Raw genomic sequence first — 142,642 nt, 5'->3', positions numbered from 1 at the left:
CAATTTACATTCGCACACTCCTTGACGCTGGGCGTCAGTGTACCACCGTTTACGCCGTCAGCTAGTCCGAAACGTGGGAGAGGAAAAGGATCTGTCAAAAAGGCCAATCTGGAACCGGAGAAGTCAAAGAAAACAGCCCAGGCTAATCCCCTCAAGGGTCCATATCAAAAAGTCGGTAAAAAGAGCCTGGTGAGGATGGTGAGTCACTTTTGGCAGCAGCAATGAAAGAAAACCATCTCCTCCGTTGAAAGACACTTTTGAATGAGTCTTTTGTTTTCTTTAGAAGTGATATTCAACATATACAAATCCAATGACTACTTTATATATATATATATAAGTCATTGATTAATCACAGAATGGGGCAACTTAACATCCTTTTTTTTCATAGGTGACAATTAGGCTGTAGAAGCACTAGAGGGCTTGGAAATACAGGCAGTGACTATCATGTGTTGACGTAGTGAGGAACGTGCATTTGCTGTCGAAAACAAATATTTCCATAAATACACACCGAAAATGCTTACAATTTACAACACAACAGAACAATCTAGGACTGTTTTGCTTCGAATCTCTGCATCAATAAGTCAGAAAAAAAATTGCTAAATAAAAGCTGGGAAGGATCTCATTTTGCAAACGTTATACTGCAAATTTTAAGAAGGGACTGAGTGCTTTAAGAACAAAAAATTTGTACAAAACAAGTTTTACAAAACTACCAAATTTGAATGGGAATCCATCGTACTTACGGATGTTCCAAAAACGTGCTAGTGTACTATGCCTATCTGCAGCACTAACTCCACATGCCTATAATTAACTTAATTCATTCGGCTGTTTTAGAGTAAGTGTCTACTCTAGAAGTGATATTGAACATAAATTTAAAAAATCCTAATTTATCCTTTTTAGTTCCGATATACATACAGTCCAATATTTCATAGACATCTCTAAGTTAAGATAGGCTTATTAATCAATTTTTTGGGATGAGTCAAGATATCTAAGAATTTTAGATATAGTTTAAAACCTTTATTGATTTATGATACTTATATTGGTCCAAATATGATCCTTTTCAAATAAAATGTATCCATATATCTTTTTTTTTTATCATAATGATCAATTTTGGGTACTTTAAGTGCAATTTTGCGATATATCCTGAAGACAAAAAGAATAATTTGTTGATAGAAATGATCACTAATTCATTGAAGAATCCAAATATAATCCAGTCTCAATTTTGTGATAAAGCCTTCCAGCTTGCTTTTGTCTTAGTGAGTCACATATAAGTAGATAAAAGGGAGATAGAAGTTGAAAAATATTTATAAGATGTACATCAGATTGACCATATGAAAATGGGTAAATACAAAACGCTAACGATCTGTAAGTTCCGTCGACACCGGTCTCGATCCCTCAAAGTTTCGTCTGGTTTACGACCTATCAATGTCTTGGTTCTGTTTTCTTGTCCGATCTTTGAACAAAGCAGCATAGATCTCGAAGAGGAGTACAAATTAGCTTACGGAGGGCTTAGAAAGCATTTTCATGTGTGGGGGAGTTAATTATTTAAATAAAACAGGCTTTGGGCTGAGCCTTCTCGACGACAGGTTTGCTCAAAAAGTAATCAATAGATGCAAAGCTTATAAAAATGCAAGATTAGACCATCATGTAGTCAGGCTTGCTGGAACTTTCAATTTGATGTACCCTCCCGGCTACTGGGAAAGACAACCACATTTTAACCAAACACGCAACCAATCATTTTCTATGACGTCACTATTAAAAAGCGTGGTGGAACTAAAACATCAGTCGTACACAGGCTATAGTATTGGCTTGTATTTTAATTAACCTTGCAATAGATGAAAAAGATTTGATAATGGCTTTTTGCTGTTGAAACCGGAAAAGGTGTTGCTTTATTTACCGTAGCTGCCATTATTAGTTTTGTTACAGCAACAAAAATTATTGGCAACAAATAGTTTTTGTATATTTTTTTATGTTCCTTTGATTGGTTAGATGGAGTTCCACACAAAAAGTATTTGTAAACATATTATATAGTATTATATTACTCCATCTGACATAGGAATCTTCTTTGAAGTCCGTATGTAAATGTCAAAATGTAAATTTCTTCCTTAGGAACGAACTACGCACATTCATTTTGAGATATATATATATATTTTTTTTTTTTTTTCGGTTTGGTCTTTGATTATTCTTCCTATACCAATTTGAACCAAAGTTTAATCGTTTTCGAATACTGGACCGATATCCTCAGTCTCAATAAATGGACCGGCTCTTTTCCACTTTTTCATGAATATTATACTCATGTAATACGAGGTTCTGTAGTCAGTTTCGAAGTTCCGATAAAATTAATTTAATAAATGTTATATTTGTTATTTTATATAATAGAAAAAAATATTGACCTTTATTATTCATTTATTTATTTTTATGTTTATTTTTTTTATTTTTTTTTATTTGGAGCCTGTTCAAAATAGGCTTCTTTTTGAAAAATAATAGAGATCCAATTGCCATATATTGACTTCCCTTCCATTTGTTAATTCATTTAATAATACATACAGCCAAATCCAATTAACTATACTTTGTTCGAAAAAAATACTTTAATGACTTGAATTAAATTTGCAGCATCATTTAAGGGACTAACAGGATGATTGTGCATAATGTGCATTATATGACCTCTTTGGATTATCATTGTAGTTCTCTCTTGAAAAATCAAAATGGTGAAATTATTATCAAGCCTTTTCTGCAAATGTATTACCAACATAAAGATAAAATTAGACATTTCCAAAAAAAAAAAAAAAAAAATCCCAATACCCATTTCGATGCAATTCTAGTAAAAGTTCCGGATGCAATTCTTTAATTTTTTAAATAATAGTTGAAAATATCATTACGCCATCAACAGCGTCCACAATTATTGATTTTTTTTTTTTTTTTTTTTTTTTTTTTTTTTTTGCGCTTGTTTTTGTGAATTTTTTTAAGAAAAAAATCAAAAAATTAAAATTTGCTTTGAAAAAAATTTAATTATTTGGAAAAATATTTCCAAATCCACAGCTATTCACAAAAAATCAATTTTTTTGAAGAAAAATTTCCAAATCAAAAGTTGTTTACAAAAAAGAAAATTTTTTGAAAAAATTTTCAAAAATTAAATTTCTAATATAAAAATTTTTTGCAAAAATTTTGTTTCAAATTTAAATTTTTTAGGAAAAAAAAGTATTAATTTAAAAATACAAAGTTATTCATAGAAAGTGAATTTCTTTTGGAAATTAAAGTTAAATTCAATGTTAAATATTTGTGCTTTTCTAGTAACAAGCAGAAATTCCTTAATTTTGAGGCCTATTTTATCCATAACTTAGAAAATAAGTAAATAGTTAAATACCAGTAATAAAGAATAATATTTATAAGAATCAAAAATTAAACATTATTCCAAGATGCCAATACCGATTCCATAAAAAAACACCCGATTCTCCGATTCTGATTGATCGTCCCATCACAAGATAAAATACATAGAGTGATGATGTGAAAAAATAGTTGAGGCTATCAGAAAAGAAGAAGTAGTTTACAAAAACATTCGAATTGTAATAGTTATGTTAAAAACATCACTTCAATGTTCCTAAATTTTTTTAAATGTTTATTGTAATAATAATTATCATTTAAGAAAATAAAGGTATTTGAAGTGACCTCTATTTTTTTAACATAACTAAAAATCCGAATGTTTTTCTAAATAGTCTATTACCATAGTTATATAAATTTAAATAATTCAATATTAGTTTGGGATTTCAGTAAGGAAATCCTAGGCCACTCTCATATAAAAATTCGATCTAGATTCGTCCCTAAAAAAATCGGTCTAGACCGATTTTATAGATAAATTGTTTATAACATGGCATCATATTTTTTTTAAAGTAGAATAACGTTATACAAAGTTTTAACAGAGATAGTTTGGATTAATTTTGATCCTCCCGTCTCTTATATGTGTACAGTATTTGTTCTAGAACTTACTTTTGAGATTTTTTGAAGAAAATGAATAACAGTTAATCTAGAAACAAAAAGTATCTCATAATATATGAGACCGACAAAAATCGCTCCATAAGTCGAGACCGGGGAAAAATCGCTCCATAAAGTGAAATCGAATCAAAATTGGTCCACGGTCTGAGACCGTGGTCTGGACCAAAACATCGGTCTAGAAAAAATCACTTAAAACCGAACCGAAAAAAAAAAAATTCGGTGCTGGATCGAGTCTCAAGACTGGTCAATATTTTTATAAAGTATTTTGGAAAAGATTATTTAATGAAGTATCCTAATAATTTATTTCTAAATTTAAATATATCATTTTGTTTATCCTTTCAAAATATTAATAATTGATTTGAGAGATTATTCTTACTCTAATTCGATTCAAGAATCAATTATTAATGTTTCTTAAATTGAATGAGATTCGTGAGACGTGCATGTCGACTATTTTTATAAGACGATATCTCAAATTAATTATCCTACATAAGGATAATTCAAAGAGGTATTAAAGATACAAATATTCATATAAGTGATAGACTTAAAAAATAAATTAGTCCTAATATTAAAATATTTATGTAAAAAACATATATTTTCCTTTATAGAACATTTTTTCTTCAGCTTCTTGAATTTTGTCTTGCTCGGAGTCACAATCTTTATGATTTATCACAGAATTGTTCCCATATTTTTGGAGGATTTTATTAAAGTTGCGGCTTTAGATGTACAATAATTATAGGCCTATAATTGTACAATCTGGGACTATATATATCTCTTATATAAATATCATACGCTTGTAGTAATGATGTGTTGATGAATGTGATGCAATCACTAATGGGATGGAAATATTGCCTTTACTTTGAAAAAAACAACAAAAAAAAACATGGATCTTATATACTATGTTTTCGAGTGTTTTGGTCAACCATCCATTTTCTCTTGTCTGTTGTCGTGACGTCAAAGAACATCATCCCTTCCTACTGCTCAGAATCTTCACTCTATGTATTTTATCTCTATGATTACCAATCATTCAAATTGAGAGAAACCATTGGAACATTCAAGTTGAGCCTTACAATAATATTAAATACAATCTTGTCCATTTTATTCGGGACAAGCTCATTTCTTGACTAATCTCTTAATCAATGCATTCTATAGTAAAGGTAACCTTCTTTTTTTTTGTATTAACGACTCTACAGTAAGGCAAAGGCTCTCCAAAGTTGTAAGAACGACCTGCAAACCTCTGCTTAAACTACTTTTGTCACACACAATAAAGATAAAAAGTCTGTGATGGGCAAAGGGCCGTAAGCAGAGGGCGTTGCTGGCTTTCAACATTTAGGAGGGGGGGATACACCCAATCAACACCGTAATAGAGTTTCTTATATAAATTGGTTTATGATATACTATGCATAAACATGTGGGTGGCTAGCATCACCAATGGTCGTAAGAATTGGAGTGTATATATGTGGAGAAAAGTAATATTCTTCAAATTTTGAAGTGGGTGGTCAGAGATCCATGTTTGTGAGAAGGTCTAAGAGGAACCTGTCCTAGCTGGACATATTGAACAAGCAACAAAACATCCCGTAAAATATGTCTTGGGGTATGTTTAGTGTTTCTGGTTCTCACACTTGTTACTGAAATATAACAAGAGTCTAACTTACTTCCTACTCTTCAAAGTCGTTGTCCACTTGATGACTGAATGTTTCAGCGGGATTCTAAACCGTTTTATAAATCAAAGAAAATGGAAAAATTCTTTGTAGTGTCAGCAATTAATGTTTTTGTGTGGTAAAGTAGTTTCCCTTACAGGGTATTAAACAACCAAAACGATTTCTTTTTAATATATTTTTAACGTAAACTAATATTGCAATTTGAATAAAAACCAATGTCAAATCAAAACTGAATACTTTAAAAAAATATTATTCAAAATAATTACCTTTGGCGTCAATAACGGCCTTGAATATACATCAGAACCCGGAGCATGTCTTGTTGCATCCTCCTTTTGCAGATTCCATAATTAATCCTGGATCCTGAACATCAGGACACATTTTGTACTGCGGAAGGATCTGTTGGCATGTCACCTAACTGCACCTTGCAAAAAAAGTCCTTGGGGTTGAGGTCCGGTGAATTTGGAGGCAATATGAATTTAATGTAATAGATGTTGTGTGAGGCTGTCAGTTCCAAGATTTTATCTAATATCTTATTCATGGTTAGTTGTTGTCTCCGGAATATAACCTACCGCGTGGGCCATTGAAATCGGAACTCTTACTAATTCAATAATACATGAAGGTTAAGTGATTGAAATTAATTCATACTTCTATATATTAAAACATAAACAATTAGTTACAAAATAAAACCTGAGCTCTATAACTTACGTGTAAGTCGAGAAAATGAAACTTGAACGAGATCCATGAATTTCCAATCGCGTAATCCTTGACGCTGGGCGTTGGTGTACCACTGTTTACGCTATCAGCAAGTCTGATGTACGTTGGGGAAGAAAAAGGGGTATGTCAAAAAGGTCAATCTGGACACGGATGAGTTAGACAAAACAGCCCAGGACAATGTCCTCAAGTCTATGAGGGCCCTTGCATATGATACTTTGGTTTTCTCAACAGAATATACAGAGAGCTATCAAAAAAGTGGGTGGAAAGAACCTTGCAAGGGGAGAGAGGCCACTCTTGACATCAGCTTTGAATGAAACCCATATTCATTCGTTACAATACTCTTTTGAATTAGAGTTTGAGATCTTTTGACACATGCAACATAAGGACCAGCAGTTTCTGTCATCCGATCACCGGGACCCTCAAAACCATTTTCAGGTAGCACTGTGGCGCTATGATAGAAGACTACATCCGCAGTGGATACCAGGCTTTCTGCCGCCTCCTGGAAATCATCATTACCACAAAGGGTGACTGCATTAATGATTGAGAGAACTTAGATACACATCTATTTATAGTATTTTTTTTATTTTTGAAATTCTATTGTTAATTAATAACTTATATCTTGTTTTAGTTAAAAATTCAAAGTGTTCAGATTTTGATGGACCAATCGGTATAATGGAGATTGTTTGTCTGGAAGTAAATTGTCCTTGGGGTTAGATGCCCTATACTCAGTATGTAATAATATAGTTTCAAATATAAAATGTACTTTTTTTGTAGGGTTCAAAAATAAAGGATTTCACAATCTATTTAATATTTGTACATGGTGTGATAATATTATTTAAATGTAATTCACTTTTTTATTTCACAATTTATTATTTAAGTTTTCTTGGATTGTATCAAGTATCAACGTACTTCCTCAAGGCTCCCTTCTCCTTCGATACCATAAGAGGTTTTTGTTTGGATAATATTCAAGTACATACTATATAACTAAAGGTCTTAAACCTTAATCAAACAACTATTTAGACATCACTTCATTGGTAATAATATATTACCTCTAATGACATATTATTGATTCAAATTGTTTTAATAATATATAGGTGATTCCCGCTAAATCGAGAGAAAGACACTTTAACGTGTTAACCAAATTTGCATTCCCGCACTCCAACCAGTTGGGTGTCTCTAGGACCACTGCCTATCCTGTCAGCAAATCCAAAATAAGAGAGAGGAAGGATGGTTTTGACAAAAGGGCTCCACTGGATACGGAGGATTTAAAGTAAATAGTCCAGGTCATTCACCTTAAGTTCATGAGAGCCCATGCGAGAAATATCGGAGTTTAACATCAGACTGTCCAGAGAAATATAAAAAAGTTGGTGGAAAGAGCCTTGTGAGGGTAGAGAGGCAACTTTTGACGCCCTCAAAGAAAGAAATCCATCTCTTGCATTCTAAGACTTTTTTATATGAGTTTTGAATGAGTTTTTTGAGATTTTTTTAAACACTTTATTCACAATTTTGATCCCCCCTCCCTACAACCTGATGCCAAATCTCTCGATTAAATCTTTTGAGTGCATTTCAAGGGAAAGGCCCTCAAGTCTACTGTCAACCAGAAATGGATGTCATGATAGAACATTACATCTCCAGCTAAAGGGATTTCTTCTAGACCGATTTGGTTCAATATTTCGATCCAGACACGATGTCGGACCAGAAATAATTGATTTAAAATCGTGGACCGATTTAACACCGTCAGATCAATCCCAAATACAAAATCCACCTGGATCGGTCTCATTTAAAATTAGGTTTAGAATATTGTTGGTTCACTTGTGTGAAATAGCAGGGTTGCCAAGTGGGGAATAACCGTCTGGGTAGAAGAATCACTGCTTCAAAATTTCCCCAATTTCAACCAATTTTTCATTCATATTTATAAATAACAACCACTAACAAACAGTTTTAATAAATTTAAAAAAAAACAATATATCAGGTATTGTAGGTCATGTTTAGGTCAAATTGACAACACCCTAGGTTTAGAAAAATGTTAACTGTGGCTCCCCATAAACTCACACCTGTTGTGTCTCTCTTTGGTGTAACAGTTGTGTAACAGAGGTCCCATGCATAAGTAATTACTTATGCATGTATATATTCATATAGTTATTTTATTTAGAGTGTGAGTATTGTAATGATATTGGACCTTAAGGCTTCAGATTTGTGAATATGCGGTAAAAAGCGTGAGCAAGTTCATGACTGGTCCCAGCGTAACGACTTTTCCAACGTTAACGCAAATCAGCGAGACTGCTGGTGGCGTCAGCGACGTTCTCAAGAATGAAGCCATCATCGTCCTCCACAGGCTGACTCACGCTTTTCCGACCTATTTTACAGACTTCAAAAGCGACAACCCAATTATGGAGTTCACGGGGAACTCTTCAGCTTTCGAGTTGATAACTTCTCAAAGGTAGCAAAAGACATCCAAGACGAGTTTTTCACCATGTGCATGACTCTGCAGTGAAAACTGTATGCGTAATGAAAAGCCTGATTGCATTTTGGTACAGGTTGTATGGTTCGTATCCTCACGTTGCTTTGGTGGCTCTCACAAAACTGGATTCCTTTCCTTCCAAATACATGTGCAAGTTGGCATTTTGGAGCATGGTTGAGATCAAAATCAAATCATGAAACCGTCTGATTGACCAACAATCGTATTTTCCCTGCCCCATTTCAAAAGTGGAACTGAATATTGAGGCACTCATGAACACAAAACAAATGAAAAAGTCTCATAAACATCTTTTATAGGCGAAATAAATTGAGAAAAAGGCATTACGAATCTTTTCCTATATATTTCATTTCCATTTGATAACTGATATTAATAAGTATAACATATACAAACAAAAATGAAGGGCCGTAAAATGGCACAAAAAGTAAAGTGTATATTGACGTACTAAACACTGCATGGGTTAAAATCGAATTTGTCAAAGACCGATGCTATTTTGGGAATAGAGAGTTGTCTCACTCAACAGTGGGGAATGGGAGAAAAAAGGTTAAGAACCCCTGGTCTAGACTGACCAATTGTTGATGACGTCATGTGTGTTGCAAAATGGTGAATAACATCATTAGAGAAATAAATATATAGAGGTGATAAGGATTTTTACTTGGCAGCTTGTCTTTGTTAGGTAGATAGTGGTTAAATATTCTGATCTTGAAAAGTTTATTACAGCTGTTGTTTTTGGTCTACAACTAGCAGAGGTTTTATTAAAATCAGGAGGGAAAGGCTTAGGCAATTAAACTTATGGATGTTTTAATTAACCAAATTCATTTTTCAGTTCAGTCCGAAATCATTTTTTCTAAAGCAACTTGCACCGATATTTCAGTAAAAACCCCGATCTTAGACCGTAGAAAGAAATTTAAACGTTTACAAATCGTTGACGGATTTTTTGGTCTTAATCTATGGGCCAATTTTCTCCCCTGTCTTTATACAAAAATGATTTATTCTGTGACCGGTAATTTTACCTTGAACATTTTCGTGGGTACTAATTTTGCCACTGGTAATTTTGCCTGGTAGAGATTTTGCCGCGACACATATTCGCGGCCTTTTTATGTTATGAATTGAAACAGAAAAAATGCCCGAAATCATCTGGTAGTTGCCAACTGCTATTTATCTCTTATATACTCTTATTTCTTCGTGATTTTTAAAATGACTCATATATTATTAAAATCTACAAAGTATGTATTCGATATTGGATTATAATATTGCTTAGTAATATTTAATTAATATAATGGGCAATATATTTTTTTTTGTACACACGTACGAATTTATTTACGATCTATTTTACCTGCAAGCAGGTCATCTTAAAAACAATACGGTATCAAACAACACAAAAATAAAGCCATTAATCAAAAAATCCAATATAAACATTAAATCATCCTTGAACTAATTCTCGCTTATGTTAGTCTTCGTTGGTGTAAAAATGGTTTCCATATGTTCAATAAAATTATATGCTATTGGAGTTTGAGTACTTCTAAGTTTGTATAAAATGATGAAAACTTTCCGAATAAAGATATTAATTTCATCTTCATGGATACCCATTTAAATAAAAGATAAGTATCTTTGATATGAAATATCTCTCTTTTTATAGAAAATCATGGGAGATATCTTGTTTCTTATATCTCATGTGCCTTCACATTCTGACAAACAATGAACTGTTGTCACTAAACAGGCTTTGCATTAAAAACAAAGACTTTCTTCTGGGCTCTTTCCATAAATACTTCCCGCCGTAAGCATATTATTGACAAATTTATACTAAAACCAATTCAACGAAATAATTAAAGGTTCCATTCCTCTTTCACCAAGTATTTTTTGCGTTTATTCTGTTGAATTTATTGCATTTTGATCAGTTCGTCAACTTGTAAGAAGCAAACTGTACGATTTTTAATCCCTTTTATATAGTTAAAAATATGTCTCTGGGACCTATTTCACACCTGTGAGACTCAATATTTTTATTTAGTTCCTCCTCTTTCCGTTTTTTGACATTCAGTTAGATTAATCTCACATTTGAAGATCTCACCAACGTGCTCTAGCTTCCCTGAGATGTACGTTCCAGCCAAGTAAATAAACCTTCGATTTTTCTGCACAGGTTCTTGACAATTCTTAAGTGGGTGGATTTTCAAAGATATGTTCTTGCTTATGGAACAACACAATCCTATTCCTGTTCTTTTGGAAATAGAGTATAACTATAGAATAACTTATTACTTTGTGTATTTATCAAAAAGATTTAACTATGAATAAGGGTGATAATTTTGGTAAGAATAGAAAAGCGTGCGAGGAGAAAAGAAGAAATACTTATGGCATCATTGATTAAATAATATACATCTTCTTCTATTAATCAAGAACGTTATCATTCCCGCCTTTATTATTCAATATTAATATAATATTAGATGGTGATATTCGATAAAAAACAGAATAAATTTCCTAAAATAACGTCGCCTTCTGTCTGGATTTCTGAAAATGGAGACCCAGAAATTTGGGAAATACTTACCGGATGAGAAACAGATGGTTTGTCGGATATGTCGATATAAATGTGCCTATAGTCCCCTGTTTAGAATTACACGCTACTCATTATCCTCATCTCATATCAAGAGCATGCATATTCATCTAAAAAAATCAAGTTAATGATGAATACATCAAGTCAGACTTTAACTCTGATCTCACAAAGATGCTTATTGCATGTACCTTATCTATTGCTAATCATCTACGTTCATAAAATTTGTGGAGAAATACATGGGTAAACCTATCCCTTCCCGAGGAACCATCATTAAATTAATGGAGGATGTTGGTACTGATGTCATTTATAGAAATACACATAAATTTTTTTGAGTCATCCACACCAAATGACGATCAAATTATCAGTAAAAAGTTACTATATTAGTTATATTTACTAATTTCGAAATAGAACTCTGAATTTTGTAATATCTAACAGTAAGTATTCAATTTTTTTTAAATCTAACCCTAAAATATGATTCTATTTTAGCCAAACTTATCAAGAATTATGATATACAACTCATTCAATGGCAAAAAAAGTGCTTAAATGGTCACAACAACGGGAGTAGTAGCTTTGAATGGTTCGCAACTAGTTTTTCTGAGACTAGTTTCTTCACTTAAAGACTTGGGTATGATAATTAGGTTTGCCAATATTACATAGCCAATAAATATTACTCTTTTTATCACTTAAGGCTTAGCTATGGTTGATAGGCTCCAAGAAATGGTGTTCAGAAAACTCATAAAAGCCAAAAACAACTGTTTAAATGGTCACAACAACGGGTGTAGTGATATTGGGTGTAGCATTATAATTAGCAATTGTGAGTATCCTTCATGATTTTAGTATGCTGTTATAGAAGCATAAATAACAGGGGGGGGGAATCTTTTTGATGCTCTTAATAAGGAGTAATATCGCCGGATATTACTACATAATTAGCTTTTGCTCTAAATCTTTAATCTTTAACATTTTTTTATTAGTATATTTATTGTCTAATTTTATGTTTTTGACATTTACTTTATTGTTAATAATTAGTTAGAACTCATCAGTAAAGATATATCTATCCTGTGCACAATTACAATTGTAGATAGCAACTTCCACATGAAGAAGAGGGGTGAATCTTTTTGATTAAACTCCACGTTTCGCTTGTGTTTTGCAACCTAAAGTTATGACATATTTAACTGAATTCCGATGTTAGAACAAGAAAAAATTATCTGGATCAATCTATTATTTCAATATTCTGTATTTATAATTTATTATTAATAATAGTTATATGATTTTAATTGTTTAATTTTGTATATTTAACATAAATGTATGATGGTATATTTTTTAATTTGTAGATTATATTTAATTAAAGCCTTCTTTTTTAAACCTGGAACTTCAAATATATTTCGAAATACTCTACTTTGTCGCTTCATTAGCTATTATTCTGAGAATAAGGTTCATAATTAATTACAATTTCATGGAGTGTGACGTTTTCAAATCGACTGTAACGGGGAAAAAAATGTCTAAGTCAATTATACGTAGTATATCTTCATTAAACATTTTGCTAATAAATAATTTCGTTATACCCTCAAAATTCATAATAAAGCAGGCAGATGATAATCACATCAGTATTTTAAACAATGATACCATATGTATTTTTTCCCCTTCTCCTTGCATGCGTTATTCTCTACAATATTATCAACTATAAATATGAAATAGCCATGACGTATCGAGTGGAGAAGAGGGTATCGACAGCTGACAACAAAATAGATAGGGTATTTTTAAAATTAAGAAATAGACAATGAGTTCTAATACTATTTGGAGGAGAACAAGGTCCAATCACCCAACCATTTTTGATTAGAAATTCCTTATGGTCAAGCCATATGAACATTGTACAATTTTAAAGCTACAATATTTTTGTAGTTGTAAGTTTATAATATCGCATCACGTATTATTTTAAGCAACTCTTCCATTTAGGATAAGATTTGAAATTCCAAGAATGATGGATTGACTCAATGTATGCCATTCAAAATTAAACAAGAACTATAGGCTGACTATAAAATACATTAATCAAAGGTTGATTAATGATCAATTATATTGCTATTTTTTCCACTTTATTGTTCTCTCTCTCTTATCCTAGCTATATGATTAATATGATTGAGATTAAAGTTCGAACCGATAATATACAAGCATAAAAAGTCGGTGAATTTGTCTTGCGGAAAATCTCCTAAGGGAAAAATTACCAGGGGCAAAACTGTAGCCGACAAAATAGCCAGTGGCAAAAATGTTCGAGGCAAAATTACCTATAACTGATCTATGCATCACATTTAACTTGATATGACGTTATTGTAGATCATAACTCAATATTTTGAATCTCATAAAACGTATATAAATTAGAGTTATCAAAAGATAGCCAGTTGGCAAAATTTTGAAGTGAAAATAATGAGCCTTATATGTTTGACAATTTAGATCAGAAATAATTTTTTGATCATTGTAATCATAACTCAATGATTTTGAATCTCATAAACTGTTCATCTGTAGAATCGGTCTATAGTCAATATTAAATGAGACCGATACGGATCGATTTTTTGTAATACTAATTCAGAGCAAATGTATCATAACTTTCTCAGAATGGTCCTGGATTTTTGGGCCGAAGCCCAACACTGATAGTTGGGTCAATCAAAGTATTTTGCACATCAATATAAAGTTTAAAAATGTATTTTAGACAAGATATACCTATGAAATCCTATAGATTAGAGTATGACCAATAATTTTGCCGAGAACATTATAGCTACCGGTAGTTTAGCCCTCTAAATTTTTAAGACTGGTAATTTTTCCTCGAGGAGATTTTGTCACATGGCATATTTACTGTTGTTTTGTAACTCCAAAATACCCTATGTATTTTATTGTCAGCTGTCGATTTCCTCTTCTCCCTTGAACCATCATGGCTATTTCATAATTTATTATTTTTAATAAATACACAAAAGGAAGTTATTCGATCCTGATGCTCCGTTTCCGAAAGAACAAGAATACAATTTCTTGTAGGTCCTTTGTCATTTATATAATACTTACTGGCCATTTTATTATTTATATGAATAAATTTTAGCTATCATACACAAACACAAATATATAACTATACTTTTAATAAAATATTAACTAAACAATATTATAATACAGTATCGAATAAAATACGATATAGATCTTAATAATATTTAATTCATAAAAAAGGTTAAGAAATAATATGACAGTAATACTCTCGGAGTATCTAGGATATAAATGGCAATTAGATTGACTTATTTGGCTAACTACCAGATGATTTCGGGCATTTTCCCCCTTTTTTTAAAAAAAAAGGAAAGGTTGCGGGATACAATAAATGTAAAGACGTTAGAAGAGAAGAAGGAAAAAGAAAAATTGTGATGAAATAATTAATAAAAAAGAAAAAGAGTGAAACCAATCAAAAAAGGGATATTTTTCACCAAAAAAAATCGATTTTTTTTTTTTTCAAATTTGGCACATATTTTAGTATAAGTTGAAAACTCAAAAATCCCAAATTTCAGCTTTTTTTTGTCCACAAACTTGGGATGAAGAGGCTTCTAAAGTTTTGCCCTTGATGCCACCTACTTTATTTTTAAATTGCTGTACTTTGAATGTGTGTTAAGATATTGATCTACTTTAAAAACCATTTAATAGATAATTGTTTTATTCTTTTGTTGTATTTTATAGTATAAGCAAGGGTGATAATTTTGGTAAGAATAGAAAAGCGTGCGAGGAGAAGAGAAGAAATACTTATGGCATCATTGATTAAATAATATACATAAGGGTGATAATTTTGGTAAGAATAGAAAAGCGTGAGAGGAGAAAAGAAGAAATACTTATGGCATCATTGATTAAATAATATACATCTTCTTCTATCAATCAAGAACGTTATCATTCCCGCCTTTATTATTCAATATTAATATAATATTAGATGCTGATAGTCGATAGAGAACTGAATAAAATGCCTAAAATAACGTCGCCTTCTGTCTGGATTTCTGAAAATGGAGGCCCAGGAATTTGGAACATACTTACCGGATGAGAAACAGATGGTTTGTCGGATTTGTCGATATAAATGTGCCTTTAGTCCCCTGTCTAGAATTACACGCCACTCATTATCCTCATATCATATCAAGAGCATGGACATTCATCTAAAAAAAATCAAGTTAATGATGAATATATCAAGTCAGACTTTAACTCTGATCTCACAAATATGCTTATTGCATGTAATATACCCTTATCCATTGCTAATTATCTACCTTCAAAAAATTTATGGAGAAATACACGGGTAAACATATCCCTTCACGAGGAACCATCATTAAATTAATGGAGGATTTTGGTACTGATGTCATTTATAGAAATACATTTAAAAATGTTTTGAGTCATCCACACCAAATGACGATCGAAATGGAACTCTTGAATGTTGTACTATCTCATAGTAAGTATTCTTTTTTTTTTAAATCTAACCATAAAATATGATTATATTTTAGCTAAACATATCAAAAATTATGATACACAACTCATTAAATGGCAAAAACAACTGCTTAAATGGTCACAACAACGGGGGTAGTAGCTTTGGATGGTTCGCAACAAGTTTGTCTGAGACTACTTACTTCGCTTTAAGACTTGGGTATGATAATTAGGTTTTCCAATATTACATAGTCAATAAATATTACTTTTTTATCACTTAAGGCTTAGCTATGGTTGATAGGCTCCAAGAAATGGTGTTCAGAAAACTCATAAAAGGCAAATATAACTGTTTAAATGGTCACAACAACGGGGGTAGTTACATTGGGTGTAGGATTATAATTAGCAATTGCGTATATCCTTCATCATAATAGTATGTTGTTATATAAGCATAAATAACGGGGAAAAATCTTTTTTTGATGCTCTTAATAAGGAGTAATATCGCCGAACATTACTACATAATTAGCTTTTGCTCTACATCTTTAAGATGGATTTATTTCTAACATTTTTTTTATTTGTATATTTATTGTCTAATTTTATGATTTTGACATTTACTTTATTATTAATAACTATTTGTTGTTACTTATACGATTCCAATTGTTTAATTTTGTATATTTAACATAAATGTATGATGGTATATTTTTTATTATGTAGATATTTTTAATTAAAGCCTTCTTTTTTAAACTTGGAACTTCAAATATATTTCGAAATACTCTACTTTGTCGTTTCATTAGCTATTATTCTGAGAATAAGGTTCATAATGAATTACAATTTCATGGAGTGTGACGTTATAAAATCTACTGTAACGGATTAAAAACGTCTAAGTCAACGTAGTATATCTTCATTAAACATTTTGCTAATAAATACTTTCGTTATACCCTCAAAAATAATAATAAAGCAGGCAGATGATAATCACATCAGTATTTTAAACAATGATACCATACGTATTTTCCCCCCTTCTCCTTGCACGCGTTTTTCTCTACAATATTATCAACTTTAAGTATAAGTCAACAAAATACGTTTTTATCCATACGGTCAGAAGGTCAATATTTTGATGTAAAAAATTTTATATGTTAATTTAAATAATATACAATAAGTTTTTAGAGGTGCATTCGATTCCACTTCATTGCTACATACTAAAAACCAAGCATATGTATATTGCAAACAAATCGAAGGTGATTCTGTTTTTGATTGTGTTATTTGACTTGGAATCACCCAATAGTCAATTAATCATATTACTGTCTGGAGTACCAATAGCTCCAACCCCGTAATTTTTTGTGGTGAAAAACATCCTTTTGGATGAATAATCCCACTTGTTACACTCATATGAACTTTATCTAATTAAAAAACTGTAATATTTGGCGTAGTTGTAATTTTATATCATCATCACGTGGTATTTTAAGGGACTCTCCCATGTTTAGTATCTCAACAATCAACTTAATGTTTTGTTTTTTTCTTTTGGGGGTTTTATGGATTTTTTTTATATAAAAATGGATTAATTATCAGATATCCATTAATATTCATAACAAAAAAAGAGGTGGTTTTTTTTTTTCCTTTTTGGAAGAAACTAAAAAATCCTTAATTTGGGGAGGCTACAGCCCCACCAATCCATCCCTTTGCGGACCCCTCTATGTAATCAATTGAAAATCAAATTAAAACAGGACTGACTATAAAATTCATTGATATGATCAATTGATTGATAAATGATAAGTTAAGTTCGAAAAATGTAGGCGGCAAAATTATCGGCGGCGAAAATATTCACGGCAAAATTATCTAGAACCAAATTAGAATTGTATATGATAATTTTTCCACGCAACTTAACGTGAGTTAATCATCATCAGGAGACTCAACATTTAGACTGTTCATTTTCTTATATGATTGTGCAGTTTTATGTCGAAGAATTATATCCTATATACATCATAGAGAAATAAATATATAGAGGCAAAAAGTTGGGAAATATATCTCTACGTATCACGGTAGCGTATAATACTTTAGTCCCATGATAAATAAAATAATAAAGGACTAATCATTTGTTTTAATGATGGAGGACCATTATGTAGTCATTCCATTGAGTTATAATCACTTTATTTCAAAAAGGTATTGCATGATGACTTATGAACTATCGGATTTGGATGCCTCAGAGGCAACATGACCTGGACTCAGAGATACGGGGACTTTGACACAGAAAAAGTGTGTGCATTGGCCATCTAAAATGATCATGTGATATATTTTTGTGTGCAATCTGAAAGATATCATCTGCATATATTGATAATTTGCTTTGAAGTTGGATAGTACCAGAGCTGGGGTACTCGAGTCATTGTAACATAGACTCTGAGCATGATTAATCAGACTCAACTACGACTAGAAAGCATGAGGACATGGAGGTATGGGGGCTAATATCTTATCTTTAAAAAGTTGCACTCTCTTAAGTTATCCTATTAATATTTAACAATTACTAATATGAATCTATCGAAAAGAGAGCCAATTACATACGTATTATTTATTTATACTTCAGGTTTTTTATTTTAAAATTCTAAACTAAAGCGATCTACTATAAACTATAATTATATAATAGGTAAATGTCTATTGTAAAGACCTCCTTCTATAGAACATACTTACTTGTTTTCTGTCCATTTGATGTAAATATAATCAAACCTACAACCCCTTTTGAACCTCTTGAAAATCCAACATATCATTGACCATGAGAAAATACTGGTTTTGATAAATATTAAGCAATTTTTTTCAAATGTTTGACCTTGCGATTTATTTATTGTCATTGCCATTACTAGCTTGCCTTGTTCATTCTTCAAGCATAATCAAGATTGAAGATCCATTCTGAGATTAACCCGCTCATCTTCTTCCTGATTTCCTTTTTTAATTCGTTCTCCCTTTTTCTGTTATTACAATAATTCGTTTTTAGGATTTTTGAGTGCATTTTTGAATCTACACCCCATACCTTTAAAAAAACTTTGAGACACGGATAACACATCTTGTTTTATGAAAAAAAATCAATTTATGAGGGAAAAAACAAACTTGCCCTCCAGAGCCCAGGAATCTTGTTTAATCAGAATGAAATATAGCCCTACTAACGTAAATCAGAATTCTGAACCATTTTTATTCATGTCTAAAGTATGCATCTGTCTACCTTTTTGAAATAAATGCTTTCATATCATGGATTTATTAAGCGGGGCGTACATCACACCCATAAAAACACACAAACACTATTTTAATTATATCGGATGATGAAAAATCAACAAAAAATAATTTTCTACATATCTGAAAATATAGTTTTTATATCTGTTTAGGGCCTTAGAAGATGTCTCCCAGGAAAATTGATCCTTGGAAAATTGTCAACAGTAAAAAATTGCCTGCAATTAGACTACATATAGTGATGATGTTAGAAGGAGTGGCATCAACTGGAGACAAGATACCCCCAGTTTGGTCCCAGAATGTCTACTGGTTGACTAGTGCAGACTACTTGGAGACAAAAGTCAAACCATAGCTCTTGAATATCAGCAAAGAATCTCCATACTCACTCCATAAAGACAGTAGAGTACATGTTAACAGAGAAAATGTCCATATGGCTAAGAACTCCCCTCCCCCCTCTCAGAGGCCAGACCTTAACCTTCTGAATTACAACATGTGGTGGCATGTCTGAATATATCGCCACAGTAATAATTAATTGATGCCCACCCAGTCTTTGTCAACAAAATATAGATGTCAATGAGGAAGAAGTACATCATCACGCCTGTGAGGCCTTCAAGGTACGTACAGAGCGTGTCATTGAAGCCAATTGCGCTGACATTGATTAAATTATATTGAAATATGTTAAATTACAGTAAGGATTTGTAATAAACTTGTCATACTTCCTCATAGATCGCTATGATGTAGTTATTCATCGACTAATCTGTCCCATCTCCAGATAGGAATAACTCATTTAAGGATCCGTAGATAGTCTTCACATCTGCAGAAAAACCGTTGAACATAGATAGCAAGCTTTTGTAACTTGCATTGTAGAAAGTATTGGGAAATTAGGAGGGTTCTTTTTTAGGATACATAATATTTTTGATGAGCTTCTTTTTTTTATTACATTTATAAATTCCAATATTTCATAATCAAGGGCAAGCCCTTTTGTCTATTTTGTGATGCGTTTTTGGCTAGAGCAATAGGGTGAACTACTCAATTCATCCAAAAATTCAGAAAACGTATCGAGTAGGATGGTAAGGACTCACTGAAAACGAATTCCTGGAAGCCTTGTAACCCGGAAATGCCAAAATCTTCCGAAGTCCTGCTTTGTTGATGAAAAAAAAAGAGAAACAGCAGCAACGTAGCGTCCACTTCAACTGTCCATCGTGTCATCAATCAAAAACAACCTACGCTACACCAGCTTTGCACGTTACAAGGGACATCTTCTCCCCCCCCCCTCCCCCCATCAAACAGAGAGAAAAGGGTAAGCCGAACCAAGGCATTGATCAAGCAAAAAAAGAAAACTCCCATAAAAAAATCTTGTCTTGTTCTTCTCAGATAAGGAAAATTTCTGTCAAACCCACCAACATAACTAGAGGAATAATTGATGTTTGACAAGTAGTCCATATAACGTCCCTAGGATCATGAAGGCCAATTTACCCACAACAAGTTATGGTTCTTTTTTCCTTAGTAGCGAAGGTCACGTTATACCACCCTTCATATTCAAGTAGGGCCTGAAGGTCAATGTCTACATCAGTGTTCTGCAAACCAAAATCTTCCCTTAGATCTGCAGAATTATGAAAGATCTCCCTTTATTCTGGCAGTTACATGGAGCATCCCGTCACACAAACAAAAGATCACTCCATTTTTTTGTTTAATTCTAAGAATATGATGTACTTCCTGCCCAGTTCTTGGCCTCCTAACTCGGCAGAATCAAATCTTTTAGACTATTTTGTCTCGTGCAATGTAAAACAGATTTCCTATAAAGGTTCCTACAGCACCATAAGATTTCTTAGAGCTGGGATAAGGCAGAAATTCCGGACGTTACCCAGTGGGACTTTTCCTGGGACGTTGTGGACGAGTGATACAATCTAAAATAATTTTGTTAGTTCAATGTCAAATTTATGTTATAATGTTTGTTTTTCTGAACATTTTAATAAAATTGGTTAAGAAATTAAGTTAGAGCAGGGTTTTACTTTTTTTTTTCGCCTTGCAAACGTTTTAGATGAGCCACCTTTTATAATTATATAAATATAGCAACGTGATATCAAATAAGTCTTTCTCTTTAATGAGTTGCCCTTTAAAAGTTGAAAGACTCCTGGAGTTCAAATCCCTTCATACCCACATAACTAATTATCTTGAAGTAAAAGGATAATTTTGATTGATATGAAGTAAATTGTAATATGTACCAAGGTTATTGGAGGATTTATGTGTACCATTTGACTTCCTTTAAAAAGATATTTGAAACTCTTTTCACCTTGATAGTTAATCATAACTAATTAATTACCTTTTATATTATTTCTGTTTGCGTATGCATAAATAATTATTAAGAAAAATTATTAGTCAACTGTAAATTAGAGTCCTTATTATAAATTTGTTTGTTTTTTTCTCGAAATGTTGGGATGACATAAATGTTTCTTTTGGTAAAAATTAAGAAATATATAGTTTGAGCATTATTGAAGAATGTTTAGAGGTTGCACATTGATCTTGAAGTTTAATGTATGACCTCGAGTATGTTTGCTCATGAATGACGGAGAGTAACGCTGAGAAGTTACAAGTCTAAGTCCTTCTTGGACTCAGAGTAAAATTGAGGATCGACAATAGAGTAATTCCTGTCAAATTCAATCCTAGATACGAGTTTGGTTTGTGTTTTGATGCTAATCGGTAGCATTTTGGGCATGTTAAAAAAAGAAACCGAAATCAATATGGAAACCCTGACAATTTGAATTTTTTAGGAGAGCAGTTTAGCTGTCATGACGTTTTAATAGATCAGCTACACGCAGCTGTGACTAGGGGGATAAGGGAATAAACAAGGGCATAGAAAAGCTACTCCAATGATGATCCTCAATTATAGTCTGAGTCCAACGAGGACTTAGAAATTGTTGTGTCTTGACGAAGGTGAGGAGCTACCATTTATTTAATCCAAGGAATCCAGGATGACCGAGAGAAGTTAGAAGAAGGAATGGCGTGGAGGAATAAGACAATACTTTACACATATATATATATAAGAAAATAAGAGAAGAGAAGAAGGGGGAAGAAAACACTAATACATTACACTACCACCCAAGCACCAAATCCATGCCGGTGCTTAAACAGGTTCCACTCCATGAATAGAAGCTTATTGATCCGCTCCATAACTAGGCGCGGACAAACCATTTGCTCTTGTATAAATAAAATGTATCTCCATAGACGTGCCGTGCTCTCAGCACGCGCACCGGAGAAAGGAGACCACTACTCCTCATAGAGGTTTTAGGAACCCGAGCACACTGCCCGTTCCTGGGAGAAATATCGTTCACCCTTATAGAGGTTTTAGGGACACGAGCACCCTGCTCGTCCCTGGGAGACATATCTATCTCACTCGATGTACCCTCATCCAACTCCGGATGATCCAGAGGAGAAACCATTGCACATTCATAACCCAATGAGTTGAACGGGAGAGTAGGAACAACGGAGAACCAGAACTTCATGGGAAGAAATCCACTTTGAATGATGTGGTCCCTGGCCCGGACACACACTTCACTTCTTGTAAGTGACCATGGTTCTCTTCCTTCCTCTACGAGGCCCAAACTGAGGCTCAGTTCGTATTGCTCCGCCTTCCGTAGACGAACGAGCGTTCTCCCTATCGACGAAAAAGGGCTACCCAACTCCAGCAGGGCTAGCTTCGCCGGCGATCCCACAGCAGGGAGGTCGTGTGATCCGGATCCCATCCTCGTCGCCAATGTTGTGCCTTGACGAAGGCGAGGAGAAGGAAACTATTTATACCAAGGAATCCAGGATGACCGAGAGAAGTGAGAAGAAGGAATGGCGTGAAGGAATAAGACAATACTTTACATATATATATATATGTATATGTATATAAGAGAAGAGAACAAGGGGGAAGAAATTTTGAATATAATTGTATGTAGTGTAGAAAGAAGTACACTCCTCAGGATTTCAATAATAGTGACAACAACTTAGAAAAAGGAAAACCAGGCAATCTAAAAAAGGAACCCGATATTATCTGCAATGGATGCAAGGCCTTCTGTGGCCGCTTGGAAGCTATCATTGCTACCAAGAGGGCTACATCGAAGATTAGGGTAGCCAAGACATCAGATTAGTTACAATGAAGTTGCGTGATAAAGTAACGACGTGTCATATATTCTTTCGTTGCTGTTTTTTTATCGGAATGAACATTTTTGTACCCTGTGAATCATTTCAACATTTCAAGAAAGGAAAAATAAATTAAAAAACCACTTTACTGTATGTATATAAGTGGATATATCAATGAATGTATTTTTAACTGTTTTTAATTGGTTTTGATGAATAACTTCCGTTTGGAAAGTGTGGTTTGGATTTCACGCATGACATTAATCATTCTTCATAAACTAGAAATCAATGAGCCACAAATACCTGAAGAAATTATGTATGACAAAATCTATATGAAGAACCTTGAACAAAATTATTATAAAAATTGCACGCTTATTCAATTTTAGCATGCTCCCATTATAAGTCCCATCATTGCCATAAATATATGAAGTAAAGTTGTAAGAATTTAAAAAAAAAAAGCATATACAATACAGTGCGTCTCAAAAAAGCACACAAAATGTACTTGCCCAAGAAAATTGGTCATTTCTTGAAAATCCTAAAACCTACAAGGCCAATTAGGCATGAGCAAAATGAAATATATATATATTATCTGCAAGTTGGTGTGATTTTCTGAAGCCTGGGCTAATATAAGCATAGTTTGCTTGAGGGAGCTAGTTGAAGGTCGACTAAAGTTTCAGCTGGAAAGATCATAGTATGCAATTGAATGTTAAATCCGTTAATAGTACTTAATCAACTTCATCCTGATCTCAAGGGACAACTAGAAGGTTGACTAAATAGACTAAACATCGGCATTGAATATCATTTAATTCAAAGGATATTTGAATTAAATCAAAATAATAATATTATAGCTATTTTGAAACCCTAAACAACCAAGTTTTATAACAATGAAAGCCCTTTTTTATTAATATTAAGAAAAATAGTGAACTATTGGATGTCCAAATGGAACTCACAAATAAAAGAGCCTAAACTATCAAAAACTTTTCTCGTCCTTAATCGATCAAAAAAAATGTTCAAATCAAACAATTTTTAGAACATTTTACTTTGATTATACTCAAATATCAGTGATATCATTGGCATTAAATAGTATGCAAAGCAAGTATTATGTACTTATTTATTCTTAAGACCATTTGATGAATATTTATTAGAAATTGGTCCATTCTAAGTAGTAAAATGGACAACTTTGCAATAAAACTCCATCAAATGGCTCTAGAAATAAAAAAATAAAAACAAATTTATCTACTTGAATCTACTTGATGCCAATCATAAACACTGATACTTGAACTATGTAAATTAACGTAATATATGCTGAAAGTCCATATATACTGTTAGATTTATACACTTTTTTTTTTTTTTTTTTTTTGATCGATTATGAATGGGAAAAGTAGGATTGTTAGAGAAAAATATCTTATTCTTTACAATTATAATTTAATTTGTATCTAAAACACGGAAATTAGATAGTATAACGAAACTTATTTTAAATACATTTTATATATATTGTAAAACAAGGCAATTGAGTGATAAAATTTTTATAGAAAATAATGATGAATAAATCCCATTATTTGTTGATTCCATTTTGAAGTCCAATAGTTCATTATTTTCCTCAGTATTAATGGAAAAAAAGGGTTTTCGTTGTTATAAAACTTGGTTGTTGATACCTCCAAAATAAACGAATTCAAAATGGCGACGTAAAGTGAAAACGCTTTATAAGTCCTTGTTGGGGTAGAATTGAAGATCGACGAGGGAGTACTGCTTGTCTATATCTTTGCTTGATACGGAGTGAGACTTGTGTTTGCTTCTCTATATTCAAATATCAGTGTTTTTCATTAGTATCAAATCCAATACTAAGTTTTTTATTTTTTTTATTCTTAAAGCTATTTAAAGTTCCATGAAGATATATTGGAAAAATTGGTTCATTTTATGTAGTAAAAATATCAACTTTGATCCCTCAAAATGGTGTCTCCTTCAATTATAATGCGACTTATGACGTCAGTGAAAAGGCTCTAGGGCGCCATGATAATTTTCGGTTTCCTTCATTCTTTTACATAACAAAAATGCTAGCGATTTACAATCCTAATTATAATATTAGAATTCAATAGCTAGAGATTCATCAGAACCCGTAGAATGTATTAATGTAATATGAGGAACAAAGCAATTCATTTCCTGTCAAAAAGAGGAATATCAAATAATATGAGTGACACAATAGAAGTCCTTATACGGACAATATCAGAAATAAAGCAAAATAAATTGATAACTACGCATTTAGTTCCTTATCTATTATTATAAGTATCGTTTACAACTAGCCATCCACAATGGCATATCACTTCAATTATTCAGGGACATTGGTAATCTAATAACATTATAAGAGAGAATGACATAAATATGATAATTTTATATTGGGTTAAAGAGTACTAATAAATAGATAATATGTATAATAATGAGTATAGCATGAACGCTTTCATAATAAATGCAAATATTATAATTTTTTGTGCAATGAGAGTTTAACATAATTTTATCAAAATATTGGTGTACAAAAAGCAACACATCCTGTAATACATACATAAAAAATTTATGATTTATGAATAACGAAGGCGTTTAACAAATATAATTATTAATTAATTAAGTCTGTAAATATTACTAATGGTAGAACAGAAAAATGTATAATCCAAGGGACAACGCTATTAAGATATCACAAAAACTTATTAAAAATGATTGTACATTAGCTCAAACTGTAATCTCAAATATTAATTTGACAAATTTACAAACACACTCAGGAAGATCAAATCTAATATAATTATTTATACCTTGAGAAGAGGAATGGAATCCTCTTCTCAATCATAGTAATGGTTCTCATATTTCTCCATGAATTTACGAATCATGGTATTGAGTTCTCTTGAATGATCTATCATAAGGTAATGACCAGCCATGGGAAGGAGCTCCAAATAGGATTTCGTAATCGTCCTTTCCATTTCGCACATTTCTACAAGGGACACATACTTGTCCTTGAGTCCATAGATGAGTAGTGTTGGAATATTAATTTTTCTATGAAAAGTCACATCTCCTGAAATTAAAAACATATTGCAAAATATGTAAAAGGTGAAAGTAATAAAATATTAATAAATAGTCTTACCCTCAGGCCAGGATTGACCTGCTATGATGTGGTTGAATACATATTTAGGAATATCAAGGGATTTTGGGAACTTGAGGGACTTTTGGTATTGTTGTCGCTGTTTATTCTTTCCACACTTGAAAAGTCCATGGAGGAAGAGCCCACAGCAAAGGGAATGTGATATATAGGGAGGAGGGCTCAATGGAGTTGGACCACCTGAACCACAGAGTATAATATGAATCACATTTTGATTTCGAACACGACTCAAGGCCGTTGCGAAAGAACAGCCATATCCATGTCCCACGATAATTACCTTTCGCTTAGGAAAAACGTAGTGATCAAAAATCTTAAGTAAATCGCATAAAATTTTTCGAAAAGTATAGGCCTTGACGTTATCTGGAGTGGAACTAAATCCATGCCCAAGAAGATCGGGTGCAACGATTTCAAATCCTAAGTTGCAAAAGTATTGAATTTGATTCCTCCAAATATTGGCTGAACCTCCGATCCCATGTATGAAAAATAATAGAGGCTTATAATTTTCGGGAAGGATCTCCGTTTGAGGATAGCATTCCCCATGATCCTCTCCATGAAGATTATTACTATTCTCTGATAGGGGCGTATTATTATCCTCATTCCTTTGTTGTGCATCACGCTCATCGGCTCCATTTGATGGAATCTCCTCATCCTCAAACGCAATGTTCGCACTACCACCCAGACAACTATTTTCAAAGACAAGGTTGTCTTCTATTGAAGGATCTGATGCTGCATCGTGATGTTCACGGTTATTTCCCCCTGGAGAATCCGTACTTGACTCTCCAGGATCAGGAATAACAATTACATCTTCTATAGATTTATTAATAGATTCATTCAAGGATTTGATGGATGAAGTAGTATCAGCCGTGATTTGAAGAAGGACTTGACTATTATTGGATAGAGCTCCAATGAGCAGCTCAGACTTGGGTGTCTCTTCCGCCATTTCCACATCATCGTCATCATCATCATCAACATTGTAGATATCATCTGTCATGATGGTCTTCCTTGTTAACCGATTAGAGCTCACAGATAACATGGGCGTATTATTCACTTCAGGGATCTTTCGTGGCTCCTGAGGTTCAAACTTATTAAATATCCTATGAGATGGTTTAGCAGGAGTGAGTGCAAACAAGGGAGGAGGAATGCTTCCTCGCGAGGGAAAGGCATTTTCGAACCAGTATCCACCAGACTCATATTCTTCGTGATTCTCTTCTTCTTTTTTTATTTCATCTCTAGAGGGTGGAGATGGGGATCCAAGGAGATGAAGAACACGGATTTTACGGTCTTCTTTAAATTCAAGAATGTCTCCTAGATCAGAGAGGGAGGAAATGTTGCAAGGAGCTCCTGGGACGATCCGGTTCCTTTTCTTGAAGAGAACATCCCTCCAGAAGCAACAATCCCTTCCGGCAGAGCTCAGTTGATCCATTCCATTCCTTCATGGAGGTGGTGTTTTCACGAGGGATTAATAATTGATCCAGAGCTTGAAGTAAGGCGGAGTGAGGAGAAGTCTGCGTACTTCCAAGAAACACTCCTGCCACTATATGGACATAGTGCTAGAGTTAAGTATCAGAAACTTAACCACAAATTAATATTATTATATCAATACAATATTTGTATATAAGTAATATTAATATCAGCAATAGAAGAGCATTTCGCTTTTCTACCTTCCTCTCCTTCTTTAAGCACTAAAGGAATGATTGGAGGGCTACAGACTGCGGTGAGCTGCAAAGGACTGAGAAGTACAAAAGGAGTAGCAGGAACGATTGCAGAAGAAAAGGAAAAGAAGATTAAATGAAGAAACGATTCATCTTTAAATAATGATAGCAATAAAATGAACGCAGGACGACGGATCATGTAGCTCAACGTAGTTTTGACTGTATACTAACATACTCTCTTAATGTTATGTATTGTGAATTGTAAAGGTATGCGAGGATTGATTCTACACCTTTTAAACATTGGAAGGGCTATATAAGACGTTGTTAGTATTTAGTTGTAGTAGCACGTCGTAGGTATACGATACATGGAGAGAGATTGAAAATAACCTACTTATGTATTATAATTAATAGTATAAAGTCCATAGCTCCCTGTCACTACAAATTTTAATCATCTCAATAATTATCCGTCAACTTTTAGTCGTTATGATTGATTCAAACTTCCTTGGGCTGAGATTTTTGAAAGAGCGCGAGGAAAAGACGGGAGCAAGACTTATGGTAATTAATATCAGCTGCCTATCTTAAGATTTTGGGTGTGAAAATTAATTACTGATATAAAGAGCCCTCTAAAATTAAATAAGCTATTTTCCTTGCACTAATGCTATTTAAATATTTGAAACAATTTACACCAAGGATAGAGGAGAATTCACCACGACGGCCTATTAACAGTAATACGAAAAATATTGCTCTTATCCAAAGTGAAGGAAATAATCTTATCTCTTAATGACTTCTTATGTAGATGAGTGACTTTCACAATGAATAAAGACCAATTTACTATTAATTTCAAGGCATATTAATTATTTTATATAGTCTTTTCTTTGTTTTCTTTTGCTAAGGAAGATTGATTATTATTTTCTTGAATTTCCTTAACAATTATTGGGATTGAACGAACCTTCTTTCAACATTATTATTAAACAAAAAATGAGGTAAGAAAAGAAATCATACAGAATAAGCTAACTAACTTTTTCCAAGGTTTATTTTTGGAGGGAAGGTTTCGTGATTCAAAAAAGGTAAGAATGTGCATTTGGTCCTATAGAATCATTCGGTTTGGGTCGGTATCATTTAAAATTCAGTCTCGATTGATTCTATAGATGAATTGTTGATGGCGTCATGTGAGTTTCATAAATATGAAACTTAGCACAATAACGTCATATGAAATTAAATGTGTTGCATATATCATATTTGTACAACTCATAAATCAGGATGGGGAGAAAGTTGGTCCATAGATTGAGACCGAAAAAATCGTTCCACGATTTAAAAATTATTTAACTTATGTATACCGGTAACCTCAAGATTTTTTTACCCCTCTCAACCTCGACTGTCAAAAAGAAAATGATTTTGAAAATTTGAATTAACATAATATGTTTGGAGTCTTCTATAATTTTTATTGCTGCCAACTGTTAATTATTATTTAGAGAATAGTTATTAGCTATTATAAACATTTGTTTTGATTATAATTAATCTACTGAATAATGACTAAGTATGAAATGACCCGAATTATAGATACGAAGGCTCTTGATTTATATAAATTAATATTAAAATCATATGTAATAGAGTATTTTCATGTGACGTCAGTATTGTTGATGTCAGCCATATTGGGTCCCTAATCAATCAATTTTTATAACAATAAAAACTCTTTTAACGTTAATATTAAGGAAAATAGTAAACAATTGGATCTCTAAATTAGACCAACAAATATAAGGACAATTTAGAGATTTTCAGTACTTTTTACTTTGATTTGAATATTAGTATTTATCTTTGGCATTAAGTAGTATTCAATGCAAGTCTGAAGCCTTTTTAATATTATTATTTTTTTTAAAGGTATTTGATGAAGTTTAATCAAAATTTATTGGAAATTTGTACATTTTATGTAGTAAATATATCAACTTTGAGCCCTCAAGATGGTGTTGTTTCTATCATTCATGATGCAATTTATAACGTCAGTAAAAATGTTCTGTACCCTATTTTCATTTTGTACAGTCCGTTTCTTTAAATCATGCAAATAAAACGACAGCTCAAACGAAAACAAACATCATCTTTGTTTATTGCGAAAAGTTAATATAGATACTATAATTTATAGCAAGGACGACTACTTTTCCAAGTAGTCCTTGTTTAGATATAAAGGGTACGACAGTGAAATTTTCCGCGATCAAGACCAAAAATCTTAATAACTTTTTATTAGAAAAGTATAATGAAAAATATTATTGAAAAAAAACTTTTAGTAATCAATCTTAGCAAGAATTATTCAATATGGCCACCTCCAGCCTCTATCACAGCCTCCACACGAGGTCAGAACTTGGTGCAGGTTGCCACAATATAATCGGCGTAAATGTTGGCCCATTGCTTCTTGATGCTGCCTTTGAATACTTGCACATTTCTGTGTGATGTCTTCCCAACCTTGCTCCCTAAAACGCTCCACACACTGAAGACGATGGGATTAAGATCAGTACTAGAAGAGGGGCAGAAGGTATTGTCCCAAAAGTCAGCAAAACGCTTCATGCAGAAGCTCTGTGTCATTAAGGCCATTTGGCTAGGGTCACCGTCTTGGGTACACACATAGTTGTTCTCAAGATAGTTAGCCTTCAGCTAGAGCAAGATTTTCCACCTCAGAGAAAAAAGTTCTACAGCTGTTGAAAAAATTACATTTGTTGGAACAAATTTGAAAAATCCATTACTATTCAGAAAAAATTATATTCGTTGGAAAAAATTTGAAAAATCCATTACTATTCAGAAAAAACTAAATTTTTTGGATAATTTTTTTAAAAAGATAGTTTTTTTCAATTTCTTTTTGAAAAATTCAATTTCCGATATTAAATTTTCTAATAAAAATCATAAGTTTTTTGATTTTGGGGGTCATCATGCCCCTCCAGCCCACCTCTTGCGAACGCGCCTGTTATCTTCCATATTATTAAAGCAAAATGTGTCTTTCAACCTAATTACTCCATACAATGAAACTACAAGAAATTATTAATTAAGAACTATTCAGAGTAAATGAATGAGATTCTATAATTGGATGTTTAATTCATTATTGTGTATATAATAATATTTATTTCAATGCGAAAAAGGTTATGAGAAAACTTTAGAGGGAACTTATAAAAAAGGGGAAAGAGGCGTTAAAGAAGATTAATTAATTGATCTATAATATCTGTAGCAGCAATAATAATATTAATAAATTATAATTTACATCTCTCAGGTACAATTTATTAATGAATTCATATTTTTTTCTGTGAAGGATTTTTTGACTTATAAAAATAATAAAGTTAATTAATTACTCATTCAATAATAGTACAATTAATATAATATATATTTCTTAATTTTAAATCCTCTCGTTTCTTCTCCACCACCTTTGTCCCCACCCTGAACTTGAGTGATACCATTATATGTCAAATATGATAAAACAAGTTAAATATAATTTATATATATATATATATACATACACGAGAATACAAAATTTTAAAAAATATTAATAACTTTTATTTATTCCAAAACTTGAGTTAGTTTTTAATCTTTCTTTTTTCTTTGAAGAGTTAACTTTCTAAATATATATATATATATACGTATATTTATATTTAAGTAACTGGGTATTTATAAATAAATACTATTAAATCATTTGTAAAATTTTAATTAAAAAAAAAACGATGAAAAAAGGTCCAAACAAATAAACTGCAATTAATGGTTCCATGATGAAATGTGTCTTTTTATTATGATTATAATTATTTTTGGGAAAGAAGTTGATTCTTTGCAAGGGGCGATTCAGGGAACCGCTCCTGATATCTTTCTTCTCGCAGATATTTAACGGTAACAAGGTTACCTCTGTACCACTGGCCATGAAGACATCGGAAAACAGCTCCGGCCCCTTCCGTGTTAGAAGTTTTAATGTAGACGCAACCCTCTGGGCTTTGTTTGTCTACAGCTATATGAATAATGTTCGCAGATCCTGAACATCGACGTAGAATCTCCTCTTTTACTTTCCAGACCCATTGTGTGGGTGAACTTTGCATGATGGTTCGGTCAAACATATGTCTCACTTTGAGGCAAGATGTGGGAGCAACTTGAGGGGCAGCTACATTTTTGTTCAATGAGCTAAAAGCTGAGCCTTGCCATTGAGGACTGGAAGTTAGATGAGCTGACGAAGATGGCATCGATGGAGGAGAATGCTGGGGTGGCGGCGGTGTAGTAGTGGCAGCTACTCCGGGTACATAAGGATTTGGACCATGTTGGTTCAATGAGGAATTTCCCCATCGAATATCAGGGATCCATTGCCATACTTTGACTTCTTCCCCATATATTTTTTGAGCATCCTCACGTACTCGAGATTCGGACTTACGTATGTAATTGACTACTTTATCCCAGAGTTTTTTCTTTTTGTCTCTGTCTTGTGGAGAAATGAGTTGATCCCGAATATGATTGATAGCAATACAGGGAGATGAGGTTGAGCCACGTCCTTCTCGAAGAACTAGAGTGTTTTGAGTAGCAAGAATAGAAAGAACATGCTCCACGAGTTCAAAAACATCTTGATGTTCACGGAGTTTTCTATCTTGAGACCAGAGTCTCCAACGATACAGTCCATAACAAATACTTAAAACAATGATTCCCTTCAGAATCCAACTCAGAACAGAACATAAGAAAGAGTATGTCAACCCAATTTTGAGAGACAACCAACAACTCCAATTAATTGGAGGATTGTACAAACTGATTTCATCTTTATTTGAGCTGACTAACACTCCCCATTGTGGATTTTGAGCCAATAAATGAATGAACCTAGAAAAACAACCATCGTCCAAAGCTTTGTTCTCGGGAATTGACTTTAAATCCGTGTACAGCTCTTGAATAGAGTATGAAAAGGTGGCATTCCCTTGGAAGGAAACTTGGTCCTCATGTGATGATAATGGCGGAGAAGAGACATCCTCATCTCCACCACACATAATTTCCACTCCCTTCTTCTCCAATATATCAACCACATCCCTATGCATATGAGTGAACTTCTCAGCATCTTCTACATTAACGCAGTTCTCCGGGAAGGAGGGTCTCTCACAAATAACAATACGATTCTGTATGTTGGGGTTTGGACGGAGATTAGAATACTTAAATGCGATTCCTGAGAAGAATATTCCTGCTAGAACGACTATAATTTTGGATATTGTATGAGAATTACAAAAAGAAGAGCGCTTGGTTTTAAACTCTTTTTGTAAATGGGATACGGGTGGAGCTGCTTGGGTTAAGACGCTATTTGTACCACCATTTGAAAATAACATGGGCCGCATATTTGTGAGTAGGGAATTTGATCCAGAGTTCTGGGGTAATGATGACAGAGCCTCGCCTACAAATGTGATGAGAAAAAGGAGATTAAATTTTCGTGTTCATAATGGATTAAGAGTTAGAAGTTAGGGAATGATCAACTTATCAATGACGTTTCTGAGTTCTTGTTTTTGTCTTCATAGAATATAAAAATATAACAAATAATAATTGAAGTACATACTGCCCTCTCATATAAAACAACTGCCCTATGTGGACAGTATCTTGCTTTATGTAAATAGTTGGTTATAAGTTTGAAACTTGCTAACCATCTATAAATTTGTATGGAATATTAGTTTTTTATGGGTCTTCTGAAACAAAATTAATACAATGTATCACATCTTTGGTAAGTGAGGAATTTGCGTTGCATAGGTCATTTACCAATTATATTTGACTCCATCAACGCTACTTAGGGCATTTATAAGCATTTTTAAGTACGTGTTGTGTCATTCCTTATTTATTTGGTCCAGCCCAATCTTAGGACCAGTCCTTTGGAACTGATTTAAAAAAGAAGAAATATAGTTGAGTGACGTCGTCAAGGACGGAACTTTATTAGTTTTAAGACTGATATGCAAGACTGAACTGGACCATACCGAGACGGACCAGGCCGGACTGCAGTCCTCAAGATCGACACAACTCTGTCTTTCGAAATGTTAGTGTATGGATAATTGACTTATATTCCACATAGCTTTTCCTTTCATTGGTCAGATGGAGTCGCACTGATCAAGTACATTTATGTAAACATTATAGTATTACAATACCGTCATTTGGCCTAGGAATGGTATTTGAAGTTATTATAGATTGAGTATTTTTCCTTCTCTAGAAACAACCAAGTATTGAATCTATGCACTCAAGAGAATAAATAAAAGTACATAATTATTTTGAGCCTATTTTTTGATGCAACTTAAAAACAAGGAGTGTCTTTGAGTTTGGGTCACTTATGAGAGGGCAGCATAGATGTAGTAAAATAATTGTAAAGGTATAAGTTGATCAAGTGTGATATAATACCTAACGAACCGAAGGACTCTTTATTCGATGCAATTTGTTTCCTCAGAGTGGGCGAGGAGAGAGAAGAGAACTCTGGTTTGAGGCGAGGAGATGATGAGTCCGTGTCCACCAAGTAGGAAGCAGTGGATCGTACGGAATTGAGAGGAGTGGAGCTCGCAAATCGATCTCGCATCATGGGAGTTCCTTTAAGGTATGAGGATGAAGAGGATCTGTTTCCACTAGGGTTCATGGGAGAATTCTCTTCTTCCTCCTCCTCTTCTTCCTCCTCTTCTTCTTCTTCTTCTTCCTCCTCGTCTTCTTCTTCTTCCTCCTCATCTTGAGCATGTTTCCCGTAGAGACCTACGGAGTGTTGATCCTCTTCAGAGTCGTCGTCGTCGTCATCTTCTTCCGTTTCCGAGTGTGAGAGAAGGGATTTCCTCTTGGAGTGGTATCCGTTGGCGAGTGTTTTGTATGATTTGGAGACGGGCCCCGCGACGGGAGGGATGGAGCCCCCATTCGTGTGGATGACTCGCCTCCGAAGCGTGGAGCTCTTCTTCTTAAAGGGCTGTGGCTCATTGCGGGAAAGAGATCCCCCGCCTCCTCCTTCTTCATCCTCTGCGGAGCTGTAGTCGAAGAGCGGCTTCCTCAGGAGGCTTCCCCTGCCCCCCAAGGACTCCTCCGCCCCTTCGCAGCTCTCTTCATTCTCCAATTGTTGGAGCTTCTTGAGTAAAACATGGCGCGTCGTGTCAGTGATAGGAGGAACGGGGTAATTCTGCTCCTTCAATCGACGACGTAGTTCTTCATCACCTATTACCATCCTTTATAGACACACATCACATCCGACGTCCTCGATCCCCTTTGAGTCCGCTTCTTGATCTCGCTCAGACTTGAGTTACTTTAATATTAATATTTATTATTATTTTTACCTAGCAGCCAAGGAAAAGAAAAGAATAATGAAAAGGAGGAATATCTAGCTACTAGCCATGTAAACAGTAACTACACAACAAACTAAAATCAATATGGATCTTTTGATGGCGTCTGCTTATTTTGACTGGAGTACAAGGAAATTTTCTCAAATATAGCATTTTCATGTAATAACAACTTTGTTCATGTTAAGCAATTGGAGGCCTAAGCAACCAAGATTTATAACAATAAAAACCATTTTCTCCCTTAATATCATGGAAAATACTCATCTAATTGATGTTCAATTAAATAAGACCAACAAATTAAAAGACTTACACTGTTTACGTAAAAATTAACTATTAGAATGGGAAAAAATAAGATCTTTTCCTCTAACTTATCAACCTTTTTTCCTCTCTAATCGTTTTTTTAAATGGTAATTTCATAGGGATTTCAGCTCTGCAAATAACACTCGGTCACCGATCAATGATTTGTGGAAACAGACTAGTGATCGGTCATATACTTTATACCTTGATCTGCATGACCAATCAAATGTATACATTTTTCATAATACACATTTTAGTGATCACTAAGATTGGGGGGGTAGAAAATAATTAATTGCAGCTCGGGTATTTTCAATCAAGGGCATCTACAGGGAGTGAGCTTGAGGCGCAGTAGCCCCCTTCTTGAGGAATTTTTGTCTCTATCAGACAAAATATTCGCTTAGTGGGAAGGTACATTTTTAAAGGATTTATTCTCTACGCAAAAAGGTCCTTTAGGAAAATTCAGGACCGGCTCAAAAAAATTTAACTTGATTATTTTTCAAAAAAAATAAAATCCTCCGGAATAAAAAAGTACTTTGATTTAATTCAAACATCACTGGCATCCAGTTTTATTTCATGAAGGTGTAAAAAAATGTATTATCCTTAAAGCCATTTGATGGTATTTAAGGGAAGTTTATTGGAAATTTGTTCGGTTAAAGTAGTACAATATCAACTTTGAACCCTCAAAATGGTGTATCCTTCAACTACAATATCAGTGAAAATGCTCTACGTATATAGTAAATGTTGTAAATTGAATCTTTCAACGACTCATTTCTTAGTTACCTATTTCAAAATTATATATATAGGTTGGTTTTAGGGGCTTTAGCCTCCCCTTCACCAAAATTTTTGCTTTTTACTAGAAAATTTAATATTTGAATATTTATTCCCGCAAAAAAATTTAACTTTTTGCAAACAGCTGTGGATTTTTGTAAATATTTAACCAAAAAATTAAATTTTTTGTAAAGAGCAATGGATTTTTCATATTTCTTGATAATTACTGTGGACATACTGTTACATTTTTTCATAACTTAGAAAAGTAATAAATAGTTATTTACCAGTATTAAATAATAATCACAAATTAGACATTATTTTCCCGATGCCGATTGATTAATGATTGATAATTTTTGAAAGCATGTTAGTTAGATATGAAATTAATTTGTTCATTCTAATAGTCAATAATTTACAGAATTAGTTTTGTTTTATAATAAAAATTAGATTAAATTAAAAATATAGGCATATAATACATATTCCATTTCATTCAAAAGATAATTGTTTAACCCATTATCCAAAAAGAAATTTAAGTAAATTTTGAAATGAGTAGGATCTGTTTTGTTAAAGTTTATTTACCTTGTTAATATGAGAAAATGATTTTACACTCACGTCAAGCACAAAAAAGAGCGCGTTTTCTGCTCTAGCTGTATAATTTGTCAGAGCCCAGAGGAGACCGACCGATTATAACTTATAATAAGTTATAACATATTAATTCTATATATATGACTAGCTAGCGAGCGCGCGATAATCTACTAGGAGTTCACTTACTTTTCTTCTTTACTATAATGGCTCGCTAGTTACATCTCCCCCTAGCTAGGCTAGCTTACAACCAAGAAATTGATCGAGGTAGCTCCTGTGCTCCCGTCTAGAATATTGAATACACAAACATCGTAATTTAAATAATATATTAAAGATATACCTATATCATTCATTTATAATGTAAAAGAAAAGAAATAATGAGGAACTGCAGAATTTCATTGAAGAAGAACACTCTTCTAGCTATTTTTTTTTGTATAGTGTAAGAGTGGTAGTTGCTCTAATAGTTAAACTTACATGGATTACGAATATAAAAGAATAAATTGATTACTCATTCCTTACGTAGAAATGAGGGATACCTATTATTTATGTTATTACTTATTAGTAATATGATTTATGAACTGTCAGTCACCCTGATATGATTCATCCTTCCTACCCCCCCACTTTGACCTCCTATATATAAATATAGAGCATTTATTTAGGATGTGAATAGCTTTTCCATTCTGAAACAGAGTAGCGAGTGAGCCCTCCTCATCTACTCAGAGGACCTACTTAATAAAAAATAAGTAATTAGCATCAATATTTGAATAGAATAGAGGCACGCCATACTGAAATTAGTAGGGGAGAGATCAGAAGGAAAACGAAAGACCGAGGTATTTATACGTGCGGAGAACTTGTTAACATATTATTGTAGGAGTGAATGCAAGGCAATAATAATAATTTGGGATGGGAAAATTGTCTAAATCCTCATGAGTGTAAATAAAAAAGGAAGAATCTTCTGGCCATGGCATTACCTCGATAACACAAAAATCCTCTTTTGTTGTCAGCTGTGAATTCCCTCCTCTAGCTTGATACGTCATAGTTTATTCTTTTTGAATATCAAATCAAAGTAATAAGTTATTCTATATTTATGCACCGTTTTCAAAAGAACAGGAATACAATTTCTGGCTGATCCGCTATCCTTTATATATATGGGCCATTTTATTATTTTATGTGATGATTTCTTGGCTATGATATCGTAATACAAATTAATAGCTACTCTTTCGATAGATTATTATATATTTTATTCTATTAGATAAAATACAATGTAGATATAAATATTACAAAATATAATGGTGAAGAAATGTTATATATGACGGCGATAGTCTGGGAGTATATAGAAATTGGTATGATTGACTTATTTAACTAACTACCAAATGATTTTGGTCCTTTTTTCTGATCCTTTCGGATGAAAGGTTGCGTGATACACTAAATATAGGGTGCTTGGTTTTTGGAATTTAAAAAAATCCAAAAATTACAATTTTTTGCAAAAATATTTGAAAAATCCAGAGATGTTCAGAAAAATTGATATTTTATGGAAAAAAATTTCTACAATTAAATACCATCTTATACTTTTATTTTTTAATTGGATGCTCACAAGGATCTCAACAATTTTCACATCCATAGAAGAAAAAAAAAGGTTACAACAAAGTGCAGAGGTTGCAGGCATTTACCTATCAGTCATCAGAAAAAAAATAAACTAAGCATATTTCCCTGACTCATCCTTATATAATCATAACATAATTAATAATTTTATTATATTCGTATGATTTTTAGATTTTGAATCCGTTATATCATGAATCATAATCATTTCTCACTGTAGAAATGTATAAAATATGTCTTAAAAAGCGGGAGCAGTTTTTTATAGTCGGCAATCTGTACAGGCTTTTTTTTTTTTTCAAAGCCGTTATTATTATAATTTAATTCTTGAAGACAGAACTTCCAAGTATAAAGTCATCATTGGTGCACGAAAGAGGAAGAGTAACACTGTGCGTTTGGTCGGGAGTTATTAGTGTAAGTCCTTGTTGGATTAGGAGATGAGTGTAGAATCGAAATCCTAGTAATTCCTGCCTATTTCCTTGTTACTAGACAGGGAGTGGGATTTGTGTTTGTTTCATTCCTCTCGTGGCTCCTCGCAACTAATAGAATAAAACTTAATGACAGCTAAGCTGCTCTCCTTGCAAACATTCTTGAAATTATCAGGATGACCCTGTTGATTTTGTGTTTCTTTTATTTATACGCACCGGCAGCACATATTCAATGGATGAAAGGCTGAAAGGGTATGTAATTGAAAGAAAGTGTTGAGCTGCTGCTGCTGAAATAAGCTAGAGAAAGAAAGACAGACGTAGATATGTAGAGAGGGAAGGATAAAGAGAGAGAGAGAGAGGAGGAAGTGTTTTAAAAGAAGACTTGAAACCCAAAAGGAGAAACCATCCAAAACAATCCGCTACTCCATCGTCTCACTGCGAGACTCCCTACGATTGCCCCTTCCCCCATTCATTCCATACACAGTTCTTTCTTTCCAAGAGAGAGAGAGAGAGACAATTACAAGACTAAGTTGAAGGCTCGTAGATTGAAAGAGTATGGAGGAATCCGAGTTGGAGTCAGCGAGTTTCCTGGAGAAGTTTGGATGTATGCAGACATTGGATCAGGAAGACCTTATAACGGAGATGCTGCGCCTCATCGGACCTGACAAACTGAATGGAGATCAGGCTCGATTCTACCTCGAGATGAATATGTGGAACGTTCAAGCCGCAGTGTGCTCTTACTTCGACCTTGAGAGCGGTCTGCGGCTCCCTTCCATGGCATTCCTTCAGGACATCACCATCGGCGAAGGCGAGAGTGTCCCTCCCGCAACACCCTTTGTCAAAACCTGGAAAGTCACCAATGATGGACCAGAGCCGTGGCCAGTGGGATGTAGTCTACGATTCACTTCAGGAACACGATTCTCCGAGATACTCTCCCTGCCCGTAGAGCCTCTCCAACCCTTCGAAACCGTCCATTTATCCATTCGCATGCTCTCTCCAGAATTACCTGGGATATACGAGTCCAAGTGGAGAATGTCCACGCCACATGGACTCTACTTCGGAGATCCCATCTTTGTCATCATCTCCGTTGAAATCGGTGGTACTCTTGCTCTTACGCAGCAGTTGAACAACTTTTCAGAATTAGGACAATCACCTCATGATCGCTCCAATTCAGCATCGAATAATCCCTTTGCTCACGCTCAAATTAATTGAGGATGAAGGCATTAAATAATATTACAAGTCATCATCGCTTCTTTATATATATTATGTTATATTATTGAGACTCCGAAACAGTATATCTCCTTCTTCGTCTTGTTTAGTTTTATAATAATCTTCTTCTTCACCCTCGTTGTTGTTTCGTCATAATTAATGCATATTAATTATCTAAGTATATTTAAATATATTTATATAAACTGACAATTACACGATTATTCAAATTGTTAAATATTGAGTAAATTGTGTAACGGAATTTTGTAAATTTGAAGAAAGAAAAAAAAAAAAACTCGGAAATATTTGATGTATAAAAAAATTGTATTTTTTGTTAAAGTTGCATATTTTTTTTTATGAAGAACTCCCTCCCCCAGAAATTAATTATTATTACACATAATCTATACATAAAGATTTAAACATATACATTATATATTTACTATCCTTTGCTGTTCAGTTAAAAAGTTAATATATTCCACTGTTCCTGAATATGAGGTACCTTCTTAATATAATTATATAGTATAATATTACTATGGAATAACTATAATTGTCCATCAAGGGGTTTTGAAAATATTAATATGAATTCGTCTTTCTCCGTATTTTTCTTATGATGCTATTCATTTTAATAAATATAATTCAATAATTTAAAAAGTGATACACAATTGTTAAAATAAAAATAATTTATATGATTAATATTGAATACATAAAATATTATTTACTAATAATTGATAATATTATTATAATTCGCCCAAAATATACATGAAATAAATAAAAAGGTAAAACTCCTGAGATCCATTTTTATTTATCTTTTTTTTTATCTTCGTCCTCCAGGGATTGCTCCCGGAATGCCCGTCCAATGTACAAGAATATGATCATATTAACAATTAAAACCCCAAATAAAACGGAGCCAATAATGATCCAGGGTCCCTCTAATTGAAGATAACTGGCTATAAACCGTTGAAATACAAAAAATCCCACGAAGGGACATGTAAACATGAGGAAACTATAGAAAACCAGCCATACGAGAGCCGCTGTTGATGACTCAGAATATCCTTGATGAGAGTCCAATTTATAAAAACTTCGATTTGTTTTTGGAGGAGGAGATGCCATCCTTATTTGCTTTGCTATAAAAAGACACAAAAATAAAAGAATGATCCAGGCTGAAGAATCAACATGATAATTAATTATTGATATATTTGTATATAAGGATTTTTTTTTGTAAATACATATAGAAAAACCAACACATGACAATTAATCCGAATCCACTTCCACCTCAAAGGTTCCAGAGGCCATTTGATTTAAAGTGTTCAAGTCTAAGGCCTCTTCATTTATTTTAGAGGCATCGAATAAGGAAGGGGTATCTTTTTTAGATGTGGTAGGATTGTTTGAATGCCGTATCCGAGCGTTGATTTCCATGGATTCTACTTCGAGTTGTGTTATTTGTTTCTGTGTAAGTCGAATCATTTCTTTTAGAGCATATTCCTCTGATAAAAGGCTCTTCTTTTCCTGTTGCTTCTTTTGAAGCTCTCGTTTCTCATTATTCTCTTCAGACATTGTATCGTGAGTGTCGTATCACGCTTTAATGGTTATGCCAGTTCTCCCGAGTAGCTTCCCTTAAAAGTTAAAGCAAATGAAATCAGGATTATGTACTTACTCTGACTGATTCAATTGTTAATATAGGCTTTCGAACAGGAACTAGTTAGAAACAGATAGAGTTTGACTCATTTGTCTTTGAATTATGATTATCAATTAATGATCTTTTTACATTATTTGAAGTATAGTTAATACTTAATAATAGTTATTATTTATTAATATACTCTGTTTTGATATCTAATAAATAAAAGCTGAAGATGATTTCCCAGCTTTCGCTAGAGGGCAGGAGGATAGGACTGATTTGGGTCGCATATTTAATTAATATCTTACAACTAGAGACGCAAAAATGAACCGTAGTTTTATAAAACACTTCATACTAATTTAATTTATTTGTATTAATAACTTCTTTAGTTCTACTTAATCTTAGTCTTAATTATATTTAATTTAGGAACTTAATTCAATGTATAAAATCAGATATCAAGAAAATGTTATCTTCCAAATAAGATACTATTTTACTATCATTTCTTTAATTATCTGATACTTTTTACGAATTGCAATTAGGATAACGTAATGAAGTCATTAATTTTTATAATAATGACATCCCATTTATAATAATTATTAAGTAAAAATGTCAAAATAAGATTAACAAATAAAAGGATTAAAACACTACTGTTATCAAAAATATATCCATCTATTACCTAGTTTTATTATACGAGTATATCAGACCCTAAAATGTATTTAAAATATATTATATTGTTATATAATCTTATTTCTATAATGTATACATTAATTAACTACTACAATGCTAAGAATAAGATACTTTCCTGTATTTTTCCTACTTTTCTCGTCTCTAATTGATCAAAAAATAATAATAATTGTATAAATTTTGTCATTTTTAGGGATTTTACATTAATTTAATTTAATTTTTTTACTGTTTTTCATTGATATTAAGTAGTATACAATGCAGCAGGACTAAAGTCATTTTTTATTCTTAAAACCATTTGATAAAGTTTAATTAAAATTTATTAGAAATTTTTCCATTTATTTAGTAAAAATGTCAACTTTGAAAAATATGAATCAAAATGATACTCTAAAAAATTGATTTTTTAAGAAGGTTATGATCTAATGCTCAATGCTAAGTCTGTTGAAAATTTTAATGGTCGTTTTCGTGTTCTACAGCTTAAATAATAATAATAATTGTAGGATTCAGATTGGTTCAGACTTTGGGCATAAATCTTGTTACCTAGTATAGTTATTAATTAATAAACTAGGACCTATTTCCAAAAGATGATGAAAAAATATTAGGTACTTCATTTAGATTATTTCCCAATTAGTATACTATAAACTATTATTAAGGAGACCTGAAGCTAGGCAGTCTTGACTCTTGAACAAAAATACGAATAGGATAAAGGGCCTTTATTTTTATCAGAAAATTTAATATTGATTTTCGAACTAAGAATTTTATTCCAAGTTAAACATTGGTAGTTGGGTGCACTAGTGTGACTCGCGAATAATATATTCTTATTATTAATATCTTGGATAAATTGACGTAATTTTCATAACTATGATAATTATTATAAGGTAACCGACTATTAAACAAAGACAGACTATGAAAAAAATATTTATATACAAAATTCTTTTACCTAAGTTTCATCAATCGTATTTTTAATTTGGTGATTATCTTAATGATGAAAAATGACTCTAAACGATATTAGTTCAGAACAACTATAATATCAATTGACCCAAGAGCCAGAGGAGTAAGAAAAAACAGAGATCTGTTTGTATTTTGCGCTGAATTATAAATTTAATAATTGGTTGAAATTCATTGATGCAAAATTATTGTTCCTGAGTGTTATGTCTCCGGCCCTATTTTGAAAATTATAACGAATAAGCAAGCAAGGAGCACTGCATAGGTTGTTACCGGCTTTTTGACTTGCCTATTTCTATCTATCAGATTTGCTAATAAGTAAATCTTTTGCACATATATAATATTGATTTAATATTGCATAGTTATAGTAAATGATAATTTTAAATGATCTATTTAAAACTTACATCTTAATTACGATTTTCCACAAATTCGTTGATTCTATTTTATATTAATAAATATACACACCTAAAATTTAAAATAAATGAACTTATTAAACTTATTCAATTCCATCATTTAAAATCAGCTTTTCCATGTTATATATATGGCCGTCAACACTAAAGTTAGCTAGAATGATTTTTTTTTCAAAGTTCAGTGTGGATTAAAACAGTATTCTTTGACGAATTACCATCAATTTTTATCAACAAAAGGATTATTATTTAACGCTTTGGATGTGCTACAAATAATACTTAGAGTAACTTATGTTGATCATTACAATATAAGGATAATAAATTGATAGATTTTATTTGAAAGGGGCCATATAGGAAGCAATATAAGTCTCTTAAATTAAATAAAAGTTCCCAGCTATATATAAAATTCTTAGGTATCAAAAACTTATTCCATTAATTTGAATACAAGCCTATAATAGACTCAAATTTGTCTATGAAATATTTGGGTTTATGTTATGAAAAAGTTTAATTTGTATAAGCAAATTCTACAAGTTGTAATTTCTTCGTTTTAAAATGCATTATTTAATTACAACTATTAATGGATGCTATCCATTTAGATCTATTAAAACTACTTGCTAACTATATGTGCTTTTGAACTTTACAATGTGCTACATAATACTTATCAACGAGTAGTTTTCCCTGAAAAATCTCAAAAATGACAGAATTAATTAATCAACCATCTAAAGAATATAAAATTATTGCATTTGATTATCCTCATCTCAGTAACACTAGACCCTTCATCTCATTTCTTGATTGAAACTAGTACAATATGCTTATACAAGTTACAAATTGTAGAAAACATATTATATTATTAAGTAGAAAAATGACTTCGGATATTATTCTGTCCTTAATTTTTGTTCAAGATTACTTTTATGTTCACAGACGACCTATAAATTTATGAAAATAAAAAAATTTAGCCAAAAATTAAACAAGTAAATCTTGCTTTTCAGCTGGTAGTGCTGAAGGAAATCACGTTTCTTCATGTCAGCTGCAACATTGACTCATTCTTTTCCGGTAAGACTTATCCGCGGTAGGACGTGTGTTTCAATTACTTAACCAAATAAGTATAATTACCTCAACATAATGGTGTCCGAGAAGAAATCCAAGAAGGCGCAGGAGTCCATCAACTCCCGATTGGCTTTGGTGATGAAGTCCGGAACCTACTTTTTGGGCTACAAGCAGACCATTAAAACCCTCCGTCAAGGAAAGGCTAAATTGGTCATCATTGCCAATAACACCCCTCCTCTTAGGTAAATTATCTTTGTCAAGGGTTTTATTAAGACTGTGAAGTGGTTTAAGGGATTATTTAAACCATGGAGTTGGAGTCTTTTTGTTCTTAAGAAAAAAGTTAAAGGCAAAATCTCCTCCTTCCTCGCTTATAACGCTCAGTAAGTGACAGACTCTAAATGGGGACAAATCCAATTATATCCAAATAATCCGCCATTTTGCATTAACAAAATTTAATTGTAATAAATGCATCTCTTTCTTTCCTGTCTATAGGAAGTCTCAGATCGAGTACATCGCCATGTTGGCCAAGACTGGTGTTCATCACTACTCTGGTAACAATATCGAATTGGGTACTGCTTGTGGAAAGTACTTTAGAGTATGTACTCTCTCCATCACCGACCCTGGAGATTCTGACATCATCAAATCTATCCCCCAAGACGATTAATTTTTTTGTTATCTCGCGCGTTTAAATAATATAAAAATTAAAAAACTATTTCGTCAATTTTGCATTTGTTATTTCTCTTATTGCTGGGGTAGCGATAATAAAGGGGAAGAAATGTATATAAAGAAGTAGCCTATTTATGTTGTTATATGAATTTTTAACTTAGCTAGATCTCGGGAATTGGAAATTCTAATTTGTCCATATGTCAATTACTTTTTTCCCATTAATGTATACTATTTTTTTGAGCCATAAAAACTGCTCTAATTTTGGATTCTAAAAAAAAATGATGACTGTGGCTCTATCTTGTTAACTTTCTTCAAAATTCACTTTTTTTCAGTTTTTCACTTAGGTCATAAACCGCATCATTATTCAAAGCTCATACTTAATATATTTACATCATTTATCCCCGCATGAAATTATCGTTAATTTCAAAATGACCCTGGGTTCACCTTAAGTCATTGTTTTAGAATCAAAATCTTGCATTTGTTTGGTCACACGAAAGTCGATAAGACCAGACGATCGAAGATTAGCTGTGGGGGATAAAAGGGAAGTATCCACTTATATTTTTGTGGAAAACTATCTTCTGGGAAATACTTTTTAAAATAGTCCACTAGAGATTTTTAAAAAATTTCTAGAATTATCATTGTTTAGATGCCAATTTAAATTATATTCTTTTTTAGAAACCACTTTTGTAACTTGTAGTGAACCATGTCAGTCCAGTTGTCCCCAAATTTGCTTAACATATAAATATAAATAATTTTCCGATATTTTTGTGGTATATATCGGTGATTATTATAACATTGTGTAAGCGTTGTGCAGAATAAAATTCATTTTAAGTATTATTTTAACGAGCTAAATAAGTATAAAATTTTGTTATGTCTGCAAATGGTGGAACTTAGAGGGATTTTTCTCCAAAGTAATGTTCAATAAGCAATGATTGTGAATTAAGAACATTTTCTACTAATACTGATGAAATTAACAAGAAATATGACCCTTAGCGTGGAAGAAAAATGGAATTAAAATATTACAAGCAGAAATAAGCATGTACTAGAGAAAGAAATTGAAGAAAATATCGATTGTATGTGGCCAAGAAAGTGTTCTGAAAAATTCACTAAAGATTCCATTACTCTGCCTTATAAAAAAATCGAGTTTTATGAGCAAAAATTAAAAAAAGGAGTAGCCTACTTTTCAGATAATCGAGAAGGCCTTCAATGAGTTTCTTGGCACAAAAGGCATGCTGCGGAGGCTCGGTTTTTTCGAATTTTTTCTAGTCCAAAACTGAAATCCTTCATGGGGGGGGGACTACCGCTCAAGCGTTACATTACAAACTGAAAAATATACAAATGGGCCCTTTTACTTGGCTCAAAATTCGTGGGTTGTGATTTGATAGAAGACATCCGTTCTCAGTTTTTTTTTAAGAATTGGTATTTGAATTTGGAGGAATTCGCATTTAAAAAAATGTGTCGGGAATCTTTAACTTTAGTATAATAAAAAAAAACACTTTATAAAATGCAGAAGATCTGTGATTAAAGATAAGTATTAATATATGAAATCCCTTACGCAATTCATGCCTTCTCACTACAAACAGTTCTTTAAAAATTTCCAAGTTCAAAATACTAGAAAAACTGCTATTTGAGAAGATCACAGTGAACTCAGTGGAGACGATCTGATGTTATGCTTAAATTGTTTTCCATGTTTTATGAATTTGTATTAATTATATTAGCATTTTCATCGTCTTAATACGAAAAAATCCCTCATTTTTGGTTCATCTATAACAGGTTTTAAGCTTTAAAAGTAATACAAAAGGACTAGAATTAATAAATGATATAATATACATATTTTTTAACAGAAATAAGATAACAAATTTTTGGATCTTTCATGTTACGCCTGACAAAAAACATCACTACTTAAATATCTTTAAATATATGAGTAAACATTGCAATGCAGTATACATGAAAATAATTGAATTAAATATAGAATATAATTAATTAAATGCTCCATATATTCAGTAATATGCAAGTGCCTTGAATAGATCAAACTCTGCTTTTCATGATAGTGATAAAATAGAAAATCGATTATTGTATTGTTTGAAACCAAAATGAGTCGCTTAGACAGATTATCATGCTTTTGAATGTTACTTTCCTCTATAATTCTACATTTGTCTTAATATTACATTATTACAGAAAATACTTTCTCCATTTTTATGTGGAAATGACTTGTTCTTAATACAAGAAGTGGTGATATAATTCAGTAGTGAATCTGGATCAAAAAATGTTTTAAAAAGGATCCACTAAGTTTTCAGTTACAATATTTTGAGGACGCCATTATTCTAGTTATAATTGACTAACAGAACATATTTTAAAGGAAGTAAGTGAGTATGTCTGACATCAAGGCCATCCACAGGGCGTGGGCTGTAGCCTCCCACTCAAAAAAAAAAATTGCTAGCTTATCACTAGAATTTTTTTTCGTGATTCGGGAAAATTATGAAGCCGAGTAAAAAATTTAACATTTGAAATTTAACTTTTAGTAGCTATGGTTTTTTTAATTTTTTTTCTAAACAATTTAATATTTGAAATTGAATTATAGAATTTTTATGCAAAACAATTGATATTTAATTTTTGATTAATTTTTTTCCCAAAAAAACTTTATATTTGAAATTGAATTTTTTCAAAAAAACTTAGTATTTGAAAAACAAATTCCAAAAAATTTAATTTACTGTCAATTACTATAGATTTTTGATTTTTTTTTCTCCAAAAAATGTGATATTACAAATTTTCTGTGAATGGCTGTGCATTTTTGAATTTTTTATATAATCCTGCGGGCGCCCTGGACATAATAATATTATATGAAAAATACTTTTATTTTATGCATCATTATTCAATAAATAGGTTTGAAAATAAATACCTTATGATTCGGCTCACGGGTAAATAAATACGATAAAACTTAGGATCATTGGAATGTAATTTTCTTCAATGAAAATTATGAATTGAAATTACAAAATTCGAACGATTTATAAAAACAATTAAGAACAAGGAAAACATAAATACTAAATACTCATAGTGATTGTATATATACAAAAAGACATTGTAATTTACAGTTCAGATATTGCTTCCACAAGATTAGAGATCTCTGAATCCTTCTCTTCAATATTTTTGTTATTCTTACGATTTCTAGGCCTCCTACCCGAATTGGATACTCCTATTTGGGAATCAAAGCGCGCTAAACATTTTGAAAAACGAGTCGTCATTCTATCCATTAGTTGAAGGACTGTCTGCTCCTTGTCATCACCTCGAAGACAGAGTAGAGAATTAAATCTTGCATCTCTGTCTCTGTAGCTCAAGATGTCATTAGTAAAGTTATATAAGAAGGTACCATTCCAAAAATGATGCAAAGGAATCATGGGAGTTATAGGATGACCAAGGAGGATGTTGAGATGAGAAATAGCATGAATACACCATTGAATCAAACTGAATTCATGGACAATAAATCGTGAAAAATGAGACACTTTTTCCTTGGATTTATCGTAAAAGTACGACTTCATTTTTGTTGTAAACCTTTCATCCAATCCAACTTTGTCCTCTCCACTTGCTAAGGGAGATTTGAGTAATAAAAGAACCATAAGAGTCCTTATGTATGGGGTAGCTCCATTTCTATTATTTGAATAGTAATGTAGAGCAAGATAGAGAACATGATACTGTCCGTCAAATGAATCCATTAAAGATTGGAAATGAGAATATGAAAAACCTACAACTTGGAGTAAGATGCCTAATTTTGATTTCATATCCATATTCAAACAAAGATTTAAAGGATTGTCAATATCAAGAAATTTAATTCCAAGATATCCCTTTTGTCTAAATAAACATTTAACTGGAGATCCCACACTAACAGTCATAAATTCTGCAATTTTTTTATAGATAGGCATACAGAAAATAAGGCCCGTCTCCTCCATTTTTTTCTTCCACAGGAATCGTAACACTCAGCACCCTATTAGCGAAGATATTACAGGACCAGGCATCTATTTCTAATTTACGGTATAGGTTCAAAAATTCCTCTGGAAAACGATCCCCCAATGGACTCAATATTGTTTCATCCACATCTTTAATGAACTCTTGAATATCATTCAATGAGTTGAGGGACTCAATGGAGGACTTGACATTTTCACCATTATACACCTTCATGGATTCTAAGATAGATTTCTCAAGCTTATCTCTTTTTTTGTTTGGGAATCACTGTGAGAAGGCTATTAATAGCTCCATTAGTGCTCTCCGAACGTGCTAACCAATGAATTAGAGCCATAATTCTTTTAATGGAAGGAGTCACTCGTTTAGTCTTAAGTGGAAAGTGAATTTGAGCGAAAAAGTCGTTAAATAATTTTCGAGGAACATAGTCATTACCTAGGAGAGAAGCCATGAGGTAAATGGTTGACTCGTCCGAAATACTAAACTTTTTCATAAAAGCCTTTTTATCAAATTTGGAGCACTTTAATGAATCAGGATCAAAGGAATCTAAGGGGAAAAAGTCAACGTTAAAGACAAAAAAATCCGAGTCGTTTGTCATAACAGGAGCATTTAATTTCTTAGCCAGATTTGCCATAACGTTATCACATTCAAAGTGTGTCTGGATTACCGCTACCTTTTCAGAAGGATAAGACTTGGCAACCTTAACAAATACATCTTTGCCCATCATGGGCGTGTGGCGACGAAGAATAGAGGGATTAACATGAATAGCAGAGTGAATTTGATCTTTTTTACGAGCCACTGCAGTTTTATGCTTGATGTCTTCGGCAACTCCATCAAATATTAAAATTATGGAGTTTCCGTTTTCAATCAAGCGATCAAACCAGGCCTTGACAGCATCTCCGTATTTATCATAATCTGAGCCGTAGTAAGTATTGACTCGTCTTTGTAAGAGAACAAAACGAAGATTGTTCCCGTCTATGATGAGTTGTTTATTGGTGATGGTTACGTCCTCAAAACAACCATATTCATTCATAAAGGCTGTAAGCCCTCGAACGCCCATAATGGCGAAATGAAGATAAATCCGTATATATACAATCAAATAGGTCTCTGTAAATAAGTTTGAATGTCGTTAAAATATGATGAAAGAGGCATAATAAAGGAAATGAAATCATTAGTTCTATGTATCAATATTTTATTAATTAAAGAGAGAAAAAAGAGGCCACATGCGTTTGGGGCGGATTATATCTTGAAGTATCCATTCATTCCAGATCGAAACAAAAGCTTGGCTGCTTTTGACTTTGCGTTCAATGTAGTATTTCTTGCTAGAATCTTAGGATTAGGGGAGGAAAGTGTTTCCGGAACATCTCCCTTCACTTTTAGAACTCCTTGCGTGGGGCGCTTATCTGGAAGAAAGGGTATTTCTGGACTTGATACAACGGACTTATGATGTTGAACTAAGCTTTGGTGCTTGTTTTTTGTCATGACAAAATTCACTTTCTTAGTTGAAGAGGGGAGAGAGAGCTTACGAGCCTTCTTAAGAGATTTTTTTTTTCTTAATTGGACTTTACTTTCGGATGCAACAGCAGGTTCTTGGGAACTTGAGAGTCTATTTAATATAAGAGGTGGTGTTTTAGGGGAAGGTGTAGAGTATAGAATAGTTGTTGTTTCTTGAGGTTGATTCAGTTTGGAGTCGCTCTCCCCCCAGTTTTCATTATTAGGAAATAAACTAGAGGACGGAGTTACAGGGGATGATGGCGTTTCTTCTCTCTGATCATCGTTAAACGTGGAAGTTAAGGAGGAGACGACGTCTTGAGCCTTATTTTTAAATTTTTTACTTTTTCCTTTTAGTTTAATGTTTAAATTGAGGACTTCAGGTGAGGATTCTTTCTTATCTGATTGAGCAGAAGGCTCATCCTCAACAACATTGGTAATATTCTTCACTCGAACTAGATTTTTCCTTTCACTATTTTGTTTGGTGGACGGATTGACAGATGATTTGTCAATTTTAACCCGTTTCTTTTTAGCTTCACTCGTTGCAGACATCACTTTATTTCGTTTACGCTTCGTACCGATCGAAGGCATCTCTTCAGGGATTTCTTCCTCGCTCTCCTCCTCTTCTTCTACTACCATCTCTTCTCCCTCTTGTTCTAAATTGGATTCTTCCTCCTCTGAACTTTCATTATCCTCTTGCTCCGCTATGTTTTCTTTTTCGTTTTCTTCATTATCATCTTCCATGTCCTCATCTTCATCACTTTCAGAATCGTCCTCTAACTGATCAATATCTTCGTCCTTCTCATTCTCTCCATTTCCATTCAATAAACCTAATTCCTTGGCCTTAATATAAGCGTTCACTTCTTTCTTGGCTTTCACATTAGACTTAATAGCTTTCAATTCCTTTTGCGTTTGTTGAAGAGCTAATTTATTCACATCAATTTCCTTGAGTTCCTCCTTCATTCTCGCAATATCTTCTTCGTCTTCAATGATAGCGAAGGGATATGAGCCCTCAGCAACTTCTTTGTACTTTTTTGATAAAGAGTAGAGTCTTTTTCTATTCACTCTCTTCACCTCTTTTTTTGAGCCATACTCAAAGAGAAGATTCCCAACGTGTGAAAAGTCTATAATGAGCTGATTGAGCGTGATGCTCACTTTACCAGCACGAGGATCCAAATGAGTCTCTTCTTCTTCAATATCATCATCCTTTTCGCCCTTATTATCTGGGTCCACCTCCATTCCTTCCTCGTTACCTTCATTATCAGAGGAGTCCGAAGGAAGTTCCCCTCTACGAAAGGCATCGTATGCCAGTGCAATGTCACTTTGCTTAATGAGGTAATGGAATATATGTTTAACCACTTGTCCCTGAATACGAGACTCCGTTCCAAAAGCGAGATCCTTTAGAAAGACCTCTAGAAATGTATCGGACAATTCAAAGTCCGCCCCTCCAACTTTAGCCACCTCTTCTAAGAAGATTTCAATGATGTGAAGTCGAAAGCCCAGATCATTTTGCGGGACTTTCCTCAGAACTTCTCTCTCCATAATGTTCATAAAGTCTGAGAGTGAGTTCCAGGAGTGGGATTTAAGGTAATTGAGAGAGGAGCGAAGGAACCGGCGTGAGAGAAGAAGGAATTTGTCCATTCTCCACCGATCGATCCCAAACCATTCCCGATTCATGGTTTTGAAGTAGGACTCTGCATAGGAGAGTGCAAGGGCTTCATTGGATCCAAAGACATGGATGAGTTCGGATATCTTTTCGGAGAGTTCCTCTTGAATAAGGGGCTTGTCCGACATCCAGTAACAATAATAGAGGCCTTTCCATAGCCGGAGCATTTCATCCGGGTTTAAGGCCTTGTTTCCACTCAACCATTTCTTTAACTTCTTCAAAGCCTTGTCACGAACATTGACATCATTCCCAGCAAGCTTTTGAGCGAATTGAATCTCGACAGAAGGAGGAAGAGGAGACATTTTCTTCCAAGTTCCACACGTGGCCCGCTCATCAACAACAACAATACAGAATAGTACTTTAATTTCCAGCTCAATACCAAAAGTAAGAAAGAGTACGAAAAGTGTAGCTGTTGCTGTAATGACGCTACACACACCACACACGTCACACTGCCACAGCACACTAGGCCGAACCCAGCAACAAAAAACCACAACTCTTACTTCCTTACTAGTCTCTTTACTAGAAAGTTACTTCTAGTGAATAAATTTGATGCTTTAGTAGTAGTAATTAAAGCAGACTTTCTTACTACGAAATCTATATTTTAATTAAGAAAAAGATAGGAACTACAAAAGGTTTAAATGCTTTAGTTATAACGATAAATTAATTATCTACGCTATTTGAAAAGCGACATCTTGCAAACAAATTTCAAACGCTGTACCATTCTTACTTGTATCTCCTCAAGCAGTGCCTTAGAATATGCACTTTCAATGAGTTCTAAAACTATCTGGAGGAGCACAAGCTCCGATCATATATCCTGTTGTGGTGAAAAACACCACCTTTTTTTGAAAAAATCGACTTGGTAAACCGATAAAAGCTTCATATAATGATAAAGCTATAATATTTGTTCTATTCCTCATTTTATATTAGCATCACGTGGTATATTAAGAAACTCTTCCTTTTTGGGGTAATATTTCAAATCCTAAAATCCATTGCATTGGAGTTTCGTTATTTTTCTCAGCTCGAGTGCTTGTGGTGCTCTGGCACTTTATCATTTTTAAAAGATACAAAATTCTTCATGATATTAAAAAATTTATGCCCTATTTTGGGAATAAAGGAAGAAAAACAATGACCAAATTTTCAATTATTACAAAATATTTCACACGACATAGGAGAGGATACAATTTTCTCTATACATATATTAAAAACTTTTTAAGTGGATGGACTCGATTAGAAAGATGAAAAGACAACTTTGTTACAAAAATCTCATTTTAAAGCTTTAAGCTGCTCAAGCAGACAAGATGTACTAAATCAAAAGAGTAGATGAAGCCTCTTCTACTTATAAAATCAATAAATTTAGACTTCTAGAACAAAATTTTATCAAATAGCTCGTTAAATTCACTCTTAATTAATTTTAATGGAATTAGAGCTAACTATTAACAGTGATGTACGAACATGGCATCGTAATTTTTTTTATAAGGATCCTGAGATATATCCGGCAATATAGAAAAATACTCCTTGATGGCATTGAAGATCATCAAGGGATATTTCAATATTTGGGAAGTGTTTAATTATTAGGTCTGCATGGCAAAAAATTTCATTTACGGATAATTCACATTTGGATAATAGTGACTTAATTTTCTGAACATTTAAGTTATTTAATTTTACCAAAGACCTAAGTCGAATGATTTTTTCAGCTTCTACAAATTGTTAGGTCGAAATAAATAAGTTTCCTCCTCCTAAAGAACTATTTTCCTCTGCTCAAGCCCTTGGCTTTATCAATCTCCCATTTTATTACCCAAGACTTGACCTTTCCTTAAAATTCCACTGATAACATATCTACAAGTGTAACAACTTTTCTTCGTGCATTTCGATGTTACTTAGAAGATTCAATACCTTCAACAGTTACAATATTCCAAAAATTCCAAATTAATTTAAAAAACTCGCTGTTTGTTTCTAGTCTGGGTTTTGGTTAAAAATGAATTAATCCGTTGATAGTTGATTAATAAAATAATGGATCTGCTAATAGTATATTTGGCCTTTCTATTGGCATAGGAGATAACATTTTGGAGATTAGTTTTTGGGGCATATCTGACTAGTTTTGTGCACTCAAGTTTATAAAGTTATTTGATATGGATTAATTGAGCAGATATTTGCGAGTCATCAAAATTGGGACATACATATGTTAATCTGTTCAGAAGGTTGTTGTATGTTTTCGAACAAATGAACCGTATCAAATAATTTAAAAAAATAAATAAGAGGAAGGCCACAAAGGATTTTCTAAATATTTTTTAAATGAACCATCACAATTCATTGGATTTTTTTTTTTGACATTAGCAGAGTGACCATTTGAATTTGTTGCCACCACGTCAAATCCTATTCGTGTTAGTAGTTCTAAAACTTTGCAATACCATTCTTTTATTGTTCTAGGTGATATATTCACTATGGATATCAAGTCAACTACATCATAACATTGCCCAGCAATCGAATTTACCATAAAGCAGAGGAGAGTTTTAGTTACTCCATCTTCGTTGAATCCATAAATTTTTCCATTCATGTATTCAACCTTTTAAGCAGAATATACTTTGTCTTAAAGGATCGACACTACTTTTCCATTACCGATCAAATCCTTGAATCTTTACTTTATGTAAATTTCTGTTGACAGCAAAATTCCTGTAGTAAGTTTTATGGAGTAGGAAATTTGCATTAAATAGGATAAACTAGGAATGAATAATGTTTTACATAATTCTTGATATTTTATTTAATCCTTTTAATAATGGCTGATTTTTATATAGAATACAGAAATAAGATTCCATAACTATGTATATAGGCTGCTATATATATTTCTGGCCTAATAATGAAAATGCGAATATTTATCATCAAAAATGGTTTTTATGTTTTTGAAAGTATTCTCCAGCATGATTTATACACTTTTGCATACGCTCAAACCAATTGCCGAATCTCTTTTTCCACTTCGATTGAGACACCTCCAAAACATGGTTTTTAAACGCTTTAACAGCATCTTCTGGCGACAACGATCGTTGACCACGCATTTTTTCTTGATGTGCTTGAATAAAAATAAGTCATTGGCTGCCAAATCAGGGCTGTACCCATCAATTCGACGTTTTGGCGCTGGTTTGAGCCGGCGTTTGAGAGCTTACATTGTCATGGTTAACAATGATTCGTCTTCTCTTGTTCGTTTTTCGAATTTCTCCGAAGACTTCAGGCAAAGAAAATGTGATGTACCACTCAGAATTGACCGTCCTACAAGTGGAACAGTTGCCACATGACCAGTTTTGCCAAAGAAACAGGCGACCATTTGCTTCGAAGTGCTCCTTCCACGAACAACTTTCGTTGGATTTGGCTTGTCTTTGAAGACCCACACGGTCGATTGTTGTTTTGTTTCGGACTCATACGCATAGATCTATGATTCGTCACCTGTGACGATCTTATAAACGTCTTTGGAAGCACCGCCAGCATATTTTTTCAACATTTATTTGCACCAATCGATACGAGCTTCTTTTGATCGATTTTCAAATTGTGCAGGATCCAACGAGAACAAACCTTTTTTATGGCCAGGTGTACATGCAATATCGAATGTATGCTGGTGGTAGAAATAACCGGGGATGCCTTTATCTCACGCTATGTTACATGACGATCTTGCATTATCACTTCACGCACTCCATCAATATTCTGTGGCACAACGGCCGTTTTTGGGAAAAAAACCTTAACGGAATTCGTCTTTGAGCAAGTGCCGGCCACGATTGAATTCAATAAACCAGTTCGTTACAGTGATATAGGATGGTGCTTTATCGCCATACAAAGTTTGAAGTTCATCAATGCACTCTTGTCGTGATAATCCACGTGGAAAGTTGTGAAAAATGATCGCACGAAAATGGTCACGACTTAATCCCATTTTTTTGCCAAATTATTTTTTCCAATTCACTATAAACAACACAAATGATGGTCGTACATCGAAACATTCTGAGTAGGATATGCTACAAAAATGTCAAACTTACGAAAGGAAATGTCAAATTGCACCTCGCAACACTTAGTGTAGCCTTGGCCAGAAATATATGAAGCAGCATACGTACTAAGATATATTTAATACATTTTAGGGTAAGATACATCATAAAACTAGCCATTAGAGGGATACATTTTTGACAGTAAGGTTTAAGTCCTTTTATTTGTTGGAACTATTTCAGGGGTCACCAAACTAAAGACTGTTGGCCAGATCCGACCCGTGACGTTAGTTCATCTGGACCGTCGACGGTACTTGAATTTGCTTGATAAAAACGTATGGAACACGAAACTTTGTGATGAAATTTAAATTCGAATATTATGTTAAGAATACTAAAAGATCCTGATTACTAATTACATTGAATTTACTATTGTTGTAGTATATTTTATGCGTATGTGTATGTGTGTATAACTATAGAGTACTTAAATCGTATTCCATCAATATTAAGAAATATATATTCTTTATTCACTAGTGTTGGGAATTGGGATTCCTTTTAGTAAACTTAATCACTTGATTCAGTTCACTAAGAATATTCGTACACCGAACCAGTTAACTAAAAATATTCGTGCACCGAATCAGTTCTAAGATTCCCACCTACCAATAAAAATAATATTCTACTATTTTTCTTAATGATTTAAACGGATATTTAAAAAACCTGTATTGAATCAATATAGCAAAAATCTTAATTAATGTAAGCGTTCATTTTTGTGAATAAATAATTATAAGTTAAGGTCACCTTATCAAACGTGGGCTGTGGTATATTATTGGATATTACAAGAGGTCCTTGATACTCAATGAAGCGGCGGCGGGGGAATTTAAACTGCTTTTGTGGCCGGCACTTCAATTGTACGACCCGTGGGCCGGCTGTATTTTTGGATACAACAAGTGGTCCTTGATACTCAAGGAAGCAGCAAAGGGGGAATTTAGCCTGCCTTGGGTACCTGCACAGCCCCTGGGTTTGGTGTATTTTGGATATTATTACAACTCCTTGATCCTCAAGGAAGCGGCGGTGGGGGAATTTAACCTGCCTTGACGCTTAGCACTTCTTGCACAACCCGTGGGCCGGGGTATATTTTAAGCTACTACAATGATATCTTTTAGTGAATCAGTTTTTTTGAATCAGTTCTTTTAATGAGTTAGTTCTTTTGGTGAATCAGTTCTTTTGTTAAAGCAGTTCCGTTGGTGAGTTTGCAGTCGTTGGTGTGCGCGAATCAGAGTGCACTCAAAGTACCAAGCTAAGTACTACCGTGCGATGCTTGAATATATTCATATTTCATAATGACATAACAAAAAAGTCAAAGTAGATTATTTGATTGAGGTTGAGTGATATATATTATATATAGGAAACTTACGGTATAAAACAACGAATCACTCATGCAACTGAGTCGGTTCAGTATGTTCACTAAAAAGAGTCAAAAGAACGAATCGTTCGCGAACGACACTGCACTAATATTCACTGTAAATGTAGTACCATCAAAAGCAACATTCATTTTTTCCATCTTTAATTGGGTATCTCACAATTATGCATCTATCCCGTATTTTCATTTTTGGATCCCGTTTTCTTCACCCTTCATTATGGCTACTATTAAAATATAAGTGGACACTGAGTGTGACGTTTTCAATGAAGACTAGGGGGTAAAGTATTTCTTTGTGTAAACAAAATGACAAGAAAGCTAGTTGCGTTGTATTTAGCGAAAGTGTTGCAGTTTTTTCGGCATCACTATGAAACAAAACATCTATCAACATATTTAAAGTTTTCTGGAGAATTTCGCTCTGAAAAATATGTGTTCATGAAATGTGGGTTAGAAACTCAAATAAAGTTTGGTGACCCTTGTTGACCTATCTGAATATCCAATATTTTTCTTATATTAATGGAAAAAGGCTTTTCGTGATTATAAAACTTGATTGTCACGTGAAAACGCTAGGGATTGTTTATTTAACGTCCGGCAAAACTTGTCTACAGATACATGGGGCTAGTATTGCAGCAAACCCTCATAGAATTTGGAAAGATAGTTATTACTGAAAACATAACATAATGAAATGTGAAAAATCATAGATCAATGTAAAGTTTACAGAGCATTAGCTCACTTAAGAAATCCTGAGTGCACTCCCGCTCGTTTTTTAAAGCAATGGATGTACTACCGCTCAATTATAATGAGCCGTGCTCATTTTTCCGGTCGTATAGGTATATTTGAATTTGGCAACTCTTTAAGATTGCACTTAAATTCAAAATATTGAAAGTTCAATTGTGCCGTACGATTTGTGACAACCATACATTATTTGCTATACCTTATAACAAAACCAGTTGTTAGTTTTTTAATTCTTCCCAACTGTGGTATCACTATTATTCAATAGTTGTATATAAAGAAGTGTTCACAGCTTAACAAGTGTAATTATACTTGAACCAATCAACGTTCCGAACACTGATGAAGGGAAAATAAGCAGAAATACCGAGTTTATAACAATATACAATGTATATACGTGTAAAAAAAATGAAAAAGCTGGGAACTTGGTCTTGAAATTTGATAATTCAAACAGAACTCGATAAAAATATTCAAGTACTTGGACTTGTGAGCAGAGACTTGAGACTCGACTTGGACTTGCAGTGTAATGACTTATTACCCAACAATAAACTTCCTTGGGCTAACAGAGTACAACAGTGTCTAATATTATGTGTTATGTAAAGTTATTTATTTAATTCATTAAAGGGCAAATGAAATTACCCATTAGATTTTTATTAATAGCATAATGTTCCGTTAATTGAATGTTTGTAAATGGTTCCCACACATTTCTGTGTTTCTTTTTCGTCACATATTTGTTTTGGACAAATCTTTACTCTATGCCGAACACCTATATGTCCTTTGCATTGTGCAGTGCATGGTTTCCATTCTGACCAGTAATAATGAAACTTATGTCCTAAAGAGTATAATCGTCATCAATAGCTGTTATGGGATTATTTCCCTAGTAAAGTTACCTTTTTTTGTGACAATATTGTGGGGAACAAGGCTGTTTTTCAATGCTGGCTCCATGACAATATTTGACTTTATGTGGATATACTCCATGATGAGATTGTGTATCATAGTGTTTGCCATATTGTGGCTTTCTTTTGTGATATGTTTTATTAAACAAGCATTCCCTAGAGGAGATGGGAATTTTGTGACATATATATTATATTTTAATTTAAGAGCAGAGTATACCTTCTACGCCATTTTTTGCCAACTGAATGACAGTTTTTACTATAACAATCACTCCATTGATTCCATTTTGACCACTTTCCATAAGAAACTATAATTTGAAAATACAAATAGAAATGTGAAATAATTTAAGTATTGATGAACAGAAAATAAGTTTTACTTTTAGGAGTACATATCCAAGGTTTTATGCATTTTTCACAAAATTCTCCTGCCCATCCATCATTGCAATCACATCCAAAAGCAATCCCTTTACACTCGCCATTCACGCATCCCGGTTTCTTAATGCATTCATCACAGTTAACTCCAGTCCATCCATCTATACAGTTACATTGTCCTGGAGCATTGCAGGTTCCAAATTGAGGATGACATCCTTCACGGCAAATAGGATTATTGCATAGTTCTCCTTCATATCCACTTTGGCACTCACATCCAAAGGGAATGCCGTTACAATCACCATTTACGCATCCCGGTTTCTTAATGCATTCATCACAGTTAACTCCAGTCCATCCATCTAAACAGTTACATTGTCCTGGAGCATTGCAGGTTCCAAATTGAGGATGACATCCTTCACGGCAAATAGGATTATTGCATAGTTCTCCTTCATATCCACTTTGGCACTCACATCCAAAGGGAATGCCGTTACACTCGCCATTTACGCATCCTGGTTTTTTAATGCATTTATCACAGTTAAATCCAGTCCATCCATCTATACAGATACATTGTCCTGGAGCATTGCAGGTTCCAAATTGAGGATGACATCCTTCACGGCAAATAGGATTATTGCATAGTTCTCCTTCATATCCACTTTGGCACTCACATCCAAAGGGAATGCCGTTACACTCGCCATTTACGCATCCTGGTTTTTTAATGCATTTATCACAGTTAAATCCAGTCCATCCATCCATGCAAATACATCCAAAAGGCATGTCTTTACACTCGCCGTTAACGCATCCTGGCCTTTTAATACATTCATCGCATTCAGCTCCTGTCCATCCCTCTTGACAAACACAAATTCCCATATCACATTCACTATTATCCAATTGACATTGGACAGAACACTCTTTTTTCGTACATAAGGGCCCAGTCCACCCAGTAACACATTTGCATTCTCCGGGAAGTTCGCATGTTCCAAATTGGGGATGACATCCTTCTAGGCAAATAGGGATGTCACATAGTTCTCCCGTCCATCCTTCTTCGCACAAACATTCAAAAGGTGTGTCTTTACAATTGCCATTAACGCATCCTGGTTTTTTAATGCATTCATCACATTCAGCTCCTGTCCATCCCTCTTGACAAACACAAATTCCCATATCGCATTCACTATTATCCAAATGACATTGTACAGTACACTCTTTTTTTGTACATAATGGTCCAGTCCACCCAGTAACACATTTACATTCTCCTGGAACTTCGCATGTTCCAAATTGGGGATGGCATCCTTCAAGGCAAATGGGGATATCGCATAGTTCTCCTGTCCATCCTTCTCTGCACTCACATTCATGTGGTTTGTTGTTGCAATTTCCATGTAAACATCCCGGTTTTTTGACGCATTTGTCACATTTATCTCCAACCCATCCCGGATTACATCTAAAAATGTATTAATATACTACTAGTTATAACAATTAAATTATGCTATGATTTATTACATGCACATGTTCGGTTCGGTACATTTTCCATTCACGCAATTTTGGCAATCTGCTTTATCACAATTATATCCGGACCAACCTTCCGAACAATTGCATTCAAAGGGATTATCACAATCTCCGTTTTGACATCCTCCTCTTGGAATACATTTATCACAGATGGATCCATCCCAACCCACATGGCATGCACATGTATTAGGTAAAATACACTTCCCATTTAGGCACGAATTTCCATTTATATTACAAATTGGAGTTTTACACCATTCAATCGGATTCGACCATCCTCTCAAGCATATAATATTTCCATTTGAATCGCATTTGTATTTATTTGTGAGCTAGTGGTGAAATTATAGAATAAATGTATAATCTCTACACAATAGCATGTAAATTGAACAACCAAATTAAAATGATTTACCCTTAGTGCCTCCGCCAGACAGGCCCTATTGATACTCAACGGAGTAATCCAGCAGAAGTAACCTTGTACTAATAAAACCAATCCGATGAAAACTATTGAAATTATCCTCATTTTCGTAGTTGGGGTGTATCAAATCAAACTGATGATTTTTTTTAAACTCTACAGTGGCTTTTATATTATAACTCTTGTGGTACATAATTGTAATTTTATATAAATTATTTTTAATAAGTGTAGAATCTATAAATTAATTATAATTTATTTATGCTCATAATTTAAAAATCAAAATCTTTCTTCTATAAATTCAATTGATTTAAATGGGCAACGAGAACTAAGTATAATAATATGTTGACTGCTTCATTTTGTTTATTTCAACTTAATGATTAAATGTACTCGTATACTTTAAATCATTTTAATCAATTAAGTGAAATAATGTATAATAATCAAGGGGATTTATTTGTTGCAGAGAGTTTATTCGCGGTTATTCAACATAAAAACAATCTTGAGATAAGGAGAGATGTCGAAATAATTTTTTTATATCATCCACAGGGTGGTTAGTGTTGGATCGGTCTAAAAATCTGATAAGACTGCTGTTCTATCAGTCCGGTCCTAATACAAATTGTCAGTCCTATGAACGGTCCTTTTCTGTCTTTTATGTTAGCTGCAATGGGTGAAATGACGAAGTTACAAACCATCTCCTTTGAGCTGTTCAAGATGACCTCCTTCAAGTGTGTTTTTTACCTGTCCTGTTAATTTTTAATTGGTAATATAAAGAAGGAATTTTCTTTTCCTTCGCAGTTGTCATTATTATTTAATTCCCGAGTAGAGAACATCCTTTCCTAAATAGATTCAATTATGTTCAAAACCTGTTCGTGTGTGCTCATAAAAGACGGAGTAAACCCCTGCAGATTTGATGCAGAGATATAATTGTAAGTCCTTGCTGGACTCGGAGTAGAATTGGGGATCGACATCGGAGTAATACTAGCAAATGCCATTGTTTATATCCTTTTTTCCTTCCTCTCTTGTCACAGCTGATTGTAGCAGATCTAATGAAACGTCATGACAGCTAAGCGTCTCTCCTCTATAATATTCTTCAAATTGTTATGGTTACCATGTTGATTTTCGGTATATTTTTTTTTAACATACCCATTCCACGCTGTATTTTCACCTTTGCCTATTAACCTTGCCGTCATTCACGTTCTTATCTTTATTGTATAATATTTCATTAAAGAAAGGTCTAAAATCCCTTAATAGTTAACAAATCTTGCCAATTATTAGAGCTGGGTGGTTCCGTATCAAAAGTGCTCCTCTGTGTTGATACAGAACTAAAATGTGACGCAGATATCCTTCGTCAGCTGTATTGTGTATGTATATGTTTTTTTTTGGGGGTGGGGGTTGACAATGAATTACTCCTATAAAGATATGGATGTCGTAGGGGGTGGGCTAGAGGTGTTGAAGGATTTAAAAAAAAAGTTATTGCTCAAATTTAATAAGCAACTGAGGATACATTTTTATTAGAATATACCAAATATTAAATAAATGTTAATTTAAAAAAATTGGATTTGAGCAACACTCAGAATGATAGCTAATGAAACGACAAATTAGAGTATTTCGAAATATATTTGAAGTTCAAAGTTTAAAAAAGAAGGCTTTAATTAAATATAATCTACATAACAAAAAATATACCCCCCATACATTTATGTTAAATATACAAAATTAAACAATTGGAATAATACAACTAATAACAATAAATTATATACACAGAATATTGAAATAATAGATTGATCCAAATAATATTTTCTTGTTCTGACATCGGAATCCAGTTAAATATGTCATAACTTTAGGTTGCAAAACACAAGCGAGACGTGGAGCTTAATCAAAAAGATAATCACCCCTCTTCTTCATGTGGAAGTTGCTATACACAATTGTGCGCAGGATAGATATATCTCTACCGATGAGATCTAACTAATTATTTGTAATAAAGTAAATGTCAAAATCATAAAATTAGACAATAAATATACTAATAAAAAAAAAATGTTAGAAATAAATCCATCTTAAAGATTTAGAGCAAAAGCTAATTATGTAGTAATGTCCGGCGATATTACTCCTTATTAAGAGCGTCAAAAAAGATATTTTCCCCGTTATTTATGCTTATATAACAACATACTATTATCATGAAGGATATACACAATTGCTAATTATAATGCTACACCCAATGTAACTACCCCCGTTGGTGTGACCATTTAAGCAGTTGTTTTTGCCTTTTATGAGTTTTCTGAACACCATTTCTTGGAGCCTATCAACCATAGCTAAGCCTTAAGTGATAAAAAAAGTAATATTTATTGACTATATAATATTGAGAAACCTAATGATCATACCCAAGTCTTTCAGTGAGGAAACTAGTCTCAGACAAACGAGTTGCGAACCATCCAAAGCTACTACTCCCGTTATTGTGACCATTTAAGCAGTTGTTTTTGCTATTTAATGAGTTGTGTATCATAATTCTTGATATGATTAGCTAAAATAGAATGATATTTTAGGGTTAGATTTAAAAAAATTGAATACTTACTGTTAGATAGTACAAAATTCAGAGTTTCATTTCGAAATTAATAAATATTTTATACTTTTTACGGATAACTTGATCGTCATTTGGTGTGAATGACTCAAAACATTTATATATATATTTCTATAAATGACATCAGTACCAACATCCTCCATTAATTTAATGATGATTCCTCGGGAAGGGATGGGTTTACCCGTGTATTTCTCCTTAAATTTTTTGTACGTAGATGATTAGCAATGGATAAGGGAATATTACATGCAATAAGCCTCTTTGTGAGATCAGAGTTAAAGTCTGACTTGATGTATTCATCATTAACTTGATTTTTTAGATGAATATACATGCTCTTGATATGAGATGAGGATAATGAGTGGCGTGTAATTCTAGACAGGGGACTACAGGCACATTTATATCGACAAATCCGACAAACCATCTGTTTCTCATGCAGCAAGTATTTTCCAAATTCCTGGGCCTCCATTTTCAGAAATCCAGACAGAAGGCGACGTAAATTTAGTCATTTTATTCAGTTCTCTATCGACTATCAGCATCTAATATTACATTAATATTGAATAGTAAAGGCGGGAATGATAACGTTCTTGATTGATAGAAGAAGATGTATATTATTTAATCAATGATGCCATAAGTATTTCTTCTCTTCTCCTCGCACACTTTTCTATTCTTACCAAAATTATCCCCCTTACCCATGTCAGAAATATTGCGATAGTTCACACATCAAATTCATGTATAAGTTTGGCGTACTAGCTCTACGTCAGTATGTAAGGGTTTCCTTAAAGTTATTCGCAACAAAAACAATCAAATTTAATGGATACTAGAATAAGTTTGTCTAGCGTTGCTCGGACATCAAGACATTAATTTTTTTCAGAACACTTCTGCTTCATATCAAAGAAAAAATAAAGAATCATTCTTGCTCCATATATGTATCTTCGCACACTTTTTTTTAAAATGATTTGATTAAAAGGTGTAGAGAAGAAAAAATACTGTCGTGTTAGCTCAACTTTAATATTATGGTCAAAAATCCTTTGTCCTATTCTCTCTTCTTCTTTTTTTCTTCTCTAACATTATAATCTGGACACGAGCTTTTCCATGCTAAAATAAATTGAAAATTGAAGAAAAAATGATTTTTAAAAAAAAATATTGGTCGTAGCATGAATTTGATGAGATGCTTTCTCGATCCCAGATGAAATAATGATATAGTTTAAATAAATTGCAGTGACAAGTAAGACGTCAAGAGAACTCCTATACATCACTAATGGTTGTAGGATAATTGCCCTGGAGAAAATTGCCAGATAAAAATTGTCATTGGGGAAAATTTTGTTTAAAAACCAAATTTGCCGCTGATTCAAAAAAGCTTTTAGGCCCCATTTCAATACTTCAAAATAAACCTTGGGCCTGTGGATTGATTAAGGCTACATCAAAGACAACAAGCAAGTTAAAAATCACCGCCAACTTTTCACAAAGCATTTTGACCCCCTCCAAATATTTCAAATTTAACCCTTGGCCCATAGGTTGATTAAAGCTAAATAAAGTACACTATGCAGGCTGAAAACCATAGGCCCAGGATTAATTTTGGGGGGTGCCTAAATGCGTTTTGAAGTGACGACGGCGGTTTTTAAGCTGCTTGGTGGTCCTGACATTACACAAAAAATTTTGGGCCGAGATATTGCGATTTTGTTAATAAATGACGCAACATTTTCAAAGCGACAATTTTTTGCACTGGCAATTTTCTCCGAGAAAATGTTCTCCACGGCGTTTTCGGTACAGAATCATTAACGCCTACGTCATTTAGTTAAATTAATAATATTGTGTGTATATTTATTGAAAGATTGAATGTTTGGTTGCTATTTATAGTAATAAGGGGGAAATACGGCGAAGTAGACAGTTAAGAAGATAAATGTATCGTGGAGGGAAGTACTATGAGGTAAAATCACGGAAGGTACTCGCCCAAGGGTAAAATGTTTTTCGGGGGTAGACATCCAGGGATCCCTAGAACAACTATATTCTAAAGCTGAGAGAAGTCATCAAGCAACAATCTATATAAGTTGTAGGATTGATATACAGAACGGAACTGCAATTTTCAGTCCTAAGTAAGTAAAGACAAAAAACAATATATACATGCAGTCCAATATTTCATAGACATATTTAAGTCAATTATAGGCGTGTTATTCAAATTTGTGGAATAGGTTTAGATACAGAGTAATTGTGGATATAGGGAATATCCTTTTTGGCGGGGATTTATGATATTTTAGTCGGCCTTATGATGCCTTTCAAATATAATCTATCAATTTCTATTTTTTTTATTATGACGATGGATTTATGTGACTTTAAGTGGAATTTGTGGCACTGTTTCCGAAAGAAAATCGGATTAATTGTTTAGAAAAAATTAATTCGTCGAAAAATACAAATTTATGTAGTCCACGTTATTTTAGACATTTTATTCAGTTCTCAATCGACCTTCAGTATCTAATATTAAATTAATATTGAATAATAAGGCGGGAGTTGATAGAAGAAGATGTTTATTACTTCATCAATGATGCCATAGCCCATAAGTATTGATTCCCTTCTCCTTGCACGCTTTTGTATCCTTACAAAAATTATCAACCTTAAATGTGTGGTAATCAGGATGCAAAAGTAGAGGTAGGATGGATCTTGGACCCGTATTCGAGGTACCCAGATACGATATAATTAAATTTGCCCTAACCGAAAATTTGGAATTTTTCCTCATTATATTATAGTTATATAACTATGTATTACTTTTTCCGTTTCTATCTCCTATGAAAATTTGAGAGTTAAAGAATAATTTTAAAGATTGCAAGAAAGTACGGTTTATTTCATGTTTCAATATAAGCTAGATTTTTTTTCTTTTTATGCAGTATCTGTGGCTCACTACTTTCTTGACTGACGAGTTTGCCTTTCATGTAACTGACCACTCAAAGAAGATTAAGACATCAGTTTCCTCAGAAACACGGCCAGTTCCTTCGTGTCTGGAGATTATGTAGGAAGATAATTCTTTATTTTTTTGTAACCGAATTTTCCCATCTCAAATACCATTTTCTTATGTTGTAAATTCATATAAGATCTCAAAGTCTCACTCAAGCATATGTTTAAAAACTTGAGAACCCTATGTTTAAGCTCATACTTAACCCGGCTAAAGCTGGAAACCTAGTAATTCAATGTCCCCAGAGACAGTGGCTCCCAAAACTTTTTGTGACCAAGGGGCATCAAAAGACAAATAAAAGTTTCTTGACACGCCTGTTTTAGTTAAACTTGGATTATTATAATCTATTGCAAATAATATATATTTGTCACGTACGGCACACTTGAACTTTCCTCAAGACACACTGTTTAGGTAGCACTACCCATTAGTACTTAATATTATCTGATTTACGTGTGGTAATGTGAATTCTATCAATTTAATAATTGATATTAAAAATCATTTGAAATTAAGCAAACAATAACATTGAAATTAAGACCCTTGTTAGCATTAGTGCAGGACAACTATTATAATTATATTTAAATAGATAAATATTTATAAAATATGCATTTTTAAAACTATTTGCAACAAATTCTTTTTTTAAGAGAAGCAGTTACCAATCTTTCTGGTCCCGTGAACCATTGATAACATTTGCCAAGTTGCGGTGATCCCAGTGATAAAATTAGTTGATTGATCCACCTTCACTACATTTTTGGAGCTAATGACTGCCATATTTTGCTGTTGGTACTTGCTGTCAAAATTAAGCCTGTTTTTTTGTTAATTTGATACCATCAGCTTTTTTTAAAATACTGGACTTCCTTACCAAAATAAGCATGTTTAGTGTCAATATGATTTTTCATTTGGTTGGCCTTAATCGATTCGGCTGACATAATTTAGTTGCAAATGAGATATTGTGGCTTTTCAATTCCTACATCGACAATGGAAGTAAATCCGTACTTAAAAATTCCTCTCTATATTTTCTTTTCCGAATACTTGTTTCTCGATTAATCAAGGGCAATTGAAAATTTTACAAAATAAATTTTAGTTTAGTTGATTATTATAATGAGAGTCGTATTAATATTAACACAAGAAATTCAACACAAGGACATGTGTTATCAAACAAATAACTTTTATGAAGGCCTTATAGGAACCTAGTTACGATTGTTATTCACTGCTTTATAGGAAAACCACGATGATTTATTAAAGAAAGAACAAATACAACAACCGTTTTATCTTTTCTAATCTCTAAACATTGTTATTCCTCTACAAAAATTCCGTCATTATGTATAAAAAACATATATATTTAGTACTCATGAGTAAATCATAATAATCCGTAAAAAATGTAATTTTATTTTTGTGGCAATAAATTATAAATAAATATTGGACGAGTTAGACATAAGGCCACATGCATTAAATTCTACCAGCTCTCTCGAATTTTTCATCTTCCAACATAAATGCTGGATGATAATTCTCTGTGCCGTCATCAATTTTCAAATGTGGATTTGGCTTTGTATTATGGAGACTACCTAATGAGGTAAACCCTTTGTCATAGAGGAGGGGATAATCAAGATAGAGTCCACGAATAAATCTCCATATTTGTTGATAATTCCAATTCAGGACTGGATTAACTCGCATAATCTTTGGCCAATCCTCATCGGTCGGAGAGAAATGCTTCAAGTCTGAGGAATAAGGATCCGTTCCTCGAGTACCGAGAACCATGGCTTGACATGATGGATGTAAAACCAATAGATTTTGAAGACAGCTCTTCATACTTCCAGTGAGTGTTGTTAAATTTAAATAGTAGTCTTGTTTCATTTTAGTAATTATATTTTCCACTTCAGGAAAGGGATCACTTTCACGAATATAAACAGAATTAATACGAGATTCTTTATCTCCTGACCTAAACATAAATATAAAAAATATTATGCTTAAAATAACTAAATAAAATCAATTCACCTCCAAACATAGGCCGCCAACAAGTGCAGAGTTACAATGCAGTCTTTTCCACCATTAAAGCAAACAAAGGTATTCTCGGAACCATAATCCGAGAAACATTTATCAAATACATCAAAAGACTCATTTACTACAGTTTTGAGATCATCTTCTCCTTCTTTGTCAATGAAAGCCAATATTTTATCATATACATTACCCATGTGAGGAGTATCGTCAAAGTCTTTTAAAATCTGAGGGATTGTTTTTAATGAGTCCTGATATGCTTTTTCCGTCAGATCTTCATTTCTAGATTCTAGAGTAAATCTAGTTTTATAGTAATGATGACCAATTAAAGGATATGACCCGAATATAACCTCTGGATGTTTCTTAACGAGAATATTTAAGTCATTAACGATGGAAACTTCATTTTCCCTTGAGTAAATTTTTCTCGTATAAAAATTCGTTTTAGAGGATGCGAAAATAACTGGGGAAATGCGAGTAAAACTCCTCTCAAGGAGCTGAGAAATCCCAGGGAAAAAGTAAACATTTTCCATGGATACAACAGGGAACTTCATATCCTCTCCATAATTGAGTTTAGCCTAAATTGAATGGGAATGTTAATGAACCAATGATAAGTTGAATGACGGCATCTACCTTACTCGGAATACGCGTCATTTTGAGAGTAGGATGCTCCTTATTTTCAGTAGGGATTTTGAAGTAGTCGTAGAAGAAATCAACCAATTCTTTTCGAGGATGGAGAACATCATCGAATGCTTTGGCTGCAGCCTCAAATGTAACATCATCATGAGTAGAACCAATGCCTCCACAGGATATAACTACATCATGTAATTTAGAAATTTCCTTTATGTTATTTGATATAACAGACACATCATCTGGAACGACTCGAATTTGTTTGAGAGACACTCCAAGCTCGTAGCATTTTTGAGCAATAAAATGAGAATTAGTGTCTTTGACCTGCCCTTTGAGAATCTCATCCCCGATTATGAGTACACCAGCAGTCATGAACGACATTTTCCTGAGGAATTATTTTATATTATGCATTCAATTAAGAGAAATAAACCTATAACCTAATTAAATAATTTCCGAAAGGCGGTCTTGATAATCGCACTGGAATTCGACTAAATATTAATAAGTTTGGCATCTTCAACCTGATAATTAAACATGAGTATGGAGTAGTTTCGTTACCTAAGAGTCCTGATGAAGTACTTTAAAATCAAAAATAAGAGGGAGGGGTGTGGATTTTTACCGATATGAAAAATTTACTTTTATGGATCACCAAGTGTCGACAATTAAAATCTAATAAACAAAAAAAATAAATGACCGTATCAGGTGTTTTTTCAGACTTATATAATTTAATACATTTATTTATACCGGCCAATGGATGTCAAGGTATATCTATTAACTTATTAGTAATAAGGTCTGGGCAATACAAAAAAAAGAAAAGAAAAAAAAAAGGAAAAAAGAGTGAACCTGTGTAGTGAATAGCATAAAAGGAAACAAGTGACGTCAGTGCGCAATTAACACAGAAATTATCTATTATTACTATATTATACAATCTTCAAATAATATGTCAATTAGATTGAATAAATATGCAATTTACGTCTAGTATTAGGTAATAATAAATATGGTGAGGAACAGTCCCCATCATTATATCCAATCTTCTTCACTCCAACGACAATTTCCCACCATCGCTTATCAAAAGTTCTAAATATTCATAAAATTTAGGTTGACAGTTTTAAAAGTGTAGAAACGTAATAATTGTTTATATGGAAAAAAGGAACATACTTTCTTAAGGGAGGCAAAATTCGAAAAATCAAATTTCCATTTTAACTTTTGTACTCCTCATATTTTCTTCCGTATAATAAATATATCATTTCATTTTTAATCATCAAAAGTTTTTATAAAAATCATCCAATCACAAGGATTAATAAGTAAATCGGCCAATTTGTTTTAGTTTCCTTATTCTGTTGGAAGCAATATCCAGCTGTAGTTCTTTATTTCATGATGAAATTCTTATATATGTCCTCACTCGAGCAAAACGCATTATTATAGCTTCAGATGATGGAGGATATTTTTCTTTACAGATATTGTAAATCTTTCGATGGGCCTTTCATTTCGATCAATTTAATGACCATGAAAGTTAAAAAATACATTTTATAATCCTTTGTAAAGTTCGAAGAACTCATTTGAAGGATTTTGAGTCCTCCATTTGATATATGCATAACCTATGACGAAGAAGTGGAGGTTCCAGGAATTCTCATACAAGTTTTAGATCCTAGCGCAGGATAAATATTTTTGAATTTTGACGCAATCCATCCGGTCACGTACGAGTCTTTGCATGCTTGTGTCGAAGTTTAAACTGGAAAATTCAGTTAATTCTGTAATATCAGAATCATCTTAATTTTCCGAAGCATTTACCGGCAAGACCTGATTGTCAATATCCTACCTTGAGAATGGTTGTCAGTATAATATTCAATTCCCTAACAACTTCTTGAGATATAAATGTATCATTTGTTTGATCAGTAAGTTTTTATATGAAGAGATTTTGATTATTTCCGATAATTAAAATTCTAAGTCTTTGAATAAACTCAGACGAGGATGGATGAAAAATTATATCCTCCAAGAGCTCTTAGTCTTAAAAAAAATAATTCTCAATAACATCTTCATCTTGATTTAAGCGAGCAGTTATAAAATATTCTATACCTCGCCTTTTTAGATCGTTTTGAAGACCTATTGTCGATTCTGTAGACAGAAGAACTCCCCTTTGCCATGGAAACAAATTCAATACCGCATTTATCTTTATAGTCATAATTAAGCCCTTCATTTTATTCAGAGCCTCCACTTGTTCATACAAATGTCTTCTAAGCCCACATTTTAATATATTTGAATCACCAACTATATGTCCATTTATACAAGCAAACCAGTCATTAATTGTATGAACATCATCTGCATGTTTTGTTTTTTGATTGCCATAAAAATAAGTGACAGTCATGGCACAAACAATGGTTCTTGACAAAAGTTGGCTTGCCATTCGCAATTGTTGTCTACCACTGCCTGAGACACTGAGATGTTCTCGGGATAATTTATCATGAATCCTCAGTCTTTATCGTCTTAGTACAAAATATCCTCAAAATCATTTTTATTCAAAGTAACATAACTACCATTACTATTATTAATAGACCTTGAATGGATATGCATGTAAATTATAAAAATAATAAACTACATCATGACATATTGGAACAAAAAATAACAACGCAACCATTGTTCATAAATAGGCGATATAATACAAAAGATATAGGAATCAAAGTATAATTTGAATGTTAGGTCTGCATTTTGGCATTTTTCTTGGCCTTCTTTGCTTCTTTTTCCTTTTGTAGATACTCGGCCTCTTTTTCGGCAATTTTGCTTGCATGAGATGGAATGTCAGGATCAACTTCATATCCATACTCTTGACGAAGCTAAAATATGTCAAAATGTTAATATGTTATGTATACAAGTAGCCATGTTTGTACAAATTGCAATTTCTTCGTTTTAAAACCCATAATTGAATTGGAATGTGTGTCATTCTAAGAAACCAACAAATTATTCCTTCCATTTTTTGGCTCCAACATGTACAATTTCGTTATACAAGTTACAAAATTGCAATTTGTACACATCATGTATAGATATATAAGTATAGTCTAGGATGACCATAATTTGATTTATAAAAAGAGGACACTGGGCCCTATCAGAGTTAATTTTATTTAGTCATAGCAGACCAAATCAACATTGGGATCGATGAGTGTCGGTTTTAGGGGGAAGGAGGGATAAAAAATAATACATTCTGATTTTTTATAGTGTTTTGTCGATCCATATTAAGGGCTGAAGACTGCATTATGTCCAGTTCAGCCCTGCATATCACACTTAAAACTAATAAATATTGGTCCTTCATGATGTCACTTAACTTTATTTATTTATTTTTTTAACCAGTTCTAGCACTGAAAGTCCGACAACCTTGTTCCAAGGACTGATAGAATTAGTCCAAAGACATAAGAACTGACACAACACTAATTTTTCTAAGAAAATATTTTTTGGAACTTGTTTTCCTTTGAATAAAATATTTAGTGAAACTGGAACCGGACATTTCATGGATCTATAACATGTCTTCGGGCATGTATAAAAGAGGACATACCCGAATAAAAGAGGACGGATGGTCAATCTAGTTTAACCTCAATCATTAATTACTATTAAAACTCACTTCTTTGAGAATGGCTAATTTACGAATCCTCTCCTTCTCAGCTTGTTTGTTCCTCATATTGATTCTATTCTTCCACTCCAATAGTGATTTATCCATGTTTTTAATATTCTTGAGGATTTCTTCTTCACGTCTCCGTTCCTTTTCCTCAACAGCGGCCTCTTTTTCGGATTGTTCTTTCATAATTATAAAAAGATCCTTGTTATCGTAGAAAACCTTTTCGTATTCTTGTTTCTCCTGGAGATCTTGTGGCGTGGGCCAGCAGATACCTGGATCAATACCTGTGCTCTCTCCATACTTTCCAAACATATTCGCCTATGGTGGATATATTCATAATTATTTATACAATATAAGTAATATTTATTAAATTAGTACAAAGTTTCCATTTATTTAGATCAGATGGTTCAGATTCTAGATCCGGAATCAACAAACAAGAACCAAGACGAGGTAATTTTAATTATCGGCCTTTGTTCGATAAATTGTGAGATGATCATTTTCATGATCAAATTTTAATTTTTATTATAAATTATGATTTATTACAGAATATAAGGTCAATTTATTTCAAATCATGCTGACCTGCACTACATATTTCTCGATGTAAAAAAAAGTGTTAAGTTAGGTTTTTGGTCTTTTTAATTGAGTGGTAGATGTCATGAAGTATGTAATCAAGTAAATGTTTGAGGCTGGCTTGGTGACACCATTTCATAATTCAGGTTTGTTAGGTAGTTTTCTATGCAAAATGATGGCTAAGAGGTATAAATTAGGATATGTATCCCTTAATAGAGTGTTTTCACTGACATCATAATTGGAGGAGACGCCATTTTGGGGGTTCAAAGTTTATATGTTAATAATGGACAAATTAGTCATTAATTTTGATGAAGCTTCATCAAATGTCTGTAAAAATAAAAGAAGACTTAACAGCTGCATTGAATAATACTTGATGCTAATGACAAAACTTGATATGAATTAAATCAATGTAATGTGTATGTACTGAGAATTCGTATTAAATGTCTAAATTTGTACAATTATTTTTGTTTGATGGAGTGGTACCGAGAAAAGAAGGATAATTAAACTCAAATATATTAACATTCCCTCTGTAATAATTTTACATACAATATGGAAATAGGATTGTATAACGATGTAATACAGATTTTTAATACTGTATTGTAAAAACTAGCATTAGAGGGACAGATTTTAGATAGAGAGTAAGGCTAAAGTCCATTTATTTGTTGGTCCCATTTGGAAATACAATATTTGATTATTTTTCTGAAGACTCATTTAAAAAAGGGTTATCATTGTAAAAAAACTAAGCCCCAAAATAGTCATCATCAACAATGCAAACGTCACATTAAAACGCTATCTATTGATTCGAATAAATACTCATTCTATAAAAGGTAATCATTGAACTGAATCGTGCACAATCTTGTTAATTATCATTTGTATTCTGATAAATTAATTTCTTAGCATTCAAAGCAGTGCGCCTTACTCGATAGGCCTGGGATTTGTGATGACTCTCCATGGGATATAAGATCCCTTGCAGTGGATGTTTCCCTTCAATTTGACGTCGATGGGATGCACTAATTTTCGATACATTTCTTAGTCGTTTAAAATCCTCCAATCGTCTTTCCTCCTCAAGTCCCTTCCGGAGTCCTTCCTCTGCCTCTAATGTTTTTTCATGCTCTGACAAAGAAGGAACTTTCGAGGATCCCTTAAAGAATTTGACAATACGATTTGTCGACGTTGAACAGGCCCTTTGGAAATAAAACGTCCGTGATATGTTACTTAAACTCATGTTTATTTTCCCCTGATAAATTTAGTAATTATACTTCCGAATATTTGTTATGAAATGACATATGATCATGATGTAAATATTTACATATTTCTACAAGCATGTAAACAGGACAATTATTCTAATACCCTACGCAACCTTTTCACATGAAAATATTAAAAGAATTCATGTTGATTTGAATGCATGCATCTTTTCGATATCAAGCCTGTATAAATCGACTTTTTACATCCATTTTCATTGATGTATAGCTAAACTTATACTTTTTAATAAAATACGCCTTGGATACAGTTGATTTTGTTCATGTCTCCTATGATGTGTCCAGTCTTTTGATTATTTCAAAATAGGAAAAATCTTAATACGTCATTGTGGTAGAGAAATATTCATAACAAATGATAAATACGTACTCTTAGGAACAATTAATTATATATTGTTCTTTTATTATTCGTAAGTAGATATGATTTTTTTTTAAATATTATTCTTTATTTGCGCTGTTATATATTATAGATTTATCGATAAATTGCTGTAATGTTACGTAAGGAGCCGACAAGAGTCAAATCAAGTCCATTTCGTAAGGTCATCCAGAATTTTGGAATTGCATTGTTAACCTCGTTTGGAGTTGGGATCGGCTTTGCTGTATATGACGTAAATTACAGACGATATCTTGAGGAGAAGCATCACTCTCTTTTTAATTTGATACAGTATTTCATTCCTAAAGAAGATCAAGGAAATACAGGTTTGGAACTGAGTCACAAAAAAGATGCAGAAATTGTTTTGAAGGCTACAAAATTTGTATCTACGAAGGGACCATAGTTCCTAGTTGCAAATACTGCCCAAAAACTTTGTAGATTTACTCGTGGGCGAGTATTCGTGATTGAGAAGAGATGTATTGGATATATCATAGTATGATGATTATACACCTAATAAAATTAAAAAACAAAATGATATATTTTACTTCTTAATTTGCACAAAGGTACTTATACAATGTCTTGTGCACAATACTTATTTGCTTCAATATTATTATATTGTTATATCAATCGTTTATCCATGTCAAAAATTATCAATTATTTTGTATTTTTTTACTATTCTGTTCCTTCCCTTCAAATTCCAACGCGAATACTTCCCTAGAGGTGTTTCGCTAACTCAGCATTAATATATTTAGATAGTTTAGCTTTATAAAACTGTATTGGTCATTACATACTATAAAAGATACTCGAAAAATCAGTACACTTACTAATTCAATAATTAATTAAGGTTGAGTGATTGAAATTCATTCATATTTTGATATATCAAAGTATCAAGAATTAGTTACAAAGCAAAACAAACTTGAGCTTACGTAAAAGTCGAGAAAATTACACTTTTAACGTGATCGACTAATTTCCATTGCACACTCCAAGCCTTTTGGCGTCTTTAATACCACTGTTTACGCCGTCAACAAGTCCGAAACGTTAGAGAGGAAGAAGGACTCTATCAAAAGGCCAAATTGAATCCGAATGAGTTTAAGAAAACAGCCCAGACCAATCTCCTCAAGTCTTTGAGGGACCATGCAAGAGATCTCGTGATTTCACACCAGACTATCCAGAGATCTATCAAAAAAGTGGATGGAAGAACCACTTTTTACGCAAGTAGTGAAATAAATTTATTTCCTTCGTTGAAAGACTATTTTAAACTCTTTTTTGATACTTTTTGGTCATTGCAGTCCTGCGGCCTTTTGCCACCTGGAAGCCATCATTACCGCTAAGGGTAGCTACACTAATTATTAAGAGAGTTCAGGCACATATCTATTTATAGTATTCATTTTGTTAAAATTTTAATATAAATAAATTATATCTTGCTGAAGTTTAAAATTCAAATTGTTAAGAATATTATGGATCACTTGGGATCACGCCACTTTTCCTTCCACAATAAACAGAAAACATGGTTCAAAATCAGTTGGTAGTTTGTAGATTCTTCACAAACATGGAATTACTATAAAATGTTTTCATCGACATCATAATTTATGGAGAGATGTGGGGACTCAAAGTTTATATTTTTAGTACATAGAATGAACAAATGTCCAATAATCAATCATTAAAATACTAATCACCTGTCTTGAGTATTACTTGATGTCAATGAATGAGAAACATTTATATTTGAATAAATTAAATGTCTAAATTTGTACGATTATATATTTTTGTTGATCCTTAGACTCAGAGAAAAATGGAAGATTGAATACAAAAAATTCTGTGAAAGTCCTTGGTGGATTCGTAATGGACTTTTATCTCATAGCTAATTTAGTGAAACATCATGACAGCTAAGTTGTTCTCCTCTCAAGCATTCTTCAAATTGCCAGGATTACCATTTTTATTTTCGTCTGATTTTTTACCTACCAAAAGTACTTACTATATATGGTAAACTTATCTCAAGATTGACAGTAAGGACTCAATTCACTCCCAATGACGACTTCTACCGGAGAGAGAGCATATTTTGATCCGCCCTATATAACCCAATAACGACTGCTTCCGTAGATAGAGAGCGAGTACTCCACCTGACCTCCACGAAAGGATGGACTCGCCCGGTGAGATAAGAGGGAGACAGAAGGAGATTAGAAAGGCCGAGTGGCTCCAGAATAGCAAAGTTGCAGTCACATACAGACTTCATACCCAACGAGAGTGGTAGGTGTCACCCCACATCAAAAGTAGATATTCCTCAACGGCCAAAAGAAAAATTGACCTCTGATTTCTAGACATAATATCGTTGAGATTGCTCAAATGAGTTACCCATACCACCCAGCCACTGCTAAAACTTACATTAAAATTGGGATTCCAAAGGTTATGGAGATAAGGTATCCAGGGGATGGAAGGAGATACACAGCAATTATTATTAATAAAGTCCATGATTAGACAAAATTATCATCTTATTAAATATTCACCTTCAAAGTTCCAATAACGTCACATGGAGTGACGGCTGCAAACATGGTTGACAGAGTTGAAGAGCTTAGAAGAGTATACCTTGTCTTCTATCGAGTGGTACATTAAAATCTGAACACTATGAATTTTAAACTTCAATAAGATATAATTTATTAATTAACATAGAATTTCAACAAAATTTAACTATAATTGATGTGTGTCTGAGCTTTCTTAATAATTAATGTAGCCGTCCTTAGTAGCAATTATGGCCTCTAGGTGTTAGGCCTGGCATCCGCTGCGGATGTAGTTCTCTGCCATGGCGTCCAAATAACGGCTGACAATGGCTTTGAGGGCCTTGGTGTTTTGATGACGGACACTACATGCCTTCTTTTCGAGATGCACACAAAAGGCGAAGTCGAAGGGGATAGCATCAGGGATGTAGGGGGCTAAAAGTGTCAAAAAAAAGAAGTCAAAATATTCTTTCAACGAAGGAGATAAATTTCTTTCCTTACTGGTGTAAAAAGTGGTCTCCCTGCCCTCACAAGTCTCTTAGAATTATCTTCCTTCGATTGCCTTAATCCTCTATTTACGAAGCATGACGTCATGAAATTGGCATTAAGATCGGAATAAATATGTAGATAATGTTGACTATTTGTTAGTTCATCCCCATAAAAAATGAGATCACTTAAAAATAAAAAAATGAAACAAAAATCCTTGGAGAAAATTGGAAAAGTATTCAGGAAATACTGCTGTATACTTCGTAACAGTTTTCCTACAAATGTTCTACTTCCCCCACGCTTTTCAACAGCCGTCAAAGAGTACTCCTGGTAACACATATACTCTTTGACGTCACTATTAAAAAGGGAGGTAGAAGTCAAGCATCTGTAGGAAAAGCTTTATGTTATAACTTTGTATTTCTATTAACATTTGGATACAGCTATATTTAAACTTATTATCTTAATTAAACATAAATTTTAATTCTTGGCCATAATAGTTTCAACATTTTGCAATATTAAAGTAAAATCCCTAGGCAATGGAGTTTATGTGCTTTTAAATGTATATATAAGAAATTGTACTTTGTATAAATATAATTTGTTCCCTATTGATGTGAGCCGGTGTAAAGATATAAAAAATCCTTTGTCCAAGGCTCAAATCTGCTCAAAGGCGCAATCTGAATACTGCAGTTTTTCTATATTTTATGTTTGACACTTTAATTCATTAGGAACTCTCAGTTATAATTTTCTTTATATATGACACGCATCATACAAATCGATATTCAGTTTTCTTGTGGTTTCATATTACTTATTTCTGCAAAATGGCAAAGTTAATCAATAGTGAAAGAAACAGTTTGTTGCCTGTGGATGAATTTCAGTACATTTATCACTAGAATGGCGAACATTCGAATATAGGATTTTTTTCCGGAAATGCACTCAAAGAAAGTTAAAGCATTCCAAGTGAAGAGTTCATACTAATTCAGAATTAGAAAGTATCCCAATTCATAAATTTACCAATGCACACTGTCATGAGGCGACAAATGATGAATTGAAGACTATTGAATTTAAAAAGTATCCAAAAGAAAATTCTAAAGCCAACCCTCATCAATCAACACACTATCTTGTCTCCAATAGTATGTCAAATCTTAGTCGTGGAACCATTGCACAGCTACATGCATTAAGAAATATATCCCGATGCGTTAGAAGCTGGAAACAAGAGACTCACAATTTCCCATCTGCTCCTCTCTCTCAGACAGGATATTCCATTCCATCACAGTTTGCAGGATTGCACGAAAATAGAGGAAATTTTATACTGTATGATTCTTGAAAAAATGACCAAAATCGGATTACTAAATTTGTACAAATCCAGGATTTGAAGACCTTGCAAAACTTGGGCACCTAACATATACTATCAAGTTGTTACAATTTACGCAATCGTCACTTTTATCCCAAGAATATTTCTTCTCTTACAAACAGAAGTATATTAATATTTTATCAAAAATGAAAGAAAAGGATTTTAGAAGCTTCTTACTCTATTTTAGCTAATTTTGAAACTGCCCATATTAATGCTATTGTCCCTTATCGGGAATTGAATGGTTGTTTTTTTCATTTCTCTCAAAATTTATACAAGAAAATTGTCCATCTTGGCTTTAAATAACGTTATCACAGAGAAAATGACTTCAGTTTCTGAATGAAACCATTTTCCTCGCTCGCATTTTTACCACCAAATAATGTGAGATATATATATATATTTGAAGTACTACCTGAAGATGAAAATATCCCCATTGAATTTGTTACATATTTCGAATTGACATACATTGGAAAATTAAGACGAAGAAGAAACAACATGCAAAGAGTTGCACTAAGATATCTCATAAAATTATGCAATGTGTTTGATCGAACAAAAAATGGTGAGCCCAGGACAAACAGTGGGGTGGAGGGTTCCATATTGCAATTAATTTGTGTGTTACATCTTCGCATTCTAATTGTATCATCTAGTCGCATCTAATTGAAGGATTTAAAAAAAGTAGAATCTTTGTCCAGATTATTCAACACGATAGAGATGATATTTTTCAACAAAATGAAAAAACATCAAGACATTAATTAAGCATATTCTCAATATTGATAGAAAATATGATGATAAAATTTTATAATTAAAAGATTTATCAAATAACTTGATTTCATTCTATGTCTTTAAAAATTTATTTTATGCAAGAATTTATAAAATATAGATATGTGTTTAAACAAATTTTAATCATTAAAATTTTATTTTATGCACCAAACTCACAGGATGAGATCAATTATTTCCAACAGAATTCAGTTAGACACTCTAACACTTCCAAAAAGAAAAACAAATAAAGTAATTTAAAATTGATTGTACCCATTACAAAATTATATGACTATTGAAATATAAATAATGTTATTTACATGTAACGTAGCATCCATTAGATGAAAGAGTTAAATAGCGTAAAAACACAGAAAAAATGGGATTTTCAATTTACAAATTAAGGGCTTAAACTATTTTTTGGTTTATGAGGGATTCCTTGGATATATTGTATGAATCAGTGGTGGGTTTTAAGGATCCAGGGGGATCCCAGGGAACCTCGCGCAACCCGAGGGATTCCTTCGATGTATTGAAGATGGCTTCTAGGAATCCCAAGCTACCCCCGGGCAAATCCGATGGTGGAGGGCATTTAAACATATTTTAAGAGGCCCTGGACTATTTATTCCCTCCTGTTCCTTACCAATCTTCTGGATCCATTTCTTAAAAGATTGGATTGATTTAAAAAATTACAAGGAAATTGTATTGAAATAATGTTACTTACACTTGAAGGGGGATGAAACAAACAAATTTATTTATATATTTGACATAAATAATATTAATTTATACTTTGTTATTACTTATCATCACAAAGTTTGAAAAAAATACAAGTAATTTTCTCCTGGTCAATCTTCCGTGGGCAATTTTCCCCAGAGTAGTTTCCCAAGTAGTTTATAATATTATATGTACATATGAAAATTTTCTGTAGAATGGGAAGGTTTAAAAAAAATCAAAAATCAACATGGTAACCCTGACAATTTGAAGAATGTTTTTCGAAGAGATCCGCTGCAATCACTTGTAGCAAGGGAAGAGATGTGACAAGGAAATAAACAAAGAAATTGGCAAGAATTACTCCAATGTTGATTCCAAATTCTACTCTGAGAAGAACTTACAATTATAACTCAGCAACAAATCCTTAGAGTATGTTCTGTTTTTAAGCGCCACAGGAATGTGTAATCAAGCTTTGTATATAATTGCATCTATTTAGGAAAGGATATTTACTACTCTGGAATTAAATAATAGTGACAACTGCAAAGGAATATAAAATTAATACTTCTGATAATAATGAAAAAAACGGGCCTCCAATAAAAACACAATTTACATCACTAATTACTCCATGTAACAACATTTTCGTCATTAGGCTGAAATCCACCTTTATTATTGTTATTTAAGGAGTAGTAGGTACAAGAAAATGACCATTAAAAATTTCAAACTCTATAAGAATTGAAGAATTTAAGGACTTTTTTGAATAAAGGCTTAGGGTATAAGTACGATTCAGGGACATATTTCGACATGAAAGAACTATTTAGATGAAAATGAAAGTAAAAATAAACTAATGCAAACATTTCAACATTTGAAATAGGAATTATTAATGAGACTATCTTGATTATAAGTCATAAAAATGTATATAACCACCAAAAAATAAAATAAAATGATGGACCTTACTTAGAGGCGAATATCTTTTTTATCAATTTTCTTTACAACATAGCTAAAGTTATAGAATAGACTTTATATGTCAATTAAAAAAAAAGCATTTAAATCGATCTAGATTGATTTTTGATCAATCAAGATTTTAATATCTATTACGAAATTTAATAAAATGAGCTTGTTAGGTTGTCTTGAATATAAATTACAATAATATTCCTGGGGGGATGAATCACGTATTAGTTATTCAATTTTCCACCAGAATAGTATTGTAATCTATATTCAACGCAACCTAACCAGCTCATTTTATTAAATTTCTTAATAAAAGTAAGGCACGACCCTGAATATTTGCAATTGCATCCATGAAATGTTTGAGAAATCCATCTGCTGAAACCAGGGTTAATATGGTTTACACATTGCCACACCACAGACTTCAGCATTTTTTTTTCAAATGTCTAGTTATTATTCTTTTAAAGACTTTTCTATCGTATACCTCGAGTCTTGGACAGTCTCATCGAAGAGAAAAGTCAAAATAAGTTGTGTAATGTTAAAAAGTCCTTGTTTAACTTTGATTTTATAAAAAAAGTCCATAAGAATAAAAATAACTAAAATGAGGAAGACAATTGGAAAAAGTTGAAGCAAGATCATTTGCATCCGGGCATTCCCCTTTACCAAGTGGTCCATTAAAATCTAAAAACTTTGAATTTTAAAATTCAAGAAGATATAAATGATTAAATAACATTTGAATTTCAACAAGATTTATACTATAAATAGATTTGTGTCTGAACTCTCTCAATAATTAATGTAGCCATCCTTAGGGGCAATGATGGCTTCTAGGCGATGGCGGAAGGCCAGGCACACACTACAGATGTAGTCCCCTATCATGGCGTCTCAGTTCTGGCTGACTGTGGCTTTGAGGGCCTTGGTGTTTGGATGACAGACACTTCAGTCCTTCCTCTAAACTTATGCCCAAAAAGGGGTAGGGAGGGGGTTGGCATCAGGGCTGTAGGAGGCCAAAAGTGTCAAGAAAGAGTCATACAATGGAGAAGATGGATTTCTTTCATTGCTGGTATCAAAAGTGGGCTCTCTACCCTCACAAGGCTCCTTTCACCCACTTTTTTGATAGCTTTCTGGACAGTCTGGTGGGAAATCCTGAGATCTCTTACATGGGCCCTCATGGACTTGATGGGGTTGATCTGTACTGTTTTCTTTAACTCCTCCGAATCCAATATGGCCTTTTTGACAGATTCCTTCTTCCTCACAAACGTTTCAGTTTTACTGACCGTGTAGACGGTAGTCCTGGAGACGCCAAACTACCTGGAGTGCAAGAATGGAAATTTGTCGCTCACGTTCAAGTGTTATTTAGTCGACTTTTATGTAAGCTGGAGAGCCCATGTCTTTTTTTGCTTTGTAACTAATTATATATGGTTTAGTATATTGAAATATGAATTAATCTTAATCACTCAACCTTAATTATTTATTGAGTTAGTAAGTGTTCAGTATGTGCAGAAATAATAATCTGATCTCCTCAGTTAGAGGTCTAACAAAGAATTGAACAAGTTAATAATGGGAAATATAGATATAATATTAAATAAGTTATTATTGTCTTTGTTAAAGTGCTTTTGCTTATTTTCTTTTTGGGGAAATCCAGCTATTTTAAGCGTAGATGCTACGCCTTTGTTCCGAAAGTGCTGTATCTTAAATATTTCAAGGGTCGATGGAAATTTTTTTATTACATTTATCTTAAATAGACATGGAAACAACACTAGTGATATCTACGTGCTTATTTATTCGGTCCGGTCCAGTCTTTGGACCGATCCTATCTGTCCTTAAGACTATTGCTCTGTCGGTTCTAATTTAGAACCTTGGACTGCATTCTCATCCAGTCCCACTTGTCCCTCGGTATTTCACTGAGTGTGTTTTTCCATTTTTTAATTTTTCTCTCATCAGGGGCGGCGTCCGCAGGATTATACATATATTTGAAAATAAATTGTATAAGTAAGTTATTTGGTAGAAATAAAACAATATTTAATTATCAAATATTAAATTTCGTGGAAAAAAATTTCAAAAATCCATAGCTGTTAAAAAAAATTGAAAATTAAAGTTCAAATATTGCATTTTTTAGTAAAAAAACAAAAAATACTTAATTGGGGGAGGGGCTACAGCCCCTCCAGGCCTCTTCTGATGACGCCCTGGCTATATAATACAATAAATTATATAACTAAGTTAAAATTGAATAATTTTGTACCATAATGAAAATATGAATATTTTTTACAAAAATGTGCAATGATCTTAATAGATACATTAAATTTCTTACTTGGTTTAATAAACCATCGACATTGTTTTAAAAAATTCCAAGGCCCAACAGAAATTAGAATGACGTCATCAAGGATCGAATTTTATATATTTTAGGACTATAGGCAGGGTTGGACTGGACCAGACTGAACTGAATTCCAGACAGATGGAATAATAGTTATAGGTAACTTTCCCACGAACATTTTTGCCGCCGGTAATTTGGCCACCTACATTTTTTGCCGCTTTTTTACGTTTTTTTTACGTTCGAACTTTACTCTTGTATCTCCTATAGGCAAAATTACCAGCTGTAAAAATGTTGACGGCGAATATATTCCCTGCAAAATTACCTAAAACCTCAAATGTTCAATCCCTAGTCTTCTCAAAAAGCAAGCAAATAATTGTACCAAGTTCATATAATTATACCAACAGGAATTTTGTATGAAAAATTAAGGTCAATAGAAATACAAGGTTATACCATCATGTAATAGGGCTAGCTAGAATTTTCAATTTGATGTACTGTATCGACTGCTGGGCGGGACAGACAGATTTTGACGTCAGGCAGAGTAACAATAGTATATTGACAGCATATAATATTATAAATTATATGATTAATAGCAAGGTTGTGCCCTTAGGGGTTTTGTGGTTCTATCTGTTCAAGTGGTTCCGGTTCTTGAACCGTTAGAACTAGAACCGACAAAGTCGAACCGAGATATATTTCTTATCGGTCTCAATTCTTGTGTTTTTTTTCATATATCGAATATATAAAGAAAATACAATAAATATTATAAAAAATTAGTTAGCTTTAGTTAATAAGTGAATTTTCTGTTTTTTTGTTTTTTTTCAATTGCAGCATCTTCTAAAGATTTTTTACGTTGACAGGGTGAGTCAGTATTATTTGAGTTCAAAAAAGCTAAGGGCTTCTTATGAATATAGAAAATGAGTTTTAGGGACCAGACAATGTAAATACAAGAGGGAAGGGGTGGTGTAGAGTAGGCCCTATAACATGATAACTATAGTATCCCTTAAGCCAGGGTTTCCCAAACTTCATTATACCAAGCTCCCCCCTACACTAATATATTTTAAACTGAGGCCCCCTTTATACGAGTTCTCAGGGCACCTGTTGGAAATTGGGGTACTAAACACTCAGCGTATACATAAGGTAGCTGCGGCTCTGTTTGTATTGAATATCATTTCTTGGGCCTGAAATTTCTAGTGGCGCCCTTTGTTTAAAATGCCTGTTACAAAACTAATAATGTATTAGAAAGAACGTAGACCGAAAACAGGAACCCATACCGAAACTGTTGAAATCAAAGAACCAAGATCGGGACCATTATAACCACTGAACCTGAACTGGGCACAACCTTAATTAATAGTAACCGTAAATAATATTTGCCGTCATTATTAAAAAGCGTTGTAGAAGTCAACCATCAGTCGGAAAAGAACCAAGACTGGAACAATTATAACCACTGAACCTGAACTGGGCACAACCTTGATTAATAGTAACCGTAAATAATATTTGCCGTCATTATTAAAAAGCGTTGTAGAAGTCAAACATCTGTCGGAAAAGAATTGTGGTATAATCTTGTATTTCTATTGAGCTTGAACAAATGATGTAATACACCAGAACAGATTTTGTGATAGAAGCTCATGCTCCTTCAGGTTGCATTAAAACTAATGGACTATTCCTTTTGTCTTCTTCTTCTAGTTATATAATTAATCTGATCTAGATACAATAGTAAAGTTATATTTGAAAAGGCGGCGAATATGTCATGTGGCAAAATTTATTCGAGGAAAAATTACCAGCGGCAAAATTACCGGTCAAAACGTTATTTTTCTTTATTTACCTTTTAGAAGGAATCCATAAAAAATAAAAATACCAATTACTCCTTTTATATCCCCCTCATGTGGGAATAAACATTCTGGCTAAGTTTTCCATGTCTCTAGAATTCCATGGTATAATACCTAATTAACGGACAAACATTGAGTTCATAAGCAAGGTTGTGTCCGGTTCAAGTTCAGTGGTTCTATTGGTCCTGGTCTCAGTTATTTAATTTCAACGTTTTCGATAATTTGTTAGCAGACACTTAAAACAAGTGAGTGATATTAGATTTAAACAAGGTCCTATCCACCTTATACGCATGGTGCGTAGTGTCCCAAGTGCCAACAGGGGACCCAAAAACTAAGGTTACTAAAGACAATGGTTTTCAAATTGGGGGCCATGAGGGTAGGCCATGGGAGGGGACGCATGAAGATAGAGAATTGAGGATTACTTTCAGTCAACACATACATGCATAGTACATATGTTTCGTTTAAAGAGGGCCTCAGCTAAAAATGTATTAGTGAAAAGAGGGCCTCAGCTAAAAATGTATTAGTGAAAAGAGGGCCCTATCATAGTAAAGTTTGAGAACCCTGGCTTAAGAGATATTATAGCTATCATATGATAGGGCCCTGACAAGCTTAGTAGTACACCCGGTTCCATAATCTACCCCACCCCTTCTATCTTGTATTTACACCGCCTGGGGCCTAAAACTACTTTTTTAGAACCATAAGAAGCCCTTAGCTATTTGGAACTCAGATAACAACACTAACTAACAATCGCGAACTAAAAAATCATCAGAAAATCCTGCAATTAAAAAAAAAACAACGCAGAAAATTGACTTATTGATTAAAGCTAATTAATTTTTTATAATACTTATTGTTTTTCCTTTATATATTCTATTTAGGGGAAAAAAACACAAGAATTGAGACCAATAAACAATATATTGTGGTCTCGGTTCAACTTTGTCGGTTCTAGTGGTTCAAGAACCTGAACTGCTGGACCGATAAGTGCATAAACCTTGCTCATAACCTATAACAATTCAGAGATCAATCCTGATTCTAATATTAGGACAAAACGATTTTACTCTTTTAATAAAAAGTATGTCTTTACTCTGAGAAATAGTCATAAATAACTCTCTCCTTCATAAATGGATGACTAGGCTAGATAGGGATAATACCTATGTGGAGAGATAGTAAAGAAAGCCTTGACCGGAATTGAAAAGAAAGTCAAATGTCCATCACTCACTCTCTAAAAACTATGTACCCATCTATGTCAAAATATGCTTGACCTAATGCAAATAAAATCTATACAAAATTCACATATTATTTGTAATTACGTATATATCATGATAATATGTAATATCTAAATGTAATTGTTGATATGAGGCGTGCATCTCTTCTCTTCATTAGCTTTTCTAGTGTTGCATATTTTTAGTACAACATAATATTTACTGCCGAATGTCCAGACAACAAAGATAGAGTAACTGACATCCCTATTATGTATCCCCCCCAATCACCACAAATTTATTTTCCCGGCCTTCGCTCCTGCGTATTAGTCCTTATTTTGCCAAAAACACTCTAAGAGCAACCCAGTTAAATTATCAAATCTCATTTGTCAAGAGTTGAATATATAATAATTATAATTAGGAACTAAGAATGTGGAACTTTGCTAAAAAGTTTATTCCGGGGATACAAATTGAAGCAGAACCGAATGATACTCAAGAACAAAACAATCATGTCGAGGAAAAGGAAACTCCTTTGAAATCTCCAAATGATTCCATGGAAAATGAGTTTGTCTTCGTGGATAAGTCCCTATCAGAAGAGAGTTTGAACAATATTGATAATGGATATTGTGAGGAGAGTATGGAAATGAGTGGAGGGACTATTGAGGATTGTGAAGAAGAACAAATCTATATAAAAACTTTTAGGCCCAAAAAAAAGCCTGTACCCGACATTATTAAAGGTCTCTAGAGTTTTTATTTATGTTCAATTAGTAAGCATTAAAAAAATTATGTACTTTTCAGGTACGGATTGGGAGTCTGTCAATTTCGATCTAACTAAATTGGAGTGTCAGGAGGATGAAATTACAGGAATTGAAGTCTCGGATTCCTTCATTGTGGCTCAATATTATATTGAGTCAGACATTGATGTTTTTGAGCGGAGAAACCCTCTAAATGGTAGAATTTTAACTCTGAAAGGGCATGAGTACGGTGGAGGAAACTTGACTGTTGTAAATGATCGATACCTTTATTCGGGATCTATGGATCGAACTATGATATGTTGGGATTTAAAAAATGATGGAGGAGTACTGGGAAGAGTTCAAGGAAATTTACATTGAATCCTTCATTCTTAATTGATTTTTTACATAAATATCCATGATAAATCCATTTTCTAGCTGAATGATTGAGTTTATTTTTTAAATTTTTTGATTTGATTTGGAATGAAGGATTGATTAAGGATATTATTATTTATACAGATCATTTTGACTACATCAGTACTATTTTCGCTTCGGAATCACATGTTGTAACTGGTGGAAAGGGCGACAAACTAATATTTGTATACGAAGCTCTTTCATTGAAACGTAAATATAAGCTAGAGGGACACACAGGCTGGATCACTGCACTTTTTATACATCAAAACAAAATTCTCATATCTGGATCAGATGATAAAACCATCAAAACCTGGAATTTGGAAGATGGATCCCTTTTGCGCACATATGAAGAGGATGCAAACATCACATCAATGATTCCCTTTCAAGATATGATTCTTTTTGGCGATGGAGAGTCCAAGCTTTCCTTCTTAAGTACAGCCACAGGAGAAACTCTTCATCTTTTGCCTAACATTTTAATTGGAACTGGACGATATTGTCGAGCCTGCAAATATCATGACAAAGGTTTTTCCCCCGACTTTACTATATTGAATTGATCTTTAGTCATATTTATCGTAGGAATCGACAATATGTTTCTAACCGACAATGGCTACCTTATTACAGGATCATCCGGTTCAAAATATGTCAAGATATGGAAATTTAATACTTCACACACAGAGGATTGGGAAGGAACAGATGTCAAAGAGCTTCAAATCCTTAGAGATCACGATGACTATATAACAGCTCTTCGTGTTTACGAAAATAAAATTTACAGCTCATGCTCTGATGGTAAAATATACATTCACGAATTTCCTCAGGGACAGCAACACTACGACATGGCGGAGGAGGAGGAAACGGATCTAGTTAATGTTGTTTCCCTCTCATCCAATGGTACGCTTTCTGAGGCTCCAAAGAATCCAACAGAGCTTTGCCTTGGGGGCTTTAGATGCCGAACAGGGAAGACGGGAATCACAAAGTCATCATCAAGCTTTATGGTAAAATACCCTGAATCCTCTTGGATTTTTTATTTCAATCATTTCCTTTGTCTTTAGGTGAGCTTTCAACTTCGCCCTGCAGTCGCTGAAGTAAAGGAAAGTATAAGATTATCAACAATTATCATACCAGAGGAACCTGATGAATGGAATCCAGACTCGGACTATGACTCTGATGAATATGAATTAGTTTTAGAGACTGAAAGTGATACAGATGAAGATGACAAAATGGAGGGTCAAGATTAGATTTTGGGAAGACCCTTAAATATCTCTGTACTTCAAACTTTGGATTTCAAGCAGGGATTGAAATCTTCTTTATTCATTCAGGTTTTTTATCGTTTTGCATTATATTTTTCGTTAACTTTTTTAAATCATATAATCTATTGAGTGGCGGTCTAATGTATATTAAGTGCAGACTGCAGGAGGCTTTCTTGCCAAGTCGCCATATATTCTTTTAAATAGTATACCAATTTCTGACTTATATCGTAATTAATTCATTATTGTCTCATTGTTGTCAACTCCATGCAGTTATTTATTCAAAGTTTAAATAAACAATTTTATTTAGAGGTAATTAAAAAGAGAGTCGTTATTATTATAAAGGCATTCGGATACATGGAAATAATATGATAATAGAAGAGGAGCGGCTTTTTGCAGTTGCTACTTGTATATATGTTTTGTTTTGTTTTTTCCCCTAGCTCTTGTCATTATTCTTATATTCTGAAAAAGAGAACATATTACTTAGGTCATTGCTAGCTTCCATCATTTAAGAGGGCTAGCCCCAATAATGATAAACACTGTTGTATAAATAAGTTTATTTTATAAATGTATATATTTGCAGAAGGTGCCCATGTTGCAGAGCTGAATAGAGGGGAATAGAAACAAAGAATGAAGGTAGAAGAAATTAAACAAAGATAAGGATGTAGAAACATATAAAGAGAGAAGAGAAATGGGCAAGAGAATTAAATTATATGGAAAGAGAGAAGGAAAAAGTGGTTTAATTTCGGTCAAAAACAGTCTCTTAAAGACCTTGGAGGCCCTAAAAAATATCATATGATCATGCTTGATTATTTTATACACCTGCTTCCTTAGTTTCAGAAAGTTCTGACGGATCAGTTTTGGATCCCATATGGGATAACACCAAAAATAAGCTTCTGCTGAATCATTAAAATTCTGTGTATAATGTGATTGTTAAGAAATAAGAAACTGAAAATCAACGTGATCATACTGAAAATTTGAGTAATGTTTTGGGGGAGATCAGCTACAATCAGCTGTGACAAGGGACGAAGGAAATAAAAAGGGTTATTTGTTCAAAGTACTCAAATGTCGATCCCCAAATCTACTCTGAGTCCAAAAGGACTTAACTCTGCAACAAATCCCCGAGGTTACGCTCCGTCTTTTATGAGTACACTCGAATGTTCAATCAGGTGTTTAATATAATTGAATCTATTTAGGAAAGGATATTCACTCCACAGGAATGAGATAATAATGGCAACTCCTACGGCAAACAAAATTCATTCCTCAAATTAACAATTCTAAATTTTCTATTAAATTTGAAAAAAAAACTTTTTTGCACTAATTTTGCAAAAAAAAAAAAAAAAAAAAAAGTTAATAGCATTTATTGGTATTATAAAGAAGAACGCAAGCCTACTAAGATTTTTTTCCTATTTGTAAAACCAAAAAAGTTATGGAGAATAATATTGTCGAAAAAATACACTTCATAAGTGGTTCGTTTTTTCAAATAAAGCAGAAATTGAAATTGAACAAACAATGTTGTAGTAATGTTAAGGCTTATAATCTTATTATCTCCAAAATTGATCGTATTATGGCAATTCTTCTTAAAAATTAAGGTTTGATGAAAAAAATGGCAAAAAATCGAAAGTACAATCTTCACCGATTTCTTATTTTCCCCCACCCCTAACTTTTTTTATTCTGCATATATTTAAAAAATGTTTTTACTCGTAGAGTTATTTTTTGAGACGCCAAATTTTTAACATATAGCTAAACCCACTATTTATTCTCCTTTAGCTCCAAAAAGATTTTAATCGGCAACCTTGTCTTAGCCAGACCATGTTCAAAATAGGAACCCAAACAAAGTAGTTTCAGCCACCTAGACCTAACGGTTTAGGCACCCATACAAGACAATCACACGCAAACTGTGTTATTATAGATGATAAAAATAAACTTCAGAAACTTATTAGGGGACTGACGCGGCTCCCCCAAAGGGTCTAGCAACACCCCTAAAGTATTGCCATATTGGGTATCCATTTACTAGCATTTTAATTATGCATCCACTTCCCGTAATTTTCACTTTGAATGAATGAATCCAAGGATAAGTAATCAATAAGGGTGATAATTTTGGTAAGAATAGAAAAGGGTGCGAGGAGAAGAGAAGAAATACTTATGGCATCATTGATTAAATAATAAACAACTTCTTCTATCAATCAAAAACGTTATCATTCCCGCCTTTATTATTCAATATTAATATAATATTAGATGCTGATAGTCGATAGAGAACTGAAGAAAATGTCTAAAATAACGTCGCTTTCTGTCTGGATTTCTGAAAATGGGGGCCCAGGAATTTGGAAAATACTTACCAGATGAGAAACAGATGGTTTGTCGGATTTGTCGATATAAATGTGCCTTTAGTCCCCTGTCTAGAATTACACGCCACTCATTATCCTCATCTCATATCAAGAGTAAGGATATTCATATAAAAAATCAAGTTAATGATGAATACATCAAGTCAGACTTTAACTCTGATCTCACAAAGATGCTTATTGCATGTAATATTCCCTTATCCATTGCTAATCATCTACGCACAAAAAAATTATGGAGAAATACACGGGTAAACCTATCCCTTCCCGAGGAACCATCATTAAATTAATGGAGGATGTTGGTACTGATGTCATTTATAGAAATACATATAAAAATGTTTTGAGTCATTCACACCAAATGACGATCAAGTTATCCGTAAAAAGTATAAAATATTTACTAATTTCGAAATGGAAGAAGAAATTGATGACTCATCAATTTCTTCTTCCATTCCGAAATTTTCCACCACCTATCCTTTTCTCACTCCTTACCTAATTTCCCTCGTTCAGTGACACACAGCTTTTCCTTTACAGTTTTGATACACTCCTATCTGCTTAGATCTTTGAGGAGAACATTCTTCGTGCTCTTCTGCGAATCCCCACCCCTTGCATATTCTCTTTACCTGATCATCCTTACATTTTTGTTGTCACCTGGGGGTTCTACAAACTTCTTTCGTTTGTACTTTCTCCCTTATAGATCGGGGGCGTCCTCAGGGGTGGAAATTTTTGCTTTTTAGTAGAGTTATTTGATATTTTTTGTGACCAGCTATGGATTTTTGAAACTCTCTTCTTTTTTTAAATTAACCAGAGAAAGTTCTGCCATATAAATGACCATCATAATACGGTATTTTGCTTGCAGCCCCTCAGTTATAGCCAACATGTGCAATGGAGCTGCTAGAGGTAAGGACCATGGAAGAAGAAAATATCAAGGTATGCAAAAAACTATTGATCCATTGCCATATTCTGTCAACTTTGGTGTGCTTAATGCATAGTATTTTGCAGAAACAGCCATCAATTTAATAGACTGATTTTTTTCCTTCTGAATATTTTCTGGTGGATTTTCTACACAACAGCTGCATTAAATTTTCAAGATCAAAATATTTATTATCTGTTTGTCTAACTAAGCCCAGCGTCCAAGTAGAAATCTTTGTCACCTCTATGATTTTAATACCTTAATTTAGATACCAAATTGTGTATATATATAATACAGTTTATGGGTACCCACACCGTGTGACTTAGGAGGCTGAAATTTTTGAATGAGTGCCTCATTTGAACTTGGTCTGGTTAAAACGGAAGTACCGATTTTCGGGTGGGGGGTAATTAAGGATGGCTAATTTTATACATAAAACACAATAGTTGTTTTGGAGATGAAGAAGACTAGATAGTGGGATAAGTTATAAATCAAAAAGAGACAGGCGGCTCAAAAAACTACACTTTGAATGACGATGTTTTCTAAATTTATTGAAAATCAAAAAAGTTATGGTAAAAATATGAAATGGGGGGAAAATTTTACTTTTGTTTTTTTCGGTTGCAAAAAAAGGTATTTCCAATGCAATATTGGATTCCTAGATGAAATAAAGTTTCTAGAAATTTGTCTATAAAATTCGTTTATATATAAATTTGACACATAGAAATGGATGTTTGACTGAATTACCTGTTATTTTTGGAATAATTTATCAATTTTTTCCCATATGTTCTTTTTTTTTTTTTTTTTCATCAAACGTCAATTTTACTTTTTCTATCATAACAATATATTACATTCAATTTGCAGATGATTTTATGGAATCATTTGTGCAAAAAATTCAAAAATGAACAAGTTATCTAGAGTTATTTCTTCGATGACATTATTCTGCATAACTTTTTCCTTTTTGCAAGTATGAAAAAAAATGTTGGTAGATTGGTGTTTCTCTTTTTTTTTTTTTTTTTTTTTTTATTATTAAGGTCTTAATTTTACAATATATAATATTAAAAAAATAAAAATAATATACATCATAATAAATTGGGAAATTACATTTAGTAAAAATATAAATCAACATTGTAGTTTAAAATTAGTTCTCAAAAACAAAGACCACTTTAGTTACAATAACCAAATATAACCAAAAAAAGTCATAAATCTAAAACTAAGTATCTAGGATTTACCTATTTTTATGTCTATTAAATATCTTGATAATGTGATTTAAAATTTTTATGTATTTAATTGAGTTCTCCGGAAAATACCGAATAATATCCAGCGCTAAATCGAACGTCAATGTATCGTCCTTGGGTATTTTCAATTCAAAAGCCAAGTATCGTGACGCAGCCGCAATAAGTATGCCTCTTAACTCCCTTCCATCTGTTGGTTCCTTCAATGTCAACTTTTTTGCAATATAAGCCTTAGAGTTAAGTTAGCCAAACCCGATTGCTTTAGCCTTCTTCGAAGGAATTAACTTATTTTTTGGAAGCCCAAAAAGAATTATGGCCGAGATATGGTTTGGTGCGGTGTTTATATGACCTTCACAGTTCCATTCAACAAACTTCCTCAATAACAGCAAAAAAGGACACTCAGCAAAAGCATGAATAACAGAATTAAACATCTTGCCACAGTCTTTACAATAATCGTTAAAAATTATACAGCCCGTAGCCACTTGAAATTGGGCAGTGAATTTCCTGCCATCGGCAATTCCTTTAGTCGAATTCATTATATGACTTGTCCAATCGTCCTTCAAACTAAGAATACGGAGATATTTTCCACAAACCGTGATGGCTTCAGTTGATACTTTTTTAAACGAACCCATTTTCATAGGCCAAGGAGTCAGCATACAGTGTGTTGCTGCTGTCCTTTGCAAAGGAAAAAAAAACTTCCCTTTCGAGAAAGATATCACATTTTACATCATGAATTGAAATTACGTTATTATCCAACGCTTCCCTTTCCATGCTTATTGGATTTTCATGGTTTTTAAAGAAATACCTCTTTCCCCTGTTCTTATGTATTACGTCTATTGTCGAGTTCGAGTCAAAAACCACATCGTTTAACCACAAAATTCTATGAGCTGCCCCAATAAAAGAAGAGAATTGGACCACTTGCGAATTTATCATTTTCGTTCCAAACAAAATCCACTTCCAAATCCTACTCGAGGAAATACAAGACTTCCAACCAACATCTGGGTTCACAATTAAATTAAGAAAAATCTTCTTGTAAATTTTAGGCAAGATAGTAGAAATCGTGGCAAGTCCACCTCCAATTTGTTCTTTGCTTCTTTTTAATGACGGAATGTATGTTTTATAAAATAACTTTTCAAGCCAACTTTTTCCTCCTTAATCGAATGCTCTCCGATTATCGGAGACGAAGTAGCTTTATACAAGATCCATGGAATTACTTGTGTGTTATATAAGTCAATCCTTGTTTGTAAGTTAAAATTTCTCCATTCCGCTAATTTTTTATAGATCAAACTGTTAAGGGAAGTCCAGTTTCTTAACGTTACTCCGTGTCTGTCCCACTTAATCCCAAGAATTTCTAAAGTATCTCTTATTGCGTAACCTCGAACTTCGGTGTAAGATATCGAAGTCCACTTACCAATTGGTAGTATTGCCGTTTTATACTTATTGACTGCAAGGCCAGACTTTATCTCAAACTTCTCTAAGCAACCCAAGAGAATCTCGATCCTTCTAATCAGTTGCCTCTCCGATTTAGCCTCTACCATAAGAGTCACATCATCTGCATACATATCAATTATTTTCCTGCTCGATCCTAGTTGAATACCAAATCCGCCATATTTCCTTTTGATAATATTATTGAGTTCTTCAATTGCCGCAACAAAAAGTAAAGGAGAAACCGGGCATCCCTGTCGGCAACTTCTTTTCAATTCAATTGGTTTACTCTCCAACCCACCTATAGATATTGTTGAAGCTCCATTCAAAAGTAGAGCCCTAATCGGATTATAAAATTTCTTAGGCAAGATTTTCTTAACAGTCTTCATAATAAAAACGTGTCTGATAGAGTCAAAAGCTTTTGAAAAATCAATAGCTATAACCGCCCCATACATTTTACGTCCATTTACCGATTCTAGTGCCGCCTGAATGTTCCAAGAAACATCAGTGATTCTCCTCCCACGAAGAAAACCTTTTTGCTCTGGACCGCACTTCATGTTTAAAATTGGCTCAATTTGTTTGCCTAAAACTCCAACAATAATTCTATATGCTTCATTAAGCACAGTTATGGGCCTCCAATGACTAAAGTCCGTTCCGTTACCTTTTTTTTTTGGAATAAGAGCAATTCTTCCCTTAGTCAACACTTTTGGAAGACGGCCGTGTTTCTCCATAGATTTAGCAATACACGTTAAATAAGGCACAATTTCCTTCTTTGCCACGACATAAACTTTTCCAATTATTCCATCAGGTCCACAGGCCTTATCGGATTTAAATTTATTTTCTATAAAATTTCCAATAATGTCTTCTGAGAAGATTGTTCCCTTGTGTCTCCTTGCACGGGGGAAGTTTTTTCTATCCCCTCCTACAATATTCTGAAAGCACTCATGAAAATAGTTCAAGATATCCTCTTTTTTTACCAGTCTTTTTCCATCCACCATTATAAGCTTAACCCCTGTGGTTGGATGACCAAATTTTCTTCCTAGTTTTTAAGTCGAAGACTGAAATTACATTCCCGTTCAATTTTCCTATTCTTCTCTTCATCAACTATATCATGAATTCTAAAAGTATTGATTGTATCTGCCGCATATGCCCTGACAAAAGGAGAACCTTGTGTCAGAATAGCATCCAAGTTGTCATTGAATTTTCTGCTTGCTTCTTTTCTTCGTTTGATAAATTTTTTGGTAGTCACTTGAATAGTATTACTAAGTCGCAAAGCTATCCTAGAAGCAGATAATACGCGATCAAAATTTACTGTCAGCCTACGTTGAAGACTTTGTTGAAAATCTTCATCCTCCAAGATCCAGCGAGGCATTTTGAATTGTTTCATTTTATATTCATGCTTGAAATCCCATTGTATGATCTTGTGGTCAGATGAGGGCTCTGGGAGGTATTTTGCGTTCGTTGTTTTATTAATAAAACTAGATGAAGCCAAAACTAAATCTATTCTTGAAGTCTTGTTTCCTGTTCTCCATGAAATCTTTTCATTCGGTGAAATTTTCCTTAATAGATCAACCATATTCATCTCCAACATTAACTTCTTTAAAATTTTCAAGTTTAGACTACTAATCTTATTTAAATCCACATCTATATCACCAACAATAGCAAGGGGGCAAGGATTTCCCTTATGGGAATTAATAATAGCTTGAAAAAAAGTCGACTCTCTCTCACTAGGACCATACGCGTTGATTAAGAAAAATTCTGATGTTGCCGAAGTAATTAAGATCTTATGCCATTCACTTTTTCCGTAAAATTCTTGAACACAAATTGGAACATTTAACAATCTTGAAACAAGAGTAAGGACTCCACGTTTTACACCAGAGTCAGTGTAGAAATAGCTAAAACAACTAGGGAGGCAAGAAGTACACTTTTTTCCACATGAAGAGGAAACTAGGCTCTTAATGTCTTGCAGACAGATAATATCCGGATTTAAGGTCATTAGTCTTTTCATTAGAGCGTGTCTGACTTTACGCGATTTTCGTCCACGGATATTGAGAGAAATTAAGCGATTGATTCCTAAATTTTCTTTGAATTCAACAAGTCTGGGAGGTGTATTTTTTTTCAAAGTTACAATGCATAGTTGATAAAAATATGAATATTTGCAATTACAAAGTCGTCGGTACACAGAAAAGCATGTATCTCCACTGTTGACTGCATTTTATTTTTCAGGAGTGTTATTTTCTCTTGATTTTTTTTCTAAAGAGTTTTCCCGAGGAGATGAAAAGGATCTCTTTGCGTGCTTCTTTGTTATTAGAGGTTTCTTGGTTGGGACTTCTGGTTTCTTCCGTAGTACCATTTTCCAGTCGTCCCTGAGTGGAGTATTATTTGCTGTGTCCGTTTCAATCTTTTGGTCGGCATTAGGTGAGAAAGGTAAAGTAGAACTTTCAGTCCCTCTATGTGTGGCCTGTTGTTCAGTCGAGTAATCATTTTCTTTTTCTCCTTTTTGATTTTCATTCAGTGACAATCCTCCACCAGATAGTGGATGCACTTCTTCTTCTTTTTGGGCCTCGTCACTTTCGACCAGAACGGCGGCGTTCGTTTCCTCTCTTGTTTCGTCAATGTGTTCATATTCTCTTTGGGCTTCATCATTTTCGACGTGACGGGCAGCGTTCGATTCCTCTCCTGTTATGTTAATGTCTTCTTCTTCCTCTAAAATATCACAATCCATTACACTTTCAATTCTTATCGGGAGACCAATCTCCCGTCTAAATTCGGTTTCATATTCTTTGAATGTTGTTTTATTTTCTCTTTAAAATTGTAATAAATGCTTTTCACTACTTTTTTTGTAAATTTAGTACTAAAAAAAATCCCACATTTGACACAGCACATCCATTTATAGTCTAAATCTTGTTGAAGTTCTAATGTATTTTAATAAATTATATGTTATTGAATTTTGAAACTCAAATTGTTCGGATTTTAATGGACCACTCGGTTTTGGTAAGTTATGGAACTAAAATTATTTAAGGACACTGTATGTCTTCAATTAAAGTACCTGGGCTTCGCATGCATTACGGGAAAAGATGGCATGTTTATGGTTGGTTCCCTTAATTATGAGGGTTCTCAAAACTCCTCTTTGTAATATAACTGCCAACATTTGACCGGCTCACTGTCAGTAGGATCCAACATTTTTATTTTTTTACGGCTACGGTTATGACTAATGATGTTCCTCAAGTTTAATATCGAACCACAAATTCATCTCCAACCCTTAAAATAACCAAGAGACGCTATTTTTTGGGTTCTTGATCAAAAATATAGTAATAAATGTACAAGTAATTACTTTTGTTGTAAATATTATTAAGGTTCTACCCAAAAGAATTTAGCATATTTTCGGATCTTTTAGAGACTATCGGAATATTAGAGATAATCAGAAAATACAGTGGCCAAGAAAACTTTAATAGTAGATCTCTTTATATTTTTTACTGCCAATTTTAGGGGAAATAATTTATTCCTCAGCAATAAAAAAATCCGAGTGTAACTTATATTTAGAATTGTAAAAAAATGCCCTGCGTTATGATTAAAAAAAAAAATAATAATAATGTAGGACATAGGCAAGAATTATTCTAATGACGATCCTCTGTAAGTCCAATAACAACCTAAACTCCGTCATTTATCAATACTGTATACTTGGATTTTCCTTCCTCAAGAAGGAAATGAAAAAAATAATAAAAAAGCTTAGGAAAATAAAAGCCCTGTTCAAGTTCCAACTACAAAAACTCTCCAATTTTATCTAAACTCTTATTTTTACAAATCTACTTATGCTTAGTAATATTCGTAGGAAATAGAAGCTAAAAACATGTTGGATTTTTTTTTCCAGTTGACAACTTGAAATATATAATTATATTCCGGAACAGTGTTTTCTCCTGATTATTTAATTCTTAAAGAGATAACATCTAAGTATGAAGTGATCACTATTGCGTGTGCTCCTGAATGTAAGGGAGTAACACTAACTACTGAAGATCGGTTGGAGAGTTATACGTAGGGATTATCACCGGAATTGGAGCAAACATGTGCATATTTATGAAAACTTGAGATTCCATTTTTTTTAGGTGGTGATTGATTATCTTTTATTTAAAAAATTGACATTTGAAAGTGAATGCTGCTGTTTTGCATGTAGTAAACATGCAAATGTTTTTTTAAAATATTAATAATGATGTTCTAACCCCGCACGTTGTCTCTCAGCACTAATCCTGGTAAATAGATCTTCTTTAGCAACCTTGATAAGAAGTCTTAGGACTTTGCATTTAGATTTTCCGAAGTAATTATTTATCTTAAGGTCTTTGATCTCATTTCTTGTTTTTTTATATATTTTTTTAATAAGTTTGTATAGTTTAAATACGTGCACCCCCAAAACCTTGTCCTCGTTTTTCGGCAAAAAGAACACTTTTAGAAACGTCGAGACATTCTTTTTTTTTTAGCACAGAGAAAGTTAAAAGTTCAAATTTTTGGTATGAGACAAAAAGTTGCTACAGAGACATTGTGATCATGCTCAAACATTCAAATAACTACAATAGATTCTCCTAAAACATGCTAAGAATTTGAAATTTCATAATTTTTATTCAATTTTCCGAATCATCACCCCAAAAAACATATTTCGTATGAATTTTATGCTTCTTGTTCTTGAAGCTGAAATTGTTCAGAAACGCAGGCGTGCTCCTGTGAGAATCCCTAGTTATACGTGTAAGTCATTTTTAAACTCCGAGTAGAATTGAGGATCGACATCGGAGTAATTCTTCTGTATATGTCCTTGCTATATAAGGAGTTGGATTTGTGTATATTTCCTTCCTCTTGAAGCTGATCTAATTAATAAGGGTGATAATTTTGGTAAGAATAGAAAAGCGTGCGAGGAGAAGAGAAGAAATACTTATAGCATCATTGATTAAATAATATACATCTTCTTCTATTAATCAAGAACGTTATCATTCCCGCCTTTATTATTCAATATTAATATAATATTAGATACTGATTGTCGATACAGAACTATGAAATACCTAAAATAACGTCACCATCTGTCTGGATTTCTGAAAATGGAGGCCCAGGAATTTGGGAAATACTTACCAGATGAGAAACAGATGGTTTGTCGGATTTGTCGATATAAATGTGCCTTTAGTCCCCTGTCTAGAATTACACGCCACTCATTATCCTCATCTCATATCAAGAGCATGGATATTCATCTATAAAATCAAGTTAATGATGAATACATCAAGTCAGACTTTAACTCTGATCTCACAAAGATGCTTATTGCATGTAATATTCCCTTATCCATTGCTAATCATCTACATTAAAAAATAATTATGGAGAAATACATGGGTAAACCTATCCCTTCCCGAGGAACCATCATTAAATTAATGGAGGGTGTTGGTACTGATGTCATTTATAGAAATACATATAAAAATATTTTGAGTCATCCACCAAAATGACGATCAAGTTATCAGTAAAATGTATTTACTAATTTCGAAATGGAACTCTGAATTTTGTACTATCTAACAGTAAGTATTAAATTTTTTTTAAATCTACCCTAAAATATGATTCTATTTTAGCTAAACATATCAAGAATTATGATACACAACTCATTAAATGGCAAAAACAACTCCTTAAATGGGCACAACAACGGGGGTTGTAGCTTTGGATGGTTCGCAACTAGTTTCTTCGCTTAAAGACTTGGGTACGATCATTAGGTTTTCCAATATTACATAGTCAAGAAATATTACTTTTTTATCACTTAAGGCTTAGCTATGGTTGATAGGCTCCAAGAAATGGTGTTCAGAAAACTCATAAAAGGCAAAAACAACTGTTTAAATGGTCACAACAACGGGGGTAGCTACATTGGGTGCAGGGCCGTACGTCAGTATTGCGCTTTGTTCGCTTCAGCGGACCAAAAAAACAACAACCTTACTCAACCGTCCACCAATCATATAGGTATGTAAATATAGATGAATTAAGTCATAATTAATTATTAACATCTATTATATAAATGTAACTTATGACCAACTCATAATAGTACTGAGTCATTATAATAAAATTACATATTTGTAGCACGTCCACCCGAAAGGAAGCGAGATAATTTTTCTCAAAATTGAACATGGCATACATTTTCCAATAAATTATAGTTCATTTAAATGAAAAAATGATTCTGATTAATCCTTTGGAGGGACCACAAATTGTACTTAAAGTAGCCAAAATTCACCGGCACATTTATAGAATTAGTAAATTAATAAATTATATCTCTAAGACAATATTGGGGCCAAATTAAGTCAAATAGATAAAACGGAGGTTTTAAACTACAGTTAACACTCTCGGGTATCTCAATTCATCGCAGAAATTTGAATTCAAATCCTGTAATTTACCGTAATATCTCTTTCAAATATTGCCTGTCATTTTATAAATATAAATGATTGAACCTTTGAATATAAAACGCGTTTTCCGCTTCCCATGATACATTTCTGATAATTAATAAATTACTGCAATTATTTCAAGAGTACTTTACAGCCAAAAATAAAAAACAAAGACGCACACAACATTTTTCGTATGGATTTAAAGTACTTCACATTGAGTGGATATTTGAGTTAGATATTACGTTTAACTGGTTGCAAATGTGAAGTACTTTACAGTCAAAAAAAAAAAAAAAAAAGAAGCACACAACATTTTTCGTATGGAGTACTCTTGAAATATTTAAGAGCGTGAGAATTTGTTTCATTGGATACAAGATAAATTAAATTATTACTGCTTAAAAGGGACATAAATAATAGTTATGTACTTTTTAGAGTGGATTGTTGCAGTAATTTATAAATTATTAGAAATTGATGACGGGAAGTGGAAAACGCATTTTAACAGAGAGTTGGTGATTTGTTCTATCTGTCAGAGGGAAATACAGAAGGACAACTTTAATGATCACAAAGTTAAACTCCATAAGAATGACCCCAGCTGCAAGTATCAAGTGAAAATTGATCATAAGAAGCAGAAAACATTGAACTTTGCTGTTAAGAAAACTTCCTCTGCTACATCCTCATCCTCAGTTACTGCCTCCTCCTGTCCCGATGACCCTGCTCCAGTTGAGGCCTTACTGCCTGAACCAAGATCTGAAATCAGTTTCTGCTGAAGAGAAAGTTACTGCAGACACAAAAAATAATGGCGACTCATCAAATTACCCCAGCGGACGGATTTCTCATGGAATAAGACTTCCTAATCTCGATATCGGACCAATCTTCTCTCCCGAGCAGCTCTTTGTAGTCAACAACAACAATATTCCCTCTGCAGAGGACTCTGAGACTAGCGACAATGTCCAGGGAGGTGAGAAGAGCAAGACTGAGGAGATGGAGTTTGTGGACGGAGGCCCAGAGTACCCTGTCGTCTTCACGAGCCAGCTGGGTGACCCGATACTTACCGGGCGGGAGCCAAAGCGGAAGGACATCCAGACCAGAACCAGAGTGGAGACTGAGCGGGAAACTGTGCCTAAAGTCGAGAGAGATCATCCTCTACAGCCCAAGTTACAAACATACAGTTCTCAGATAGATGACAAATACTCCAGAGACTTTCAATATGATTGGTTCCGTAAGTTCCCGTGGCTAGAATATGACGAGGTTGAAAAGTCAGCCAAGTGTTTCGCCTGTTCCAAATTTTCCATTTCCAACCTTGGGAAATTTGAGTTCAAAACATGGAAAAACAGTTCCTCGTTGAAAGTTCATTCTAACAACAAAAAACACAAACTGTCGATGGAAAAGTGGATCAATTTCCTCACATCAAAGAAAAAGAATACCTCGGTTCTCGGCCATGTTCAGTCTCAACATGCTGAGGAAGTCGTGAAGTGGCGAGCTTATTTGAGGTATCTTTTCCAAACTGTTGGGTTCCTCAAAGCAAGGATTGGCTTTTAGGGGCGATTCCGAAACAAGAGAAAAGTTGACGGAATCTAATGAAAACAATCGAGGAAACTTCTTGGAGCTTTTGTCCCTGCGTTCACACGACAATCATATTCTCAAAGATAAACTGGAGGCCGAAGTCAAAAAATTTGGTTCAGCTGGGGCAGGTTTTGCCAAATGGACTTCACCTGACATCCAAAATGAGCTGATAGAGATTATAGCATCCAAAGTGACGGAAAATATAATTGAAGATGTCAAGACTTGTGCCGGCGATGATGACTACTGGTTCTCTGTGATTGTTGATGAGACATCAGATATGTCAAACACGGAGCAGTTCAGTCTGTCACTGGGATATCTGACGAGTGAAGGCATCAAGAAAGAGAGCTTCCTCAAGTTTGTAAAAGTTACCCAGACTGACGGCAAATATTTGTTTGAGAAGCTTCACGAGGCTGTCAAGGATCTCGGCCTTAACCCCGCCCGCACTGTCTCCCTGGCCGCGGACGGTGCCTCCAACATATCCGGCATCAAGAAGGGTCTTGCCGCCAGGTGGAAGGAAGCAGCCCCACTGTGTGTCTACATCCACTGCTACGCCCATGTCCTCAATCTTGTAGTCAAGGATCTTCTCTCAGATATAACCCTGTTGAGAAATACAATGGGGACAGTACAAATTTTATACAACTTCATTGAAGGGTCACCAAAGAGGTCAGCAATCTACAAGTCGGTGAAGATAACAAGTAAAGATGAGGAGCATGCCAAGGTGATGACCCTGAAGAACCAGTCTGCTACCCGCTGGAGTCTCCGCTACGATGCTGTACACGCTGTATCTCTAGGGATGGTCAGAATCATGAAGACCCTCATAATAATGAGAAAAGATAAAGATACATTGTCGAGTTCAACAGCAACTTCTCTGCTCAACAGCATCTTTAGTCACGAATTTGTTTTCGGCATTGAACTGTTGAAGACACTCCTCAGACACACATCTAGCTTGTCAGATGAACTTCAAGGCAGAAAGGTTGACCTAACAAAGGCCCGGAAACACGTCAACCTAGTGATTAGGACTCTTGAAGATCTTAAGAATGAGAAAATCTTTGAATCAATCTGGAAACTTGCTGAGTTGAAGTCGTCTGAGATGAAATCAGTATTTGACCAGGAGGACTCAATTGATTTGGAATTCAAGGAGGCGAAGATTCCAAGGAGAATAAAGTGGAAAGGAACAACTGAATCCTACTTCCGTGAAACACATTTCGATGTTGCAATCAATAAGATTGTATTAGAGCTTGAGAGCAGATTTGCCACCGACGATACAAACATCACAATGGATCTCATTGCAATCGTCAATGACAGTGAAGTGGAGACCTGTGTCATTGAGCGTGTCGCCAAGCACTACAGACTTGAACTCGAGCAGCTCCAGTCAGACCATGCAATCTTCCAGCAATTCAAGGTTAATATTATAATGTTTCATTTTGCATTATATGTTTAAAATTTATGTTTCTCTAGGCAGATATTGACACAGAAGACAGGGTTTCGTCACAAATTGCTGTGGAGTTAATAAGCTCGGGAGTGTTCCGCCTGATGCCGGAGCTATACAAGGTGATCGTTATCCTGGCCTCAATGCCCATCAGCAGCTGTGAAACGGAACGGTCATTCTCCTGTCTCAGAAGGCTCAAGAACCACATGAGGACCACCATGGACCAGGAGAGGCTCTCCTCCCTCACCCTCTTGAACATGGACAGGGTGATGGTGGACAAGGTGCTCCATGAAGACATGGACAGTTTGATTGACACCTTTGCGTCAAGGAAAGAGAGGAAAAACTTCTTCTTCTAATCATGATAAAGAACACATGCATTTTTTCTTCATTTTTTCAAACACATCACCACGTATACATGCAAATTAAGAACATCAAGACTTGTGAACATAATTTATTTTCTGTCGATGTAACCGTTTCATGGTCTATTATAATCTCGTTCATTATCTTCATCCGTTATTAGTTTAAAAATATTGAAGGAGGTTTAAATTGTTTGACTTAATTGTATAGTTCAAAAATTTTCTCTCATTCTTGCACCGTGCATTTTATACTCCATTATACTCCTTCCTTTATGAATAGGTCGGCATTGACTTTCCGTTTAGAGTTTTTCCTTTTCATTTTATTTTTCCCAATGTTTGTCTCAAGAAAATAATGGTCAGACAGTCCATTGGACGATATTCTTGCAAGATTTAATCTATGCTGTAGCATTTGCCCTGTTTAAATATCCCACGTTCACCACTGAAAATCAACCGTTCACCCTTGTAAAGCGGACCGAAAAATCTTCCTGACATACGGCACGGATTGGGTGTAGCATTATAATTAGCAATTGTGTATATCCATCATGATAATAGTATGTTGTTATATAAGCATAAATAACGGGGAAAATATCTTTTTTGACGCTTTTAATAAGGAGTAATATCGCCGGACATTACTACATAATTAGCTTTTGCTCTAAATCTTTAAGATGGATTTATTTCCAACATTTTTTTTATTAGTATATTTATTGTCTAATTTTATGATTTTGACATTTACTTTATTACAAATAATTAGTTAGATCTCATCGGTAGAGATATATCTATCCTGTGCACAATTGTGTATAGCAACTTCCACATGAAGAAGAGGGGTGATTATCTTTTTGATTAAACTCCACGTCTCGCTTGTGTCTTGCAACCTAAAGTTATGACATATTTAACTGGATTCCGATGTCAGAACAAGAAAATATTATTTGGATCAATCTATTATTTCAATATTCTGTATATATAATTTATTGTTATTAGTTATATGATTCCAATTGTTTAATTTTGTATATTTAACATAAATGTATGATGGTATATTTTTTAGTATTTAGATTATAGGTATTTAATTAAAGCCTTCTTTTTTAAACTTGGAACTTCAAATATATTTTGAAATACTCTACTTTGTCGTTTCATTAGGTATCATTCTGAGAATAAGGTTTATAATGAATTACAATTTCATGGAGTGTGACGTTTTCAAATCTACTGTAACGGATTAAAAATGTCTAAGTCAATTATACGTAGTATATCTTCAGTAAACATTTTGCTAATAAATACTTTCGTTATACCCTCAAAAATCATAATAAAGAAGGCAGCTGATAATCACATCAGTATTTTAAACAATGATACCATATGTCTTTCCCCCCCCCCCTTCTCCTTGCATGCGTTTTTCTCTACAATATTATCAACTTTAATCATGAATATATTATCCCTAAAATCCAGGGGATAAGATATGGTGTTAAAAATAAAATGTTGCCTATTCCACCAAGGCTGGAAGAGTATGTATTCCACACAATGGAGAGTCAGTCAGAGATTACAGGAAAATGATGAACCGTGTATAAAGCTTACCGACGGACCTGAGAATCCTCTATACCAGAGGGACTTGGGATGGCTAGTTCCTCTGTTATTAATTATCATAATAAGTGTCTTGTGCTCTTTTTTGTTCATTATTTAAACGGTCGTCGTGGTGTTAGCTTCTTCCTCTGAAGTAAACAATATTTCCTATATTCGGTGTAAATTGTTTAAGAAATGCATAATAAAATAAATATACTAGTATACGAATATCATATAAATACAATCATAAAATTTAGCAAGGACATAGGCAGAAATTACTCCAATGTCGATCTTCAATTCTACTTTGAGTCTAACGAAGACTTACACTTACATCTAGAGATGTGAAAGTTATCTAAATCCTTATGAATGTTAAAAAAAAAAAGTATATATTTATTGGTTTACAGAAGGGCTGGGTTGGAGGGGTGGTAGTCCCCAACCCAAATTAGGAACTTCTTGCTAGTTACTAAAAAATTAAATATATTAAATATAATTGAACTTTCAATTTTTTATTTCTAAAAAAATTAATTTTCTCTGAATAGATATGGATTTTTAAAATTTTTTTGAGAAGTTGATTTTTGATTTATCTTTCAAAAAATTAAATTTTTTGAGGATAACTATGGATTTTTGAAAAAATTTCCATAAAAATTATTTTTTTGCTAATAGCTGTTGATTTTTAATTTTTTTTTTTCAAAAAGTTTAATTTTTTGAGAATAGTTTTGGATTTTTAATTGTTTTTTTTCCAAAAATATTATATTTCAATTGTTTTTTTAAAAAATATTTCAAATTTTTTTTTGAATAATTTTTGATTTGTGGACTTTTGATTTTTTTTTTTTTTTTGAATTTATTTATTTATTTTTTTCAAAATTTGTTTACAAAATATTTTAATTTTTGGATTTAAAAATAAATAAATACAAAAACCAATCCCCCTTCCCCTTGATATAATCCTGCGGACGCCCCTGATATTGTAATGTTTGATAAACGACATAATATCTACTGACAGAGATTATTATAAAAATTATATTTCTCCTTGGCCGCCAATATGTTTGAATTTTCTAAATAGGGAGATAAATGAATGTCTTGGAGGTTACCATTTACAAATGGTAAATCGAGGATTTCGACAATTTTCACATCTCTAATTATAACTCTCCAACCAATTCTCAGTGTTACTCTCAGTTATTCATTCAAACGTTTTGAGATTTGCTGACGGCGTAAACGGTGGTCCTGGAGCCACCCAACTGCTTGGAGGGCGTAAATGGAAATTGGTCGATCCCATTTTCTCAACTTGAACGTAAACTAGAGAGTTCATTCACTAATTCTTTATGCTTTAATATATCAAAATATTAATCCATTTCAATTACTCAGTCTTAATTAATTATTGAATTAGTAAGCTGTCAGATTTCAATGTTATAGAATAATCTTATACAAAACTAGAATAATTTTTGAATCAACACAGCATACGAGAATTTCACATATTCCCTACCATTTAAATAAGAATAGGATCACTAAACTTATTTTTATTTCCAACAAAGTTTAGAATACATTCATCATTTTAGTTAGGGTAAAGATCAAAATATTAACATTCACTCATATAGAGCGTTTTCAATGCACTCATAAATGACTATCATAATTGATGGAGACGCCGCCATCTTAGGAGCTGAAAAATGATATTTTTACTACATAAAACGGACAAACTTTTAATAAATCTTTATAAAACTTCATCAAATGGCTATATGAATAAAAAAGGACTTAACATTGCATTGAATTTGCCATCCATTAGTTCACTATTTTCCTTAATATTCATGAAACAGGGTTTTCATAGTTACAAAACTTGGTTGTTTAAACCCCCAAAATGGCCGACATAAACAATGCTGACGTCACGTGAAAACGTTTTATTGCTTATGGTTACTTTTTCATTGATAGTTTTTAATAACAAATCAATAAAAACAATATGTCTAAGTTAGAGAAAAACAAGAGAGGACTAAAATTATAATCACACGTTGAACACAAATTTAATTAGAAGAGTAGCAATGAATTATAATTAATTAGTAGCTCGTTAAAGGAAGATCAAATACTTTGTGTCCCGTCTTAAATTGTAATTTTTTAAAGGGATTTTCAAGGTTATCTGCCCGTCCTTAAGAATGATATCCTTTAGATCCTCAAGTTTGGACTCAATTTCTTCAGCTTGATTTCCGAGACACCAAAACAAGGATATGTGATACTCAGGAGGATCGTAGAATGGAGGTAAGTCTCTTTCCTCAAGTACACTATCTACTCCTTCTTGGATATTACATAAAAACTCATTATTCGAATCCAAAACATTTAAAGCGACAAATGTCCTCGTTTTATCATCATTTAAAAACACTTTAAGGCTGTTTATCAAGTCAATGGTAATACTGAAATAGGGATAATGTACAATGATATCACTCAATTCCTTTTTTAGGGGCTGAATGTCCTCATACTGTATCATAAACAACTTGGAGAGGCTTAAATGGAAGGAATCGCATTTAGATAAGTAGTCGGGGATATCGCATAAACGAAGAAAATCGTTTATAATCCCAGTTGCATCTGCGAACACAAAAGACGCCCAGTTGCCGGATATGTGTTCCACTGTTCGAACACGGCCTTGATGATCCTTAAGGGATTTACTTTCAAGGTCTGCTTCGCTGGTTTTTAAATCTTCAGAACGGAGTGGATTTTCGATTATTCCTACACTACACTGCTTCTTATTAGGAGGAGCAGGAGATACAAAAATCCTTTCATCTTCTTCTTTATTATTTTTATAGGATCGTTTTTCACTCATTCCGACTTACCGGACTTAATTAAGATCAAACCCAAATTACAGAATCAAAAAATAATATTATTGTTTGTTTGCTTACTTTGACGTGAATATGAAATAAAAAATAAATATTTAATATGGACTGCCATAAAAAATTTCTTCGTAAGCACTTCACCAATATCATTAAATGAAAGCTACATCCTATGAAGATATATAATAATCAATATTTTTGAATAATACATCTGTTTTGGTGTTTCTATTATTGTATTTAACTTATCATAATATACATCTATATTCAATAATTATAATTATTGAATAGTTTTGTGATTTAAACTGTGTCAGTCCATATCATATAAATAGAAATAAGTAGTGATGTCATTCTTTATTGTGAATACCCAAGCTAGTTGACTACAAAGTTCACAAAACAGAATGACGTGTTTATTTATTTTATGTTTTCGGCAGCTTATTCCCTTTTGCAAATATAACCCTGGAAGCCAGATATCTCTGACCGGTAGCATGAATGATCCAACGTAAACAAATAGTAAAAGACGACTATAAAAAGTAGAGCTAGAAAACATTGTTAATTAAAACATAGCACCTTTATTATACCACGCAACCTTTCGTCCAAAAGAAACAAGGGGGGAAAGGCTTGAAATCATTTGGTAGTTTAGCCAAATAAGTCAATAAATACCAACCGCCATTTATCTCTTATGTACTCCCAGACTATCACCGTCATGTTACCCTCTTTACCATTTTTAAAATGAATGGCATATTATTAAAAACAATATCGTATTTTACTCCATTTTGTATTATAATATTGTTTATTAATATTTTATTAAAAGAGTAGTTATTTGGTTATTTCTATGTAGAAATAACCAAATTACTTCATATAAATAATAAAATGTCCAAAATATATACATATTATATAAACGACAAGGTATCAATAAAAAAATTGCATTCCTGTCCTTTGTACAATAACTTTGTACATTACTTATTTATCAAAAATAATATATTAACAAATAGCCATGACGTATCAAGGGAGAAGAGGGAATCAACAGCTGGGAACAAAGTACATAGGGTATTTTTGTATTAGCGAGTTAACGCCGTAATAGTAGAGAAACGCGCTTGTTAGCCTGATGACTGATGACTCATCAGTCATCAAGACCATGTATCTCATCAGTGATGAGATACATGGTCTTGATCTTTTTTCCTTCGCAAGATGTTGCTTTTCATAATACCACAGATGACATCACCGTATCATTTTTTGACATTTTCCCTTTCTGTATGCAACTTTTTCTTCAAGTGGCTGAATTTATCTTGATAATTCTGTTTAAAGGGCGAATTCTTCGATGCTGTTATGGAGTAATATTCAACGCTCGATCCTATTATTAGTGACAAAAAAATATTGCTACGACAACCACTTTGTACAAATATTAATCACGTGGTCTTCGTTTCACTACTTTGTTTTAAAGCTTTAATTAATAATGATAGATCGAAAACTATGTTCGTAGTTACTCATGATCAATAAAATTGTTCGTGTTTACGTATTTATAAAATATAAATTAAATTTATTAAGTTAACTACGATATTATTATGTCGATCATAATATGATATAATAATTATTAATTAATATGTAATTTTCCTACAATACTATAGTACCATAGATTGCTTGAGGGATAAGATCACGTTAACTGTTATGTATCCTCTGTATACTTGTAAATTCTTAAAAAAATCACGAAAAGAGAGGAAGATAAATTTTTTTAGTAGATTATTATAGCATATATACCCCGGACAACAGTTGACATCATCTTCCTCGAGCAACCTCCTCGACGAAAACTTATTCGCTCTATATACTCTCTATGAATACATAATGATTAATGATTGTAACATTGTAGTGAAATTCATTTGGCCAGGAGAAAAGGAGAGAGAGGAAAAAGACTGGATTTGAATATTTATGAATGTGAAGAATGAAATCAAAGTTGCAAATGAGTTGTAGTGACTCTAAGGACTACTACATAAAAGTACTGACAGGAGACACTATACAGAATTGAGACAACTGTTGACTGCAGTCCTCAAATTCAAATCATTTATTATTTTTTCTTCTTTGGTTTGTTTTTTATCGTTAAAGAGCGTTTTCGGGTGACGTTAGCATTGTGGATGTCAGCCATATTGAGTCCCCTAAATAACCACAATGAAAAACATTTATAATGAACTACTGGATCTCAAAATGGAACTAACAAATAAAAGGACCTAAAACTTACTGTCTATTAAAAATCTCCCCTTCTACATATTGCCTAGTTTGACTATATATATGTAGATGACCATAAAATGTATTAAAAATATGCTATTTTTTTATATTTATAGACTATTAGTGTTACATCGGTCGACAATCTTATCTCCATATTCATTGTAGATAAAAAATAACTATTACAACGGAAAAAATAAGGTATTTTTCTCTAAATATCCCTCTTTCCTCGTTCATAACAGATCAAAAAATTGATTTTCAGTACAAATTTCTTTGATTATATTCAAATATTACTATTTATTCATTTATTTTAGTAATAATATTAACTTTGAGCCTCCAAAATGGCATTTCCTTCAATTGTGAAGCAATTATGACGTCAGTGAAAATACACATACACTAATAGTTATTTAACGTCACAAATAATAATGAGTATTAAAAGGACTACAGTCAACAGCTGAGAATACTCTGTCTTCAGTCCTCTATGTAGTAGTTGGTTGAAGTGATATTTGTTGCAGTTGCCAGTTTTTTAGCTGTTTACTTTAGAAATGATGGAAAGGGATTAGAATAATAGGAGTGATGAGGAGATAGAGGATTGAGTAGATAGTAAATACTCTTCGGATAGTCGAGAAATAGTCCTAGTCAATATAGATATGTAGTAGTGTGACTCACTTTGAGGGATTCGTTTTGTTTTGCTGCCTTGAGAGAACGTCTCAAGCCAGCATGAACAAAAATCATTTCAAGGGGATTCCTTCCTTGAAAGAGGAAGAAAATGAGACAAAAGATCGAGTTCGAGAACTTATTTCAGGTGCCTTCCGCATACGACAGCTCCGAAACAGTCTTTCGTCCATGAGAAAGGACATTTACATGACTGATATACAAATTCAAAGCCCTCGAATTAAAATAGGTCTTTATTCCTTGCCCAATTTTTAAAATAATTAATATATCAAATATTTCTACTCCCTATTTATTGCAGTATTTCTTATTACAGAGTTCGAGGCGGCCTATGAGTTGCCTACATGGGATTCCCGTATGCCCTGGGCCCTTATTTCTCCAAATGAGGACATGGGGTTTCTTTTCACGGCTTGGATGGGTCAAATTCCTTTCCGAGAAGAAAGATTTGAAACCCCAGAGGAAGTTTCAGACATTCTAGACTCTTTACTTAAGTCAAATGCCTGTCCTGGGCTGAGTGAAGATGTTTTACTTGAAAATGTGGACAAATTACAGATTGCGGATATTTTCCTGTTTTACTCTGAGCCCTCTGAAACGCCTATCTATCGTTCAAGACAGTGCCGTTACTTTCTATGTGGGAATGAGGAGCTCCGATGCGCTCCTTGCTCAGCATTGTTCCACAGAATTCAACCCGAACATTTTGATGTGAAGCCAGACATTCACCTCCATTTCTCAGATGATGAAGATGATTTTAATCATGAGGACTTTTATATTGAAGAAATTGATTGGACTGAGGATGAATTCGTGTCTTCTTCTCCAAAGAAGAGGCCTAAAAAAAGAGAATGGGATTGTAAGCAATGCGAGCAGTCATTTAAAAATGAAAGATCTCTCAAAATCCACGAGTGTACGGAAATATCAGAGCCTAATGCTTCTTACCATTATCTTTGTAGTGAATGTACCATTCAATTTCGATTCGGTACTTCATATATTGATCATCTCTTCTACGTTCATCGTCGCGATCCTAATAATTCAGAACTTTTCTTTAATGAGGAACAAAAACTAAAATGCCCTTACTGTGTAAATGAATATGGAGAGCCCAAGGATCTGGAGAAACATAGAGCCAGTTCACATGCTGGAGAGGGTCAAGCTGAGGCCATCATCTTTAGAGAGGATGAAAATCAAGCTAAATTTGAATGCTTTGATTGTGGAAAGCTGTTTAAACTTTACCGTTCATACTTTCGTCATCGTAGAAGGATTCATCAGTCTGATATTGTCATACCTTGTCCCGGAGATCCAAATCGCATTATCGATAAACGTTGTTATTTTTGCCCAAGGCATTTTACTCGAAGAGGTAAACTTGCTCGACATCTGCATGAATCTCACTCTGATAAAGATCTCTCTCAAATTGAGGAAGTGCAGGCTCACAATCCTAAAGAACTCCGTGTCTGCGACATTTGTGGAAAAGCTGTTCGTAACATGTCAAATCATAAAGAAAATGCTCATAGTGACGGCACTATTCTTAAGGCCTGTCATATCTGCGGTAAACTTGTTAAAAAGATATCTTATCGTGGGCACTTAGTGACCCATAAACAAAAGTCTTGGCTTTGTTCTAATTGTGGTCAAGGGTTCTCGCATAAAACGTATTTAGAGAGACACGCTCGAATACATGACCCTGAGTATAAGTGCCTTCCCTGTAAGTTCTGTAATAAATTGTTTGGGAGAATGGACTCTTTGAACAAGCATTTGAAGTCAGCTCACTTAGATCAAAGGGACTATATTTGCTCAACTTGTGGAAAAGCCTTTGTCTGCAAGTCCAAACTCAATCGTCACAACGTTGTTCATTTGAATCAAAAAAATTATCCCTGTGAAGCATGTAGTTATCAGTGTTCACGACTTGACAATCTAAACGCCCATAGATTCAAATCTCATGGACTTGAAAAAACTACAACAGCCGCTGTGAAAGAGAGATTGGATATATTGAGTAAGTCGGATGTGAAACTTCAGGCATCTACTTCTCTCATATGACAAACTCAAACTCTGCCCCTTTCTTTGGCTAACAGTTATTAAATTTTTTGTTTTTGTTGATTTGTGATTTTGAGCCGTTTATGTGATATGCTCAATTTTGAGAATATAAATTTCTTATGATGTTCCTTGTTAAATATACATATACATTATGTAAATATATAGTTTAAAATAAAGTTTATCTTTTAATTCCAGCACATCAAAACCATCAATAATCCCTTTAAAAATAACTCTTTAGTCGCGCAATCGCCATGATGGAAGAAGAGAGCAATTTTCGAGAGGATTATCCTTCAAAAAAGAAGAAGGCCTCCCCTGTTAAACGAGGCGGAAGACGAAAAAAGGATCCGAACGCACCAACACCACCCATGTCAGCATACTCATTCTTTTTTAAAGAAATGCAAGCCACAGTCAAAGCACATAATCCGGAAGCGAAATTTGGAGAAGTATCCAAAATAGTTGCCTCAATGTGGGACACTTTAGATGAAGAAGCCAAATCAACGTATCGTAGACGAAATGATGAAGACAAAATGAGGTACAAGCGTGAGATGGATGACTACCAATCCGCTCAAATGAATACTAATATTCATGAACATTCACCTTCAGAGAATGAGCTCCTGGATCCCGAAGTCATAGCCATATTCTCTGAAAATAGTGATTTAGTGACAATTAATTTGAATGCAAGTACTCTACGAAACGAGGACCCTTCATCCCTAATGAACCATCTCTGTGTACGCAGGGGATGCCCAAATAATGCAGTTCGGAACTCTGAGTGGGAAGACGAGTATTGTTCGAATGATTGTGTTGTTCTACATTGCAGAAACGTCTTCGAGGAGTGGACACAAGATAGGACAATGCAAGAAGTTGCTTGAGCTATCATGACATTCTCTTACCTTTCATAATCTTTTCCTGAACTCTCTCTATTTTTTTTTTTCATAAAAAAAAAATTGTTATGCTAATCTATGATTAACACTCATGTTAAATGTTACTGGACAATGATATAATATGTAAATTTTCATATGCAGGACCTTTATTTATCCTTTGTAATTATGTATAATAGTAATTATTATCTATTTAAAAAACAAATCGAGGCACAATAATAATAAAATCTACATGAATCCATCAAAAGGTTTTAAACGTCACCTTTTGTTTGAATTCGTATGTATATAAATATTGATTGAAAACAAATTAAAATGGAATAGAATCTTCATTAGTCTAAGAAGAATAAAAATCCTTAAAATAACTGCTTTTAAACTGTTGCAAAGTCATGGAGCAATCCTTGAGAAACGCATTTCCCCATTCCTGACGGAGTTTCTTTACAAGATTCCGAAGAAGCACAGAGTCATAGAATCCACTATGCAGTTCGCGACTTCGAACATGGATTTTCAAAGTTTGACAAACATCCAGTAAGGACTTTTTGGAGAGGGATCCGAGGGAAGGAAGTCTCTGTATTCCAACTAGGGGGTCACACACCCCTCGAATCACTTGACTGTAGGGAATGGAATAACGCTCAAAATGTTGTAGCAAGAGAGGGGCATCGAACTTAAAGGCATTGTAAGCCAAAATGTAGATGTTATTGGATTGGAGTTTCTTAAGCCAGGACAAGAAATCCTTCAAGACCTGAGGGGGACTCTCTGTGAACACTTCCTTCCCCTCTTTGGAGTTAAAAAGACAGTTGTGTCTCCTATAAAGGCCATTTATAGACGTGGCTTCCTTAGTTAAATCTTTTGTAGGTTGCAAAAAAGCGTCAAAGAGCTGAGGGAGTCCCGTTTCGTCAGGCTCAAGGCTGATAGCACTCAATTCAACTATGTCTGGATTCGTGAATAAGAGTCCAGTGGACTCCACGTCTAATATCACATAATATGGCTCAGCCATCATATATAACAAGTGGGAATCTTTATCAACATCGGTACATAGGAATGCATGAGTACTACATGTCATAGCAGAGAGTTAGCAAAGTTTCACAATTAATTATAGTATCATTTTTAAATCCTGTCCCGCACTTAAATTGTAGCACTCAGTCACGCAACCTCTCATGCGTCACTCGCTCGGCTGCCGACAGCACTCGCCAGAGTTTGCTCTATGCATTCATAAAGAAATTCTTTTCTCGAAGTGCTTCTTCAGTATTCAATGTCTATTGAGTCAAGGAATATAATAATAATAATCGTAAAAAATAGTAAGTAGCTATTATTAATTATTATAAATGAATAGACTTAATAGATACTAATTTAGAGCTGCTAGGCGGACCGAGCTCATGGCTGCACGACTGAGTAATACATACTAACTGACTGCTTCTTGTTCGAACTCGTAGGTGCTTAGTGATGAAACGAAATACGAGTCCAAATCCAAGCTATTGAATGAAAAGGGGGGAACTTAAATTCGAAATGGACTCAAGTTAAAAGGACTATAACTACATTGATATGTGGTAGGAATTATGAAATGAATAGTATTCATTGGCAATGTTAAATGTGGAACTTAAAAGTGACGGGACGTCAAATGAAGGTTGAAATAGAAATAAAGTAATAATAGATTTGGGATTGATTAGAAAATTAGATCTACTCTTGTGAGTTCTGAGGACTCGTCATGAAGTCTTACAATATCATTCCATCAACGCCGGAGCGATCCACTCCAAAAAGACGTTCTTCACTCAGATCCCGGAATAGTTACGGAGAAGTTTTGCGAGTGATTGAGACGCCGAACAACAATGGGGAAGGAGTATTGGACTCGAAAAGTGTAGTGGAGGAGTCTCCCTATGGAAACCTTGAAGCCGTTTGCGAAGAGAGAGCTCAACGGATCCTTGGTGACGCATCCGAGAAAGACAAGAGACGGAAAACCTCCTCCGTTCCTCAGTTTTTATTTCGTAGTAAAAGACTGAGCAATTTGCCCTCTGAGAACACGTTCCTTCAATACGTCCCTGGGACGCAAGAGCTGTCATCCACTCCTATTCAAAGTCCCAAGACAGATCAAAAGGTGAGACAATGGCTCATGGAGGGAAATGAAGCCCCTTCTCCTACCACAATTCTTTCACCCAGTCGAAGAAACGTCTCTTCCACTTCCTCCAAAAAGTCCCTTCCAAAGAATAGAATAAAAAAATCTCTAGCTCAAGACAAAAACGAGGATAAAGAAGAAGTGTGCCCCTCTCCTAAAAGTTCTACGTCCAGTCTCTTTTTCGAAACCCTATCTACGACTCCGCTTCATTGTCCCTCCCTTCCCAAATCTCATATTTTGAAAGACATTGTTGCTTTTGTGGATGTGTTTGATGATTTATCGAGTTGTGTTATAGATGAGCTCAAACTTTTAGGTGCCTCCATATCCTCACTTTTAAATAAAAAAGTATCACATTTAATTTTCAAGGACGGGTCTCTTGCTCGGTACAATAAAGCAAAGAAGTTAGATATTAAAATTGTGTCCATTAGTTGGATTGAAGCCTGTAAGACAGAAGGGAAAAGAGTGGATGAAAAGGACTTCCCCACGATATCCAAGGAAAAGTATGACAGCCCAACCATGGCACTCTTTATAAAGAGAAAAAATAACCGTCAACGAATGATGACCCTTAGCACTGAAGAAAAGTATCAAAGACATGTTGCAAAGATAAGGAGGAGAAGGAAGAAAGAGGAAAAGATGACCTCAAAGTCTCCAACCAAAGTAGAACATGGAACTCCCCGACCATTATCCCAGTCCAAAAACGCACAAAGTACGAAACAAAAAGGTTTATTAGATCAAATCATAGAGTCCAATGAGGATATACTCATCTTTCCAAAGACTCCTCCCTCATCTCATAAGAAATCATCACAGGGATCTCCCTCCTGTACGAGTATTCTAGGTGACGATTTCGACACTCCACTATCCGTGAGAGTCGCGAAACAATTCTATGCCAATAAAAGGCGCTCCATGCTTCTTAATTCAGATTTAGGATCTAGTCCTCTTCTCGGAGGCTCAAAGGAGGAGGAAGGGCAACAAGATACACAGGAATACGAAATATCGTCAGATGCAGATCCAAATAGAAAACGCAAGGTACGTTGATAAGATTGTATCCCTCATTATTTTTAAGCCCGTATATTTATTTCATTTATGAACAGGCAAATTCAAGCATATTCGACTGTTCAGTTACTAGGTAAAGAAATTATGAATTTATTTTATTCATTTTTCAATATCATTACTTTTAATCAAAGTTGTGTAATATTATCTACTCTTTTTTTTCATCTATCTATACCCTTTATGTTTCAAAGTATTATAAGTATAATGACCTAATTATATATTTTACTTAGACGCTTCAAAAGAAGAAGAACAACATCGATTATACTCTAAAGAATCCAACACGAACTAATACAAAACGACATGCTCTTTATTCTCAAGGACATAATTTATTCAGTGAAACACCCTCACCATCTAAACAGATAGACAACGCTTGCAAACCATCCTTATCTAAAGACGCGGAAATCCTAAAGTCAATTACGTTCAAAAGCCCCATGAAGATTATCGAGAGTGAGTCCTCACAGCCTCTCTCTCAATTAACCTTAAATGAAAAAAGTGCAAGGTATGGTAAAAAAGACAACTGGAGACCATCTCGTCGTAGTTCAATGGATTTTGTTAGGCATATGACTGCTGTAACTCGAAGAGAAGAGATTTCTCAACGAGGACTTAGAGAAGTCGTCTGCTCCTCTGGAACATCTGATGATATTTTCATCATAAAGGAAATCATTCCTCAATTCGGCTTCTACTTAAGTAAATTAGTTTCTTCCAAGACAACCCATGTCATATGTTGCTCCGAAGGGCCAACGAGAAGAACTCTAAATATTTTACGTGGTCTACTTCGGGGTTGTTGGATTGTTTCAAAGGACTGGATATTGACCTCTCTGGAAAAGGGATATCTTGTTGATGAGGAACCGTACGAGAGGGTTGATTTCAGCCCTGCTGTTGAGTCATGTCGTGTTGAGCGTATTGCTTTTGGTTCATATCGCTCCGAACTCCTTGCTCCTTTGGGCACACTTCATGTAAGTCGTAAGTCATCATTTTCTTCGAGGGATGTTGGAGATCTTATTCGATTGTCGGGAGGTCGAATTTCTCCAAATATTGAAAAAGCAGATATCCTAATTGGAGAATGCCACCATGAAAATTCAACTGCCATTTGCCTTAAGGAATCCTGGCTAATGGACTCCATTCAATATAATGTCATAATGCCTTTTGACGACTACACATTGAACTCTTAGTTAATCCTTATAACTATTGCATATTATTTTCATACATAACTCATATTTTTAGTATTCTTCATAAAGATTTCAGTTTCTTCATTCTTATTTTATAAAGAGCTGTTCATAATAGCTGTTTTTAATAAAATTACCGTCATTTATATTATTTATAAAAAATTTGTATTACAAAAAATACGCAGCCAAAAATATTAAGAAATATATTTTCTGTAAAAACGTCATTAAAGCACATCATTCTTTTAAACATATTAAAATCCGATATTCATTTCAACTATGTCCTTTAAAAAATTAAAATGAACAATATTGAACACCCGATTTCTTTTTTTACATCATATACAATTCAATATTTCATAGACATACTTGCATCAACTATAGTCTTATTTCTCAAATTTCTGGAATGAGTTAGGATACCCAATAATTTCACACATAGGTTCATAACCTTTATTTGATTAAAGAGAATTATGTTAGTTCCAATATAGCTCCTTTCAAATAAAATATATTAATTTTTTATTGTGCCATTCAATTTTGGCTACTTAAAGTGTAATTTTCGATACACCCAAATGGTTAATAAGAATAATTTACTGATAGAAAGGAGTAATAATTCGTCCAAGTTTACAAATGTGACCAACACTCAACTTTAAGAAGAATCATTCTGACTTGATTTTGTGAAAATGTCAATATGCAACAAAGAATAAGGCATGTCTTATGTACCGCCTTTCAACGTCAAAAATAGGACTCCCACGAAATATTTACTATAAAAAAAAATACAAAATTCGAAATGAAATTCAAATTTAAAACTAGAAAGGGCACGCACTTCCACCCACGGTCCTTTTATTAAATTGTATTTTATATTATATGAAGCATATACATAAAACCTACTTTTTGACGCCAATTTGGGCTCTGTACCCCAATATGTTCCAAAGTTATGGTCGAGTATGCATTTTTAATTAACTTTTTGTGTTACCTTGACTTTTATCCTCATAACATTTAACGGCCTCTTACTGTGATCATATATAATTTCCGTACTAAGTTTGATCAAAGTCAATTAGCAACTTTTGCCATAATTCTGGTAACAAACAAGCAGATGCAAAAACATAACGTCTATTAAACTTTCTTGTGGAGGTAATTAAAGGTAGAAATATCAGGCAGTCGATAAAATTAATCGACTTCCACCCTCCCAATATGAATGAAAATTCAACTACAGCTTGTGGATTCTTACATTGATATTAATATATCTATTATATAGTATCATATCAATTGTAGATAGTAATGATTAGTAGATAAATCTGGAAGCTGAGAGCTTCATGAAGGCGTTGAACAAGTAGGCAGTTTTAAATTACAAAAATAACTTATGTAATCTTAAGCAGTTTCTCTGTAATACGTATTCAAATTACTTCACAAGTTTTATATTAATGAAAACCTATATTCATTAATATTAAGTAAACTTGTTAATTATTGGATGTAAAAATGGGACCAACAAATAAAAGGACATAAACCTAAATGTCAATACAATTTTATCCCCCTATTGCCTAGTTTTATTATAGGTATCTCTGAGAATAATATGTAGTAAAAATATTTTATTCCATCCTTATAAAGTCTAATCTCCATATTGTAGATAAAAATGAACTATTACTATGGAAATTATAAGATTTGTTACACTAATTATCCTACTTTTTCATCTTTAATCGATAAAGAAACTTAATTGTACAAATCCACCCATTTTTAGGGATTTTCAGTACGTTTTACTTTGATTATATTCAAATATAACTGTTTATCATTGGAATTAAGTTGCATTCAATGCAGGTGTTATGTTTTTTCAAATTATTAAAGCCATTTCATAAAGATTTATTGGAAATTTGTCCATTTTATGTGGTAAAAATATCAACTTTGAGCCCCAAAAATGCCTGTGAAAATGTAATCAGTTAATTTTTAGTTTTAAACTTTGGGTTGTGATGTCATACTACTTACTAGTGATTAGTGAACAATTTAATTATAGTTAATATATAAAAGTTTGAAAGAAATAATCCAAAAAAAGGACCAACGATTGAATGCGGCTTTACAGCTAGGTAAAACAGACAAAAAAAATAATATGCAATAAAAAATACATTATAATTACAAAACAATATTAGGAACAGAAAAAGACAATCATCCCTCTTAAAAACAGGCAACTTTTGCAGGTATTCTCATCGCCGACCCAGTAGAAGGCAGTAATTACTAAACTTTTAATTACTGCAGAATCCCTGTGCGTATTTTGACCTATATTTATTTAAGACACTCCTGGTTTATTTCCATTTATTGTAAATAAAATATTTTACTTTATAAGTTTGCGGAGGCCCGGTAGAGAATCATTGGTAGTGATGAAAATCGTATGCATAGTGGGCATGTTAAAAAAACCTCAAATCAACATGGTAACCCTGAGAATTTTAATAATGTTTTGGAGGAGATCAGCTTTAATCAGCTGTGACAAGGGAGGAGGAGAAGAAAGAAATATATAAGAGCATTCTATTGGCAAGAAGCACTCCGATGTCGATCTCCAATTATATTCTAAGTCCAACAAGGACATACAATTACAAATCCTCTTGGTTACACTATGTCTTTTATGAGGACACATGAATGATCAATCAGGGTTTGAATATAATTGAATCTATTTAGGAAAGGAAGTTCACTGCTCAGGAATTAAATAATAATAACAACTGCTAAGGAAAATAAAATTCGTTCGTTATATTACCAATTTCAAAAGAACGGGCCAGCTAAAAAATAAACACGATTAGCTTAATTAATCATTTATATAGTGGATAGGGCATGGCAGTAGTTAGGATTTTTAAACTCGAGGAGGTTGGAGGACCCAAGGTTAATAGAAATACAAGGTTATACCTAAGGTTGATAATTTTGGTAAGAATACAAAAGCGTGCGAGGAGAACGGAATAAATACTTATGGCATCATTGATTAACTAACATACATCTTCTTCTATCAAGAAGGTTATCATTCCAGCCATTATTATTCAATATTAATATAATATTAGAGACTGATAGTAGATAGATAACTATAAAATACCTAAAATAACGTCACCTTCTGTCTGGATTTCTGAAAATGGAGGCCCAGAAATTTGGAAAATACTTACTGGATGAGAAACAGATGGCTTGTCGGATTTGTCGATATAAATGTGCCTTTAGTCCAATCTCTAGAATTACACGCCACTCATATTCCTCATCTCAGATCAAGTTAACGATGAATACATCAAGTCAAACTTTTACTTTGACCTCACAAAAATGCTTATTGCATGTAATATAACCTTATCCATTGCTAATCATCCTACGCTCAAAAAATTTATGGAGAAATGCACGGGTAAATTCTTCTCTTCCCAAGGAACCATCATTAATTACTTGAAGATGTTGGTAATGATGTCATTTATAGAAATATCCCTATTGTAAATTGTGAAGTTGAGATAATTTTCTGAATGTTTAAAGTCATCCACACCAAATTACGAAATGGAATTCTGAATTTTGTACAATCTAACAGTAAGTATTCATTTTTTTTTAAATCTAATCATAAAATATGATTCTATTTTTGCTAAAATTATCAAGAATTATGACTACTTACTTCGCTTTAAGACTTGGGTATTAGGTTTTCCAATATTACATAGTCAATAAATATTACTTTTTTATCACTAAAGGCTTAGCTATGGTTGATGGAATCCAAAAAATGGTGTTCAGAAAACTCATAAAAGGCAAAAACAACTGTTTAAATGGTCACAACAACGAGGGTAGTTATATTGGGTGTTGCATTATAATTAACAATTGTGTATATCCATCATGATAATAGTATGTTGTTATATAAGCATACCTAAATAACGGGGAAAAATCTTTTTTGATGCTCTTAATAGGGAGTAATATCGCCGGACATTACTACATAATTAGCTTTTGCTCTAAATCTTTACGATGAATTTATTTATAAAATTTTTTTATTAGTATATTTATTGTCTAATTTTATTATTTTGACATTTACTTTATTATTAATAATTAGTTAAATCTCATCGGTAGAGATATATCTATCCTGTGCACAATTGTATATAGCAACTTCCACATGAAGAAGAGGGGTGATGATCTTTTTGATTAAACTCCACGTCTCGCTTGTGTATTGCAACCTAAAGTTATGACATATTTAACTGAATTCCGATGTTAAAGCAAGAAAAAATTATCTGGATCAATCTATTATTTCAATATTCTGTATTTATAATTTATTATTATTAATAGTTATATGATTTTAATTGTTTAATTTTGTATATTTAACTTAAATGTTTAATGGTTTATTTTTTAGTATGTAGATTATATTTAATTAAAACCTTCTTTTTTAAACTTTGAGCTTCAAATATATTTCAAATACTCTACTTTGTCGTTTCATTAGCTATTATTCTGAGAATAAGGTTCATAATGAATTACAATTTCATGGAGTGTGACGTTTTCAAATCTACTGTAACGGATAAAAAACGTCTAAGTCAATTATACGTAGTATATCTTCAGTAAACATTTTGCTAATAAATACTTTCGTTATACCCTCAAAAATCATAATAAAGAAGGCAGATGATAATCACATCAGTATTTTAAACAATGATACCATATGTCTTTCCCCTACCCTCCCTTCTCCTTGCACGCGTTTTTCTCTACAATATTATCAACTATAGCTATGGTTGATGGGATCCAAGAAATTGTATTCAGAAAACTCATAAAAGGCAAAAATAACTGCTTAAATGGTCACAACAACGGAGGTAGTTACATTGGGTGTAGCATTATAATTGCAATTGTGCGTATCCTTCATGATAATAGTATGCTGTTATACAAGCATAAATAACAGGGGAAAAATATTTTTTGATGCCCTTAATAAGGAGTAATATCGCCGGACATTATTACATAATTAGCTTTTGCACTAAATTTTTACGATGGATTTAATTCCAACATTTTTTTTATTTGTTTATTTATTGTCGAATTTTATAATTTTGACATTTACTTTATTATTAATAATGATTTAGATCTCATCGATATCTATCCTGTGCACAATTGTATATAACTACTTCCACATTAGGAAAAAAAGGGGGATGATCTTTTTGACTAAATTTCACGTCTGACTTGTGTTTAGCATCTTAAAGTAATGACCTATTTAATTGAATTCATGTCAGAACAAGAAAATATTATTTGGATCAATCTATTATTTCAATATTCTGTATTTATAATTTATTGTTATTATATGATTACAATTGTTTAATTTTGTATATTTAACATAAATGTATGATGGTTTATTTTTTAGTATGTAGATTATATTTAATTTAAGCCTTCTTTTTTAAACTTTAAACTTCAAATATATTTCAAATACTCTACTTTGTTGTTTCATTAGTTATTATTCTGAGAATATGTTTCATAATGAATTACAATTTCATGGAGTGTGACTTTTCAAATCTACTGTAACGGATAAAAAACGTCTAAGTCAATTATACGTAGTATATCTTCATTCAACATTTTGCTAATAAATACTTTCGTTATACCCTCAAAAACCATAATAAAGTAGGTAGTTGATAATCACATCAGTATTTTAAACAATGATACCATAAGTCTTTCTCCCCCTCCTTTTCCTTGCACGCGTTTTTCTCTACAGAATTATCAACTTTAGTTATACCATAACGTATTTACGACTGATGTTTGACGTCCACCACGCTTTTAATAGTGACGTCATAGTGTATAAGTAGTTGCGTGTTTTGTTTATATTTTCCATAGTATAAAAAAAGAAAGAATCTACATTCTTGATTCTACAATTTGACAAGGTCTTCATTTTATTAAAAGAAATTCAAACCCATTGAGGATCTTCCACATAGTAGTGAAGCATATGAAGCTAAGTCTAATTTTCTACAGAGGATAATTTTGCCAAAGTGAACAACAGCGAGGAACGAAGAAGATTGTCGGATTTCACTCAAATCCATTAGGAAAATTAAATTGAAGGCTTATTGTTTACTATCCAAGAACAATATATTCAATCCATATATATTGAAATTACTTATAAACCATTTGTATTGACTGTCGTTTGTTAGGATGGCTATAAATGATCATAAGCATTCTTCATCAAATAGAAGATACTAGATGAAGGCTCCTTGTAGAATGTGTGGAGTTCAATCTAACAAAAGATCGTGTTACTTCGTCACTCGCGGAATTAAAGAATAGGCCATTGTGATAGATGTGTTAACTTTTCTAACACAAGTGTTTGAGTTGATTTTACGTTGGTTTGGGATGATTTGTCTAATGTCTCCAAATATATTTCATTAGAATCTTCTTCAAAATGGTTCACTATCTTAATTAATTTTGTTTTCCTTAGGGCCTGCTCAAATCTCTCTCCAGGTATGAGACCTCTGGAAGGAACCGCATCTTCTTTCAATATATATTATATTTATAAATTATAGGAACATTTGTATTATTTCCGTCTCTATTTTTTAACTAATGAAATGAGCAGTTTTTCGCACGTTACTTACTATTTTTCTTATTATACTACTTCTGTTTACAATATTAATATTCTTTAGTCTAATTAATGTACGAGTGCGAATAAATCTTTTTTATAACTTCATATTCTTCCTTAGGATACTTTTCCACAATTATCCTGATGAGTCTATCCATCACATATGGCTCGGTATCAAAAAAATTCACATGAAACTTAATGAAATGCTTCTCTATTTTTTGTAAAATTCCAAAAAAGATTCCGATGGGTGAAGCAGTCTCCCTCTTGACAATGTTTTAAGCCATGTACTTGGATGCTGTAAGGATTACACCCCAGAGAGGGAAATTTATGATGTAACAATTTGGCCACATATCCACCAACATGAATAAATCCTTCATCTTCACAGATTTTAGGAAAATATAAATAATTAGATGGTTGTTCTATTGTATTTTCATCATTATTTATATCTTCCTCAATCTCACCTTTAATGATTTGAAGATAAATTTTATTATCAAAGTCTTGATAAAATTCTATGCCATTTTCTAAATCTGCTTCGCTCAAAATAGGACCCAAAGCCAGACGCAGGATTAGAATATATACATTATTGCATTGGTGACACTACAATCTGTAATTTGTTGAAACATAGAAACAAAACATTGGTCTCCTTCAGATATGACGGGAGCATTCTCAACAACCATTTTTTCTGAGCCACTTATTTCGAGTATCCGAAATCGATCCATGGCCTCTACCGCATTAGGATGAGAGTAGGCTCTTCCAATGTATTTTATTCTTGAAAAAAAGTTTTCAAGACAATCTTGATTGAAACGAGATATATATGGAAGGCCAATTTCATTATTTATGTATTGATACAACGATATCAAAGATTTTGAAGAAATAATTATGCCCTTTTGGTAGGGCTTCAAAGCAGATGACTTTGGCAACACCACTTCACCATTTTTATTCCTCTTAAGTTGCTTCATTGTTCCAATCCCATTTATCATGCATTAGAGAATATCCAAAGTCCTTTTTTGATATTGGTCAGGAGCTTCATCCATCAAAGCACAAAAGTTTCTATTTGGAGTTTTGTTGGATTTAATTTGTTGAGCGATAGTTTTAATAATATTTGATTCTGTTCCAGGAGCTGTTTCAAAATTTCGGATCCACCGTTTGAGGGTTGTTACATTAGGAACCGGAGGTAGACCACTGGATTGAATGTAACGGTAGGCTTTTGAAGAGAGAGACTTGAGTATCAGCCCTTTAATAAAATCCTCCTCATTCCATTATCCAAACTTCTTCCCACTGATAATGAGTTTACATTGAAATTTAGTAAATCTCTTTCCTATTTCTCCTTTCATCGCTTCTTTAAAATTAGATTTGGATTTTAATAATCTATTTTCCAATTGAAGGATTTTCACTTTTTCTTATAAATCTGCATTCTGTTTCCTTAGTAACTCGAGTTCTAGAATGAGTGGATCTTTTCTGATATTAGAAGCCCTACTAATTTGAATAATCCGGGATACACATGCTTGATTAGATGCGTTACCTTTTCTAGCACAAGTGTTTGTGTTGATTTTACGTTGTTTTGGGATGATTTGTCTTATATCTCCAAATATATTTCATTAGAATCTTCTTCAAAATGATATACTATCTTAATTCATTTTGTTTTCGTTTGAGCTTGCTAAAATCTTTCTCCAGGTATGAGACCGCTGGAAGGGACATCATCTTCTTTAATTATTTTTTTTTAAGTAGTCTCGGCAGTTCACCTTTTAAATCCCTTTTTCCTTAAAATGATTATCAACAAATTCTAGGGTATTTTCCTTAAGGGTCCTTTCGATGACAAGCACTTTCCCATTTTTTCCTCCTTGAGCGATCCTTTGGAAAATGATGATAAATTATGTTGTTTGGAGAATCAAAAATGCCAACTGACAGTTTCATGGCGCGAATACATTATACTTTTTCGGAATGGCGAATAGGCATTATTATCGTGATAATAATAATCAATTAGTAATAATATCATACTCCAGGGATACCAAAGATCTCTCTCTTGGCCCACAACGTAGTCCCAGTTCTTAATTTGGACCTTTTGTGAATTTGTATTTGGTTTCCTTTCTATTCTCTATGACGTCAAAATCTCCCCTCTCTTGCCCAGCAGTCGAGAATTACTAATAAATTATCTGGTAGTTAGCCAAATAAGTCAATCATACCAACTGATATTTATCTCTTAAGTACTCCCAGACTATCATTGTCCTATTATGTCTCTACAATTTTAAAATGAATATATACATACTTTATAATATCATTAAAATCCCACATAGTATTTTATTCGATACCGTATATTTGATTAAAAGCATAGCTATACATTTATACTTCTATGTGATGGCCAAAAATTATTCAAGAGAAATAATCAGATGGCCAGTTTATATACATACATATTAGGTATGTTGCAAAAAAAATAATCATTTTTTCCCTTTCAAACCTGTTTTATCTAATAGATAATGGTAAAAAAGACATTCTGATGCCAAAATCATGTCTCTAGTTTCAATAGTCATGAACAATTTGTCATCGAAATTTCACAACTTTTTTTTCGTAGTGTTTTTGTTATATAATCTACACCAAAATCTGTGATCTAATAATATATGATATTTCAATAAAAACAACACAACTTTCTTCAACATCAAGAGAATTGAATGAAATTTTTAGTATTGTGCAAAAGATGATACTTTGCAATACCTGCAATTGAATTGTATAATATGAAATTCGAGTATATCTTCCACACTCTCTAGATAATAAATGATAATTATTGAAAAAAAAAAAGAAGTGAAGTTACAAATTAAGACAAAGTACTTTCATAAGAGATTGAAGGTGCAAATGTCGGGTTAAAATTGATGTATTTCGCAATAACCAACTTTTTAGAAACTTTAAATTATACTCAATGAATAGCTTTTTTAAAGTACACTATACCTTATATTTGATCCATTACACCCTATTTGTGATTTAGAATGCTATCTTGAAATAACTTATTTTCTAGCAAATTGTGTGATTAAACGGAACAACGGATTAAAAAAACCGGGGTGAAATATTAAAAATTTATTTAGATTAAATATAAAAGACATGAAATTGATTTCCCCCATTTATGTAATAAAAATCCAGCATTTCTATGGAGATCCCAAAAACACTCCTATACGCACGCCTTCTAAAAGGTTTTTTTCTCTCCGTAAATCGGCATTTTGTAACTTATATACGACGTTGGATCAACAAGAAATTGTATTCCTATCCTTTTGAAACAGGACTATATATAATATATATAGAATATAAATATATTAAATATAAATATAAAAGTACTCAATGTCACTAATAAAACAATTGCGGCCCGTCATAGTGAAAGGACGGACATTCATGTTTTTAAAACATTTATAATTTTTAAATACATATGTACTTATATTTAAACTCGGGCATAATTACTCATAGATACATAGAGAAGGAGGGGAAATTTCAATTTCATGATGATTGTTTTTTTTTTCTTGTTGCTGTTGTTGCATTAGCTCAACTCTGAGCAACGCCGGTTACACCCGCTAGTAGTAACTTAGTTATAAATTATGTAATCATATAGTGGAGGTTGTGTGATTTTTTTGTACTCCTGTCTGGTGAAAGGGAGAGGGAAGTATTATGTATTAGTTGTAGCTGTGATTGTGTGGATACGTAATGAAGGCAAAGTGTCTGTTTGTGCATTTGTATGCGTGTGTGCCTCTGCAGCTGACTCACAGCTAGCTCATAGTGAGAAGCTGCTACTGCTGCTGCTGCTGGATGAGGAGGTTGAAGAGGAGTAGGAACTGAACTGGGAAGCAGAAGAAGGGTGAAGCTAAGAAGAAGTCCAAAACACTCAACAGCCATTTTGTGATTAGGGATCCATCATTTGACATTTGTTGTGGTTCTGCGTTCCTTGGAGATTCTGGGTCTTCCTCGCTACCTCTTTCGCCATCCTTTTTGCATCAGCATCATTTGGGATCTTCGAGGGTCATGACAGTCTGCGAAGAGACGGCTCCTACCACTCCTGGGAGTCGCCCTGGCGTCAATCTCAGCTTTGAGGCCTACTCGAGCAAGTATCCGGAAGCTGCAGAGAAGATGTGCCAGCAGCTGACGGAGATCACGGGTAATCCGGATCCTGGGATGGTGAGGGAGAGGACTTAATTGTGTTGATTTTGTTTATTTCAGAGGTGGAAGACCGGGCAGAACTGAACAGGGCCTTCAACTCGAGTCGAAAAAACAAGGAGGAGGAGTTCAACGTGAATGCGGCGATTGAATTCATTCTGGATCCGCAGCATTCACCCAAACACAATGTGTCCACACATCGTGTCCCTTCCCCGCAAGGATCTCCAAGACAGCGTTCCAAAGACAATCCATATGCAGTAGGAGACTGAATCCCATTAGTCAAATTAACGTTATCAACTCTTATTTCAGGCAGAGTCCGTAATGGTTACCTCATATCCTAAAGAAGCCCCTCTACCCAAAACCCCCTCTAATTCTCCTAATAACAACACAAACTCTCCAGACCAACAGCCTTCACTTGAGGCCTCCATGGAGATTGTAGATAGTTCCAAGGAGGTATCTAGTCAAAAAACCTTTGGCCAACGAAATGTCCCAAGTTTATTAGGTGAGTAATACTCCATTATTATTATCTTATGTTTGATGTGTATATATATATATAACTACATTGCCCCTTTACAGACGTCTCTTCAAACACACAAGATGAGGATCTTCAAAAGGCCATCAAATTAAGTCTTGAAGAGGCTCATAAATCTCAGGTCTCATCAGGTGTATCTCAAGAAGACCAGGATGTTTCTAAGGCTCTTGAAGCTTCTTTTATGGAAGGAGGATCGAATCGAAGGAAGAGGAAGGATAAGTGGGAAGATCCTTTAAATCCTCATGATAGAACACGAAATGGAATTGTGAGTTATAAGAAAAATTCGTCTACATTTTAATTTCTTTGATTCTCTCTTTTCAGTGGCCTGTTGGCCTCAAGAACGTTGGACAAACATGTTGGTTTTCAGCAGTCATACAAAGCTTATTCTATTTACCAGCTTTTCGAACCTTAGTTCTCAACTTTTCCATTCCGTCGTCTATTACCAAAAATTCCTTGAAAAGTGATAAGAAAACGAAGAAAGTCCTTGAATTTATGGAGGAACTGCGTAAATTATTTTCCCTTCTTGTGGCATCTAGAAGGAAATATGTAGACCCAGTACGATCGGTTGAGATTCTCAAAGGATCCATTGGATCAGCCTCTATAGATAACAATCAACAGGATGTGTCTGAATTTACTCACAAAGTACTGGAATGGGCAGAGCTTGCTTTCAAGTTAGTAGAGAAAAATGAAGTGGAGGCGGATGAATCAATGGATGAAAGCATGGATTGTAAATTAGAGAGCTCATCATCCTCTTCTTCAGCTCCACCACTATCCTCTTCATCAAACAACCCCATGGCTAATCTTTTTTATGGACAAGTTATGACCGAGGGTAAAAATAGAGGCCTATCCTTTTCACATACAGATACTATTGGACAGTGGAATCTTCTTGTGAATAATTTCAATGACATTCATGAATCACTAGAAAACTCTACTGCTCTTGAATATTTTGATAATGACTCATTGAACGGACAAGAGAGATGGTTTTCCAAATTGCAGCCTGTCCTGTTTTTTGAACTATCACGATTCCAGTTTAATCAGGAGCGAAAGCTTGCTGAAAAAATTCACAATAAACTTGAATTCCCAGAAAAGATATACATGGATCGCTACATGGCTTCGAATAAGAACATTACTCGCCATAAAAGAGAGCAAACCCGTATTCTGAAAGAAAAACGCGATATCCTCTCTAACAAGCTGAACAAATTTACACACTATGGATCCACGAGTGAGTCTGAGAAAATCCCTCTTTCTCGAGTATTACAATATGCAATGGAATTTGCAAACTCGGGTACAAATTTAATGCAGGTTGACCAGCCTAATGACTCACCCAAATCCATGATGACCCCTGCAAGTTCATTGGTAAATATTAATGAAGTTGAAACGTCTATGGAAGTGGAAACGCAGTTCCTATCTAAAAATGATGAGGATAACAATATTAAAGACTGTGATAAAAATGAAAGCGGAGATTTCTGCCCTACTCCAAAGTTTGTATCCGAGACAGAATTGAAGATAATTCAGGTAAGGCTTATTACACCTACAACTCCTCCTTCTCAATAAAAATACAACCTGTTGTTTTAGAATTGTTTTCTTCGATGGAAAAGTGAAGTGGAGGTTGATGTGTCCACTTTAGAGAGTTCACGAACAGAATTGGACTCGCAGATTAAGGAAATGTACTCTGAAGATTCTTTAAAAAAGATGGAGTACCGTCTACATGCAGTCATGGTTCACGAGGGATACGTAGACTCTGGACATTACTGGGCCTATGTGTATGATCATAAAAGAAAAGTAAGGAGGCTTATTAGAAAAGTCATCATTTATTATAAAATGTATTTTTTTTTTTAGACTTGGCTTAAATTTAATGACAATTCCGTGAATGAAACCACATGGGATGAATTGTTTAAAGAGAGCGTTGGAGGTCATTCCAATACATCGGCATATTCCTTGGTTTATGTAGACACTTCTAGACCTGAGCTCTTTGATCCTCATATTCCCCTTGAACATCAAAAAATGGAGGATGCAGTGGAGGAGCAATTGGGAGAGGAGACGACGGGTCCATCCCTTTTTAACTGTCTTCCGAATGATTTAAGAGATTTTGTTCACAACGATAATTTAGAGTTGCAAAAAGAGATATTAGAATGGGACGAACGACAAGAGGCTCTTTCTAAGAAAGAAAGTGAAATGAAGGCCCGTTCGAATCATCCTTCAAGTAATACCACATCCGTTGATGAAATAGAAGGGGGTGAGAAGTCAACACCTGAGCTATTGAGAGGTAATGATGACGTTCAAGTGATCAAGGAAAAACTGAATTACGCTCATTCTCATGCGTCTCTTGTTGCACATCTCTCCTCTAAGTTAATTAAAACAACTCAGCACAATATCAAAAGCAATGATATCAGCCACATCTTTAATGACATCCTTGAATTGACTGTGTCTCATTACAACAAATTATGTAATTCAAGAACCTGCGACGAAATAAGATTAGAGTCCTTTCCTATATACCTTTTACTCAACGATGTTAATGAGAGAGTAATTCAAATTTCCCTCATTGAACAGTATGCCTTTCTTTCTCTTGAAAATGAATCTAAATTTGCACAAGACGTACGAAAAAAAGCGGAAAGAGAGCTTCTTAACATTCAACATGAATTATCAACGGAGTTTGCTTTACTCAAGGGGTGGCATCGAGACTACCAATGGTTTAGATTGTCAGTTTACTGGTTTATTCGAGGGATGGAGGATTTATCTGCACACAAATTTGATGAGAGTTTGGAATGTTTCAGTATTGCCAGTTACATTACAGTCAATTTACGGAAGAATCCATGCATGGTAATCCATTATTAGCCTTTAAACAATAAATACAATAGAGCCCGGTTAAGGCCTGAACGCTTTATAAAGATATTATTTTATACTGGACATTTATTTAAGTCTAGAATCAGTTATATAATAGAGTGTATGTAATTAATTCGATTAGGCAGATTTTTCAGTTCCTTACGCGGGTTCTACTCTATATATAAAGCCTACATAAAATTTATATAATAATATTATTCGGAATTATTTCTTTCAGGGCCCTAAAAAAACCCTGGACTTAGATAGACTTTTGCGATATCTGAGAACAAGTATATCGGAAGTAAACCACAGCTTAATCAAAGAATTCAAGCTTGGAGAGCGTCTTGACTCTGTGATCTCTAATTTGCAACGCGTTGTTCCCGTTATGAACTTTTTGCAATTGCGAGTGGATAACCAATCCTGGAACAACTCCTCCCCTAAATCTGTAGATGAAGACTCTCAATGCCTGGAGGAAGTTCGTTCTCGATGGTGCTCTTTATTAGGAGATAATGACATTGCAAACGAAAATTCAAGTATGTTATCCGATGCTGTAAGACTTGTTTTAGAGCCCCCACCCGATTTGTGCCCTCCAATACCAAGGGTCATGGAAAATCTGCCGGAGAGCATCAATGAGAAGACAAACTTAGAACTCAATATGCGATATCTATATCTAATTAATGGTGGAACCTCTGGTAGATACAAAACGAATTAGCGCGTTTGGGGTATTAACAAATGCATACATGTGTTTATCTGTATGTGTGTGTGGTTTCCGCAGCTATGTCGTCGTTGATTGAGAGGATGTGCTTGTTCTCTGTCCTTCATTAGAAGCCTTCATGGACTTACTCCTCCACGTTTTTGATTCTTTTTCTTATACTACAAACACCTCTGTTATTACTTAAGCATTTGAGATTTATGATAAAGTTATTAGACATATTATATAATTAATAGTTATTGAACTTACATGTATCCCATATTTTGTATGATCTACTGTGTGATCGAGCAACCTGCCCCATCTCTCTGAAAATGAGGACGCCTTTTGCCAATAATACTATGCTAAGAAATTATATGAATCTCATTTATTATTCATTATCTAGCTATGAAACAAAACAATTCCTTCACCCCCTCCTTCCTTTCGTAGATAAGGAGCTTGTTTCAGAGTCCTGTTTATTAATTGCAAGCACACGTTAAATAATAATATTCCAAGAGTATTTATTATTCTATCTTCAACGCTATGTTATCGTTTTTCTTTCTTTCTTTTTTATTACAAATATTAATAATAACTATCTAAATAGTTGAAACAAAATATATTATGATCTATATTCTATTTTTTGTTTAGCTCATACACTTTAATTTATTATAACATAATATTATAATTACTATTTCATTTATATATGAATTTCTTACTAAATCGATAGCAATGACATACTTAAATATAGATGAACACGCATCAGAATGAATATACATTGGCAAAAACGTGATATTGTTAAATTAGTATATATGTACATATTAATTAAATGGAGTCATCCATCATCATCCAGGGAAATGTCTTCTGGTCTGAAGTTTCTTGATGTGATTAAATAGTTTCAGTGCAGGTCCGAGTTTAAGTCCTAGACTTGAGGTGACATCAGAGCGTTGCAGAAGGAGAAGGGATTTTCCATCAATTTCCTGAAAGGAATAGGTTAATTTATTAATTAAAAACAAACTAGGATCATCAATCATCCTTACTTGATCAAGAAAAACGTGAGCTTGCTCTGGAGAAAATCCCATTCTGATGAAATGATCCTCAACTTGTTTTGGATCCCAGTAAGATACGTCAGGGATTTCTGGATCGGGAAGATAATCTTCCCAATTTTCTGGGAGGTTCCCAGTATGCGGATGGAAATGCGGGGGTAATATTGGGACGAAACGACTTGTTGTTTTGACTGGAATGCCGTTGTTATCCATGGAGGAAGAGGATGTTGCCGAGGACTCATTTCTTTTTATCTCTGCCAAGGGCTCCATAGGCAAGTCGTGTCCATTCATTCCTTCTGCTGGTGTGGATGAAGTTTGACTATTAGATTTTATTGTTGTTAATGTTGGTCTTATCTTTCTACAGTGAGAGCACTCCCAAGATCCAGATACTTTATTTGGTATTTTTGGATTCGTACAGTCTCTATGATAGCCCAAATCGCATCCATCACAAAATATTAAAACAATCTGAAAATTTTATTTATAAATTAATCATTTATCTAGCTATTATATATCAAAGACGACGACTTACATCCTCTTTGTTGGATTCGCATATGGCACAGACTTTGCAGTTTATACACTGCCAAGTTGGAGCTTCTAATATTTTCTTGGATAGTACATCCGTGTATTCCAAACAACTTGGATGAACTGTAAAAATTAACAAATAAAGTGTTCGTTAGTAACTATTGGATTGTGGAGCTTCGAATAGTTTTCTTCCTTACCGATATTGCTACAGTCCTTACACTTTAAGAGAGGCTCGGGGTTACCCTTTTTATTCTTAGAGGAGCCCCCTTCACAACATAGGCAAATATCCTCTTTAGGAAATTCTTCATCAGCGGATGGAGTAGGACTATTGCTAACGATTTTTCTCTTTCGCGAGGGAGTCTCATGATCTGCAGGATCAAAAATTTTCCTGGATTTCTAAAAATGGAAATGAAAGAAATAATTAATTTAATAATGAAACAATTTAAAATAATGTGTAATATTATCTTGATATTTTATCATACTATGTTTCAATTACTATATTATATAAGAAGTTAATGTAACTCCCATTCAACAATGACGTACTGTCATTGTACATACCATAGTTAATTTATTATGCATGCGTACATAATATGTCCATCGGAAGAGTATGAGAATTATACTAAGCAAGCCATTTTTTAATATTTAGATACATGGTAATTGAGACAAGTATTCTGTCGGTTCTTATTTATTCGGCTATTCTTAGGACCGGTCTTAAAGACTGTCGGTCCTTCGGACGGTCAGTATAAGAACTAAGTATAAAAGAAGAAATAAAGTTGATTGACGTCATGGAGGACCGAAATTAATAAGTTTTAGGACTGAACTGGACCGAACTGGACGAGACTGCAGTCTTCAGTCCTAAATAAGGACTGAAGACTCGGACAACAATAATTGGGACCCGTTAACACAAAAGCAAGATAGACTGAATTACATTAGTATTCTTCGACGAATAGTTATCGTCAATCCCAATCACTCGGTTATTCTATTTAATCCTTGGGTTGTGCCGAAAATTGCAAATTAAAGTAGCAAAAATTCATAATTACAATGAAAGAATTAGAAATGAGTTGATTCCATTTAAAAAGACTATATCGGCGTCAAATAAAAGGCTATATCCAACATTCTTTTTACCGAAATGGCCATAAATTATTGGAGAATTTCTTTCATTTTGTGATTTTTGTACAAGAAGATAGTTTTTGTATTAAAGCACCATTTATATATGCTCATTAGGCCGGTTTGTTTGTCAACTTTTTCGAATTTCGATTGCAGCTATTGCAAAAAAGTTGTCAATGTATGAAAATGACTATGCAAAATTGCATTGTCCAACGAGTCTTTATTTAGTGAGTTTAAATACTAAGTAGACATTCGTAGTTATTTTCCATTAAATAGTATGGAACAAAAAGGGAGAAAAAAGTTGGGAAAAGTTGATGATCCGCGTATACCGCGCATCCTTTTGTTAACATTTTCAGAAAGGAAAGATTATTTTTTATTTATTTTATTCTCTCTTTTAGCTCCATGGGGTAGTTTTAGAAAAAAACACTTTAGGGATATTTTTATAGTTTAAAATAATTATCCATCATAATTAATAAATGCAAAATAATGATGAATCCTGTATTGTAATCCTTATTGACGAAATAAAAAGCCACCCTAATGTTCATATTTAGTTGCAAGAGGCAGAGGCTTGATCAATCTTGATCCTCATAATTGATTATATTAGGGGAGGGGTCCCACATCCAACATCAAAACAAAATAATAATGAAGAGCCTGTACCTTTTTACGAGAACTCCTCGTGTTTCCACAAATCCCAGTTGACTCAATGGTAGATGATGACGACTTAGACAATGACTTATTTTTCCATTCTTCATGGGCACGATTGTCTTCATCATCATCCTCTTCTTCGTCGTCATCCTCATCTTCTTCTTCCTCCTCTTCTTGAACATCCCGTCTTCTCCTCTTTGACTCCGATTGTTGTTGTAATTGTTTGACTCTGGAGGAAGAGTTTTTTTTGGGCCGTCCAACTCTTCTTGTTTGAACCGGAAGTGGTGCCGTGATAGAAGACCCATTTCCTCCTCCACTCTCCTTATTTGTACTGTGTGGTAAATGCTCCAGCATTATATTTACTTTACTATTCCAATTGTTACTCATTCTCTTTTCTCGTAGCATCATGTAAAGAGGCTCGGATGTTGATGACGGGGAATTACATTCATTTCCATTGTTGCTATGATGATTATTATTATTGGTAGCGGAGTTACTATTATTGTTATTCTTGGAACTGGACTTGTTTCGATTCGGAGAATGTTTATCAAAAGACTTGTTCATTTTGAAGAGTTTCTCCTGTATTAAATCATTCTTCCTCTCTTCATCGGATTTAGTCTCTACGTTTCCAGATTGAGCACCGCTGTTCATATTATTATGTTGCACCATGGAGACTGGCTGTGGGGATTGCATAGAGTCCACAGGCATGGGGGGAAATGAAACACAAACTGATGGAGCAGATGTATTATGAGTGGACACTGCTGATGTGAGTGCTTTTGGTGTGCCAGAGGATATAAAAGTCATTTTCGTAAAATTGGGCAAAGGAGGAGTAGCTGAAGCTAAGGATGAAGTAGAAGATACAGAAGTAGACGTATTTGGAGGTGGTCTCCCACTCCCGTTGGTAGAAAGAGGAGGAGGAACATATTGAACTATTCCCGGTCGAGAAGTTGGAGTCACAGTGAGTGGAATAGGAGTTGCGATTTGAGAATTAGCATGTCCATGATTGTACATATACTCAGAGAGATTTGGTCCAGATATTCCAATATTAACTATTTGAGGAGGTGGTGGAGCGCTGCTAGTCGATAAAAATGGAGGTGGTCCAGCACTTGGAGGTGGAGGCATAGGAGCGGGATTTATGATTGTATTTGTCATGGAAGCAGGAGAAATAATAAATTGTTGTCCAGCCATGGGACTAGAGGTTGGTATTTGATGATATCCACCTACTATGGAGGGCTGCATGACATAGAGGTCATCCCCTATTTTAATAAAATGCCCAGCCTGTATCTCTTTTTCCAATATATTTTCAAGATTAGCAAGAACTGCCCTACTATTAATTGGTCGTCGAGACGCATTAACTGAGCGTCCAATGAACTTGATATCAATTTCATCCCCGATTGGAATCCCACTCGAGGAAAGGTCCCCCATATAATCACATACCAAAGTCCTTAAAGTAATTTCTTGTGGCAACATAAACTTGGTTGGTGGATGATGGTAGTGAGGATGGATTGGAGTTCCTGGCATGGCGGGTGGAGGATGGACATATGTATGAGCAGTGGGGGCGAAAGGCGGCGGATGGTGGTGATGGTGCATAGTGGGGATTTTTTGAGGGATAGAGGTGGGTATCTGAGAATGGGTAAGTTGGATCTGGGGAGAATGAACGTGTTGTTGAAGAGAGGGATGCTGTTGTAAATGCTGTGGGATTGATATTTGTGGTTGAGAAAGTGTGTTTGAGAGCACCTGGGGTTGCGAAATTGGTTGAATCTGATGCTGTTGTGATAGTTTATGAGCGGATGATATATTGGGTTGACGCAAAATGGGTTCTACTATAAGAGAACCACTTTCTCTCACAGTAGAAGGAGTCGAATTTGTCGTGTTTCCATGATGGTTGTTCTGAATATTATTTTTTTGCAATCGTCTCCGACGTCTCGCACTCTGTAAATAAAAGGATACATAATTATAATAGAATGATGCCATCTAGTATGATTAGAGGTACAAACCTTTGCTTCTGCAGTTGTGATTCGGTAAGAGGCACTTCCTTTGTAGTCAACACGTGTTAGCTCCCCTGCAATAACCATTTTCTCCAATTCTTCATTGATAGACACAACAGTTCGACCATATCGGCGATTGATCCAGTTGGATATACGCTTACCATCCGGCCGCGCTTTTCGATTCTTCATCACATCTATGGCCATTATGATGAGTTTCCTAAGTATATTAATAAAAAAACATACTAAATAATATATTCTTTAAATATTACATGGGTAGATAATTACCGTACGGCAGGGTCATGCCCATCTACGGAGGGTACTTCTGTTGGAGGATCTACAACAGGCTTAGCAATGGTGCCAGGGGGCAATGTGGGGATATTAGGAGGAGGGGGGAGGGGGTGAGCGGAAACCGTTACAGAGGGGACGTTGAGCGTAGTCATTTTCCGCGTGTTATTTCCTTCAAGCATTCTTGTGACTTGCTCTTCTTCCAGGGAAGGAGCTGGAATGAGTTGTTGGGTTGCTAATGGAGTTGGTGTTAGGATCAGGGAGGTTGCCGGAATGGTTGGGGGTGTTACTATCAGAGGTGTTCTATCGTTAAAAGCCTTTACGGCTTCTTGATCCTCTATTTCTTCTTCTTCAGAAATATGGAGAGTCTCTTTTTCCCACTCCGGGTCTCCTTCAGCATTTGGGATGCTTGTCATTGGGACCGATATTGTTGGCGGCCCTTCTTTCGCATCAGAGTTAGTCCTTTCCGCTACGACGTAAGGAGTAATCGTCCTTTCTTCCTCTCTTTCAGAATCCTCTTCTTCTTCGTCCTCTTTTATGTCTTCGTTGATGATTAAGGAGTCTCCAGACACTTCTCCAGACTTGGATCCCTCTTCCATCATGTTGAGAGACTCTCTACAGGCGGCTTTTGGCTTAGTATTCAATCCACTCACGCGGGAAGACGACTTAATAGACGAACACTCAGGAGTCAGTTTCCACACTCTAGCAAAAACGAGCGGAAAGCAAAATGGCAAATCTAATAAATAAATAAACAACGGCCGCTCCTTGTCGCAAAATGATGTGCAGGTCACACATATGCAAATAGATAAAGTCTTTATCAAATAACAACGCTCTACTTGGGATACGAATACGACGGCAACGACTAGGGATAATCTCCAAAAGATGAGAGGTGTGAGTTATCTCCTCTTATTCTCGGTGCATATCTGAAAAAAATATACTACACAATCCTTAATCCTTCGACGCTAGCAAAGTTTAAAGTGCGTGACTCCCCAATGAACACTATACAGACTCCCCGTTAAGCAAACTGAAACGGAAAAAAAGAGGAAGCGCCAGCCTTCAAATATGTAGGGATAAAAAAAGTCCTCCTTCAATAAATGCGTACGCCTTTAGTCACAAACACACACACATTCTTCTTCCCCTCTCAGCTCCTTACCTCCTCTTCCCCTCTTTTTTTCCTTTTTTGTATTATATACTAACTACTCGCACGCTTCCCAAGAGAAGAAGAAAAAGAAAAAGGCGAGGGAAGGCTTGGACTACTCCAATATGATGGTCTATGCACGACTATACTATTTATATTATGGATTTAACTCCATCCTTTTGTCATTAGAATACAATACTAAACAACTGAATTCAGTACTTGCTATAATAGGCTTAAATGAAATCAGAGGAATTATAATCCAAACTTACTAAATTTCAAAGGATTTATAAATATATATATAAAAGACGGCCGGAGAAAAAAAAGAGTAACTTTCGCTCACCACCAGTCCTACACTATCTTTGACATTTTTATTCTTATTTTTTGACGAAAAAAGGAATACATTTTTGGTGTGAGTGTCTGCAACATTTTATTTTATTCTATTTATCTTCGCTGGTAGTGAGTAGTCTTAATGCCCGCTTTTTTTAAATCCCCCCTACTCGTAGATCATCATCAGAGGAGGAAGAAGAAGGTGTCGGCCTTGTCCGAAACGTGGCAGCTTTCCCCCTTCTTTTCATTGCGGTGCGAAATTACATGAAGGTTGCCCCGAGATTTAGCGAGTTCTTTATGCATATAATATTTTATAATAATATATGAATGAGCTCATAAAATCCCGTTTATATTTTTCCGAATTATTATTTGGATTCCTGACTTATAAATTGATATTATATTGATCAAATAGATATTATTATCAAAAAGACTCTTCCGTATCGGATCCCATCGTCAAATGTAGGAGTCCTGATCCTACTGATTGTGGTTGCTTATTAGATAACATATTAGAATGATGTAGACTACGTTATTCTACGTAGATATATGAGGTTTTTTTATTCTTTTATTGAAGAAAAGCAAGTTTTCCTTTAACAAGAAGAAATTTTTTTTTTTTAGAAGTTCATCGTTGAGCACAGCTGCTGT

General features: G+C 33.7%; 18 protein-coding genes and 2 long non-coding RNA genes across 36 annotated transcripts; 9 read left to right on the top strand and 11 right to left on the bottom strand.

The window, feature by feature from the left end:
* Positions 1–25,372: 25,372 nt before the first annotated feature.
* LOC121124048 (uncharacterized) lies at positions 25,373–28,190 on the bottom strand. The gene is made up of 2 exons (XM_040719156.2): positions 26,256–28,190; positions 25,373–26,186 (listed from the first exon to the last, which is right to left on the bottom strand). Exons 1-2 carry the CDS (start codon positions 27,691–27,693, stop codon positions 25,957–25,959), a joined length of 1,668 nt encoding a protein of 555 aa, XP_040575090.1. The 5' UTR covers positions 27,694–28,190; the 3' UTR covers positions 25,373–25,956.
* Positions 28,191–30,967: 2,777 nt separating this feature from the next.
* MAN1 (LEM domain-containing inner nuclear membrane protein MAN1) lies at positions 30,968–37,006 on the bottom strand. 6 transcript variants are annotated; one of them, XM_071891247.1, is made up of 3 exons: positions 36,865–37,006; positions 34,283–35,187; positions 30,968–33,299 (listed from the first exon to the last, which is right to left on the bottom strand). In XM_071891247.1, the coding sequence occupies exons 2-3, from the start codon at positions 35,076–35,078 to the stop codon at positions 31,693–31,695; spliced, it is 2,403 nt and encodes an 800-aa protein (XP_071747348.1). In that variant the 5' UTR covers positions 35,079–35,187; positions 36,865–37,006; the 3' UTR covers positions 30,968–31,692. The 6 variants fall into 6 exon arrangements, with proteins under 6 accessions (XP_071747348.1, XP_040574957.1, XP_071747349.1 ...); XM_040719023.2 differs by having other exon boundaries at positions 34,283–35,156; positions 36,865–37,003; XM_071891248.1 differs by having other exon boundaries at positions 34,292–35,187; positions 36,865–36,953.
* Positions 37,007–38,744: 1,738 nt separating this feature from the next.
* Positions 38,745–40,849, top strand: LOC121123918 (protein ILRUN). Its single transcript, XM_040718979.2, has one exon. It carries the CDS (start codon positions 39,414–39,416, stop codon positions 40,068–40,070), a length of 657 nt encoding a protein of 218 aa, XP_040574913.1. The 5' UTR covers positions 38,745–39,413; the 3' UTR covers positions 40,071–40,849.
* Positions 40,850–41,225: 376 nt separating this feature from the next.
* On the bottom strand, positions 41,226–46,710 carry LOC139906357 (uncharacterized). Its single transcript, XR_011781837.1, has 2 exons — positions 46,606–46,710; positions 41,226–41,677 (listed from the first exon to the last, which is right to left on the bottom strand). It is a non-coding gene; the product is annotated as an uncharacterized lncRNA (long non-coding RNA).
* Positions 44,747–45,471, top strand: RpL30 (ribosomal protein L30). Its single transcript, XM_040718980.1, has 2 exons — positions 44,747–45,001; positions 45,252–45,471. The coding sequence occupies exons 1-2, from the start codon at positions 44,835–44,837 to the stop codon at positions 45,421–45,423; spliced, it is 339 nt and encodes a 112-aa protein (XP_040574914.1). The 5' UTR covers positions 44,747–44,834; the 3' UTR covers positions 45,424–45,471.
* A 1,653-nt stretch (positions 46,711–48,363) lies between the features above and the next one.
* Positions 48,364–50,439, bottom strand: ast (protein asteroid). Its single transcript, XM_071890857.1, has 3 exons — positions 49,639–50,439; positions 49,451–49,592; positions 48,364–49,395 (listed from the first exon to the last, which is right to left on the bottom strand). Exons 1-3 carry the CDS (start codon positions 50,437–50,439, stop codon positions 48,512–48,514), a joined length of 1,827 nt encoding a protein of 608 aa, XP_071746958.1. The 3' UTR covers positions 48,364–48,511.
* Positions 48,364–53,065, bottom strand: LOC121124785 (uncharacterized). Its single transcript, XM_071891130.1, has one exon. It carries the CDS (start codon positions 52,836–52,838, stop codon positions 50,619–50,621), a length of 2,220 nt encoding a protein of 739 aa, XP_071747231.1. The 5' UTR covers positions 52,839–53,065; the 3' UTR covers positions 48,364–50,618.
* Positions 53,066–59,223: 6,158 nt separating this feature from the next.
* LOC121124271 (uncharacterized) lies at positions 59,224–61,972 on the bottom strand. 2 transcript variants are annotated; one of them, XM_040719427.2, is made up of 6 exons: positions 61,807–61,972; positions 61,395–61,726; positions 59,909–61,335; positions 59,752–59,839; positions 59,532–59,690; positions 59,224–59,472 (listed from the first exon to the last, which is right to left on the bottom strand). In XM_040719427.2, the coding sequence occupies exons 1-6, from the start codon at positions 61,915–61,917 to the stop codon at positions 59,292–59,294; spliced, it is 2,298 nt and encodes a 765-aa protein (XP_040575361.1). In that variant the 5' UTR covers positions 61,918–61,972; the 3' UTR covers positions 59,224–59,291. The 2 variants fall into 2 exon arrangements, with proteins under 2 accessions (XP_040575361.1, XP_071747057.1); XM_071890956.1 differs by having other exon boundaries at positions 59,224–59,470; positions 59,529–59,690; positions 61,807–61,966.
* A 6,713-nt stretch (positions 61,973–68,685) lies between these two features.
* Positions 68,686–70,722, bottom strand: LOC121124179 (FAD synthase). 9 transcript variants are annotated; one of them, XM_040719304.2, is made up of 6 exons: positions 70,668–70,722; positions 70,555–70,604; positions 70,376–70,502; positions 69,942–70,323; positions 69,312–69,886; positions 68,686–69,255 (listed from the first exon to the last, which is right to left on the bottom strand). In XM_040719304.2, the coding sequence occupies exons 3-6, from the start codon at positions 70,447–70,449 to the stop codon at positions 68,766–68,768; spliced, it is 1,521 nt and encodes a 506-aa protein (XP_040575238.1). In that variant the 5' UTR covers positions 70,450–70,502; positions 70,555–70,604; positions 70,668–70,722; the 3' UTR covers positions 68,686–68,765. The 9 variants fall into 9 exon arrangements, with proteins under 9 accessions (XP_040575238.1, XP_071746989.1, XP_071746984.1 ...); XM_071890888.1 differs by having other exon boundaries at positions 70,376–70,426; positions 70,494–70,604; positions 70,668–70,720; XM_071890883.1 differs by having other exon boundaries at positions 70,376–70,604; positions 70,668–70,708.
* A 1,708-nt stretch (positions 70,723–72,430) lies between these two features.
* Positions 72,431–75,405, bottom strand: LOC121124171 (uncharacterized). Its single transcript, XM_040719298.2, has 3 exons — positions 75,029–75,405; positions 73,546–73,857; positions 72,431–72,766 (listed from the first exon to the last, which is right to left on the bottom strand). Exons 1-3 carry the CDS (start codon positions 75,332–75,334, stop codon positions 72,629–72,631), a joined length of 756 nt encoding a protein of 251 aa, XP_040575232.1. The 5' UTR covers positions 75,335–75,405; the 3' UTR covers positions 72,431–72,628.
* A 210-nt stretch (positions 75,406–75,615) lies between these two features.
* On the top strand, positions 75,616–77,175 carry LOC121124172 (uncharacterized). The gene is made up of 2 exons (XR_005866249.2): positions 75,616–75,775; positions 75,836–77,175. It is a non-coding gene; the product is annotated as an uncharacterized lncRNA (long non-coding RNA).
* A 10,825-nt stretch (positions 77,176–88,000) lies between these two features.
* On the top strand, positions 88,001–90,506 carry LOC121124117 (uncharacterized). The gene is made up of 4 exons (XM_071890948.1): positions 88,001–88,531; positions 88,593–89,461; positions 89,516–89,931; positions 89,989–90,506. The coding sequence occupies exons 2-4, from the start codon at positions 89,311–89,313 to the stop codon at positions 90,172–90,174; spliced, it is 753 nt and encodes a 250-aa protein (XP_071747049.1). The 5' UTR covers positions 88,001–88,531; positions 88,593–89,310; the 3' UTR covers positions 90,175–90,506.
* A 10,232-nt stretch (positions 90,507–100,738) lies between these two features.
* LOC139906281 (zinc finger MYM-type protein 1-like) lies at positions 100,739–107,362 on the top strand. Its single transcript, XM_071890856.1, has 4 exons — positions 100,739–100,820; positions 103,963–105,437; positions 105,494–105,636; positions 107,305–107,362. Exons 1-4 carry the CDS (start codon positions 100,739–100,741, stop codon positions 107,360–107,362), a joined length of 1,758 nt encoding a protein of 585 aa, XP_071746957.1.
* Positions 107,363–108,867: 1,505 nt separating this feature from the next.
* LOC121124548 (U6 snRNA phosphodiesterase 1) lies at positions 108,868–110,262 on the bottom strand. Its single transcript, XM_071891043.1, has 2 exons — positions 109,828–110,262; positions 108,868–109,761 (listed from the first exon to the last, which is right to left on the bottom strand). Exons 1-2 carry the CDS (start codon positions 110,166–110,168, stop codon positions 109,422–109,424), a joined length of 681 nt encoding a protein of 226 aa, XP_071747144.1. The 5' UTR covers positions 110,169–110,262; the 3' UTR covers positions 108,868–109,421.
* Positions 110,263–112,834: 2,572 nt separating this feature from the next.
* Positions 112,835–115,275, top strand: LOC121124787 (uncharacterized). Of its 2 annotated transcripts, none has more exons than XM_040719988.2 (2): positions 112,835–113,293; positions 113,378–115,275. In XM_040719988.2, the coding sequence occupies exons 1-2, from the start codon at positions 113,110–113,112 to the stop codon at positions 115,081–115,083; spliced, it is 1,890 nt and encodes a 629-aa protein (XP_040575922.1). In that variant the 5' UTR covers positions 112,835–113,109; the 3' UTR covers positions 115,084–115,275. The 2 variants fall into 2 exon arrangements, with proteins under 2 accessions (XP_040575922.1, XP_040575921.1); XM_040719987.2 differs by having other exon boundaries at positions 113,363–115,275.
* Positions 115,276–115,331: 56 nt separating this feature from the next.
* On the top strand, positions 115,332–116,219 carry LOC121124788 (TOX high mobility group box family member 3-like). Its single transcript, XM_040719989.2, has one exon. The coding sequence runs from the start codon at positions 115,332–115,334 to the stop codon at positions 115,947–115,949; it is 618 nt and encodes a 205-aa protein (XP_040575923.1). The 3' UTR covers positions 115,950–116,219.
* A 73-nt stretch (positions 116,220–116,292) lies between these two features.
* LOC139906280 (three prime repair exonuclease 2-like) lies at positions 116,293–116,952 on the bottom strand. Its single transcript, XM_071890855.1, has one exon. The coding sequence runs from the start codon at positions 116,950–116,952 to the stop codon at positions 116,293–116,295; it is 660 nt and encodes a 219-aa protein (XP_071746956.1).
* A 167-nt stretch (positions 116,953–117,119) lies between these two features.
* Positions 117,120–120,505, top strand: LOC121124786 (uncharacterized). Of its 2 annotated transcripts, none has more exons than XM_071891257.1 (3): positions 117,120–117,253; positions 117,310–119,091; positions 119,346–120,505. In XM_071891257.1, the coding sequence occupies exons 2-3, from the start codon at positions 117,661–117,663 to the stop codon at positions 120,285–120,287; spliced, it is 2,373 nt and encodes a 790-aa protein (XP_071747358.1). In that variant the 5' UTR covers positions 117,120–117,253; positions 117,310–117,660; the 3' UTR covers positions 120,288–120,505. The 2 variants fall into 2 exon arrangements, with proteins under 2 accessions (XP_071747358.1, XP_040575920.1); XM_040719986.2 differs by having other exon boundaries at positions 117,147–117,253; positions 117,389–119,091.
* A 9,777-nt stretch (positions 120,506–130,282) lies between these two features.
* Positions 130,283–135,748, top strand: LOC121124240 (ubiquitin carboxyl-terminal hydrolase 25). Its single transcript, XM_040719397.2, has 8 exons — positions 130,283–130,909; positions 130,972–131,165; positions 131,218–131,410; positions 131,485–131,705; positions 131,762–132,955; positions 133,016–133,222; positions 133,280–134,260; positions 134,499–135,748. Exons 1-8 carry the CDS (start codon positions 130,777–130,779, stop codon positions 134,970–134,972), a joined length of 3,597 nt encoding a protein of 1,198 aa, XP_040575331.1. The 5' UTR covers positions 130,283–130,776; the 3' UTR covers positions 134,973–135,748.
* Positions 135,550–142,034, bottom strand: LOC121124239 (uncharacterized). Its single transcript, XM_040719395.2, has 7 exons — positions 140,536–142,034; positions 140,260–140,467; positions 138,278–140,194; positions 136,711–136,909; positions 136,521–136,636; positions 135,986–136,456; positions 135,550–135,925 (listed from the first exon to the last, which is right to left on the bottom strand). Exons 1-7 carry the CDS (start codon positions 141,135–141,137, stop codon positions 135,791–135,793), a joined length of 3,648 nt encoding a protein of 1,215 aa, XP_040575329.1. The 5' UTR covers positions 141,138–142,034; the 3' UTR covers positions 135,550–135,790.
* Positions 142,035–142,642: the final 608 nt, after the last annotated feature.

The sequence above is a fragment of the Lepeophtheirus salmonis genome, chromosome 9, assembly GCF_016086655.4.
Source record: "Lepeophtheirus salmonis chromosome 9, UVic_Lsal_1.4, whole genome shotgun sequence".
NCBI lineage: Eukaryota > Metazoa > Arthropoda > Copepoda > Siphonostomatoida > Caligidae > Lepeophtheirus > Lepeophtheirus salmonis.
The sequence above is the reverse complement of the archived record's forward strand: the minus strand, read 5'-3'. Positions and strand labels throughout refer to the sequence as shown.

Coding starts and splice junctions, on each gene's coding strand:
- LOC121124048 (XM_040719156.2), bottom strand. CDS start 27,693: ATGGATCAACTGAGCTCTGCCGGAAGGGATTGTTGCTTCTGGAGGGAT. Junction 26,187..26,255: donor AGGTCAATCCTGGCCTGAGG/GTAAGACTATTT, acceptor TTTTAATTTCAG/GAGATGTGACTTTTCATAGA.
- MAN1 (XM_071891247.1), bottom strand. CDS start 35,078: ATGGTAATAGGTGATGAAGAACTACGTCGTCGATTGAAGGAGCAGAAT. Junction 33,300..34,282: donor AGAGTCCTTCGGTTCGTTAG/GTATTATATCAC, acceptor TCACATTTGTAG/GCGAGGCTCTGTCATCATTA.
- LOC121123918 (XM_040718979.2), top strand. CDS start 39,414: ATGGAGGAATCCGAGTTGGAGTCAGCGAGTTTCCTGGAGAAGTTTGGA.
- RpL30 (XM_040718980.1), top strand. CDS start 44,835: ATGGTGTCCGAGAAGAAATCCAAGAAGGCGCAGGAGTCCATCAACTCC. Junction 45,002..45,251: donor AATAACACCCCTCCTCTTAG/GTAAATTATCTT, acceptor TCCTGTCTATAG/GAAGTCTCAGATCGAGTACA.
- ast (XM_071890857.1), bottom strand. CDS start 50,439: ATGGGCGTTCGAGGGCTTACAGCCTTTATGAATGAATATGGTTGTTTT. Junction 49,593..49,638: donor TTCTCACAGTGATTCCCAAA/CAAAAAAAGAGA, acceptor GAATCCATGAAG/GTGTATAATGGTGAAAATGT. Junction 49,396..49,450: donor GGAATTTTTGAACCTATACC/GTAAATTAGAAA, acceptor TAGGGTGCTGAG/TGTTACGATTCCTGTGGAAG.
- LOC121124785 (XM_071891130.1), bottom strand. CDS start 52,838: ATGTCTCCTCTTCCTCCTTCTGTCGAGATTCAATTCGCTCAAAAGCTT.
- LOC121124271 (XM_040719427.2), bottom strand. CDS start 61,917: ATGAGGATAATTTCAATAGTTTTCATCGGATTGGTTTTATTAGTACAA. Junction 59,840..59,908: donor TTGGATATGTACTCCTAAAA/GTAAAACTTATT, acceptor TTCAAATTATAG/TTTCTTATGGAAAGTGGTCA. Junction 59,473..59,531: donor CCACAATATTGTCACAAAAA/AAGGTAACTTTA, acceptor ATTATACTCTTT/AGGACATAAGTTTCATTATT.
- LOC121124179 (XM_040719304.2), bottom strand. CDS start 70,449: ATGCCAAACTTATTAATATTTAGTCGAATTCCAGTGCGATTATCAAGA. Junction 70,324..70,375: donor TTCGGAAATTATTTAATTAG/GTTATAGGTTTA, acceptor ATAATTCCTCAG/GAAAATGTCGTTCATGACTG. Junction 69,887..69,941: donor TGACGCGTATTCCGAGTAAG/GTAGATGCCGTC, acceptor CATTCAATTTAG/GCTAAACTCAATTATGGAGA.
- LOC121124171 (XM_040719298.2), bottom strand. CDS start 75,334: ATGAGTTTAAGTAACATATCACGGACGTTTTATTTCCAAAGGGCCTGT. Junction 73,858..75,028: donor ACAAATCCCAGGCCTATCGA/GTAAGGCGCACT, acceptor TATCCACCATAG/GCGAATATGTTTGGAAAGTA. Junction 72,767..73,545: donor AATTAGCCATTCTCAAAGAA/GTGAGTTTTAAT, acceptor GACATATTTTAG/CTTCGTCAAGAGTATGGATA.
- LOC121124117 (XM_071890948.1), top strand. CDS start 89,311: ATGATTCCCTTTCAAGATATGATTCTTTTTGGCGATGGAGAGTCCAAG. Junction 89,462..89,515: donor CTGCAAATATCATGACAAAG/GTTTTTCCCCCG, acceptor TATTTATCGTAG/GAATCGACAATATGTTTCTA. Junction 89,932..89,988: donor AGTCATCATCAAGCTTTATG/GTAAAATACCCT, acceptor CTTTGTCTTTAG/GTGAGCTTTCAACTTCGCCC.
- LOC139906281 (XM_071890856.1), top strand. CDS start 100,739: ATGAATTTTATGCTTCTTGTTCTTGAAGCTGAAATTGTTCAGAAACGC. Junction 100,821..103,962: donor GAGAATCCCTAGTTATACGT/GTAAGTCATTTT, acceptor AGCTTATTTGAG/GTATCTTTTCCAAACTGTTG. Junction 105,637..107,304: donor AGCAGCTGTGAAACGGAACG/GTCATTCTCCTG, acceptor TATTCCACCAAG/GCTGGAAGAGTATGTATTCC.
- LOC121124548 (XM_071891043.1), bottom strand. CDS start 110,168: ATGAGTGAAAAACGATCCTATAAAAATAATAAAGAAGAAGATGAAAGG. Junction 109,762..109,827: donor TCCAAGTTGTTTATGATACA/GTATGAGGACAT, acceptor TCCCTATTTCAG/TATTACCATTGACTTGATAA.
- LOC121124787 (XM_040719987.2), top strand. CDS start 113,110: ATGAACAAAAATCATTTCAAGGGGATTCCTTCCTTGAAAGAGGAAGAA. Junction 113,294..113,362: donor AAGCCCTCGAATTAAAATAG/GTCTTTATTCCT, acceptor TATTTATTGCAG/TATTTCTTATTACAGAGTTC.
- LOC121124788 (XM_040719989.2), top strand. CDS start 115,332: ATGATGGAAGAAGAGAGCAATTTTCGAGAGGATTATCCTTCAAAAAAG.
- LOC139906280 (XM_071890855.1), bottom strand. CDS start 116,952: ATGGCTGAGCCATATTATGTGATATTAGACGTGGAGTCCACTGGACTC.
- LOC121124786 (XM_071891257.1), top strand. CDS start 117,661: ATGAAGTCTTACAATATCATTCCATCAACGCCGGAGCGATCCACTCCA. Junction 119,092..119,345: donor ATCCAAATAGAAAACGCAAG/GTACGTTGATAA, acceptor TATTTTACTTAG/ACGCTTCAAAAGAAGAAGAA.
- LOC121124240 (XM_040719397.2), top strand. CDS start 130,777: ATGACAGTCTGCGAAGAGACGGCTCCTACCACTCCTGGGAGTCGCCCT. Junction 131,166..131,217: donor CCAAAGACAATCCATATGCA/GTAGGAGACTGA, acceptor CTCTTATTTCAG/GCAGAGTCCGTAATGGTTAC. Junction 132,956..133,015: donor CAGAATTGAAGATAATTCAG/GTAAGGCTTATT, acceptor CTGTTGTTTTAG/AATTGTTTTCTTCGATGGAA.
- LOC121124239 (XM_040719395.2), bottom strand. CDS start 141,137: ATGATGGAAGAGGGATCCAAGTCTGGAGAAGTGTCTGGAGACTCCTTA. Junction 140,468..140,535: donor GGGCATGACCCTGCCGTACG/GTAATTATCTAC, acceptor TAATATACTTAG/GAAACTCATCATAATGGCCA. Junction 136,637..136,710: donor TAAGGACTGTAGCAATATCG/GTAAGGAAGAAA, acceptor TAATTTTTACAG/TTCATCCAAGTTGTTTGGAA.